Source organism: Prionailurus viverrinus, chromosome C2 (assembly GCF_022837055.1).
Source record: "Prionailurus viverrinus isolate Anna chromosome C2, UM_Priviv_1.0, whole genome shotgun sequence".
In the NCBI taxonomy this organism is placed as follows: domain Eukaryota; kingdom Metazoa; phylum Chordata; class Mammalia; order Carnivora; family Felidae; genus Prionailurus; species Prionailurus viverrinus.
Window position 1 is genome coordinate 70,158,708 of NC_062569.1, and position 144,179 is coordinate 70,302,886.

Here is a 144,179-nt window from a genome sequence, read left to right on the forward strand (position 1 = left end):
TTCCTTCACTTATCCTAATTAGTGCATCTGAGCTTCACACAGGCTGTCATGTGAATCAGTGCAGAATTGGATTTGGAACTCGGGCTCCCTGATGCCAGAGTCCATGCGCTAAAACCTCTGTGCTCTACACACTCCCTGTGTCAAGACAGCTGGGCAGACCTGTGGTATTGCCCCTTCTGTGGCCATAGCTATTATTGGGTTCCTAACAATCCTTGGTAAATTCTATTGGAACTTGCTCTGGGTTATTCATTTGTTACAAATGAAGGGTTTATGTAATATGTAAACCCCTGCCCCAGGACCATGAATGATCACCCCACCTCTTAGCTACTTCTGTGACTTCTTTGGGAGGAGGGGCAGAATGTACCTCCTCTAGAACTGTTAGTTCTTTTACTGCAGAAACCATGACTTTGGGTACCACCTTGGGGCTCTCCTGCCTGTATTTTTTTAAGCCCTTTTACATTATAGTGGACTCTGGGCTTTTATGTGAGCTACACTATGTCTGAAGCACATGGTGCAAAGCCAGGAAATCTCAGAGCCTCTTCTGCTCTGAGATTCCCCCTCTCTTACCTATTACATCTGGTACGGACACAACTATGGTCGTCCTGTTTCAGTCCAGAGAGGGGGCAGTGTGCCAGGCCACTCTTCAGGTCCTCACAGCATGCCAGACCTTCAGACATAGTTCTTATCCAAATGGTGGGAAAATTGCTTTTTGGGCATCCAGTTCTCACTTTGAGGTTTCCTGCTCTATGAGTGCTTTGTCCTCCAGGCTTTAGCTTTTGATAATCAAAGCCCAATCTTCAGAATCTCTAAAAGTCCCTCCCTCCCCACCTCAAGGGTCTGCCTCTGCTGGTTCACGAATCAGTTTTGGAAATACAAAGCCAAAAATGTACTCTCTTTCCCTTAGCCCCAGCATCACTTACTCCCTATAGGATTGTTGAGAATGGAAAAATGCATTGCCATTATTTTGGTTAGCAGAGGACATGGTAAGGTTAGCATTGGAGTTAGGGTGCAGGGGGGGCAGTGTGAGGGTTATTGTGGCTTGTGGAACTTGACAAATCTCCTTCTGTGTCATGACACAGCCTGATTCTCCCTGATGACCTCACTTTCTATCAGTGTGTACTAACGTCTTTCATTATGTGATAAGTTCTTAAATGCGCCATCTTGCATCAAGAAGGAAGTTGACCGAGGGTTACTTTAGGGTGCTCATTCTTTGCTTTTATCCTTAGTGAACATCAGGACCATATCTGTCTTGTTCAGAATTTTGTCTTCCAAACCTAGCATAGTGAGTCACGTGGTAGGTACTCCAGAAATATTTATGGTATGAATATTTGTGCATGGTAGGAATGACAATTAGGATTGGCTTTGGGAAAAAAAAATATATCCAGTACAATTGAAGTAGTGATGCTATTGTAAACTTGGAAGGAAGGGTACTGCTGGGTTAGGAAAAGAGAAGGGGAGAGGACAGAATTTTTACTTTGGCGCATTTTTTAAATCCAGGAGGGCCCAAAGAGTATTATTAACTTGTTTTTCCTTGAGGCTGGGGAGTCTCTAGAGTGTGATGGCTAGAATGGAGGTACTGCCTTCCCTTCTCAGCCCTTCGTCCACAGGATACAAAGTTCTGGTGAATCTATGGGTCATGAGCAGAAGCCTTCTGAGCTAGCATCAGCAGTGCTCATCTGTCAAATTGGAGGCCAGATGGAGCTTTGTAGAACAGAATTCCTCAGGCCAAGGGACCAGCTTCCCTGGGTAAGCCTCCTTCAAGGAGACCCCCACACCTGAGCAGGTGTCACCTGAAGTCAGGGAGAGAGGCACAGAAGAGGAAACAATTCCAAATAAGGACTTTGTTTCCCCCAAATGAGTTTGTTTCTCCTATTGATTTTCCCATTTATTTTCTATCCTTTTAAAAGCAGTAATAATCATGGAGCTGAAATGTCTAGTCAATTTCAAATTAGTTACATGGCATCTATTTACACTCCTTTCTACATGAGAGGAATAAGGACGAATTCATAGCAAATTATTTTAAATGCTATAGTACTCTGTCTTACATTGTCTCTATACTTCTTCACTTTTGGAATGACTTATTGGCTATAATATCTTAACAATCCCATGTCAGATTTTGTAGTTCTCTTACAAAAAGACATCTTTTGTAATGAATTTTCCCTCAGGAGATAATAGGGCATAAGTCACCGGTCAGTGCCAGATTGAGCAAAAAAATCTAAATTCAGCCTAGTTTTTAAATGTTTTACATACTTGAGATATTTAAATATATTTTAAAAAATTTTTGATGACAAGCAGAGATACTTCACAATCTGTCATTTTTATTTATTTACAGCAAGGTTGTTGAAATTAATCCTTTTTCTTTCTGTTTATGATTGTGTGGGAAAAATGTGTTACTCCTTAAGATTGTTGGAGCTTAAAATATTAGCTTGAAACTTTGCATATTGATGAGTTGCAATATTTTGGCAAAAACCTTTTTGGGTATTAAGCAACCCAAAATTCAAGAAAGTATGGTTAAAAATATTTCCTCATTACAATAAAATGTGGATGTGAAGTTAATGATATTCTAATTTGGTACTTAATTTGATAGAAAACACATATTCAAACCTTCTGAAAAATATTTATTGAACACTTTCCATGAACAAGGCTAAACTCTGTAGAGAATAAAACAATGAAACAGATCCATTTCCTGCCTTCGAGGTACAATTTAAAGGGAGATGAAACAAAAAGTTAACTCCAATCAAAAGCTGGGTGGGAAGTGACAGATGCTCTAAAGAATTTGGAAAAGGCATGTACTACTTCTCACAAAGGGTGAAAGAACAATTTGACAGGTGTTGGTGGCTTTTTGAGTTATTCCTGGAAGGATGATCTATAAAGGGAAATCCTTCTAGATAGAACAGTATGTAAATATATGTAATTTATAAACATAGGGGTGTATTTATCCCTTGCAATTAGTGTGTTTGTATTTTTGGGGTAAATACCTAGTAGTGCAGTTGCTGGATTGTAGGGTAGTTCTAGTTTTAACTTTTTGAGGAACCTCTCCATACTGTTTTCCAGAGTGGCTGCACCGTCTGCATTTCTGCTGACAGTGCACAAGGGTGCCTTTTTCTCTGTATCCTTGTCAACACTTGTTGCTTCTTATGTTTTTTATTTTAGTCATTTTCACAGGTGTGAGGTGATAGCTCATTGCAATTTTGTCTTGTGTTTCCCTGATGATGAGTGATGTTGAGCATCTTTTCATGTGCCTGTTGGCCATCTGGATGTCTTCTTTGGAGAAATGTCTGTTCATGTCTTCTGCCCATTTTAAATGGGATTATTTGTTTTTTGGCTGTTGAGTTTGTAAGTTCTTTATATATTTTGGATACCAACTCTTGGATAAAGAATATGCAGTATATATACACAACGAAATATTATTTAGCCTTAAAAGGAATGAAATCTTGCCACTTGCAATGACATGGATGGAGCTACAGAGTATAATGTGAAATAAGTCAGAGAAAACAAATACCATATGATTTCATTCTTATATGGAATTTAAGAAACAAACAAAAAAAATGAGCAAAGAAAAAAGATGAACCAAGAAAAACAGACTCTTAGCTATAGAGAACAAACTGATGGTTACCAAGGGGATGTGTTGGGGGGATGGGTGAAATACGTGAAGGGGATTAAGGAGTGAGATTGTCGTGATGAGCACTGGGTATTGTATGGAAGTGTTGAATTACTATATTGTACACCTGAAACTAATATAGCATTATATATTAATTATACTGGAATTAAAAAAAAACCCAAATGTAATTTGGAGACGATTTGTACTTCATTTATATATGGAATAAAAAACATTTTAATCTTGGCCTAGGGATTTAGCCAAAGTTAAATCCATTCTATTCACAAAATCCTCTGGGATATTATGTCCTATTCTGGCCTGAGGGTATTTATGCTTACTGTTTCTTCTGCCTAGAATGCTCTCTCCGAATATCTGCATGGTTTGCTCCCTTACAACCTTTAGATCTCAGTTAGAACTGTGACCACACTGTTGAAAATTTTAGATGCCACTCCTGTCCTTCTTCCCGCTTTATCTTTATACTATATATTATTATTTATTTTATTTGTCTGTTGCCCCTTCCTAAACATATGCTCAGGAAGAGTTTTTTTGTTTGTTTGTAATGTTTTATATCCCCAAATCCTGCATTGTAGGCATTCACAAGATATTTGTGGCATGGTGGAGTGAAGGACAAATATGGAGAAACAAAGTGGTTCCAAACAGTTTACTTTAAAATACAGCTGACCCTTGAACAACAAGGGAGTTAGGGATATCAATTCCTTCTGCAGTCAAAATTCTGTGTATAACTTTTGACTCCTTCAAAACTTAGCTAATAGCCTACTCTTGACCAGAATCATTACTGATAAACAGTTAACACAATTTATATGTAATATACTGTACTCTTACAATAAAGTAGTCTATAGAAAAGAAAATGCTATTAAAAAATCACAAGGAAGAGAGCATACATTTACAGTACTGTACCATATTTATCGTAAATAATCTTTATCTAAATGGACCCGAGTTCAAACCTGTATTGTTTAAGGGTCAACTATAATTATTTTAGATCCTAACACAGCTCTAAACTGAATGTGCATGTTCTTTCCTGGTGGCAGTCCTCTTTTGTGTGATGTAAATCAGCATATGATGGCTACTATGATCACTTGTGTAACCTTGGGCAAGTCACCTGACCACTTTGTGCCTCCATTTCCTCATCTATAAAATAGGACATATAAAATAGGACAGTAAAATGGGACAGTGAAGTCCCTACCTCATAGGATTATTGTCAATATTAAGTGAGTTAATAGATTTATATGCACCTGACATATAGCAATTGTTTCATAAGTGCTTACTACAGGGGCGCCTGGGTGGCACAGTCGGTTAAGCATCTGACTTCAGCCAGGTCACGATCTCGCGGTCCGTGAGTTCGAGCCCCGCGTCGGGCTCTGGGCTGATGGCTCAGAGCCTGGAGCCTGTTTCCGATTCTGTGTCTCCCTCTCTCTGCCCCTCCCCCATCCATGCTCTGTCTCTCTCTGTCCCAAAAATAAATAAAACGTTGAAAAAAAAAAAAAAGAATAAGTGCTTACTAGAATTATTTACTTTCCTTTTATAGGCTTGAGTTTGGCTTTGCCATTCAATGTGTCTTTAAAGACTTGGAGGACATTTCTCAGACCCTTTGCACTTTTCTCAGACTTGTATAATTTGAGTTTCACTATCTCCTTCTACACTGACTGTCGCTCTGCCTCCTATGTCAGACCCTTCCTCAGTGCTGGTCTTCAAACCTCCATATTTTCAGTACCTCATTCTGGTCACCATTTACAGATGACCTTTTGTTTCCTTAACTTTCATCTTCTATTGTGCCTCTAGTTTCAGCCATGGAGTATGTGCTCAGCCAGCATATCTGTTCATCATTATCTTAATTGGCTTTGGTATCTCCCCTGGCATTCCTATTCCAAGGCATAATTCATTCCTTCTGTTTTTCACTGCACCACATGGAAGTGCATGCTCTGAATTTCGTCATTCTGCAATATGCAGTCATAGCTGTATCATTTTCTATCCCTGACTGTGAAATCCATTCTACGTCTCTCATGCAAATAACAAACAAAAAGAAAGGCAAAAGTCTTTATTAAATGTTTTTAGTTGACATCTTATCCATTTACATTGATGATGGGAAAATGCCAGTCTCTCCTTATTGGATCAGTTGCCTTTACCTCCCTACTTCCATTTGCTCAGTTTAGACCTAAGAACCTAATGGAACCCTGACGGTTTCTTTTAGGTGTTGGAACACACTGTTATCATGAAGTTTAGTTTGTTGAGTATCCATGTGCCCAGTGGCTCTTAAGCAACAGTCCAAACTTTGTCTCTTTCTTACCCCAGATCTTTGAGGTCCAACAGAACAGGCATACAGAGGCTCACCTTCTGGGTCAGATCCTTCTGGTATAGGGAGCTGGATGCATCTCTATGGCTTTTCCATCCCTGGAGCCATTGAGGAGCTCCCAGTTGCCACACACAGTTTCTGTCCTCAGGTTGGTACCAAGAAGCTGCCTCCAGGGAAGAAGCAGTTCCTGGTTAGGTAGCAGAGACTCATTTTGGTCATTCAACAAAATGGAGAAAAATGTTAAACAAACCAGTATTATTTTTACATAAAAGACTTTCCTTTGTGCTGTAATGCATTCTTGGATTCAGCAACCAAAAGCAGAAAAGTGAAAAATGGACTGTCTTTTCCTTCATAGACTCTATGTTCACTCCATTGCTGACAGTAAGTTAAAAATACTTGGCTGGTGAGAAAGGTGAGAAATGGATGATTCAGTCCCTCCAAATAAAGAATCCGCTGCTGAAACGGAAGGCTGGTCAGATCCAGAGTTGCGACGAGTTGTTTTTAGGTCCTTTCCTACTGGGCACAATTCAAGGTGTGAGGAACAGGGGCTGCCTATATCTAGACATAAAAACCTTTATAAAAGTGACAAAAATGTCAACATGACAATTTTGTAGAAAAAAAATGTCAGCTCTTACTTCTAATTAGAAGCACCAGGGAGAACACATAACATAAGGGTTCTTGTTATAAACCCGGACTCTGTTTACCTAACACTTTCCTCCTCAGTCACCTTGTCTCCTTTTAGATGCCATTGTAGGACCTGTTTACGACCCTGGCCTGCTTGCTCTCCCACAGCTGCCTTATTTTTGGCTCCTCTTCCGTCAAGGTGCTAATTGTGTTTATGAATACCTCCCAGCTATTCTTAACACATTGTTCCAAACAGCTCTCCTCCGGCTTTTCGAGATGAATTTTGACTTTTTTTTTTCTCCAGTGCTGACAGTTCAGGCTCCAATGGATTGAGGGCTCCCACTTTTGACTATTCTATTTTCTTTTGATACCCACCTCCTTAATTTTTCTTTTTTGCTATATACAACTTCCTTTTAATTTTTTACAATAAAATTTTATTTTAAAGTAGTTTTAGAAAAACACAGAACACAATGAAAAAGATAATACAGTGAGTATCCTGTAAATTCATTGCCCGGTTTCCCCTGTTAATAGAATCTGACATTAGTATGCTGTATTTGAACTGGTGTGCATACACTACTTTTAACTAAAGTCCATACTTTATTCGAATTCCGTTAGCTTTTCTTAATGTCCTTTTTACCTTCCACAGTCCCATCTAGGATACCACATTATATTCAGTAGTCATGTTTCCTTAGCTGCTTCTTGGCTGTGACAGTTTCTAAGACCTTGATGGTGTTTGAAGAGCTTGACAGTTTTGGGGAGTATTGGGATGTTCTAGACTATCGGGATGTTCTAAACAGCTAATTATAAAGGTTTCTTCCAGAAACTCCCCTTTTTTTCTTTTCTGTAATCTCAAGACATTTACAAAAATAATTTGTGCTTTGAATCCTGCTGATAGAAATACTTCCAATTTGAGAAAACTGTCCAAGTTCACTGTATAAATGCACTACCCTCCACTCCACTTTGACAATTTAGTTAATTTTCATCATGTCCTCTAGGTACCATCTTGAATACTAGCACTTTATCAATATGAAATGGTGATCAATACAAGACACGGAGTATTCTCAGTTGAGAACGTATTGGCTAGAAACACAAAGGTATCAAGGTATAAGATGATCTTTTTTCCTTACAGTTGGTTAGTCCAGTTTGAACTTTCTAGATCTAGAAGATAGAATGTTATGTCAGAATACAATGAAAATCTATTTCCAGAAAGCTTTTTGAAGACAAATGGATGTTTTGAACTCATAAATATGTTGTTCATCATAGATTTTTCTTTATTATAATTTTCAAGTTCATCTTGAGCCAGAAATGCCAGTGTGACCCGGTGTGATTGAGGTTCTGAATTTTGACTTTGCCACACATTCAACCATTTGAATCCTTTTGCCTGAGGAAGGAATGGTTTGTTATTATTTGACTGAAATGTTCCATCTATTATAATGGCCTTCACGTATACTTCTCTATTGAGTTACCAGCCACACGTGCCATTCCAGTTATTAGAAATGGAGCTTAGAAAAATCTATAATTACTGCCTAGACAAAATAGCCTTTTAAGTGCTGTTCCACTGGTTGACTTGAATCCAGGGTTCCTTAGAAACAATTTCCACTTTGCTTAGTAGCAGTCACTGAATGCTTTCTACAAGAGAGGAATTAGGTGATGAGTAAGCACTCCTTCCAGATTATTCTTGTTTCATCCTGGCTGCCTTATGCTGAGTCTCTGTAGTATGTCTGATGTACGATGTTTGAAAAGCCAGGCCATTCTTCTGTGACACCATAGAGGCTTCCCACTTTATTTGCTGCTCTGGCCTGGTCCTTCCAATGTTCAAAGATGGTGCATGGCACATTTAACTGCTCTGTAGTCTTGCAGTTATCATTGATTTATTTCTCCATGGCTCATTTCACAAAGGATTTGAAAGTGACAGGCTTCTAGTTGGCACTTTCTTTGGAGCCCATCTATGTAAATGTAATGCTGATATCTGATTACCTATTTATGAATCTAGCAGTGTGTGGTGGCTTATAAGACTGTACAGCTGATTGGGTGGTATCAGAGGTAGCACTAGGAAAAAAGAATATTGCTTGCAAAGGGGCCTCAGGTATGGGGTAAGGACTTTCAGCACATGGGAGGCTGTCTAAGCCTAACACTTAAGGAAACAACCTTTATGTTAGAGGTACGCGTGCCTGCTCTCTTAGTCACAGAACCACTGGGGAGTCTTTGTGCTTGGAGACTGATGTCCTGAGCTCTAGTTCTGGCTTGGCCTCCAATTGATCTTGTAACTCAATACAAGTCAAGGAAACCCTCTCATTTGCAACTCATTGTCTCATTTGCAACTAAATAAGTTGTACTAAGACCCTCTTAATCTAAGGTTCTATGATCCTCTAGCAGATTTTGGAAAATGTTCACCAAAGTGCCTTATTTATCAAGTTAACATAGAATTAAATATTGTGGATATAAAAAATTAAGATAGGTTTTGATCATCTCTTTTTTACTAAAAACACAAGCAAGATGGAAGAATAAATGCATTGCTTCTGCATAGATTTATTGAGTGCATGGTACTGAGAAGACAATAGTGAATCAGACACAGTCCTTGACCTCAAATGTGCTTAAATTTAGATATGAGGCATGTCATTCTCTCTTCCCACATCCCCCTTCTCTTACTCTATCTTAAAGGAAGATCATCACACCTCTGGTTGACTTTTTTCAAAAGCTCCAATATCAGGGTTGCAGATGGATAGGACAAAGACCCCTTAAGGGGCCAAAGTGAATTCAAGAAACTTCCTAAAAGTGCCACTTCTAGTTTCAGCATTGTCAGGTTTGGGGACGATAAGTCATTATCCAACGAGTTTATTACTCATCTCCCTAGCTGTTAGCATATGTAGTGCCTTTTTACAGATATAAGGAAACATGTCCCCTCCTGAAAAATTGCATAAACGTGGCCCCTCTGTGCAGTAATTAAGGAAAAGCCCCCTACCCCCCACCTTCTTGATTCAGCCCCTCACCAGGGCACCCCATGTCCTGCCCATTAGTAGATGTCTGGCTGAACCATACCCTGCTGCCTGTCTGCAATCTTGCCAACGAATTCGTGAAGCTTCTTGAGAACAATCCTTCTCTTCAAAAGTTCATGAGGAAAGAAGAGGACTCTGGGAGTTGCTCTGCTAAGAGGACCAGGCTTTTAAGACAATCTATTTCTTCACGTTTAAAATACAGAACCATATGTGTGAGCTGCCTGAGAGTTTGGGTGACAAGGCATCCTATTTTTGTCAGATTGCTCTGGTTTTGGTACTATTTCCCCCTCACGGTGCCCTGAGAAGTCCTTCTGAGTGGCAATATGTCCCCTTTAAAAAAAAAACAAACCACCCACGTAAGATCACAGCGCTTGAAACGATGTTTAGGAGGCCAGTTGCGGATGGCTCTGTTGGAACTGAGCAAGTCTGATTCTCCACTGCATATGTTCTAATTTAATTGGCCTAATGAGTTTAGGCTGATATGATCAAATGATCAATCAGGTTTGAGTTATGAGGTATTGAAAAATAGGATTGGAGAAGAAAAAAGGCAATTGGCAAATTGACTACCGGACAGGGGAGCCTGGGAAGTCTTGATTTAACAATCGGATACTTTTTATTTTATTCCCCCATCCCTTGTATGCTAAGCCATAACAAAACCTAGTTAGATGTGTTTGCTTGCTCATGTTTCACTGGAATTCACTTTGCAGTCCCCCCTCTGTTTTGATTCAAAATGCTTTTCTTTCTCTCAAACACAATAAGCCAGAAATTCTGCCTTGTCTGAAACATTCAAGAACCAGTGAATACCTGCTATCTAGAAAGGCGAAATGCCCCTATGGAATTCTTGTTACCTTTAGACATTGTTAATATATTCTGTGAAAAAAAATACAAAAGAAAACATGAGTTTTAGCACTGACATGTAACATTAGTTCCGCTTAAATATTAGACGCCCTGTTCCTATTATGTAGTGAAGTGGGTGATTGGCCAAGGAGGGAATTTTGGTGTGTGGATTTTATTTTTTTAATCTATTTTTGAGTGGCTATTAATGGGAAGTCCTTGGGTCATCTCAGGCCAGTAACTGAAACTGCTTGAAACAGACCTTCTTCTAGCTCTGGGAAGGTTAGAAATTGGGTGAACGTATCAAGCTTGGCTAGTTTTCCACTTGACTTGCTGTGTCTGAGGTAAATATGGGTACCCTGTAGCACATGGGATTCTGTTCATTTACAAAGATGTAGGGGCTTAGTTTTTTCAACGGGTTGATTTTTGTTCTTGAGCTTTGGTCAAACTTCGAAAATGGGTATGAATTTGCTCCTCAACTTTGGGAGCAGAACATTTATTTGTGTTCATGTTTAGGTAAATCTGGCTCTGTTGCCTCCTCTCCCCTGCAAGGTTATTGGAAATTTGATCTCCTCTATTTTTGCCCTGCAATTTCCTTTGGCCGTTCAAGGAAACTGAAGGTCGTATATCTTCCAGAAAATCTGAGGAAAGGCCTCTGGTCTTGCTGCGGAAGTGGCTCATTGAAAAGCATGGTGCTGCAGTCTACATGTTCAGTTGGGCCATGGGATCTTTGATCCCTCCTGGGCCACAGGGCCCAGAGTATAGACTTCATGTGACCTCATTAGTAGTCCTGCATTACATGGGGCACAAAGGTCCACTTGGATAGAGTCATGCCTTTTAGACACTTTTGATCATTTTTGCTCATAAACAATCTCACTGCTTACCTGGGAGCCTAAAGTTCTGAAAACTTCCTTAGGTGACATCCAGGTCACAAATCTTTGTTCTTCCCTTGAGATGGAGACAAGGAAAGTATCTTCCATCCTTTCTTAGTAAACCTAGAGACATAGTTAAATTCTCAGTCCGTGTTCCCTGCCATGTTTGATTTCTCCTTATTTTATTTCTTACTTTTGAACTATTGCATAAGCCACCGGGATAAGTAAGTTAAGAGTTATGTCGCCAGGAAATAGTCTTTGGTATCTACGACATTTTGTTGTTTGTATGTACATTTTGTTGTTTGTTGTGCATGTGTGTGTGGGGAAATATGAAGTTGTCTTTCTTACTGCCATCCTCTTTTAGTCCAAGTGCAAAGTTTCTCAGAAGGGCAGGCCTTATGGTTTGTGTGGAATGTAAATAGCTCAAATGACCCCATCTCTAAGAAGAATTCTTTAACTGTAAGGCTGAATGAAGTGTATTCTCCTGTTCTCTACTGTATTCCCAGCAATACTTTGAGCATACTTTTAAAACATATTTATTGCATGGCTCCTGGGTGGCTCAGTTGGTTGAGCATCTGAGTCTTGATTTCAGCTCACGTCATGATCTCACGGTTGATGGTGAGATCATGAGATTGAGCTCTGTGTCGGGCTTCATGCCCTGCTTAAGATTTTCTCTCTCTCTCCCTCTGTCCCTCCCCAATTCGTGCATGTCTGTGCATATATTCTTTCTCTCTTTCTCTCTATCTCAAAAAACAAACTAACAAATGAAACAAAAAACAAAACCAAAAACATTTATCTATTGCACACACTCCCAATTCTAGGGAAAGCTTTGATTTCTCTTCTCATTCACTCCAAGCAGAAGAAAGGTCAAGGCCAAGGACTGTATTTGACCAAGGTTCATTTTTATGGGTGTGATGGTATAAATTTCAATATAATGAGAGAAGACAGAAGACTTTCTGCACTTTGCATGGCCTCTGGTCCGTGTTTGGTGTTTCCTCTTTAGAGTCATTGCTTTAGGTCCTTTCCTGATTCATTCATTTATCTATTAATTCAAGAAACTTTCCTTAAGGACTTACTGGATTAGACATTGTGTAGGCCCTGGTTGTAGCATGAAGATAATCAGACCATACTCTTCTCCTCAGCTTATATTTTAGTGGCCTGTCTCTCTCGGAACTTACGTGGGACAGTGAGATTGCGCTGGGCCTGCTGACCTCTTGGGCAGGGTTCCCTCATCCTGAGAAGACTACCTGGGGGGCAGGATTGTTTCTCAAGAAAAGTAGGAGTCATTCACATTTATACTTCCACAGCATAGTCAAAGAAGTTACAGCTCAAAGGTTGTCTCAGCTCCCTGTTCCCCTTTGTGCAGCAAATACAGAACACCTGCCATGAGCTGTCAGGTGGGAATCAGTATTGAACTTGATAGAATCCCTGAGTCATGAAGACCTATATGCATGTTTAGCTACATCTCTGTGATTGTATCTTTCTTGGGAAACTGAAGGTGCCTAGATCTGCAGGAGGAAGCTGATAGGTAACTCCTGATACAAAATCCCAACATCACTCTCTTTCTATATTATTTTAGAGGCAAAACTACCCATCATTACATTGTTTCAGCAACATGCACACTTTGTTGTCTCCCTACCTGGATGGTGATGGGCAGAGACCATGTGGTCTTTAGTCTGGTACCCTGGGGAAACCTCGCACAGTACCTCATACCTCCCCTTGTGGAAAGAGTGAATACAGAGGTACATTCAGGGAAAACCAAGTTGGTACTAAAACTGTTCTTGTCTGCATTTCAAATGGCTCTTAACTAAGTAACAATTTTGAACTTAAGAAAATATGTAGATATAATATAAATGAATAAATGTTGATGCATTTCGGGGCGCCTGGGTGGCGCAGTCGGTTAAGCGTCCAACTTCAGCCAGGTCACGATCTCGCGGTCTGTGAGTTCGAGCCCCGCGTCAGGCTCTGGGCTGATGGCTTGGAGCCTGGAGCCTTTTCCGATTCTGTGTCTCCCTCTCTCTCTGCCCCTCCCCCGTTCATGCTCTGTCTCTCTCTGTCCCCCCCAAAAAAATAAATAAAGGTTGAAAAAAAAATTTTAAATGTTGATGCATTTCTTTTATTCAAGGTGCTGGACTAGGATCTGTGGGTTACAAAGCAGCGAATTGATATGGACTTGGTGCTTAAAGTATGTGGGAGGGCAGGTAAGTCATATAAAACAATAAAATTCCATTATGCTTATTCATATACAGTAAAGCCTTGGTTTGTGAGCACAACTCATTCTTGAAACATACTTGTAATCCAAAGCACTCCTGTATCAAGGCGAATTTCAAGAGCCATTGGCTCAGTTGGGATCATGTGACATTTGGCCTCACTTACTACTCGTATTACAAGACATCACTCATTTATCAAGTTAAAATTTATTAGAAATGTTTACTCGTCTTGCAGAACACTCGCAGCACAAGTCACCTGCAACCCAAGGTTTTACTGTATTTATTTTTGAGGGTTTTTAAAAATAGCATCATAATAGCAGCAACTTACGGGTGCGAGTGATGGTCAGATTCAAGGATTTGGATCTGGAGGATTTGGAGTTGTTTACCAAGAGGCACTTGAGTCCTTCATAAAAAGTCAATCAGATGCAGGGAGTGTACAATGTTGGGTGAGAGTCAAAGGATGGAGACAAAGCCAGGGCCTCATTTTCCTGTCTGCTTGGCATCCTGGAAGGTCTGGTCTCACCTGATAGGCTCAGCTGAAGAGAGGCTACAACTCAGAAGATCCCAAAGCTCTTGGTTTGTTTCTTCTCTCTTTTCCCTCCCTTGACTTGTTCCGCACCTCAAAAGAATCTATTTTCATTTCCTTAGCTTTAAAGTACTTGTACTCTCTGTTGTTTTGTATACATTTTCATTCTGATCGGGTTGCTTAATTCTGGTGTGTTCTGTACAATGTCCTCCATTATTTTCAAACTTGCCTTGATGATAGAAATTCTCTGATTTGAACAATTTTTCATGTATTAAGATGCCACAAGTGAGATCACTGCCTTGGGTTTCATCCTCTAGAAACTGTCCCTGGCTAAAGCTAAGAGAGGTCAGAAAAATCGGTGACATGACATTTTATTAAAATATAAATAACTGGGTGGGGTTGTGTGCGTGTCATTATCTACTCGTGAGATTCTAGGGCCCAGAAATTCTGAGAGGGCTGCAGCTACCTCAGACAGGGGATAAGGGATATGTTGAAAACAGTGTCACCCTATGCCCGGTTGGCAATCAATGCCAAGATTGGGGATATTCACAGAACTTGGCTGTCTTCTTACCATTGCCTTTGAATTGGCTCAAGATATGGCCAGTACTTTCTCTACCCTTTTCTAGTGTTTTAACTAAAGAACTATAGGGAAAGAGAGAACTCGTGGCTGCCCCAGAAACCATGGTAAACATTCAAAAACAGCTGATCTGTCTCTGAGGCTCATTTGGAAGAGAAGGAACTGCAGGAAGGACCGTGACCCAAGTTCATTGAAAGCTATGACTCTGCACATTTTTCCTGAACGGTTTTGTGCATCAACATCTCATTCTTTTCAGGGTCAGCGTGCAAAGTGACATTTGGGAGATGTGCCTCACTTCTGCCCTGCTCTCAACAGATCTGGAATCTTTGCCTTTGATATGGGTTCAAATGCATGGGTTAATGACAATCACAGGCCCATAGCAAATGCTGGCAAAATTTTTGCAAACATGGGCCAAATTTTAGTTTCATTATAAAATGGAAAGCCAGAGCTGGCTCTGAGTTTTGCACTAACATTTCATACAAAACTAATTTGTAGTTCTTCCAGATGGGTTCAGTGTCTATGGCATACTGCCTGCTACTCTAAAATGTACTTGGTATAGAGGATGGTGGTGGGGAAGGGAATAAAGTTGGTTCCTACGTGGGGAAATATGAAGGTTTTGGGATTTATAGCAAGAAAGAGTTCTATTAAAAAAAAATTACCGCTGTAACAGCAGCTTTTATCTAAATAGTTTCAGTACTGGTAGGAGAAAATGGCAAAGAACCAACATTTTACTGAGTGATTCATGCTAGACATTGTGCTCTGTGCTTGACATATAGTATCTCATTCAAGCATTACAATACTCCATGAGTTGGGTATCCATTTTCCTTTTCATTGGGGAAATAATTCATTTACCTCTGGACTCTAGAAATCATCTCTTGGTCCCTGTTATGTATCAGATGTGTGATGTGAACTAACTATGGGATACTTCATTGGCAAGAAGTCAAAAATACCTTCCAGTTAGAGGCAGACCCAATTTGATTGTATTTCTAGTTCATGGACTACTGCAGACAGTTGTGCAGGTTGCTTACTGCATGAGATTTTCTGGTCAGGGAGTAAGTGGGAATGTTCACTCACCAAGGTGCATGCTTTGGTCAAGACTGTGTCTGCTGTGGGGAAGGGGCACCTTTTTCTAATTTACTCATGTATGTTTGCAGTGACTTCGCTGATGCAGATTCCTTATGACAAGTGAGCAACCTAGAAAAGGAACATTGAAACTCAATTTCTCTTCTATCTCAGCATCATAGGGTGTCTGTCTCTTCACCCCCCCCCCTCACCGCCCCGCTTCTTTATCATGCATGCATCTTGGGACAGTCCCTTGGAACTCCATTTGCCCTGACTGCTGCTTTCACTCTGGGAATAGACTGGGAGGGTGACTGGATGGGGAGGTAACCGCCTTCCTCGTTTGTCTCTCCACTTAGTGAGCGGCACTGACGGAAGTGTCCCTTGACCCTTTCTAGGCATTGTTCTTCATAAAGTGCTTAGATTTCACTCATGTTATTATTTCATATGTCCTTTCCTCCAAAACTGCATGGATGACCAGGAAAGTAGATATCTTTTAAAACCTCAGAGTTTCAAACTTTGGAGAATAGTTTTATTTTTTAATTTAGTTAATTAATTAAAAAATGTTTATTTATTTTTGAGAGTGAGAGAGAGCACAAGCAGGAGAAGGGCGGGGGGGGGGGAGGGGAGACACAGAACCTGGAGCAGACTCCAATGCTCTGAGCTGTCAGCACAGAACCTGACACAGGGTTCAAACTCACAAACTGTGAGATCACAACCTGAGCCGAAGTTGGTGCCACCCAGGCACCCCTGGAAAATAGTTTAAAGAGAAAATTGATTGAAGTGCTATCTGTCAGTTCTTTAGGAAATGTTTGGCTGCAAGGATGAATTTTAAAACATACAAAAAGGAAGGGATTGTTGTAAGTTATTTTTGGTGTTAAGTGTCTGCTTGATTCTTTGCAGTGTGTTACATTCAAGAGAAGCATACAAAAATTAAGATGTGAAAATGGGCTTATAACTTAGTTTAAAAAGATGTGGAGGGGCACCTGGGTGGCTCACTTGGTTAAGCATCTGGCTCTTGGTTTCAGCTCAGGTCATGATCTCACGGTTTGTGAGTTGGAGCCCCGCATCGGGTTTTATGCTGGCAGTGTGGAGCCTGCTTTTGGAATCCTCTCTGTCTCCCTCTCTCTCTGACCCTCCCTGCTCTCTCTCAAAATAAGTGAATTTAAAAAAAAAAAAGCTGTGCAAAGCATCAGAGTACTATGTCTCATATTCAATATAAGAGTTGGGAGACAGGGAACCCCAGGATGATATTGTAAACCATGTAAGTTTCTTTATATATTTAAGGTTTAATTGTCCTTACAGAGAAAGAGTAAAAGAGTGCTGGTAGTTTCTTTAATTTTTTTTCCCTTTTTAAATAACATATACATTATGCAGAAAATGTGATGAGACTAAGATATAAATTAAAAGAAAATCCCACAAAAATCAACTAAAGGCCCCAGAGATAATCATGGTTAACGTTTTGATGTATGATTTTTTTTTAGTCTTTTAGAAATTTATGTTAATTTATCATGGCTGAGCTACTGCTGTATATACATTTTTAAACCTATCCTATTATTCGACATTATATCAGTTTAAAGATGTACAGAAAGCACATGTGCAGCTGTTTTTCTGGACTATCAGCAAATCACAGCTTTAGATATTGTCCAGGGATTTTGGCCAGTAGCACTTTCTAACCTGATTTTCTTTGGATTTATATATAAAACTAACACCTCTCTATAAAGTCATTTATATATAAGCTCGAAGTATAGTAATTTTCCCCTATTATTTTTAAGGCTTTTAACCTAAACATATATGTTCAGGTTTCTAAATTGTATCCTTTACTGGGAGTTGAGAAACTCAATCTCAACTAAGCCATTCAAACAAACATACTCTAAGTGGAATGATAATATATGGAAACATGAAAAACCCTGGCTTCTTTGCAGTACTGTGGCTCCCATTAAAGTGGTAGATTTACTCCTGATGCGATGTAAATAAAACTTTAAATACAAGTGCTCAAGTATCCAGGCAGTGTAGGTATTGTAGAAAAAATGATTACATGAGAATTAAACTCTTTTGCAAATTGGGATTTTTTTTTTTTTAATATGAGTGCTTCTCTTAATTCAAGGCACACTGGGAGTTCCAAGTCATATATGCTTAAAAAAAAAGAAAACCCTCAATTTCCCAGGGACACTGGTAAATGCACACTGTTTCCTTTGGGCCATTTAATTTTGTATCATTTGCTTTATCTTGCTTGGTTAGTCACACCAGCATGTTCCTGGTTATATAAATTGTCTTAGGTGACATGATACTTTCTTTCTCAATCATGATTAAATGCAAAATGGCAAAACATTCCTTTTGGGCAAATCACTTTTCTCTTTGAAACCAGTTCTATCTTGAAATAAAACAAATGAAATGGAGGCACTTGCAGTGATGAGTATGATAAGGTTTTATCTTATCACACCTTCAAGGTTTTATGCCCCTTCTTCCATGGCCTGTCCTCCTCACTCACTCGGGTTTCTTTGTATGTCAGGTTTTAACAAGCAAAACAGCCTCTCAAGGATATTTAGAGGGTGAGAAACTGTTAGGATGAATCTGAATCTCTTTATTAATAGTGAGTTGCATAACAAATGCCATGGGGTTGGTAGATTTTACTGTGTCTGTTAAATATTAACAGTACTTGTACTTTCTGGGGTATTGTCGAAGTGCCTGGATACCGCTCAGCCAATCACAAAGAAACAGGTTTCCATGGAAGCAATATCACGGATTCATTTCATTCTCAATGAAATCCACACAGTAAGACAGATATGTAAAAATAACCCATATAAAATTGAAGCAAAATATTTCTGGGTGTTTGTTCTATGCCTTTTGGGGTGTGTGTGTGTGTGTGTGTGTGTGTGTGTGTGTGTCTTCAATTTAAAAATTAATCTAAAAATATTTGGGCACTCAGGAAAGCTTCCAAAAAAGCTGGGGCTCTTACGCCTGCCTGGCTGTTTTTGTTGTTCTTTTGGGCATGCATACCTGCGTGTTTGTAGGGCTCAACCCTTCCTTGTTTATATTCTAGAACACAACATTTTAGACCACATTTTAAAATGAGAAACAGACTATTCTGAATGTCTGTCGACATTCACTATTTTAAAGAACAACTTACATACCAATAATAAGGAATTATCATGACTGATTTTTGATTCTTCTTTACAAAGAGCTTTAAAAACTCTCTAAGCTTACTGTAATTATTTTATAGGTGAAAATGAGCTCAGAGAGGTCAAGTAACCTCTTCAAGACTGCACAGCTAATGAGTGGCACAATCTGGTTTCTAGTCCAGATTTACCTGATGGTAGATGGTATAATTCCAACTTACTGTGCTATGTTTTCATTTCCATGAAGGAGAGACTCACTATTTAACTGTCACGGGAGTCAAAACGTATCATGTATCTACGTACCTCCATTTATTCATACATATACACATATACATACATATACACACACACACACTAAACCCTACTCACACCTTTTGCCATTGTTCTTGTGAAAAGCCTTGTATTTATAGCTCTAACATAGCACTTGTTCTACTGCAGGGACTTTTTACCTGCTTCCTTACGGCTAGGCCCTGAGCCCTGGTGATTGATCTAGGTATTTCTTGAGGCTAGGACTCTGCCTGGCACAATTGCTACTTTGTCTAAATAGAGTTGATTTAGAATCCACAAGGGTTTTGAATGACAAGCAGAAGATTGTTTACATAGACCCTTAGCAAACGTGAGATTGTATTGAGGTAAGGGGATTGTGTTTGGATAAATGAAAACTTGTCACCACAGTCGCCTCTGAACCAAGAAGTGTGACTGATACACTTGAGTAAATGACTCAAATAAATACCTTGAAGCATTTTAGAAGCACCGTTCTTCAATTTTAAATGTTTATTTGAAAACACACTTATCTAATTATTATTTATTAAAAGAGTTCCTCTAAAATTAAAAAGATTCTACTTTAAAGTAACAAAAATGGGTTAAAAAATAAGAGAGTAGCCTTTGACCATTTCTCCCTCTATTATTCTCAATTCTTGAGACTGCTTGGTGGTCCCACTATCACGTCATACTGTTACCATTGAAGAATAACATGCTTTCACTGCTTAGGTTTTTAAAGATACATCTGATGTATCAAAGCCTTCGGAAGACCAGTTTTAATGGATAATTGTCTAGGATGCATTAGCATTTCCCTGTCTTAATAAACACAGTCTCTCAGATGTGACCTAACCTTTCTTTATGACTTGGCACCATTGCTCTATTATTTGTAAACTGTGGGAGGCAGTGATATCCTCAGGTGTCAGAGCTCATAAAGGACTGGGCCTGTCTGCTTGATTTCTCTTTCAATTTCCCCTCTGTCCTCTCCTATCATTTGTACTGGTTTCCCTGGGTCTGCTTCATAAATACAGCCCACTGTACATCTACTTCCATCTCCTGTTGGCTGAGGCACATCTATGGGTTTCATGGGGTACCAGATAAGTAAGCAAGTTTCATCAGGTGCAAGCTGATCACTTAAGGTGAACCCCTGAGTATGTCAATTAGCTCTGGCCCATAGGCTCCAGGGTGACCTCATTTATCTTCCTCGATAAAGCGCATGGGCTCGCTTTAAGCACTTTCCTTATCACTGTTGGTGTCTTCTGTTGTTGTTACTATTGTTGTCCAGTTCAAGAGGGAAAGTGTGTATGGTCGTGTTTCTATAGAGCCGTCTGCTGAATATGTGAGACTATTATAATAATTTGTAATAAAGACTATAAGCTACTTTGTTATTTTGAAGAGAAGATCTTAAAAAGCGCTTTCTTTGGGAATGTTTCTAGGAATAGTGACTTTACATATGTGTGAATATATTTATGTATATATAAGGATATAGGCATATATATATATATAGTTCTATGAATTCACTTATATCTCATATTGGTTTGGGAAACGTTTAAAGGGCAGCGGTAGCAATAGAAAGGAAAAAGGGGTAAAATCGTGAGCGTGCATAATAGTCGCTAACACTTCCCTTTTCTTAGGTTGGCAGCCTGGTAATTTGTAGTGCTTTTTAGACAGAACCACCTTCAGACTGTTCCTGGGGTTATGGCGTGATGTCCCTCCTTCAGCCATGAGTAAACTGTGGAGACTGGTGTGGTTTGGTCACAGTTACAAATCGTGGGGAAGTTCAATTTTATTCTTTAAGTGAATTTTATTTCCCCAAAAGAGTGTTTAAGGGGCACCACAGACCACTGTTGTGTGTTTTCGCCTATTAATTTATAAGAAGCATTTGAGATAACCAGAAACGCAGGAGTCAGGGGTCTAAAGGGAAATGACTCAGGAACCCTTTTGAAAAGACACCCACCACTGTAACCCATACCTCTCTGACTGGCCTGGGGCTGAGGTTTTACCAGGAGAGGTCTCTCAGTGTTGATTCAACCAGGACAGTTGCTGTTTTAAAAGGTTTTGATAGCCTGGTCTCTGGATCTGACAGAAAGAGCGGGTCCCTCTCCTGCTGTGATTTAAAGGGCAAGGGAAGTTCAGCCTGCCCTGTGATCTCCTCCCCAGTGGCCTTGCTTCACTCGAAAATTTTCATGATTACAGATACTCCATCAGGTGAAGGTTTTGTCTCCAGAAGACCCCAATAAACAAGACAATATTTTAGCTGAATTTACCATTAATGCCCTCTCTGAGCACATGAACAGACTAACAAAGTAGGCATCTCTCACCAGCCAAGAGCAGGTGTAAATGACTGTGACATAAGAAAGGTACATTCAGGATGGGGAGATCTGAATCAGGAGGTGTTGCCCTAGGAAGACCTAGGAAGTAAGGGGTGGATGGGGAAAATATAAAGCTGTTGGACACAAGGAGGTACATTTACTTGCTATGGGGGTGACAGGAGAGGAAATGAATGAGTGAGGTCTACTTTATGGTTTTGCTCAAGACCGGTTCTGCATTTTGGAGTAGCACAGATAAGCTATGACGGAAGAAATCAGATCTTTTACTACCATTGACCTTCTCCAATTAGGTTGTATAATAATTTAAAACTCAAAATTTTCTTGGCTCCCTGACTCAACATGCCACCTAATTAGCTAAATCTTTTTGACCTCTGCTTGGTGACTCATCTTTGCTCCTGACTCTGAGACCACATGGGTCTCCAACTAAAAGCACTTAAAGAAACTTGGCATTGAATGCCTCTTATTTGTCTTGCTCCAATCTTGTGCCCCAGTTCTAGATTTTTTCTTTGTTATTGAGGCCAAATATTCACTTCACATCTAAGATAGAATAACTAAATCCCAGCTCCATTCATTAACTCATTCACCAAATATTTATTGAATACTTGGCAGTTATTGGGCACTGTGCTAGGCATTGGAAGTCAACACATTAAACATGGTGCTATTCTTCACAAGTTTCCTTCAGTGCCAGAGAACCTGTCCTGATATTTGGGGAGTCAGAGTTGGGGGAAGCCTTCCCAGAGCCCTCCACAGCTGAGGTCCTGTCTTGTTTTGGAACCTCCTGTCTCTTCCACTCTCTTCTCTCCCCCAAGCATGGATGTTTGCTCCAGAACCCTACTTCTGAACCAGAACCCCACTTTCATACCATAGAGTTTGTATTTACAACACTTTTGGAAAAAAAATTAAAAATTTTGGAAACTCTCTGGAAAGGCTTTGAAATGTTTCTTGTTTGTTTCAAGGGTTGTACATTTTCCCCTCATTGTCCTCACAGAGAAAGAAGGTGGGATTCAATTCAATAGAAGAAACAGCCTTTTTTTAATGTTTATTTAGTTTTGAGAGATAAAGAGAACATAAGCAGGGGAGGGGCAGAGACAGAGGGAGACACGGAATCTGAAACAGGCTCCAGGCTCTGAGCTCTGAGGCCTGACGCAGGGCTCGAACCCACGAACTGAGAGATCATGACCTGAGCTGAAGTCAGACGCTTAACCGGCTGAGCCATGGAGGTGCCACCCCAAAACAGCCATTTTTAAGAAGACATCTGTATCCTTGGATTTCCAGCCATTAAGGAGAGTTCTTTGGAGACTGTTTCATGCTTTTATGTGAAGAGAGTTTTGACAATGTTGAGCTTTGACTTACCCAAGTTTAGATGCCAAGATTAATCATTTGGGAGAATTTAAAAAAAATGTGTGTTTGAGGTGTTGCCACTTCACTAAGGTACTCAGACACAATCTTTTCCTGTCCGTAACTCACAGAGAGTTTTTCCTTCACTTTGCTACTTCTTTCTCCCTTCCTTTCTTTCTCTTTCTTGCTTGTAGTAAGGTCAATTTGGTCAACATTACTTGAATGACTTTGTGGAAGAGATGGCTAATTTGTCACCAGCAATCACACCCTCCTTTCCAGGGTGTGTAGCCACTGCCAGGACCTGGCTGCCTATCTGGGGATCACATTTCCCAGCCTTCATGTCTGTGTGCCTCCTTCTTCCAGTGGAATGAGAGCAGAGATGTAGTCAGTTGTGGGCCCAGGTACTTAATAAGTAGAAGGCGTCTTCATACTTTCTGCTCCTGCCTATGGAGGATCCAGCACAAAAAAACATGGCCTTGGAAGATGGAGCTAGAAGGTAAGAGAAGCTGGTCCCAGAAACACCACCTAGTGGATAGCCACCTCTGCTTTAAGACTATGCACTTTTGGAAGTGAGAAATGATCTCATAAGTGGTTGGGCAACTGAGATTTGGGAGTTTCTCTGTTATGGCAGCTAGTATTACCTAATTCTGTCTGCTTAGGACAAATCACAGACATAGACACTGTAGGTAACACAAAGATGACCATGGGATATCCAGAAGTTTGAAGAAAGGAATGTGAACAATTACTATGTGAGGCAGATTTTAAGCACTCAGAAGTTTAATATGACTCCGTGAGTTACAAGTGACAGGCATCCAATTTGAATGAGCGTTAATGAGAAGGAGAGTTGATGAGCCAATTCTCATAGTATTATTATTAAAAAGATTATAAAAAACAATCAAGGATGTAACTGGTTCCTGGAAGGAACTGGGACCAGGGACTTCTGTGCTGCTGGAACTCAAACTCACTTCTTGGTGAGTTTCCATTGGTGATGGCCAGGGGAACAGGGAGGTGGAAGAAATGGCAGTTCCTGTGGATATCACAGGATTCACTAGGGGGCTGGGGGGAATGATACTCAGAAGTAAATGAAGGCTCTATTCTCAGAAGAAAGGAAACGATTTTTAGCAGACAAAATAATTGGTTTCCTCTACAGATGGAGTAATTATTTGCCAGTTCACCTTCCTTTTATTATTTTTTTGGTCCTGTTTAGTGTATTTTTGTATTGTTAACATTTCCTGTTTTCATGTCTAGCTCCTGAGCTCAAATTAGATCTTTCCTTTTTGTTCCTCTGCCTTCCCTCACCCCTAACGGTGCCTTGTACATAGCAGAAGGTTAAATATTTTTTTTTTTTTTTTTGGCTGAGAGAATACAATTAGTGCAATATGGTAGACTCAGGTCTCTTTAAATTATCTTAAGCCCAGATGCCTTGTTTTTATCACCATCTCTTGCTCCTCTACATGAAACTTCGACTTCAACCAGACACGGCTTCTGAACATGCTTTACAAGTAGCTATGGCTGATAGATGTTCTTCCCACTCTCCGTCCCTTGGGGGAACCTGGCCTCCTCCTCCTCCTCCTCCCAGCCAGTCCAAAGTCTACCATCCATGGTAGGGCTGGCCCAGGACAGACCCCACCCGTGCTGGGAAGCCTTTGTAGCCCACCGCACAACACAGTGGCTTTGTTTCCTCTCAACTCTTACCACCGTGTGCCATCTATGGAGTAGGAAACATGTTTGTTACACTGCCCTTGTCTAGTTTTACACTGTTGTGTTATTAGCAACTAAAACACATTATTTCAATTTTGGTTTCCTTCAACTAGATTGTGAACTCTTTGAAGAACAGGAATCATCTATCCCATCCCCCATAGTGGCTGGTGAAAGAGCTTGAATGATGGGCTCCTGAGAAGTCTTTGCTGATAGATTGAATGCTTGTTTTCAGTTTCAAGACAATCACCCCATATATGGGATAGCTAAGAATCTCTAAAGATTCACATTAGTACGTTCTTTCATAAATGAATAATTTCCTCCTTTCATTTTTGAATGAAAGATATGTGCCAAATGGTTGAATGGAATATATCAGAATTCTTTTTTTTTTTTTAAGTTACAACTTAGGGATAATGAAACCTCAGGCTGCTTATTGACTGTGCAGAGCAACAGCTTCTATAGAATTGTAAATGGTAATCATTAATTAGACTGCTTTTCCTACACTGTTCTGGTGGTGGACAGTGCACCTGGTAATTGGAATGTGATGTGTATGAAAAGCACAGGATGTGTGAAAGAAGGTGAGAGAAAGCTGGGCTGGGGAGGATGAAAAGCTGCCACGGTTTCTGATAGGATGCAATGTGTGAAGATGAGAAAATACCTAGACTAGACTGGGAATGGAGGGTGGGGAGTGGGGCTTTAAATATTTAAAAACAACCTCACCTCTCTGTTTCCTTACCTTCCATTGTACCACATGCAATCTGCTTCCAGGATTCTGCCCCATATCTTGTGCCTTTTGGAATCTCCCTGCTGCCCTCAGTGGTTTCCTGTTCATCATGATTGCCCCCTCTCTGCAAATGACACAGAGAGTTCAGACTTTCTTATTTTGTGGCTTGCAAGATTATGAAAAGGCTCCGCCTGCAGCTGGCATAAGCAACTTTTGATAGAGGCATATTTCCTTTCAACTTCCCCTTCTCAGAAACTGCCTTCATTAATTGCTAAAAATGTGACATGGAGTTTGATTTGAGGACTTAAGAGAATAATGAAAGACTACAGAAGAAATGCCTTTAGGGCATATCTTGTTCAAGCCCTTATTTATAAATTAAAAACACTGCAAAGTCCACACTGCAAAAGAAAACAACAACAACAACAAAAAAAACCCAAAACAGAAAATGGGGATCAACTGTAATGACCATAATTCTACAACTAAAGGGTACATTAAAAAAATTTTGGAATTCACTTTCAGATTTATCTTACAGATCTCCCAGGTGAAGCAGTGCCCTGGTTACGTGTATGGTACTGTTGTATGTTTTAGTGTAACTTGTTTTGTAATTAACAAGCCAACGATCAAAATCTCTGCATTGTAGGGACCAAGAGTTCAGCAGACTCTGTGTGGAATGTAGCTGATGGTATGTTAGTGGACCAATCGGGAGAGGCCTAGATCATTTTATTTGAAAATTTCCTGCTTCCATATGTTCTATTCCAAAATATTAAAGCGTTTTAATGGTAGGAAAACTGCTCTATATTTTTATTCTTCTCAAAGACCCTAGGAGAGAACTAGAAGACAGATGGTTACTAGAGTAGAGGTGGATATGCATTTATTTTTCCTTTTCCAGAAATAGCAGTTAATTTTCATTGAATTCTTAGCATGAACCTGGTGTGCTTTGCTTACATCACCACGGTTATTCTAGTGAATGAGGTATGGGGTATTATATCCATTTTCCTGATGTTAAAACTGAGGTTCAGAGAGGTCCCCCAGCTTTAAATGGTGGAGCTAAGGTTTGACAAAGTCTAGATAGTCTGACTCCATGGCCACTTACTGTGATTTGAAGTAATGCTCTGCTGGGGTCAGGGGAGTGTCCTCTTTTATGGTTCTCTCTTCTAACCCCAGAGCATCCTGAATAGATCCCCCAAATGCTCAAGCGGACACTCTACCCTTTGGAATGACCTGAGATGAAAAGGAGAATATAGGCAGATGCACAGATGGTTGGCCCTTTTGAGGGACAGAACATGCATAGAATCAGGAGGTTGTGACTTTCTTTGGCAATTCTACCCATGACCTCTAGTGCTCTGGGAGTCACCGTGCAGACTCAGGATCCAGTTCCCAGTTCCTCTTTGCTTCCCAGATAAGATAAGGGCAAGAGAATGAGTCTTACAAATGGAACTATGGGGGGCGCCTGGGTGGCTCAGTCGGTTGAGCGTCCGACTTCAGCTCAGGTCACGATCTCGCGGTCCGTGGGTTCGAGCCTCGCGTCGGGCTCTGGGCTGATGGCTCAGAGCCTGGAGCCTGCTTCCATTCTGTGTCTCCCCTTCTCTCTGCCCCTCCCCCGTTCATGCTCTGTCTCTCTCTGTCTCAAAAATAAATAAAAAAACGTTAAAAAAAATTAAAAACAAAACAAAACAAAAAAAAACAAATGGAACTATGGGTTTCCACTCTGAAAATATTTCCCTATTTGTTGCCTTTTACCTCCCCGCCAAATGAACGAATGTGGTAAGTGCCTAAATTTTTTTAGGTTAGTCAAATATTCTGTCCTATTTTCCTTCATAGTTCCCAAAGGCCTATGTTTTGGCATTCAAACTGTTACCTTTAAGATAGCCTCAGGGCAGTCCCAGAAAGCATACAAAAGTTCTCTGTGACATACTAGGTTTTGACTTTTGGTTCGGAAAATGTATGCTTAGGCTAGGGAAACAGCCTTCTTCACACGTCCTTCTCTAGGTGGAAGCCTTTAGTCTTAGCGGTAGGAACACATATTTCATTGCAATTTGAGATTCAGAAACCTCTGGTCCGTTCCCCTGCAATCGCGGTGCATGGCAAGCAGTTTGTAGATAATTGGTGTACTTCACTAGGGAGTGGGTGCTTTATGCATAGGCAATAGGAACTCAAAGTAAAATAAAGAACAAAGTCTCAGTGGTTCCGTTTTCTCCCTTATGTCATTAATAGTAAATAAGCCCTAGCATTCCATTCAGAACAGCTTTCCAGAACCTAAACTCCTATATCAGTAAATGGGACAGGTTCTTTCTCAGTGCAGTGACTTCTTTCATAGACTGTTAATTAGGTTATTTCAGGGTAATGAGGATGTTTGTGCCTTTTAGTTGAGTTAGCGAACACCTCTGCTTCCATTCAGCCCAGAGAGAGCCATGGGCAGGTGGGGTGGGGTTTGAGGACAGTGCCAGTCTGAGACCAGCAGGGCCCAAGAGTGGGGGCCTGAGTTACAGGTAGCCTGGTTCTCCTTTGTTCATCCTTGACTTTAAGAGCAGGTCAATGGGAAATCAGGTGAGATACATGTCTAACAATCATCCCTAACATTGAAATAGTGTTTGCTGTGTTCTAGTCACTTTTCCTTAACCATTGAAAATTCACCTCATTTAATCCTCATAAATACTCTATGAGGTAGGGATTGTTACTATTCCAATTGGTAGAAGAGGAAAGCGAAGCACAGAGAAGTTCCGTGACTTGCCCCAGTTCACAGAGCTGGCAAGTGGCAGAGCTGAGGTTTGAACCTGGTTGGTCTAAAGGAGCGGTGGTATAAAGACCCCACCTTTGTTCCCTGCGTCCTAGGGAGTTATGCTGTGCCCTGCCCACTGGGTTGTGGCCTCAACAAGCCATTTCAAATGGTAACATGACCTAGACTAGGAAGACAAAGGACTGAGGGTGTCCTCTTTCTATCACTCTATGTCATGAGTTCTAGTTCCCCTCCCTCAGACATTCCAATGGCCTAGGAGGTCCCACCATCCAGGCTGCTTGGGGGCCAGGCCACAGTTTCCAGCAGAGATCTGCAACCAGGCTGTCCCTGAAAATTGAGGATGTGGGTGGAGAGGCGGCTAGTTTCTTTCTGTGCCAGGCAGGCAAAGTGCCAACCCCTCCTGGAAGAACTCTGCCTGTCTTCATTTCCCCTTGACTCAGCAGGAGAGGGAAGCTGGGGCTCCAGGCTATTCTTCATTGCTTTTGAACACGGAGTCCCACTTAGAGAGATGAGAGCCTAAGCGTTTATGCTGGGGTGTGTGTTTCTAATGAACTCTGAAAGTTCAGCCTGCCCTTCTTAGAATGACAGTCTCCTTCCTTACCATATGCGTGATCCCACTGGTCGTGCCTGTGCCTGTGTGTAGCAGTGGAAAGAAGAAAAAGCCAGGCACCTCACTGAGAATTTTTAAATCTTATTTGAAATTGGGTTTGTCGGTTGTCTGGGGGGGGAAAGAACACTTGGCATGGAGCGTTCAAAAACAAAATGACTGTCCTGTCCTGAATTCGAGGTCTTTTTTTTTTTTTTTCCTTGGGTCAGTGGGTAGCCTCCTTTGCCCATCAGGCAGGACCAAAGAAGGCACGGTGTGCACACCTCTCTGGGTGGTTGCCCACAGGGGATCTCTCCTCCTGCGAGGTTTCTTCCTTTGGCTAGGAGAGCAGCAGGCCTCCCTGGGTGACACAATTGTACAAAAGGTGCATCTTACACTGGGGAGAAGATAGCAGGCTTGCCCCCTCAGCTCTATAAAGCTCTAGTGCATCGCTACCCTGCCTGACTCCATCAGAGCAGAGCCAAATACAACCCTCAGGCCTAGCTTCCTGCACAGCCATGCCTCATAGGGTCCCTCTGCTGTGGCAGTCATGACTGGGGGATCCTGCTGACAGATCTAGATTCATTTATTTGTGAATACAAACGGGTGTGTGTGCACACACACACCCTCTCTGTATGTGGAAGAACTAGGTTCTGTTTATGCAAAGAGTACCAAGATGGGTGACAGATATTTTCCTCTATAGATGGCTTGTGAGAAGAAAAACTACTTAATGAAAATAAAAGAAGAACTGAGAATGGTGTTTTCAATTTCTTTGGTGTAAAGTCGTTTTCCCCAGATTAGATTGTCTGTCACTACTTTCCTAGCTGGTGTCTTTCAGATTAGAATTCCTGGAGTCCTCTTGAATTCATTTCTGTGTTTTGGATGCTTTATTAACTACATGTGGCTGACACTTAATTTTATTGCTAGAATTTGCTGCAAAACCGATTACATGCTTCCCCCTCCTCCTTTCCCCTCTGCGGACCTCATCCCACTCAACTCCTCTTTGCTCTGCCCACCTTGGCCCCAGAGACAAGAACACTTACTGCTTTGTTTTATGGTTGTCCTGAAAACAGGCATTGGGTCCCGGATAGTGTAGTATACAGAATTTTAATGAGCACAAAGCAAGCAGCTCAGTCCTTCCCTCTGATATGAGCGGGGTGACGTCAACCTATCCAGGAAATACTGAATTGATTTTAAAATTGCTTTGAGGGTGAATAAATCGGCGGGACTGTGCATTACCATGAGACTGCTCTGCACGCTCCCCCCACCCTCCTGTTTATCTCAACACTAGAAGTATTTGAAACTGCCTGAATAGATGTCCTTCAAAATATAGGTTGAGGGATGGGGGGATGATTTTTTTTAAGGCTAAATTTTGTAAGTTGCCATTATCCTAGATTTAAAATGGTCTGACATTTTTAGCTTCCAATTTGAGTATTTTCTTTCTAATTCTGGGATTTGGTTCATTTACTAAAACTGGGAATTGCTCTTTTGCATCATCTCTTCTGCCACTCTCTCCATCTCCCTCCTACATGTTTCTTGAAGCACATTTTGGTGCTTCAGTATAAAGGGCACTTCATAATGTTTTCTTTGTCTGCCATTCTACTCTATGAAATGAAAAACCCTAGCATCCAGTGTGTAAAAAGCTGGCATTGGGAGCTGTTTTTAAGCACAGGCACTATTTAGCAAGACACTGTCTAATATCAAAGCCAGATAAACCCTCTTCATACCACAGACCAAACACACAGTGAAAACCCCAACCCCTGTGCATCACCAAATGAGCAACAACCCCTCCCTCAACTCTCTAGATTATGGTTAGGTTTCTAGATTGCTGGTGATACAACGATTTGCTTTTCTCTTTGCAACCTTCTTTCCGGAATGCTGGTTTAGCTAGTGATTAATGAGTTAATTAATTAGCAAAGATTTCTAAAGTTCTTTGAAGAATAAACATACTACTTACTGCAAGGCTGCATTATGTAAGATTATATCAGTTCTCCAGGCTTCTTAGGGAAAAAAAAAAAAAACCCTTTTAAACTCAACTGCAAGAGCTGAAGGAAATTTAATTTTTTTTTTAGTGACTATAGGTTTTGATTTTTTGCTTTTCAGTTGATTCCATGGACACTTTTCTGCTGGAGAAAATTTCTAATAAATATTCTCTAACAATGATCATTACTGTAAGCATTGTTAAAACTACCCTTATTCCATTCATAAAAATCTGACTATTTAATAATTTGTTAACATGGCTTTGGGGTGCCTGGGTGTCTCAGTCAGTTAAGCGTCTGAATGTTGATTTCGGTTCAGGTCATGATCTCATGGTTCATGTGTTCGAGGCCTGCGTCGGGCTCTGCGCTGACAGCGTGGAGCCTGTGTGGGATTCTCTCATCTCCTTCTCTGTCTCCGTCTCTGCCATCTCCCTGACCTATGTGTGCTCGCTCACTATCTCTCAAAAATAAATAAACATTAAAAAAATTGTTTAATTAATTAAATAATTTGTTAAGCTCTAGGCGGTATACAAGGAATTGTATGTCCTATTATTTGTCCTCAAAGAGCTTAAGCACACATATTTCAAAACAATAGTTTATAATATAAGGCAGAAATTGATATGCCAAATGCGTGGTGTAGAAAAATCAGTGTCCTGGGAGTTTGGAAAAGGAGCTTAATGTGAGTTCCCAAGGGCGCCCAATACAGCAGGTGGAACTGTAAGCTGGTATTTGAACGGTTTCTAGTCTGTGTAGAACTGGAGTGTATTCTAGGTGGAAGGAAAGCAGCCGAACCCAAAGGTGGGTGCTTGGGACACAAGCTTAGGGGTTAGCGCCTACACTGGCCTGACTTGAGTGCTGGTTCATTCACATTTAGGGTGAGTTAGGAAAGAACACCTCACAATACCAGGTTAAAGAATATTGTGTTTAACTTCTAAAGAACAGAAAATTCCACAATATCTAGAGTTGACAAGCAAAGAAATTAGGAAATTCTTTATTTCATCACCTTGAAAAGAGTGGAGGAGTAATCTCACTTGTAAAATGATTAACCAACCCGGAGAGCAGGAATTACTACAGCACAATGGAACAAAGGGAAATCAGGACTCAAACTGTGCCTAGTGTGGGAGCTGTGTTTCCTTGCTCCTTCTCTTCCAATAATTACAGGGTGGGGGTGGGGAGGCCCAAATCTGTCAAAATGCCTTCCACGTAGCTGTGTTCGATCTGTGCTGGATGGATATATGAATAAATAACCATTTGGTTGATGAACCCAATAAAATGAACAAGAGCCATCATGTAAAGCCTGGAAGGAAATTGCCTTTATATAACTCACTTTCTGCTTCATTAAAGATTAACTCATTTTTATCTACATATGACATGAGGCTGGACAAGGAAACTGATCCTTTTTAGTCTATATTTGAAAGACAGATGAAGAACACGGACAGCAAACAAATGAAAGCAAACAGAAAACAAAACAAAAGACAAAAGCCTGACACATCCCACATGTTAACAAACTAAAATATTGCATCGTTGATTGGTTGTCCCTCAGGGAAAAAGTAGCTGAACAACCCCGGAAGAAGGACATTTAAATGTTTTCCAGGTGGCTTTTACTCTGTCAGAACCCATTATGCTGAATGGGGATACATATTTACAGGCTGCTAATACCAAGCTGATAAGAAACCTTATCTGAATTATTTCTAAGTGTCCTGAGAGCCCAGAGGTAGCTAAAAGCATCTTTGCTTAGAGGTCACTCTGAGTCCATTGTAGCTGTTACCTGACTCCTCATTTACGCATAACCAGGGACTAGGACTTGAACCTGAATCAAGCTTCAATTCCCTTGCACTTGAAATTCAGTAAAACAGTCAAGAACTAAATAAAATATAGTCAATATTAGTAATGTGATCATTTGCTTTTTAATGACACAAAGTGATATAGTAATAAGCCCAATTAAGTAATTGGACCAATTACTCAAGAGCCAAAATTGATTTCTAATCTTGAGTAACCTTTTTTTTTTTTTTTGGAGGTGATCCATTACTGCAAATGTGGGCCTCCTTTCCATGAGGATTTCATATTTGGTATGATTACTAGGAGAAAGTTTATCTGTTGTTGCCATCTGTAAACTTTTTAATAAACTCAGGGTATATGAACCAAGTCCTACGTTAGTTTCTTAATGTTAAATATTACCCATTTTTATTACACAAGTTCCTTTTGAAGACCAAAACTCTTGGGTTGTTATTGAGAACTGAATGTAGTCAAGCCACATAATCTCTCTGATTTTCAGTTTCTCCATCTAGTCTATAAAATAAAAGGTTGAACTAAATGATCTCTAAGACCTGTTTTAGTATTAATTCTATTATTATTTATGGTTCTGTGATTTTAATTTGGTTTTCATCCAAACTGGTGAAGACCTCTAAAAGTTCAAGCCTGGAGGATAGTCATATATTTGCCTTGGTTCATCTGCCATAGAACTGAGTGGGCTTCAACACAACAAAGCCTATTTACAGGCACACTTCGTGTCTCCTCTTTTCCAGCCATTTGTTTCCTTGGTTAGAGTGATGGTTCTCAAAAGGTGATCTCTGGACCAGCACCGTCAGTATCAGCTGGGGACTTGCTAGAAATACAAATTCTCAGGCCCTGCTGCCCACGTACTGAATCAGAAACTCCAGAGGTAAAACCAAGCTTTCTGAGTTTTCACAAGCCCACTAAATATTGCTGATTCATGTTAAAGTTTGTGGACACCTTCATGAGGTTCAAGTTGCAGGTGCAAACCCTGAAGTGGCCATTGATCTAATTTTGTATGCTGACCCTAAGTTGCCATGTTAAAAATGTCCTTGGGCGCCTGGGTGGCTCAGTTGGTTAGGCGTCCGACTTTAGCTCAGGTCATGATCTCACAGTCGGTGAGTTGGAGCTCCGCGTCGCGCTCTGTGCTGACAGCTCGGAGCCTGGAGCCTGCTTCAGATTCTGTGTCTCCCTCTCTCTCTGCTCCTCCCCTGCTCATGCTCTGTCTTTCTCTGTCTCAAAAATAAATTAAAAACATTAAAAAAAAATTTTAAAAATGTCCTCCGTTGTTCATTGAAGAGATTGGGATACACTGCTTGACTGGACCAGCTCTACTGTAGGTTGTAGATCTTGAACTTGGGTTGAAAGTGTTTCTCAATTTGCCTTAAAGGACATCTCTTGCTCTGATCCTCAACACCATGCAAATGAAATCTTTCATAACTCCTCAGTGACTCCTTATCTTGTATTAGACCTGTTCCCTTACTCATTTCACTCACCCTTGTTCCTTCCCATATCCATATCTTGGCTCATACCATTTTCTTTATTACCTGTAATGAATTCTTTATTTTCTCCCTATAGTCCAGATCCATCAAAATTTGCAGATAATTACCATCTCCAAAAAGCTTTTCCTTAATCTCTTCCCATGGGCCATCCTCCCGTTTAAAAAGAGTGTCTCTTGAATGCCCTTAAACTCTATCTCCTGGAACAGCATTTCTCAAATGGAATTACACAATGCAATCACCTGAACAAAGTTTTTAAAATATAGATTCTTACAAGCCTCTACCATTAACCTACTGAATAAGAATCTGGCCATTAACTGGATACTTGACAGATCCATGTGCAGCTAGATGAGGTTTTTAGAAATCACTGGGGGGCAACTGAGTGCCTCAGTAGTTTAAGCATCTGACTCTTGATTTCGGCTCAGGTTGTGATCTCATGGTAGTGAGATCCAGCCCTGCATCCGGCTCGCCCTGGGTGTGGAGCCTGCTTAATACTCTTTCTCCTTCTCTCTCTGCTCCTCTCCTGCTTGCACTTGGCACTCTCTCTCTCTCTCAAAGCAAATTAGAAATCATTGAGTTAGAGCAGGGGCTGGAAAACTTACTCTGTAAAGGACATACATGGTAAATCATAACTACTGAATCAAGTGTCCATTTCATCTCTGTGGTTATGGTACAAAAGCAGCCATAGACAATGTCTGAACAAATGGCAATGGCTGTGTTCCAATAAAACTTTATTTACAAAAATAGGGACTAGAGGCTGTAGTTTTCTGATTCTTGAACTAGATTATTAATTTAATAAAAATGAATTATAATGTCTAAAATATTTAAATGGTTTACTCTGCACTCAGTAGGTGCTCTTGGAATGAATACATAAAGGAACCCAAAGTAATGCAGTTGGTGGAACATTTTAAATTTGAAATAGACAATTATCACAAAGTAATGTTACTAGATGATCTTCACTAAAATCATGCTGACATATGGAAACTCTTGGTGGTCTGGGGAGAGGGATAATGGGAAGCTTGGAGTATACATCTGAATTCTAATTAAGCCTGTTCATTTCTTGGTTTTCCATCTACAAATTATATTCTACCTAATTGACTTCCTGACAAAGGGTTGGTTGAGGAGTAATTTGTTTAATGTTTTTAAAAATGTTACATACATGCTAAGTGTTATTGCAGAAGAAGGTTTCTAAGGAAGAATGGAGAATAGGCAGCACTAAAACTGAGCTTTTTGATTCCTAAGCAAAAACTTTAGTTGAATGTCTCCTGGAAAGTGGCACTTTGCCCCCAACTCAAATGTCACTCTGCTCTCCCATGTTACTCAGGAAAACCTCAAATACATTGTGTGGGTGATATTGAAAGACGTCAGGATCAAAGTGTATTTAAAGTTGCTAAGAGGAAGCAGATGTTCTCCCTAGCTGGGCAAAAGATTCTCAGAGTTTCCAGTGAAACATAAACTTCTCGAAGGCCCCATGGGATCATGCCTTAAAATGTCATGCTTTTGTTTATGCCTCCCATATGCAAAACAGTGGTGAAATGTGTTGTTCTGGGAGAGACGGAGGAAAGTTAATGAGCTAGAAACAATAAGGGACGCTATACTTGGAAAAAAATTGGAACGGATGTTATCCTTAAAACAAAACAGAAAAAAAAAAAAAACTAGGACGAGATTAGAATAGTCACTTCCCTCAATTCTGTTTTTTTATATATATCTTTAAACATCTCTCTCTGAATTACCCTGGTTGGCTGGATGACCAATTTGTTTTCTTTAAGATTTTCTATTCTGGTGTTTTTCCAAGTAGAAGTAAGTTAAGAAGTTTTTTCTTATCCCCCATAGATTGTACCTTTTTCATTATAGCTAGTAACCACAAAATAGTTGCAAAGGAAAGAATGGTTGGTGGCTTTTAAACTTGAGCTGAAATCCAAGTGTGAAACTAATGCTTTGAAGAGTGATTTGAATGCAGACAATTATAGTTTTCAGCCAGAAAAAAAGTCCAGAGGCTTGTATTTCTCTCCGATCACAGTAACTTCAAGTAGTTGTCCCTGTAGGAAAACACGAAACAAATGTACTATTTTATCTATTTTATTTTCTTAAATAAAAACTTGAGAAGAAGGTAAGTTCAGAGAGATAAGGGATCCTACAAAGTTCAAGGCCAGCCTACTGTTGAAAAGGGAGGCAAGGGAGCAACTAGGATAATCTCAGTTTCTGAAGGTTAAGAGTGGTGGACTTATTTTTTTTTTTCTGTTTACTCTTTCTGGCTAAATCGATGAGGGATTAATTGGTCAAACTTGACCAATTAGAACTGTAATGACTATAGCTATGTAAGCACACAATCAATGAATCTGGCTTTCTATTCATTTTGTTGAGGTGTATTAAAGTTAGGACTAGATCCCAGTGCCACCATTGAGACCTAAGACAGATATGGATAGGTCTAGAGAAAGAGAGGATAAAACTCTGGAAAGCAATAGGGCATTTATCTGATGGATTGTAAGGAAGGCTGACTTGCCTTCATTTTGTAAGGTGGAGGGAGGAAAGTTTAGTAGGCTATACAGAGCCTCCATTATACCTAAGTAATACAAAGGCATCTTAGACTATATATAGGTAGCTCATCCTAGAATCCATGTCTTAATCACATTCTCATATCCAGCCCCGGGTGGGACGGAAAGTATATAGTGAAGATTCTTTGCACGGACAAATGCCGGCCTGCCACATATTAGGGCACAGAGTAGAATTAAAGGCTCATCTTTGAAATAAGTAGTGGTGGTTACTGGCTTGTCTTTCCATCTCATTCCAAGGAATTGAACGAATTATTCCACCTTGTCAAGAAAATCATCAGGGAATGTTAGAGCTGGAAGGCACCCTTCTGTTCTATATCTGCAGATATGAGAGAATTTAAATTCGAAAATGAGGATTTCTTTCCTTAACATCTTTTTTGTTGTTTTTAACAGACATTCCTATGGAGATTTTCAGTTTGCGAAGTCACTCTGCTTTCATTATTTTCGTATCATTCCTACAACAATCCTGCATTAGAAATACTGTTGTGATAATAAATCCATTTTATAGATGAGAAAATTAGAGTCCAGGGAGATGACATGAAACGTTATCATTGCCTTCTCTGTCTCTGTCTCCATCTCTTAGATCCACTCAATCACTTGGTCCAGTGGTGACTCTTAACTATTGCCCAAATCGTTTCATGTTTGGATCTTCCCACCACTCCAGACCAAACTGCCTTATATTTTTCTTTTGATCACAGCAACAGCTCGTTATTGACCCCATTGCTGCAAGGTTCAACCCACACCCTAATCCTATCTCCAGATATTCTAAAAATAAATATATGATTGCATTATGCTCAGTTTAAAATCTTCAGTAAATCCCAGAGTACATGTCATCAGTGTATACTTTTGAAAGCTCCTTTAGAGCCTCTACCTGTGGCTTTCAGCTCAGCACTTACACATTCTGTTCTCACTCTCTTCTCTTCTCACTGTCTCCTGGTTTCTAGTTTATAGCTCTCAATGGGTCACTTGATAATGGGGGAGCAACATGTAGCAGGAATGGGGGCATCTCTTCCAATTTGTAGTTGAATTTATTGAATTCATTTGAATCTCTCAGCTAGCAGAGTACCAAATATTTGGTAGACACTCAACAAAAATTTGCTGAATGAGTGGCTGATTGAAAGATGGGTTCCTTTAGTTCCATTCAAAGCCAAAGTTGCAGTATCTCTACTGAGGGTGAGGGACATGATTTACTTTCCCCAGAATTCTTGACATATAATGTGATCAAAATGAAAGTTTCAGCTAGGGATATTTTTTTTTTTCCTCCAAGCCTCTTCTACTGTTCTTCAATCAGTTTAAACTTTGTGGGTATTGGTTGGTTATCTCTTATAGATATTATGAATATTCTTTCAACAAGCTAACTTTTTAAGATACCTATTAAATATACTATTTATTAAATCCAGTGTAAATTATGAAGCATGCAAGAATAAATAGTAGTAGAAAACCTTTTTCTGAGTTTGACAGGTGTCACTTTTTAAGTATGAAACAATGTATGTCTGTTACATTGCAGATGAAGATTCCATTTCATCCATTATTTGAGGTGTGAAAAGAAGAACAACTTTTTCATTAGCTTTCCATCTGGTCATGTTAACATGGACATTTACCTTTAGCAATGACTACTGAGTTCTGTTTGCTGGTGAACATATTAATGGCATGTTAACGTTTTTCTCTAATCTTTTCAGGAGATAGATTTATCAATTTTTTTTTATTTTATTATTATTTTTTTAATTTTTTTTCAACGTTTATTTATTTTTGCGACAGAGAGAGACAGAGCATGAACGGGGGAGGGGCAGAGAGAGAGGGAGACACAGAATCGGAAACAGGCTCCAGGCTCTGAGCCATCAGCCCAGAGCCCGACCTGGGGCTCCAACTCCCGGACCGCGAGATTGTGACCTGGCTGAAGTCGGACGCTTAACCGACTGCGCCACCCAGGCGCCCCAATTTATCAATTTTTTTAATCTCCAGTGTGCTTGAAAATTAGGAGTAATAGACATATGCAAATTAAGGCCTGTTTACACTGAGCAGAAAAATATTTTGGGTTCACACACTGCCCGTATCATTTGTTCCATTTTCTTTTCTTGTCTTTTCTTTTCTTTTTTCTTTTCTTTTATAATTTTTTAACATTTTTTTTTGAGAGACAGAGAGATAGAGGACAGGAGGGTGGGTCAGAGAGAGAGGGACACACAGAATCTGAAGCAAGGTCCAGGCTCTGAGATGTCAGCACAGAGCCTGATATGAGGCTGGAACTCACAAACGGTGAGATCATGACCTGAGCTGAAGTCGGACGCTTAACCGACTGAGCCACCCAGGCGCCCCCACTTTATTGTTGTATTAACTTTTCTTTTGGTTAAAAGCTTGAAAAATTTGCATCTGCTCTCTATAAGAAGTATTTTTTTCCCTTGGTGATCTTATACCTTTGATTTTATTTTATTTACCATTGGGTTGGCATTGATATACTTTTTAAAAAATTATTTGTTTATTTTTGAGAGAGTACAAGTAGGGGAGGGGCAACGAGAGGGGGACAGAGGATCCCAAGCAGGCTCTGTGCGGACAGGCTGTCAGCAGCAAGCACAATGTGGGGCTCAAACTCACAAACTGTAAGCTGACAACTCATGACCTCAGCTGAAGTCGGATGCTCAGCCAACTGAGCCACATAGGTGCCCCTGATAGACTTTTAATAAGCACTTTTATTTTCACCTGCAGAATGTTGGCTAGCTATGCTAGACCTGAGTATTTATCTTTTGATGGTCCTCTCAAAACTAAGGGAGGTGAGTGACAGGTAAGGAGGAGAAGGATGGTACCTTGGAGGGCATGAGCTGAATGTACCCAGACAGTCCTGCACATCAGTCCGGGCCCTGTGGATTCCTTGAGAGGATTCCCTTTGGGATGGTAATGTGAAGGATAGATAGCAAATCTGGGTATGGAGCCTACAATTAGGGCAGATGGTGTGTTTCAGGACGTAGGCTGTACAATAGCAGAGTCCAGGTATCAAGAAGTGTGGCTCGGGGCGCCTGGGTGGCGCAGTTGGTTAAGCGGCCGACTTCAGCCAGGTCACGATCTCGCAGTCTGGGAGTTCGAGCCCCGCGTCAGGCTCTGGGCTGATGGCTCAGAGCCTGGAGCCTGTTTCCGATTCTGTGTCTCCCTCTCTCTCTGCCCTTCCCCCGTTCATGCTCTGTCTCTCTCTGTCCCAAAAATAAATAAACATTGAAAAAAAAAATTTAAAAAAAAAAAAGTGTGGCTCAGTTGTCTTGAGTAATAGTATCAAGCCAAATGGCACAAGGTGACTGCTAGTCCTACTTGTGCTATGCCAGCTCCTGTGCTAATTCTGATAGAGTGAAGTATTTTGTTATAGTCCCCTTTCCTATCCCTCCCCGTAACCCAGACTGTGGGTTAAAAATTGAGTGATTTCCATAACTGAGGTCCACTGACCTGGATGTGACTGAGCTATGACACCAATAGTTTTTGGTGCCTTCTGCACAACTGTAATCTTCTCACCGCCTGCATTAAGCTCCGGAGACTGTGCAGGACACGAGTCTCAGCATTTCAGATTACACCCTCTTCTGCGTTGTGTCCATTTGGCTGGCTGTTGTTGTCTACCTGTCCCAATTTGAGTTTCTGAATCCTAATTTACTGCCTTACTTCAAACCACGCCAGAACCATATTGTATTCTAAAATGCCATTAGCTTCTGATATTTATTGGGATCCTAATGTATTTACATCCCCTAGGATGATTGCTGCTACCTGGGTCTTGCACTATTGTGCCCTTCAAACAACTTTGATACTTAAATACTGGATCTTGTCCCTTTGGATCTTATCTATCCCCCAATCCCTCCCCCCATCCCCAAACTGCTAAGTTTGTTGCTGCAATTGGGTCATTTGCCCTAGTCCCTGCTCTAAGTAATTAGATATCTCTGCCTACTTTTCCTCTACCTCCTCTTGTATTCCTAAATACCCATCACGACTCCTGCCCAAGTTAGCCTAAATTCTGCAGGTTCTAAAACCCTATTTAATGTGCTTGGTTTGTCCATTGATTTGTAGGTGACAGACACATGTCAAATAGATTTGTCCTCAGAGGGCAAAAAATAATTTGTTCTAGAAGCAAGGGAACCTTTGGGAGCTTTCGGCAGCAATGGAGGTTTCCGTAGTCCATGAACTTTCTAGTCTTGCTTTTAATGTGTATGTTTTTCTTACCTGTCACCAGCTTGCTGCCATCAAAAGCCTTGTTATTATATTCCAGAACTTTCAGAATTCAAGGTTAGCAGCAGAAGTAGCGTCATAGTCCAGATAGGGAAATTAAGCCTGGGCCCCTTGGATGTGAGAGAAACTGGGAGGGCATAAAGTGTCACAGGCTGTTTGAAAAGCCCCTCTCTGAATGGGTAGACACATAGTCTGAGAAGCAATTCCTTGTGCCTGTGCAAGATGGGCCCTGAGAATGACACAAAGGCAGGAGGGTGACCAGGCCAGTGGCTTGTGGCATTGTTCTGAGTGGAACAATCCCTGAATGTTCAGGTGGGTTCAGGAAGCCTGGAGATTTAGATTCTTGGCAAAGACACAAGCACATTGTTGTAGGTGATCAGTGATCTGGAGGTTTCAGAAGAAAACTAAAGACCTTTGAATAGGCTTTTGATTATTGGAAGGTGCTTTCAATTGAATTTTTTTATTTTGCTCTTAGCTTGGCTATCACTGTTCTTGTATCATAACAACAGATGGAATTAAGAAACTTTAGTCATTTTTTTCTAGTTTATATTTTCTGAAAGTGAGTTCTAAGAATAACCTGGGTCAGTGTTGCCTGGGTTGCTTGTAAAAATGCAGACTTCTGTGACCCACGTAAGACGCACTGAATGAGAATATCGGGGGTGGCATCTGTGAATATGTCCTGGGTATGGACTGAGGACTGAGAATGGATTTTGAGGACCATTTAGTTTTGTACCACCAGGGCAAGCTTCATACATATAAATATATTTATGGCATGTAGAGTGGCTCTGGTCAGAATAAAACATCAATGAAAAAGTTTTTGGACATATTTGGATATGGGGAAACACTTTTACTCTATAAACACACTTTTGGCCTTTAAGGATTAGATGGTAGCCCATAAGTCTGCTCAGGGGAGGGCGTGACCAGATAGGTAAGACAGAATGGATGATATAAGAAGGTCTATTGTTAACATCCTGGGGGTCCAAGGGGACTCAGCAGGTCTTTAGGAATTGGAGAGACACCCAAACTGGTATTCTTCATTCTTCAAATTTCTATTATCAGGGCTTGCAAGTGATGAACCTTGAAACAACTTGCCTAGGACTCAATTTATAACTGGCCTCCTCAGGACTGTTTGAGGATTGAACGGAGCTACTTCCACCAGGAAATATTGTCTATGAATTTCCTCACTGAGAAATTCAAATTCACTAGAATTTGAGACTTCGCAAAGAGAGTAGAGCCACAGAGCTGGGATCCAGGGCCCTGAAAACAGGGTTATGGATCTATTAAATGACAGAAAAGGAATCTCATGTGGTTGAGGAGTGATTATCTAGATATGCATGATGCAACTATGGTAGTCACTAGCTATCAGGGGCAATTTCAACTTATTAAAATTAAATAATATTAAAGATGCCATTCATTAAGTCCCGCTAGTACATTTCTGTGTTAAGCTGTCATGCATAGCGGTCACACTGGATAGCACAGATATTGCAGAACATTCTGTTGGTCAGCACTAATCCAGAAGAACTAGATTTGGTGAGAATGGGAAGCAGAAATGTTTTTATCTACTGAAAGATACTGGCTGGTACAGGGTGGGGAATGTGGACCAGGAAGACAAAGATAGCCTTAGTGTTGAAAAGGATAATTCTGGGTGTACCAGGTTTGGCTATTTTCAGCGTGTAAAACTGAAACAAGTCTGTGGTGTCATTCCAATTTATGTCTGGGCCGGGTCCCAGGGTGAATTCCCGATGCTGCTCTGATTCTGAGTTTCCTTGCTTAGAGGGTCATCATAGGGGGGTAAATTGGCATAGTGGCCCTCCAGGGAAATGTGCCTGTTAATGTAACAGGTGGCTTGCCTTGGTAAGTTGGTAATCAGGAAGCAGATTTTCATATTTTGGTTAGAAGAGCTAAGTCCTTCTGGAGGTGCACATAAATACTAATCTATCCAAAGAATGTAGCTTTGGGAAGGACCAGGTGCTTTACTTCGTTCAAAGAACCCAAGCAGAGAATGCAGGTGCTGAGACTCTGAGTTGGGCTTAGCCCAACCCACCAACCTAAAGGACAAATCTCAGGGCAGTTGGACCAGCCAGGATTTTCCTCAGTGACCATGAGTATATGGAAAGAAGAGTGGAAGAAATACAAGAGGGTGAGCCAGATGTTTTCAGCAAAAATAACTCTCTTTGTTTTTGTTCAGAGTCTCCTTTCTCCCCCGGACTCTGACATGAATCCTTCTGAAAGGGGCTGGGTAGGGGGAGGGACTTGGCACCAGAGAGTCAAAGCCAGCCTTTCGCCAGATAACTAAGGCTTTTTCTTCTCGCGCCAAGCTTGTCTGACAGTCTCATTCTGTATGACTTCTTTCCCACGAGGCTCTTCAGTTCCTGAAGCAAACAGTCTCCTGGCAGACCCACCCTACCAGGCAGCCAGACACAGCTAAATATCAGTAGCAAACAACGCAGCTGGGACTCCAGCTCTGATGAGATTCATTGGCAGCCTATCACGTGCCAGGAACTTTCAGGGATATTATTTAGTTGATTCCTCATAATAAACCAAGGAGAGAGGAATTGGAATCTCCATTCCACAAAGAACTGAACTGAGGTTCTGAGACATCAAATAACTTCCTTGAGGTTCCTGAACCATAGTGGTGGGTAGAAGTTTTGAACCCAGTTATATTTGATATCAAAGCCCACTTGTGTTTCTGCTACTAAATGACTTTGTTAGTTGGGCCTAATCTTCCTTGAAATTTGAGGCCTATCCTTTTCTATGATAGGATCTTGTGCTTGTAGGAATGAGGGATTGTACGTAACAAGGTACGATGGTTAATTTTATATGTCAATTTGATCGGGCCATGGGGTGGCCAGGTATTTTGTCGAACACTATTCTTGGTGTTTCTGCCAGGGTGTTTTGGGTGAGGTTAACATTTCAATCAGTAGAGTAAAGCAGATTATTCTCCATAATGTGGTGGGCCTCGTACAATCAGTTGAAGGCCTAAATAGAACAAAAAGACTGGCCTCCCTGAGTAAGAGAGAATTCTCCAGCAGACTGTCTTCAGCCTTCATCTGCAACATTGGCTGTCTTGGATCTTCAGCCTACTGGCCCACACTGCAGATTTGGCCTCGCCATCCTCCATAATCACATGAGCCAGTTCTTTATAATAAACCCCTCTATATAAATGTGTACACCCTGTTGTTTCTGCTTTTCTGGAGAATCCTGACCAATAAACATGGGATGGAAGGAGAGTGAAGCTCCTTCACATTGAACGAGATCCAGGAGGCTGAGTCTTGATAGGCATCTCTACCTATTAGTTATTATAAATACTTACAAAGCACTTAAAGTTAAAATTTTAGACACTTACACTAAAAGAAATGAGAAGAAATGATTTCAAATGGGAACCAGGCATGAATCTCTTTTTGCCTAGGTAACTCTTTTTCCATGTAGGATATTCAGAATTTCACGAAGCTGACCTAGATTTATACAGATGAAATTTTGCAAAGATCCTACAAGTCAAAGAACAATCTTACTTAGTGCATATAAAAGTTCAATAAAAAGTTGAGTAAACAAGGGATAAAAGTTTATTAAAAATTCAGCAGATGAGAGAGCAACTGGGGCAGATTTGGAGAAAATCCTACAATTTGCAGATGGGTCAACACAATATCAACTGCGAGCCAGGCCTCTGGTGGGAGCTGTAAGCAAAGCTCTCACAGTGACCCCTTTCTTAGCAGTTTGCCTCTGTCTGTGGTGTTGTCTGGGATCACTGTAGTGGGTCATTGACATTTTTCTGTGCCTTTGTGGGTTGTCTGCAAGGTACACCACGGTAATCTGCTGTTGGCCATTCTCCATGCTCCAATGCTCAGGTGAGTCATTTGGAAGATATTAGGAGAAAACCTAGAGTTTCTACTCCCATACTGTCCAGACACCTGGCATAAACTGGTGAAAACTAGCACAGGAGGAAGTCTGAACCAAAAACTCAGTAGAAATCAGTAGGTTCACAGGAGCTCTGTCATGTGGCTTGTAAGTTTTGGAAACCCAAATTCTAAGCATTCCTCAGTAATGGAAGCCAATTAACTTGATAATTCAAAGCATTCTGAGCAATTTTTTTAATGTCAGGTTTTTTTTTCCCTCCCTGGATCTTTACGTTTTCAAGTTAGTGCAGTAGTTCAGCCTAAAGTCTTACAGTATGGGTTTGGACATGTTGAAAACTGTCCTCTTTGCTCTTTAGTTTCCTCTATTTTATGGAAGTGGACATTCCTGGTCACTCCTATTATTCTGTTCTCTAGCCATTTAGATTCATAGCCTAGACTGAGGCAGGTTACTCCAAGCAGCAGCCTACTTAAATGATTTCCTTGATCATTTCTAACTTAACCAGTGAGGATTTAAGTCAGCTTTGGAAAACAACAACACAGATGGAAGCTATTAAAGATTTTGAAGAGGAATGAAAAAGAAAAAAAGAAATGAAGTCTCACTTTAAATATATTATGAAGGGAAGAGAAAATTGCAGATTTCCATGTTTGGCTCAATACATGTTTTTTCCATAGAAATTTAGTTATAAATGGTATTGAGGATCTGTATTTGAGAAACTTAAATGAATTCTTGTTAAACCAGAGTGCATTTTCACATGCAATGTGCATGCTGTTACAATGCAATTCTTATACTAAATTGGAAGAGTTTATGTAAAGATCTGGATTGTATATATATCTGAGAGGTATCTTTTTTAAATGTTTATTTATTTATTTTTGAGATAGAGTACATACGCAGGGAAGGGGCAGAGAAAGAGGAAGAGAGAGAATCCCAAGCAGGCTCCGTGCCTTCAGTGTAGAGCCTGATACAGGGCTTGAACTCACGAACTGTGAGATCATGACCTGAGCTGAAACCAAGAGTCAGACACTTAGCCTACTGAGCCACCCAGCTCCCCTGAGAGAGATCTTTGATGCAAACTTCTTCATCAGGCCCTGCACCGAATCCATGAACAAGCCCTGTTGCCGTCTGTCCTCAAGTCCACTGATCTATCTCTATTTCCATTACAACCACTCAGCCCAGTTATCATCATCTTTCCATTATGCAAGAGTCTAACATGTGGCTCATCTTCCACTACCCATCTTCAGTCAGTTCTCGGCAGGGTTCAGAAACACTGGTTGGATTAAACTCCAGTCTCTTTCCCACAGCCCCAGCCTATGCTCCCTCTTCTCTGCCCCAGACCCTCCTTCATCACCATCCTTCAGCCTTTTTCACTTCTCAGGCCTTTAGACATGGTTTCCTATACCCCACTGCACTCTACAAATTGTACGTATTCTTGTTTTCCTTCTGACTAACGGGCAAGTGACAGCTTACCTTTTAGAAGTTAGTTTAGATGTCACTTCATTGAAGTCTTGATTAGTCGGTTTGTTACTTCCTTCATAGCACTCAGCACACTTTGTACTTATTAACTGAAATTGTGTTATTCACTTGTTTTCTGTGGATGTATAAGTTCCTTGACTATAGGACTATGCTGCCTTGTTTAGTGCTATAGATGTGATTCCTGGAACATAGTGGGTACCCAATAATTATTTGTTGAAAGGAAAATTTGTAACATCAACAAATGAGGAAGTAGTTAATTGTTTTTAATAAAGGGCTCACCAGATGATCATATTTTGGGTTACCAAATGACCATACTCTAAATGATGACCATACTTTGGGTCATTTAACATACTTCATTCAGATAAATATAATTAATAGAAAAAATTCTAGGTGTCTATCTATGATGTAAGGTGAAATGCACCTGAAATTTTGTGCTGTTTAACTTTGTCTTTTCTTCATATGTATACTTATATACATTTCCTGGTTTGAAAAGGGAAAAAATATGTATGTATACATCTCCTATCTATCAAACTATATCTCCCAGGTCCCCTATAACTTATTTACACACACAACTACCTTCATTTATGTTATACAGTTATTTGTGAAAGTTTCTTGAGCATTGAAATTTTCTAAATCAAATTCTATTTCATATAATTTATATTTTTGATTGATTATTGATTTTCTGTTAGATGTGGCTTCTAATTACTCTCTTGTATCCCAATTTAATCTATAAATAGTATACATTTATACTTAAATGCATTAGAGGAAATGCGACTTAAAACAACTCAGAATTATTTTCCAAATACATTTCTTAGGCATTGAGAACAACTTTCACCTCCTGCATCTGTTGATGGTGTATTTAGATCTTCTTGTATGTCTTGAGTTTCCCAGGGGCAGATCATACTTAGCTCCTCTTTCTTTGTAGGATTTTATAGCACAGATGAAAAATGTAGGGTGAGCTGAAATAATGAGAAAATGATTTGGAGAGTTGTGTTCTCTGTTACTTAGACTTAAAAAAATCCCCACAACCTCTCTCCCCCACCTCAAAAAAAAAAAAAAAAAAAAAAAGCACCCAGCTCTTGTGTATGTTTAAATCCTCAATTTAGAGATTTGTTTGAAGTCTAATTCCCAATCCAGTCTTAGAAGGCTCCGGCTTCTGTTGTGGGTGTTGAACTGGCACAGTTTTCTGTATGCATTACTTATGCCTTCCTTGGGGTCTGAACTGAAAGCCTCATGGATTTAGAGATGGATTAATGCTGGCGTTTGGGGTATTACAGATGGAACACTGTGGAACTGTATTTCAAATAAGTACAATGCATGTATTCCATTTGTCTTTGGTTCGTGAAGGTGAAAAGGAAAAATATATTTCTACTTCTGTTGAAAGTAAATTAGAGAAATTATGTGACCATGATTTTAAGGGCTTGGGTTCACACATTTATATTAATAGATTTCTCATAATCAACTAAATTAATTCTTTTGGCTAAAATGTTTTAATATGCTTTTTGCCCAAATCTATTAATTACTGAAAGGCAGACAGGGTATCCGCTAATTGTGTTTCTTCACAGGTTTGGCTGAGCTATTCAAATGAGCCATAGGCCTGCTTATGTTATTAGCCTAAGTATTCAAATCTGATTAATATTTGGACAGTGTTTAGTTAGCAGTGAGAAAAAGAGTTTTGAAAATTAGCCCTGTCATATTTTAGGAAGCAGTTTAAAAATGTGAAGTATGATAGCCTCCAAACTGTCCTCACAGAGCAACTAGAGAATTAGCTGAATTTAAAAATCTACCACCAGCTAGTTAGGAAAATTGGTTGAAATACATGCACACGTGATGTGGGTTTGTGGGAAATATATAGTCATGGAAATCAAGGGGTGTGGATTCAGATCTTGGCTCCACTGTATTTCCTAGCTGTCCAAACTTGGGTGAGTTACATAACTTCTCTGACTTTCAGTTTCCTCGCTTGTAAAATGAGGGTGATCATACCAACCTCAAAGACTCCTTACAATGACATGAGTTGTGTATGTGAAATAAGGGGAGAGAGAACACTTTATTCTGGGGGCAGAGTTATTATGGTGGGCAGTCTAGATCCTTCTCTCTTCTCCCCTACTTCAAGCTTCCCTAAAACTCTTTTTCATCTCCAATCTGCTCCAGCTCTTTTTCCTTCCTGGTCCTGTTTCCTTTCAGTGGCTCATGTTTTTCTCCTGTCAGTGGCTGTCTGTGTTTTCTAATATAAAGCCAGTGGGGGAAAGAGGGAGGGGGCGGGTGTCTGGGTGGCTCAGTCAGTTAAGAGCCCAACTCTTGATTTTGGCTTAGGTCATGATCTCGTGGTTCGTGAGATCAAGCCCCATGTTGGGCTCTGCGTTGGGCTCTGCACTGATAGCACGGAGCCTGCTTGGGTTTCTCTCTCTCTCTCTGCCCCTCCCCTGCTTGTTCTCTCTCTCTCTCAAAAATAAAATAAACAAACAAACAAACAAACAAACTTAAAGCCAGTGGGTGTTGCCACTTCTCTAGTTCTCAGCCTTGCTCTTTCTCAAAGCTATGTAGCACTGTAGTACCTGCCCTGAGCGGTGTGTTTTCCCTGGCGAGGGGACCTGGGGAATCCATGGGACAGACAAAGGCAGGCTTCCTCATTTTCCTCTCCAACTTTTTTCTTTTTAAATTCAAACCAAAACAGTGTGGTCTACTTAACTCTTCATGGGCTGATGGCTTTTTAGTAAGTGGGTGACTGACAGTGTTTAGGGCTGAGTTGCCCAACAGAAAGAAAATGGAGCCACAAATGTGAACCACATGTGTAATTTTAAATTTTCTGCTAACCATATGAAAACAAAAATTAAAAAGGCGGAATTAATTTTAACAATATATTTGCTTAATATATTTATCATTTCATTATGTAATCAGTATTATAAATTATTAATGACATAGTTGCATCTGTTTTGGGCACGTTTTGATTTGAACTAGCCACATTTCTTTTTTTTTTTTTTAATTTTTTTTTAAAGTTTATTTATTTTTGAGACAGAGAGAGACAGAGCATGAATGGGGGAGGGTCAGAGAGAGGGGGACACAGAATCTGAAACAGGCTCCAGGCTCCAAGCTGTCAGCCCAGAGCCCGACGCGGGGCTCGAACTCACGGACCGCGAGATTGTGACCTGAGCCAAAGTCGGCCGCTTAACCGACTGAGCCACCCAGGCGCCCCTGAACTAGCCACATTTCAAGTGCTCAGTAGACACGTGTGTCCAGTGGCTACTATACAGGGAAGGTTTAGACAAATTCTCTCTCTCTCTCTTAAAGCTGTACAACAATTTTAGGAATAGGCTAACTCATCTATCCCAAATTCTACATATCAGGCAAGTGGTACACAGGAAGACAAAGTCAATCATCTAACATTATTGTTCAACTGGTCGGTGCCACACTGAGAACTTGAACTCCGTTCCCTTGACTCAGTTCATTGCTGTTTTTGTTTTCTTGTTTCTAATTAGACATCTAACTTACAGATTCCACTTTAGAGATAAAGATACAGAAGCTCAGACAAATGAAGTCACAGTACGCCTCACTGGGAGGAATTGAAAAATTCCTCCAAGAGTAAAATGACAAACTCCTGATAGGATTATGTGACAGGGTGGGTAACTCCCCAGCGACATTAATACCATAAGGAATAATTCTTCCAAATTTTGTTGAAAAAGAAAACTGGTGCGTCAGGGGAAAATGAGCCTTTACAAAAATCTCTTTGTATTTCAACTTTAAATTGGTATTAATGACTCCTGGAGTGCATAGCTCTAGGCCTGGCCCATAGAATCTCTCACAAATGTTTGCTCAATGTAAGCACTTGGTAAAAAGAATAGAAAATTAGGGGTGCCTGGGTGGCTTGGTTGGTTGAACGTCTGACTTCAGCTCAGGTTGTGATCTCATGGTTCGTGGGTTCGAGCCCCGCGTCCAGCTCTGTGCTGCCAGCTTGGAGCCTGGAGCCTGCTTCGGATTCTGTGTCTCCCTCTCTCTCTCTGCTTCTCCGCTGCTCTCACTCTGTCTCTCTCTCTCTCTCAAAAATAAATAAAGATTAAAAAAATTTAAAATAAAGAATAGAAAATTAAAACTAGCATAAATATTGGAAACCATTTAGTTAGACTATGATGATAAAGTGCCCAGTAACTCAACAAACTCAACAAACTCAACAAAATCCTCACCTCTTAATGTTTCAGATGAGAGAAGTGACTTGCCCAAGATCACACAGCTGATAATTTGTAGAACCCAGGTCTCTGTAGATTGCTTAGTGATTTTTTTTTTCAAGCCATGATTTCAGCTTCTCTAATCAGACAGAAATGAACTGATAGCTAAGTAATATCTTGTGAATGGAGGAAATTTGGAACCTCAAGATATGACATCTAAACTGGAAATTTGGGAAAGCATTTGTGGAGATAGAGACCTATCTGTTTCTTGAGAGTGCTATTAAAAAGCTAGGGGAATGCAGTTACACAGTTAGTCTGGACTTGTTCCAGTGCCCTGGTATTTTTTGAATTTCCCCATGAATACCTCCTTTGAGGAACATACCGCACTTGGTACCTCAGGATGCCTTCTGCAGATGCAGTTGACAAAGTGGCAGGACATCTGCGGGGGTGTGTATCTGAGACAGCCCAGGGGCTCATTCAAGACACTCTTGCTTTTTGACTCTTGGGTTCGACTCATTCTTGCTCTTTTTCTTGAGCCTGAAAAGTGCCTAGCACTGTACCTGGACAACTTTCGGGATGGAGTTATTTCTGCCCAGACACACTTCTAGGCCCCAGGCTGCCGGTTGTTGAGCACTGACCCCGTGTTCCAGATATCTGAGGGTATGTTTGTGGAAGCCAGGGCTGTGGCAGCAAGGGCTCTGGAGTGGCATACGTGCTGAGAAATTTGATGAAATCAGGGCACCATATAAGTTGGTGTAGCACAGTGATGTTGCTCTGAGAAGTGAGGTGGAAGAAAATATCCCCAGGATAAAAAAGAACAGGATGAAAAATCCTGGCTAAAAAACAAGATATGGATTTTTCCTTCCCAGACAGATTGTTAAATAGGCTTTACTTGTTCAGTGGGGTCTGGTAATGAAAGTTGACAGGATATTAAGGTTATTTCAGGTTCTACTGTCTCCCAGGGTCACAAAAGCCTTCTGTTATGCATGTTAATCCATCTCAGCGTTCCTGCCAGGAGCTGCCTAAGTAGGGCAATCGGTTTATTATGTACCCTTCCCCTTTCCAGTTTGGTTGAGAGGCAAAACCTACCAATTAGCAGAATATGTATTGAAAATCAAGTGATGTTTTTCTATTCTAAAGACATAGTGCCAAAATTTGTGATTAATCAACGATTAATTCAACTGCTATTTCCTCAGAAATGCAAAGCAAGGAGAAAGCAATCCCTTCCTTCTCTCCCCCTTTCTTTTTTGGTGCGTGCGTGTGCATGCATGCACATGTGTACATTTGTGTGCGTATATAAAACTGCATGGTGAATTTAGACTCACAGACTGGAAATACTGGTTGGCTCTTGCCAAGCCCAGCTCATATGCTATCTTCCCCCATCTTCAGGCATATCATTTTCTTATTTGCAAACTCCCACCAACTATCCCATTAGCTATAGAAGGGGAAACATCACAAAGAAAACACTGGAGATGTAATTAAATCTTGTTGAGGAGATTACAGAAGTGTCTCTAAAACTAATCCATTACTAATTGTGGTGTGTCCCCACCAACAGACATTACTCCGGATGATGCTTTCAAATAGATTATAGGGGCACCTGGGTGGCTCATTTGTTTAAGCATCCAACTTAGGCTCAGGTCATGATCTCACCACTCCTGAGTTCAAGCCCCACGTCGGGCTCTGTGCTGACAGCTCAGAGCCTGGAGCCTGCTTCAGATTCTGTGTCTCCCTCAGTCTCTGCCCCTCCCCCACTCGCAATTTGTCTCTCTCTCTCTCTCTCAAAAATAAATAAACATTAAAAAATAAGGGGCTTATAAACTTCTTGTGGTTATAAAATAACCAGAACAACCTATTTTGCAAAGCGGTGTTGTTTCAACCCTAAGCTGATGCATTCTGCACAACCAATGACAATAGTGGAAAAAGCAAGAACTTTAGAATTCATTTGACTGGGTTAGAATCCCAGCTTTGCCAGATACTTAGTGTGGACCACAAGCAATTTACTAATCTCTCTAAGCCCCAATTTCCTCATGTTTAAATTGTGAATGATTGTACCTATTTCTTAGGATTCTTAAAGATAAATGATACATGTACAATGTTTGGCTCTAGAATTGGTGATCTATTAATGGTTACTATGGTAAAATGAAGACAAAATTCAACATTAGTTCTAGTAAGTTGTTACCACCTTATGTCTGCTTGTTGAGCCTTGGTGGCAGTATACCAGAGAAAGGATGCTATATGCCCAAACCTAAGTGGTCAACACAGAAGACAAAAATACCTCTTTCTACCCACATTTATCTTTGAGCAAAGCTATAAAAGCGAGTTCTATTCTCTTTTCTCTTGATAAAAGCAAAATGTATTCACTCTAAGTGGCTATTAGAGGACCAATCTCTGTACAGCCCATTCTATGTAATAGGTACTCAAAACTCATTCACTCTATAATGGCTTAATATTTTCTGTACAGTGACTAGTGGTGGTGTAGGCTCCTAATAAAACATTGCATCAACTCCTGAACCTCTGAATCTTTGAAGCAGATGTTTTCCTAACATTCTGTAAATACTCCAATCATCTCAAACTGCTGGGATTTCACCTTTGTACCATTTTTAGAAATGTGCCCATTGAGTAATGGGCCTGTCTAATCTGTTTGACGTTTATTGGTACTGCAAGTGTAGCAAGGTTGGGAGATGTAGCAGAGCACATTCTAAATAAATCAACAGAAGAAAGCAAACTAAATCACAGGGGGAAATTACAGTGTCCAAATCATTTATACACTAGTGATTACCATTTCACCTGGGTCCAACTGATGTCACACGAGAGTCTCCAAAGCCCTAGGAATCATTCATCAATCCGACTAAACCTGCTCATCCATGGTTCCACAGTGAAATCGACCAGTGCGGTGAAGACTTACAATAGTGTAGGGCAGGAAGATTAATTAGTGATGAGAAGGAACATGTGGAGAAGAAAATGGACTGGATTTGAGGGCTTCTGGCACCATTTCAGCTATCAGTTAGCTGTATGACTTTAGGGGAGTCACTTTACATCTCTGGACCTCAGTTTCCTAACAAGGTAATGTATGTGTATCTCTGTGTGTATGTATTTTTGGAAGTGTGTATATGGGGGAAACTGACTGTGATTTTTCATAGTTGTAAAAGGATCAGAACCTCTATTTAAAATGATATGTAACTCAAAACTTGACACAAAAAACGGATGAAAGCAGTATTAAATGCTTGGAGAAGGGGACCCAGAACAGACTGGACTTCTCCTATCATATGGCAGCTCTAAACAGACTTTCATAGATACCGAGAGCTCTTTGGACTGGGTGTGATTAAATGATCTGTAAGTTCTTACCAACTCTTCAATTTCATTTTATTTTATTAATTTTAATTTCAATTTTATTTAGGTCTGTGGCAAACTCACCCCCACAGGTTAAATGTTCAACATATGCAAATATCTTATTAATTTCAAATTTGTTAATTGGCAAATTATGCAAACAATTTGTCAAATAATTTATTAAAGTAGTTCGGCTTTACGTCTCAAGAGTCAGTGGTTTAAGGTCCTGTAGGTTTTACTAATTTAAAGTCTGAATTAATATAATGCTTCTTGTGTTTTACTTCTATCTTTGTTATCATTGTAACAAATGGCCAAACTGCATTGCTCATGGTAAACTGTAAGCTCCCTAGGGAGTCTGCTTCCAGTTAGAATGGAGAGAGTCCCAAGAAACTGTTGCTCTCATCCTAACAATGAGAATAAGTCAGATTATCTACAAAATCATAGATTTGCTTTTAACCCATTAGGGACTTGAGGGATTCAAAGAAGCCTAAATGAACTAAATCCCAGAAAATTCAGGTTCTTCCTAGAAGAGTAGAGAGAGACCCAGAGATGCTGTCATTCTGGTGGAAGTCAGGTGAAGTGACTCCAACACATATTGGAGTAAGGAAAAACTAGGCAAACTTTTGATGAAATTTTAACAGTTGAATTTGAGGTGGAATAATGAATTGGCATCCTGAGGACTTCAGGCATGGAGCAAGTCTGTATCTCCCCATCGACTCTCTCCCAAGAGGTTTCACCTCTTGGTAGTTTATAGGGTAGGCTATGAAGACTTGAGGCAGAGCAGGAGAGATAAAAAGGATAACTCTAAGCACAGGAGTCCCTCACTAAATGTTAAGTAGAAGACCACTGGGGGTTGGGGATAAGGCAGGGAGGCAGAGGGAGATCTCATAGGCACAGAAAGCTGGGGGTGGAGCTAGCGATTTAAAACTAGAGAATGGGCTGTGAAACATAAAGAGATCTACAGAGTCTCAAGTGTTCACAGATTTCAAGCCCAGCTGAAAGGAAAGTCCCCATTCTGCCCACAAAACATATAAAACCAATAGTGAACTGAATAGGATTGTGGAAAAGACAAGACCTCACTCAGCTAAGGGTTAGATTGAACTAAGCACATGATACTAGTAGCCTGACAGAAGAAAAGAGATATCCTTTCTGGGTGAGGGAGTAGTACAAATATTATATATTTAACAATATTTTTTAATCAAAGTATGGTTGACACATTACATTAGTTTCAGGTGTACTACACAGTTGATTTGACAAGTCTATAGGTTATGCTGGGTTCACCGCAAATGTAACTACCATCTGTCGCCATACAGCACTACATATAATATCATTGACTGTGTTTTCCATGCTCTACCTTTTATTTCTGTGACTTATTCCATAACTGAAAGCGTGTACCTCCCAATCTTCACCCATTTCGCCCATCCCTCTCATCCCTCTTCCCTCTGGCAACCATCAGGTTGTTATTTGTACTTATGAGTCTGTTTCTGCTTTTTGTATATTTGCTTTGTTTTTTAGATTCCACATATAAGTGAAATCATATGATAATTGTCTTTCTTTGGCTTATTTCACTTAGCATAATACTCATTAGGTTCCTCTATGTTGTCACAAATGGCAAGATCTCATTCTTTTTTATGGATAAGTAATATTGTATGTATGTATATATACTACATCTTTTTTATCCATTCATCTATCAGTGGACACTTGGGTTGCTTCTGTATCTTGGCTATTGTAAATAATGCTGCAATAAACATAGGAGTGCATATTATCTTTTTAAATTAGTGTTTTTGTTTTCTGGGGGAAACACCCACTAGTAGAATTACTGGATCAAAAGGTATTTCTGTTTTTAACTTTTTTTTTTTTAATTTTTTTTTCAACGTTTATTTATTTCTGGGACAGAGAGAGACAGAGCATGAACGGGGGAGGGGCAGAGAGAGAGGGAGACACAGAATCGGAAACAGGCTCCAGGCTCCGAGCCATCAGCCCAGAGCCTGACGCGGGGCTCGAACTCACGACCGCGAGATCGCGACCTGGCTGAAGTCGGATGCTTAACCGACTGCGCCACCCAGGCGCCCCTGTTTTTAACTTTTTGAGAAAACTCCATACTATCTTCTGCAGTGGCTGCCTCAGTTTGCATTCCTACCAACAGCGTAAGAGGGTCCCCTTTCTCCACATCCTCACCAACACCTGTTTTTCGTGTGTGTGTGTGTGTGTGTGTGTGTGTGTGTGTGTGTGTTTAGCCATTCTGACAGAAGTAAGGTGATATCTCACGTGGTTTTTACTTGCATTTCCCTGAGGATTAGTGATGCTGAGTGTCTTTTTAGGTGTTGGTTTGCCATCTGTATGTCTTCTTTGGAAAAATGTCTATTCAGGTCCTCCATTTTTAATTGGATTATTTGTGGAGTTTTTTTGGTGTTGAGTTGTATAAGTTATTTATATACTTTGTATTTAACCCCTTATTGGATATATTATTTGCAAAAAATCTATCATTCAGTAGGTTGCCTTCTCATTCTGTTGGTGGTTTCCTTCACCGTGCAGAAGTTTTTTATTTTGGTGGAGTCCCAATACTTTAATTTTGCTTTTGTTTCCTTTGCCTAAGGAGACATATCTAGAAAAATATTGTGAAGGCCACTGTCGAAGAAATTACTGCCTATGATTTCTGCTAGCAATTTTATGGCTTTATGTCTCACATTCGGATCCTTAATACATTTTCAGTTTATTTTTGTGTACGGTGTAAGAAAGTGGCCCAGTTTTGTTCTTTTATATGTCGCTGTTCAGTTTTTTTCAGCACCATTTATTGAAGAGACTGTCGCTTCCCCATTGTATATTCTTGCTTTTTTTGTTGTAGCTTAATGGACCATATAAGCATATAAAGGGGTTTATTTCGGGGCTCTCTATTCTTTTCCATGTGCCTGTTTTTGTGCCAGTACAATACTGATTTGATTAGTACAGCTTTGTGGCATATCTTGAAATTGGGGATTGTGATACCCCTAGCTTTGCTCTTCTTTCTCAAGACTGCTTTTGCTCTTTGGGCTCTTTTCTTGTTCCACGTAAATTTTAGTATTATTTGTTCTAGTTTTGTGAAAAATGTTGTCGGTATTGTGATAGGGAGATTGTACTGGATCTGTAGATTGATCTGGGTAGTGTGGACATTTTAACAATATTCTTCCAATCCATGAGCATGGAATATCTTTCCATTTGTTCATGTCATCTTTAGTTTTTTTCATGAGTGGCTTACAGTTTCCAGAGTACAGGTTTTTCACATCCTTGGTTAAGTTTATTCCTAGATGTTTTATTCTTTTTGGGGCAATTGCAAATGGACTCATTTTCTTAATTTCTCTTTCTGTCACTTTTTTATCAGTGTATATAAATGCAACATATTTCTATTCATTAACTTTATATCATACAACTGTACTGATTACATTTATTCTAATGGTTTTGGTGGAGTCTTTAGGGTTTTCTACATATAGCATCATGTCATCTGCAAATATTACTGACTTCATTATACACCATTCTTTTACATATAATGTTCAGCATTCAATTAAAAAACACAAAACATGTAAAGAAACTGGAAAATGTTAACTGTAACTATCAGAAAAAAGATAGTAGGAGCAAATTGGTACATGTCCCAGATGTTAAAATTTTCAAGAAAAGGACTTTAACATAACCATATAGAAGCAAAAATAGTTTTTTCAACAAATGATGCAGAAATAGCTGAACATCCAGGTAGGAAAAAAAGAATCTAGTCATAGACCTTACACCCTTCACAAAAATTAACTCAAAATAAATAGACCTAAACATAAAATGCAAAACTATAATATTCCTCAAAGGTAAGAAAGAAGAAAAACCAAGAATACCTTGGGCATGGTGATGCCTTTTTAGATACAACACCAAAGCCATGATCTGTGAAAGAAAAAATTGATAAGTTAGATTTTATTAAGATTAAAAACTTCTACTCTGCAAAAGACGAGGTCAAGAGAGTAAGACAGGTCATAGACTGGGAGAAAATATTTGTAAAAGACACATCTGCTAAAAGACTGATAGATAAAATACACAAATAAATCTTAAAAGTTAACAAAAAAGAAAAAAAACATTAAAAATGGATCAAAGACCTTATTAGATACCTCACTACAGAAAATACACAGATGGCAAATAAACACGTGAAAAATGTTCCATGTCATATGTCACAGAAAGGCAAATTAGAACAATGAGATACCACTTCATACCAATTAGAGTGGCCTGAATACTGGACAATGACAATACCAAACGCTGGTGAGGATACGGAGCCACAGAAGCTTTCATTCATTGCTGGCGAGAATGCAAAATGGTTCAGCCACTTTGCAAGGCACTGTGACGGTCTCTTATAAAGCTAACATACACTTACCATACAATCTAGCAATCACACTTCTTTATATTTACCCAGAGGAATCGACAACTTATGTCTACACTGAAGCTTTCATGTGAATATTTATAGCAGCTTTATTGATAATTGCCAAAACCTGGAAGCAACCAAGATGTCCTTCAGCAGGTGAATGGATAAATAAACTGTGGTACATCTGGGCAATGGAATATTATTTAGTGCTAAAAGGAAATGAGTTATTAAGCTATAAAAAGACACAGATGAATCTTAAATGCATATTACTAAGTGAAAGAAGCCAATCTGAAAGTCTATTGTACGATTTCAAATATATGCCATTCTGCAAAAGGTAAAACTATAGAAATAGTAAAAAGATCAGTGATTACCAGGGGTTGGCTGTGAGAGGGATGGGTAGGCAGAGCCCAGAGAGCCTTTAGAGCAGTGAAAATATACTGCACAATGCTTAATGATGGAAATGTTCTATTACACATTAGTCCAAGCCCATAAAATGTGCACCGAGAGTGAACTGTAATGTAAACTATGGACTTTGGGGGATTATGATGTGTCTGTTAGTTTCATGAATTGTAACAAATGTACCACTCTGGTGGGGGTGTTGATAATGGGGAAGGGTATGTATGGGGGGGTATATTGAAAATCTCAGTATCTTTCGGTTTTGCTGTGAACCTAAAACTGCTCTTAAAAATAGTCTTTAAATGAATAACCATGGAAGTATATTAAAATCTTAATGGAACAGGTTGACAAGAAACATGAATACATATGGGGAATGTTAGCACAGAAATGGAAACAAAAAGAAGCAAAGGAAATGTTTAGAAACGAAGACAACTTGGAACAAAGAATTTATTTGATGGGCTTAACACCATAATGCTTTGTGTTACTTTTTTAAAAGTAGTTTCTCTAGAGATTACAATATGTTTATGTGTTACCACAATCTATCTTCAGATGATATTAAATTACTTCACTAACTATTTGGAAACCTTATAACAATATAATTCCATTTATACCTTTCTTACTCTTCATGCTTATGTTCTCATATATTGTAGTGGTCAACTTTTAGATTTGGGTATTTCATATATATATATATATATATATATATATAATTCATTCAGCATGTTCAATCTTTCCTCAATCACTAACACATGGCATACAACCATAATAACTTAATGTCTTTGTCTATTAATTTTATCATGTGTCATCTCTGGGTCAGTTTTAATTGATTGATATTTTCCCCCTACTTAATGGATTCTGTTTTCCTTCTTCTTTGCTTGCTAAGTAACTTTTGTCAGGCATTGCGAATTTTGCCCTGTTGTGTTTCTGAAGATATTCTTGAGCTTTCTTCTGGAACATAGTTATGTAACTAATTAAGAAACAATTTCATCCCTTTAGATCTTGCTTTTAAAAGGAAGCTTTATTAGGTAGGACCAGAGCAGCATTTAGTCCAGGGTTAATTTTTTCCCACTGCTGAGACAAGGCTGTTCTTAGTACTTTAACATAGGCGTCTGTCAGCAAACTTTTTCTGTAAAGGGCCAGGCAGTAAGTATTTTGGGCTTTGAGGGCTCTCTAGTTTCAGTCCCGATTAGTCAACTCTGTCATTGCTGCACGAAAACAACCATAGCAGATACATAAAGAAGTGAGTGTGGCTGTGTCTCAATAAAACATTATTTACAAAAATCAGTGATGGGCTGGACTTGGCTTGGCACCATAGTTTCCCTACCCCTGCTCTAGTCAATCCACCATGATTTTTGAGGTTTGCTCTTCTGGCTGTGGGAAACAGGCACTGTTCTGGGCACTGTTTGCTTAAATCCTTTTTGGGCAGTTTCCTCACTTTCATTTGCTCCTCAGTACTTAGTAGAGTATTTGAGGAGGGGTCTCGTGCAAATCTTGGAATTTTTCTGGTGGTGCAGCTCTCTCTCCCCCCAGTACTCTGCTCTGTGAACTGTTGGTGCTCAGGCGTCCCTGTTCACCCTCCTGCGTTTCCTCTGCTTCTGCTCTTCCCAGGCTCCCCTCCCTGCACGAGGATCTGTAATATTTCTCTAGGGAGTGAGCTGGGGCGCTTGCTCTTCTCACCTCCTTTGCTTCCTCAGGGATCACTAGCCTTCTTTGCTTGATGTCTAGTATTTGGGGAGTGGGTCCTTCCAGTATTTTAGGGGTAAGGATAAATCTGGCATTTATCTTTGCCAGAACATACAGTAATGATATATCATGTCCATGATACGTGAAGCCACATCTCCACGTTATTTTCCCCTAGAACTTGCAAATAGAGCTTGTAAGCAAAAAATAGTCAATATCAGGCACATAACAGATGACGTTAGCCATCTGTAAAACTAACCCCATCTTAGAGGATGGTCGGGAGCAAAGTTATTGAAGAAGGCTTGAGAAATACCCAGGTCCAGTCAAGATCACTGTAGTGTATTCTCCGAAATTAATGATAGCTGAGGAAGCTAAAATAGGATCAACTTGTCTATCTGAAGAATTTATTCATCATATTTATTTAATATTACCTGCGATGCCTGCATTGGCCCTAATTTATAATCCCCTTGGTAGCAAAGGCATATAACTCTTTTATCCTCTCTGTTTGAATCTAGCGTCTAGCATAGGGCATAAGAATGTTTTGAAAGTTGCTCAGGTAATTCTAATATGTAGTCAGGTGCTTTTAATATGCCTGCATGTTGGATAATCCTAATTGAAGCAGCATCTCATATGAGACACCCTCTCTTCAAACTGTAGTAATCCAAAAAATTTTTTTTCCAGTAAGTATTTACTGAAGGTTCTGTGTACTGAGAACTTAACAGGTGCCCAATATATACATAGTAAATATAAGGTATAGACCATGCCTTCAAAATGCTTACCATCTAATTGGGGAAACAAAACAAATACATGGGAAACAAAAACACAAGCTGTGGTGATTAGCTTCTGAATGCAGTGGACTGACTATACATGCTTTAGAAGTTCAGGAAAGGAGAAAATCAGTGCGGGCTAGAACAGTCAAGGCAGTCTGTCTCAGAAGAATTCGTATTTCATTTCAAATAAAATGTTCTGAACCTACAAAGAACATTCTTACTTGCAAGAGCCAGTTCTTTTATTCCTCATTTTAACATGGATCAATCAAAGACTTGAGAACTACTCTACACAGCATACTCAAAGTTAATGATTTCCTAAAAAGTGTTTTAATAGCCAATTTATTAGTCTCTTCAATGTCTGGAAATTCTATTCTTGGCAATTAAAAATTTTTTCCCACTAAAAAAGCGTATGTGATACCATCATTATTACTACTTTATTGGAGATGAAAAGGGAGAAATGTCTACATCTAAAACTAATCGTTAGTGTTATAGTTTTTGGAAACCCAAGAAAGTTTTGCCATAAACCCATCTCCTCCTTTGCAACATGTGCCTTTATGAAGGGGAACGGTTTAGTCCACATTTTCCTGATTTATTTTACCTAAACAGTGCTTTGTGAAAATGGTTCATTCTTTGAGACAAAATTGCATGAAAGCTTTTCAGTAAGGTTTTAGGACTGTCTGTCTATCAGAAAACCAAGAGATCATTTTGCTAAGGATAGGAGAAATTAGAGACCCCAATGGGGCTCCAGATCAGAAAGATGCAAAAAGCTTTCTCCCTCCCCCCTTTTCCCACTTCCCTCCCTAAATGCCCATTGTAAGGCTTGCACACTTGTTGGGGGACCCTTGCCTTCTTCGGCATGGGTAGATGGAGGCCTTGTCTGAAATAGCAGTAGCGTAGCACATCCTGTTCAAGGAACAGCAGCGTCTGTACTTAGTGCCTAATGCCCCGAGCAGCTGTCTGGGTTGCTTGCCCCCAAATTGCCTTTGGAGAGAGATAAACAAATGTGGACATCCAATGGAGTATATTTGAAACTGACCTCTGAGGCCATCTATTTTAAGCGGATTGTAATTTTGCAAAAGACATGGCCTCATTCCAAATGTTTATTTAGTGTTGAATGGGCTCCAACTGGCTGGTTGGTCCATTTTTTTTTTTTGATGGTGTTGAAAACATTAAGAAAGATACCAGTAATAGATGCTGGATGTGCAGTCATCTTGGTGTCCAGTGATTCATCCTGCTGGGTTCCAGAACCAAAATTCCCATAAGGGAGAGACAGGCAAAGAAGCCTGGCTATATGGCAGCTGGTTTTGTGGCAACTACTATTATTTCTATGCCTCATACCCCAACATTAATCTTGTTTAGTGAAGAGCCTTCTAAGTCCTTACCAACACAATCCTTTCTCCTAGAATAGACACGACATGCAAAGCACTGAGCTAAGCTGTCTGAACATGATCTCCTTTTGTCCTCACAATGACCATAAGAAGGTATTATTACCCTTATTTTAGAGAGGTGAAAATTGCAGTTCTAATTGTAAGTTTGAAGTGAAGTTTTGACCCGAGGTCATTCTGATTCTAGAAGTTACTCTCATTTCATTTAATTTCATGAAAAATTCATATTAACCAGATTTCCCCTCTCCCCCATCTGTAGCAATTCCTTTTCCTCCTACCTATCCCTGAGATAGATTTTGGCTCCAGGATGTAACAAAATGAATGCCTGGGGACGAATCTTCTATTCTTCCATAAGTGGTAGCAATTTATCGTCCAAGTGCAAAAGAAAGAGCCCTTCAGGGGATCATACATGTGACCATATTTTCCTCCACATATTTAGAAAGAAAACAAACAAAAAAAATCACTTGCCTATCCTTCAGCCTCAGCTCACTTGCCTTTGTGCCCCAAATGTCAGTTGGCTCTTAGAAGACATGTCTCTGAATAGGACAGGACCTTGGGTTAAAAGGGCCATGGGTTAAATTAATGACGCAGTTGACTCTGAAATTGGCTCTGGTGTGGAGAAGGGGGATTTACTCAGCCTAGTTCTCTCGTGCAGTTTTGGGGCTCTTTCACTGAAAGGGATGAGTAGTCTGTTCCGAGACAGCTCTGTGGACATCTATCCCTAGCACCTAGAGTCACCCCCCATGGCAAACCATTAGAAGTGAAAACACGAATTCTTCCTGTGCTTCTAAGCCCCATCCTCCTCTCCTCTCTCTTAACCATCTTGGAAATTACCTGCATCGGGGCAGATCTGTTTCTCTATGCAGCACTTTCAGGAACTTGAAGAGTTGCTGAAGGAAGGGATAAATTTTAGGAGCTCTAGATTCTAATTAACTTTCCCTCTAATTAGCTCTGTCACCATTCCTTTGTGAATGCAACCGTGACTCTTAAAAGCAAAGGGAGGTGCTGAGAGTGGCAGCAGCCCAAGTCCAGGAAGCTCATAGAATTCTTTCCCTTCCCAAGATTTGAAAGGAAAAATCATCCAAGAATGTGGTGGCATGAGAGGGAAGGGGGGGAAGTGGCGATGCTTAACGCAAACTGGATGTTGCAATTCTCTACAGAAACAAGTAACATTTTTTTCTTTTTTAAATGTTTATTTACTAAATTCCAGTATGGTTAACATACAGTGTTATTTGTTAGTTTCAGGTGTACAATAGAGTGAGTGATTCGACAGTTCTATGTATTCTCTGTGCTCATCATGATAAGTGTGCTCCTTCATGCCCTTCACTGTTTTCCCCCATCCCCCACCCCTCTCCCCTCTGTAACCATCGGTTTGTTCTCTGTAGTTAAGAGTCTGGATTGTTTGTTGTTGTTGTTGTTGTTGTTTTGGTCTTTTTTACTTTGTTCATTTGGTTTGTTTCTTACATTCATGTATAAGTGAAATCATATGGCCCCTGTCTTTTTCTGACTTATTTAGCATTATACCATCTAGATCCTTCCATGTTATTGCAAATGGCAAGATTGCATTCTTTTTTAAATATATATTTAGTTTTTTATATTTAATTTTTTTAATGTTTATTTCTGAGAGAGAGAGCATGAGCAGGGGAGGGGCAGAGAAAGAGAACGAGAGGGAGAGGGAGAGGAAGAGGGAGAGGGAGAGGGAGAGGGAGAGGGAGGGAGGGAGAGGGAGAGGGAGAGAGAGAGAGAGAGAGAGAGAGAGAGAGAGAGAATCTGAAGCAGGCTCCAGGCTCTGAACTGTCAGCACAGAGCCCGATGTGGGGCTTGAACTCACAAACCATGAGATCTTGACCTGATCCAAAGTTGGATGCTTAACTGGCTAAGCCACCCAGGTGCCCCGATTTTATTCTTTTTTATGGCTGAGTAATATTTCATTGTGTATATATACAACATCTTTTTTGTCCACTCATCTATTGCTGGGCATTTGGGCTGCTTCCATATCTTGGCTATTGGAAATCATGCTACAATAAACATGGGGATGCATATAACTTTTTTAAGTCAAGTAACTTTTTCATATATCAGTGAATATATTTTCTCAATATCTCCATGCCATGTGTGCCTTCCTTTCCATGACATTGAATGGCTGGCCACCAGCTACATGATGATCCAGTTTTCCAGTGGTGCAAATCACCTCTTCTTGTTTCTCTCCTCTCCTCCATTCTCTTTTGTCCAATACACTTGTCTTCTATCTTTGGGATGTACTTGCCTGATTCTGGGCTACTTGCTGTTCATAATGTCTGCATCACCTATAAATGCTTGGTTCTTTTCTCTTTACCTACTGAAATTCTTCCTATTTCTTGAGGTATATTTCAAATATCACCTGTCTAATAAGGTACATCACAGAAATTCTCCTCCAATAAATAGTCATGGATGCATTTTCTTGGTTATTCTTGCTGTAGTTCATGGTTTTTACTTTTCCAAAATATATGGACTTTCCATTTTAAAATCTTTTTAATTTTTTAAATGTGTATTTATTTATTTTTTTTTGAGAGAGAACACAAGGGGGAAAGCACAGAGAGAGAGAGAGAGGGAGAATCTGAAGCAGACTCAAGGCTCTGAGCTATCAGCACAGAGCCTGACACGGGGCTTGAACTCATGAACTTTGAAATCATGACCTGAGCAGAAGTCAGATACTTGACTGACTGAGCCACCCAGGCGTACCAACAACCCCCCCCCCCCATTTAATTTCAGTTTCTTATAACTCATTCCAGTTCCTTCTCCCAGTTTATGGGTTATAACACATTAATGTGATCTTGCCAGTCAAAGGATCTTTCTCTGTGCTCTCTCTAGTCTTTCTCTTTGACTACTTGATTCTGTTCTCTCCACAGAGTCCCGGGAGACTCTGCATTTTGAGATGTCATTGCCATTGCCTTCGAAGTCTTCTTTATAAGCACATTCTCTCATTTCTCTCTTTCTATTTCCATGGTTTCAATCGTAGCACCTAGCATAGTTGCTGTTACTTATGGACTTATCTGTTCAGCATTTCTCCTCCCCCATGCCCTCTGCAAAATTCCCTCTCAAGTATTGTTTCTCTTCCGCAACGTCACTTTTCTTCCCAACCATTAGTCATATGTCCAGGTTACCTCAGTGGAGCGTGCTTCTGAAATATTGCTTTTCTCCTTCTCCCACCTGTAGCCTCTCCCTTCAAACAGCTAGGCAGCTAATGTTCCTACCCCCAGCTCTGCCTTCTAACAGCTTCTGCTGCCTCTTGCTTATACACAGGCCAAATGCTCCCAGTGGGCTGTCCCTCCTGGAGAGCTCATGCTAATGGAGCTGGATTGATGTCCACCCTCAGAGGAACCACACAAAAGCTCAGAGCCTGGGGCAAAACGTGAATCCAGCTGTGTCTCAGGTCCATTGCCATGCAGCTGCTCCCCTTTATCTGCTGTGAGGCCCTGGGTACAACCTGCCAAGACCACTGGCCCCCAGGTTCTTAATCATTTATTGAGATCACTTTTGATTCTGAATTGTCCTTTTGTTTCCTGATGCCTCTGTGAGCTGTTCATTGGTGTCTTCTTTGCCCTTCTTTCTGCCTGACCACCAAGGACTTGAGCTCTTGCTGAATCACCTCTCATCTCGAGGACTGTCTCATTCTCAGACTGCTCATGTGAGCTAGATCCCTCAGCCTGGCTGGTCTTCCCCTTTCTAAGAATATGATCTGCCCTTGCCAGCGCTACTCAGTCTTTCAGGATCTGCCTGTCTTCCTGGGCCTCCTCCTGATCCTCATCCCAGATCAATTTAATGATTACATGTTGAGTACTTGGTGTATCCAAAGCCTTGTGTAACTTGTGTGAGAGGTAAATAATGAGTACTCAAGGAGTTTATAATTTAATGGAGAGATAATGAGGCCAATTTATTTGTAAAAGTCAGATTGTGATGAATTCCATAAGTGATATTCAGGAAAGTGAAAGATGAAGTCCTGTGTGTGTGTGTGTGTGTGTGTGTGTGTGTGTGTGAGCGTGCGTGCATGCATGTTGAGGCAGGATGGTGGTGGTCAGGACAGTTTGTATGAAAGAGATGGCACGTGGGATTGATTTGAACTTGGATAAGGTCATAACCAGGGGAAATATGTTTGGAGGAAGAGTGAAGTTTGGCTAAACTTGTAGTAATGTTAATGTCCTACTCATTAAATGACACTGACCTCCAGTCACTGAGGCAAACAAACACAACTCTGACACAATTTCCAAATGCCCTGGGGGTGGCACCGCCCTCCTCATGCAAACCATCAAAACATGGACATCACATCAGAAAATCTAAAGAGACCTGCTGAACTGAGGAGTCTATGCCTCAGTAGGATTCAGTGGGAAGCCACTGGATGTCCTTGAGCATGGGATGACAGACTCTAAGATACTCTCTGGAAAGAATTAGGATATTACCCTGGTAGTGAAATAGAGCACAGCACACAGGAGAGGCTGGGGGTCAAGGGAGAATGGAGTCCACAGTGATCCCCAGGTTTTCGCCTGATGACTAGGAGCACAGAGGTGCCATATACAGAAATAGAGAGGTCAGAAAGAGGACGTGGCTTCCGGAAAGACGAGGGAGTTCAATTTGGAGCATGTTGTTTGCGTAGCCCAGGGGGACATGAATGACTGGAGCGGTGCCATCAAAGTCCAGCAGCTACTTAATGGATATGAATGATGCTAGTTGAAAGGCTATTTTTTTAAGGTCTTTAAAACAAATTGTTTCTTAACTAAGCCCATCACACATGGCCACCCCCTAGTCACCTTGCCTCAGCCACCCTCCTCATCTGTTTCTTTCTTCTCTTTTTTTTTTTTCCTTCTCCCTCACTTCCTTTCTTTTTTAACACTGAGCATAAATAAACCCCATCCCAGGTCAGGTCAGAATGTTCCCGAAATTGAAATTGGTATTTCGAATTAGTGAAAGACTGAGTTTTTAAATAAAACATTAGGTAATGGATGTACCAGGAACGAACTAAAAAGATGCAAGCTTTTCTCACTGATTTTAGCTTTATTCCCCGGTGTCTCTCACTGAAGGAAGGTCCTGATCAACAAGGCACGGGCCCATAGGATCCAGAATTGCTAAAGTAAGTTTTCTCCTCCCGGGGGGAGTCCCTGAGGAAGCTTAATCCGGCTGAGCCGTTTCAGGGTTTCATATTCTTCCCCTAAGTAAATTAAATCACCAGCACATCTCATCACAGAGGCCGGCACAAAAGCCCGCTATACCTTTTTGGCAAGCAGGGCTTGAAATGGAGCTTTTCGAAATGCTAAGAGCCTGCCCTCCCTCCCCCCTCCCCCAACCATCTGTTTGGGCCAGTGGAGCTGTGGAGCTGTATCCTGGCTGGGCCTGGGGGTGGGAGGAGGTGGAGAGGGGGACAGGGCCAGGGTGGCAGATTTCATCCACATGTGAGCCAAATCAAACCCAAATGGGCTCCTTTTCATGTTTCTCTCTTCCGCTCTGTAACTTCACGTAATTCTCCCCCGAAGCAGGCAGTTATCCTATTGGATATTTGCTCAGAGAGAGTGGCTATCTACCCCCCACCCCCAACTTTGAAAGGGTTTTAAACGTGAGGGTAAACGAATACAAGTAGGAACGCATTGGGAAGATACAGTAGGGAAGCCTTCTGTGGCTCTGCGAGCAGATACAAATGCCGGCTTAATTAGAAAATCAATCTTGCTGTCCGGCTGATTGATTGCAAACCTCCGCTGGAGGTGGGAAAGAGTCGAGTCATGACGAGATAATTTTTTCCTATTACTAAAAGGAGGGCTAATGTACATCTCTAAGCAATTCAGCGTGAAGAACTTGTTAAAAACACGCTACCTTTTCCCTCTTGTTAATTGAATCTTTGGGGGAGGGGAGGAGGAATAAGAGAGTCTGCGTTTGTGAAAACTTACTATTTTTTTCCTCCCTAAGGGTACCAGGGTTCTGAGAGGTGACTTAATCACTTTCTTCAAGGAAATGGAAGTGTTTTTATGGGGAGGAGGATAGATGCCCTCCCACCACATCTACAGAACACTGACCTAGGAGGGTTTATATTGCTGGAGGAAAGAATTCACACTGCTGACAATCAGTTCACACTTTTTGGTGTGAAGTGTGTTCACCAACGTGCACAGTGAGGGTAAAGGTCAGGTATTTGCTCAGATGAGGAACCTGGCTGGGAGAGTGTAACCTGACCAAGGCCATGTGGAGAGGAAATGGGGGAGCCTGGGAGAATGGCAACCTGTCCTCAAGACCCTTTGTCGTCCCCCCCCCCCCCCCCCCCCCCCCCCCCCCCCCCCCCGGCACTTGGCTTCTTAAGATAGACTCTCATGGTAGCTGACCTGTTTCTGTTGTCTCTCTCTTGCATCACATTGGTTCTGTGGTCTGATCTGCTTTTCATTCCCACCTTGTACACATCCTTAATCCAGAATAGCAGGTCTTGCTTGATTGAGTAGAGTTCTCACACTTCTCATCTGCACTGGTCACCCTTCACGCTTGAAAATACAAAGCATTTTTGCCTCAGTCATGGAGTGCTGTTGACAGTGTCTCTGTTGTTTTAACTCTTGTCTCTTCACAAATCTGTGTAAGGATGCAACTATAGCTCTCCTCCACTAAGGTTGGTGTCTACTAATCTTTTTATCAGCCAAAAAAAGTCTCTTGGAAAATGCCTGCTGCAACTAAGTTTGGAAGGATTTTAAGAATTTCCTAGTTTAGGACACCAAGAAAAAATAATCTAGGTCTAATGGATCCTGGAAGAATTTTCCCTATTGCTTAGAAACTCTCTGGCTTCTTTTCTGTCTCCCAGTATCTCAATTGTTCCCCATGCTTCCAGCCCATACCCTTCTCCAGCCCACATTGGCCCTTAAACTTAAGCTAAAATATCTTTTCTCTCTCGTTTCAGTCAAGTTTTGCCATTCAGCCACCTCACACACTCTTAAACATGTCTTATGTCTGTCATATTTAATCACTTCCAAAAAGCCTACAGCCAACCTCAAGCTTATTAGTGAAATGGAATCTGCTGCATTCTTTGGGCAGTGTTCATCACAAACTTCATTTTATGAAAAATATAGTGAGGCTTGCTTGCTAAAATCAAGAGAAATTATTTGTGGCAATGGTCAGACATGGTAAGAGTAATTATGCAGATAGTTTTAAGATCTCATTTTCTCATTTTGGATATTCACTTCAGCATAATTTATTATGTAATGTTACACTTTTCAGAATGAATCCTTGATGGTAGACCCAGAGAAGGCATCAGCCTTCATCCCATGAAACCCACCAAACCGAAAGAAAAAGAGGGGATGTGACTTCTTGAAGATCGTGCATATGGAAACCTCTGACTTATAAAGGAAACATATATTTTATAAGGAGCATTGATCTGAGGTACCCGTGTTTTTTCTATTCTGTGATCCTCTAGGTGTGGTGCTAAAAGGCAGCGAATTAACTTAAGTATTGGGAGTAGAAGGAAGAAGAATGATTAACTCCAGAGGCTTTGAGAATTTGCGTGTCTGTGTTTTAAGGGGGAAAAAAAAGGATAACAATAAAATGTCTGCATAAATATTCTGTGCATTGTGAACTTTTACCACTGCTATCTTGGAACACAGTTCACGTATTTTGAGGTAGAGTATAATTATTATGATTTTTCTCCTATTTCAAAGGTCACGCTATTCAGCCCAATTTAGAAATCTGGAGATTGAGGCTGAGAAATGGTAGAGCATGTCCCCAAGGTCACACAAATCCTTGATGGCAAATCCAGAAAATCCTTCTTATCTAACTCTAAAGTTTGTGCTCTCAACCTACTAAGTACGGTATTCCCTGTGTGCTTATGAATATAGAAATAATTTTTTGTGTGTGGGAGGAAAGAAGAAACCTGATACCTGAATTTGACGTTGTCTTAGAAAATATGTTGCCTCTGGTTTTATGCAAAAAAGTCCATTGTTAAGCTATGATGAGGAATAAGCTGAAAACTGATGATGGTTTGGGTTTCATTTGCTCTGAGGTATGGTAAAACTCATAAAATACACTTAATTCTTAGACAAATTTCTCCTTTACATATTAAGTTATAAAAATGTTACAAATGTCTTAAAACCTTGAGATAAATTAGCCATGGATTTATGGCACAATAATATTTTTAAATGCTGCAAAATTTTATGGAGGGCTTCACATTTCAGTGGTATTTCTTTAAATATAAAGAATTCTATAGAAAGTCTTGAGATAAGGAATCTTCCCTTAAGCTTTTCCATCCCTCTTTCTGCTCTGGCTTTGAGAGACATTTGGAGTCCACTCACTTGGTGTTATCAGTAACTTTGTGAACCGACTTAAGGTAAAAATGAAGACAGAATTGACCTAGAGTATTTGAGTTTTAGGAGGTGGGGTTTGGCAAAAAGATTGCCTATTGGAGAGCAAAAATGGATTGCTTTAGGAATCCCTAGTAATCCCTTGCATGGTCTGCTGGCTGAAAGAGAGAGTCTGAAGCTCATCTTGCTTAGGAAATATTTGTTAACGGTTTTGGAACTGACAAAGACCTTTTTTTTTTTTTTGCTAGACTGGCATTTTCTCCATCTGTGGTTTTCTGTTTATTTCTAAGTAATTCCAGATAATGATAGTAAATAAAACAAACAGGCAGCAGACCCTTTGCGCATCCTGGTGTTCTGCAAACATAGATGTATCGTGTGAAAAGAATGTCGATTACTCCTGAAAAATGAAATGAAGGCTAAACATTCCCATGATATTTTAAATCTTACACACACCTCCATTTCCATTGCTCTCCCCAATCCCACTTTGTTGTGTGACTTGGAAAACCACAAGGCAGGCCTGTGCAAGTGTCGTGCACCAAGCTGCTACGGCTGGCCAGACACGTGGGTTTGTTTTCTTGGTGGCTCTTTCCCACCACCAGTGAGTGAGGCCAGAGAGACATCACTACTCCCATTTCACAGAGATGTTAATGACATAGCCAATATTACATAGCAAGTATCCTCAGGATTTGAGCCTAGGATTGATTCCAAAATCCAGCCTCTTTTCACTTCTTACCGTAACACTGTATTTCATGAACATTTTTAGGGACAATTCTATACTTGTCTCCTTTCAGAAGAACAAGTATAAGTCTTAGTAAGATTTTGGATAAGAGAGTAACACTGAGTAGGCAAGGTAAGACTGAGCCATTCATAGGCTCAACTAGAGATTTCATAAATAGCCACAATTGACAGATTTCACTGTGGACAGATGGCAGTTTTGGCTAGCATCAGCTCAATTCCTCGAAGGTAACTCTTTGCCACCAGTGCTGGTCTCTCTTACACTCACTTGGGCGGGCTCAGTGTGGAGTGCAATGGTGAGGATTCCTCTGGCTTGATGTGAATCTTAATATTTCATACCGTCAGAACTGAAATGAAAGAGGAAGGGATATACTTTGTATGTTCTTCCCTCTTTCTAAAAATATTGCCACAAAGGGCCCTGGAATGTAGGTTGAAGAAACCTATATCTGGAATTCCTATCTTCTCTCAGAAGATCACATTACTGTGATCATAAGAGACTCGACTTATTTTGAGATCAGATATACAGTTGGTAAATGAATTATCTTTTAGGTTGGAGTTAAACTCCTTTTTCCTTCCAAATTGTCCCAGATATAACTGACCAGGCACCTTTCCACTTTATATTCTTGTTTATTTAGAGGAAATATAGTCCTTATGTTTTACATTCATTTATAATTAACACATCAAAATATTATGTGGCAATGAGCATTTGATGTCCCTTGGAAGACTCTTGGGGTGCTTTTGATAAGATTTACTTCTTATAATTAGGAAATTGTATTATGTCTGGAGACAAAGTTTCCAAAGGGCCCAGGTTAATTCAAAGCTTCATTCAGGGTTATGGAAAGCTGAGTTTGGAAGAGTGATTTTGAATAATTAACTACTCTCCAAAACTACCTGTGAAGACTGCTGGATAAGAGATTACTAGACTCCTCAAACAGCTTGCTTTATTGTCTCTTGTCCAACCACAATGAACAAATTGATAGATAAATTATTCTATTTACCAAAATGTGTAATGACATGTTTTAAACATTATGAGCTCCGAATACATAGTGGAACATTTGACTACATAAAAATTAAAAGCAAATGATTAACTGGTAAATAATATTGGCAACAAATATGCTAAGAGCTATTTATTTAACAAATGAAAAAATATATTTGAAAATAAAAATGTAAATATCCCATTAGGGAAATGGATACAAGACAGAAGGAAATACGAATGTATATACCCACGTAAATGAAAAATCAACATATGCAAAATATTTGGTTCTATTAATAGTCAAATGCATCCACATTAAAACAATGAGATCATTTTTAGACTAGCAAACTGGCAAAATAATGTTAAAATATGAAGTGCTACAAAGAGGTTTTTTGTTTTTTTTTTTGATAGTCTGGTTGAAGTACAAGCCAGTACAATTTTCCTAGAAATGCATTTAACAATATGAATCAACATTCTTAAAAAAGTTCATGTCCTTTCATGCAATAATTTTACTTCTAGGAATCTATCCAAAGTTGTGGCCAAAGATTTATTGCAAAGGTATTTATTGCATTGCTATTTTTAATAGTGAAAATAAAAAAGCCAACATTTCTAATAATAGAGTTAAACAAATAATGGTTAAATAAATTGGGGTACATCGCAAAGACTGTTATTCATCTACTAACGTCACATTATAGAGTTGAATGTCATGGGAAAATGCTAGTATAAATGGACAAAGAGCAGAACATGAAAGTCTGCTATAAGATCCTAATTGTGCAAAAACAAGCCAAGTATGCAAATGCAGGAAAAGACATTTAAGAGAAACCAGTTGTTAATCATTTGATGATGAGGGTGTATGTGATTTTAATTTCTTCTGTATAACTTTGTGAATTTTAAAAATAATGTTAGTTTTATAATTGTTAAGCACCACATTTTGCTCATAGTGATAGAATTCTTAGAATTTTCAATAAGTTAAAGTGGTAGAAGTAATATATTCATCAAAAAGTAAAATGGTAATTTTTGGGCTTCGCAATGACTATTAAATAACTGACTCTTTTTCCTGCCCTATATTCTCATCGCTGTAGCATAGCCATCTGTGAAAAGGTCTATGAATGGAATTTATTGTCCTGTCTTCATATAAAAATGATAACCCAGAAGAAAAAGCATTCATTCTACTTTGTCAGTTAAAAAAATACATAATTAATATCAGAAGGGTTTTCTGAGTTTTTAATATAATCTAGTGTGGGATTTCTTTAGAAACCTTGCTCTTTATCGTGAAGGGAAAATAATTTTTTGAATAAGCCAGTTACCTTAATGAAAACATCTTTTCAGAAGGCATTCTCCCCACGAGTTTAGACTTGATTGGCTTGATTTATCTATCTCATTAGGTAGAAGGGAGTTTGGCTGCACAGCATAAGATGTGGTTAAGGAATTGTAAACCTATTACAAACATAATCTGGTTTTGAGAGGCAGCATGATGTGTGGGGTGAATGAAGACGTGGGATTGAATTTTAGCTCTGCCACGTCGAAGAGGCGTGAGCTTGTGCAATCATGTTATAACTCTTGCTTATCTCGAAGGGTTCTTGTGAGGAATGCATGTGATAATACATATGACTTATTGTTATACAATCTGTGGATGATGGTACTAGAAACTCAGCTCTTGTCTTACCTTAATATCGATAAGTTGGACTTGAAGTTTCTTGGTAGCATTTATTCAGTAGTCACTGAAATTTCCAATCCAGCCCTTCACAAAAGTCTCTAGTTTTATTTCATTTTAGTATGCTTTATGTCCAGCATGGGGCTTGAACTCATGACTCTGAGATCAAGAGTTGCCTGCCCTACTGACTAAGCCAGGGAGGCACCCCTGTCCCTAGAGGTTTTAATTTAAGCCTAAGAAATATGGATGCCATAACTTTGTTTACTGGTTGTCATACTCTTTAATCTCTCTGGCAGCCCCGAAGAACAACTATTTTTTAAAATATATTTGTTTTTTATATATTTATGATAAACTATAAAAGTAATAAAACCTTAAGCCACAGTTCTGTTTATTTATAACCACATCACATCTGTGTGTACCTTAATTTAAAAATAAATCAACCAACTGAAATGTAATATTTGTGAGAAAGCTGTATATGCCCTTTTATAATATATTTATGGTTTTGAAAAGTTAGAAAGGAAAAGTATCCTGGATCAAGATGTGTAGTAGAGAAGCCATGTTCCCAGTAGAAGAACTCTTGGTGGATGGGCTTGAAGTGAGCAAGCCTCAGGAGAAAGTAGAGTCTTGGCAAAAGCAGGTAGCAATGTGTGTCATGGAAATAGGGTTTTAAACTTCACGCAATCGAGAGCCTAGACAGAGAAAAACTAAGGTGATCAGTTTAAATTCATGAAGTGACAAAGACATTTTTGGGAAAAAAAATTAAACATTGTTTCCTTAGTAGTGAACTGGAAAAAAATGAAGGTCAGGAACTCTCATGGAAATGGGGGGAGGCTGGGTGTGGATGGAAAATGATGAAGTTTTGGTTGATACTTTGAGCTTTCTAAAAGTTGAATTTAGACTTCTTAATAAGAACTTAATTTTTAATCTTTCTTTTTGCCAAGGAATTATTTTATAATAAAGTATAAACGGTATTTTCTTAATAAAGACTAACATTCATGTAGAAAAACCTCAAGTGGACAATGATTTATTTTATTTGATTAAAAATATGTGAGGGGCACCTATGTGTCTCAGTTGGTTAAACATCAGACCTTGGCTCAGGTCATGATCTCATGGGTTGTGAGTTTGAGCCCCATATCAGGCTCTCTGCTGTCAGTGAAGAGCCTGCTTCAGATCCTCTGTCCCTCTCCCTTTCTGTCCCTCCCCTGCCTGTGTCCTCTCTCTCTCTCTCTCTCTCAATCTCTCTCAAAAATAAACATTTAAAAAATGTGAATTGAGTTTTCCCTCAGCAAAGAGCACTGTGCCAGTTCAGAAATTCATTATAAAATTAGTGAGCTTTTTGAATAATTCAGTCTAGAAGCCATTAGATTGAGATAAGCAAGACTGGCTACTGTATAGGAAGGTAAGATGCAGCGTTCGGGTGGGGACAGGCTGGCATGGGAAATAAGAGCCTCAGTAGGGTGAGAAGGGTATCCAGAAAGAGGGTTGGGGGGGGATATGTGGCAGCATTAGGAGATTGGGTATATATAGGGAGGTTGGCCCAATAAATAAATACTTTGGAGATCATGGTTTCATACTATTTAAGAAGAGAGTTATAAATTTGGGAAAAAAGAGAAAAATGGGATGAACTATGTGATCTTAGATTGGAATTGAAAGTATTGATGTAAACTTATTGTTTTACATACACACACACACACACACACACACACACACACACACACTCTCGTTTGCTAGCTTTCTAGCTCTGGCCACTGAGAGAGCTACAGAACAGTGACACCGCAATCATAACAAGCACACCTACAGACCAGATCTTGATTTCTAAATACCATTTTCTATTAAAAGGAGCCATGATTGCTTAGAGAAATGACTGATTCCTGGACCAGGACAGGGAAAGTACAAGAGAAGCCTGGTATGCCCCAGGTCATAAGGAATAATGGAAACATGCTAAAGAACACGGCAGCCTCCTTGAAGGGACTCCCACACTCACACCACACATTCACACTCACCTTGGATAATTTGAGCTTCAAAATAGGTAATGTTAACAAAGAATTCTAACTTACTGAATAAATAGGATCCATGAGTCCCTACTAGTATAAATAAATAGGTGGATAAATAAATTGAGAGAAGTGAATAATGACTAATAAATCTAGAAGGAATACTTGGAGGAGAACATCACCACTTTTTACCATTTTGGTAGCAATTAAGCCAAGAAACATTTATGTATATGAAAGCTAACTGGGTAAAAGTTGAATGGGGAGCCAATAATAACATTATCTCAAAGAGGCGCCTCTCACAAAATATTTATGTATTTAAGAGGACAAAAGAGCATCTTGAAGAAATCTGTCAGGTATCATCTTAATCCAATTTTCAAAGTTAACCCTATGACAGAAAGTTTGAAAAGAAATTGACCACTTGATAGGAAGACAGAGGAACTGAGTATCAGTTCTGAGATATTACTGCCAAAGACCTGTATCCTGAATCTAATCATGAGAGAATATTGGACAGACTCAAATTGAGGCACATTTTACAATAACTGAACTGCAATTTCCAAAAATGTCAAAGACATAGATACTGAGTAAAGATTAAGGAATTATTCCAGACTGAAGGGGACTAAAGACATAGAGAACTAAATGTTTAAGTCTCTGCTGGATCCTTTTGCTACAAAGAACATAAGTAGGACAATTGGTAAAAATTGGATGGCATCTGAGATTAGATGGTAATGATGTATCAATGTTAATTTCCTCATTTTGATGGTTTTATTGTAGTAATATAGAGGAATATCTTCAGAGGAAATTTATGCTAAATCATTAATAGTTTATAGAGCAACATTGTTGGTAAGGGACTCTGAAATGATCCAGGAAAAGAAATCGTACTGTTTTTGCAACTTTTTGTAATTTTGAAATTATTTTGAAATAAAAAAGTTATCTTTAGTATGAAAAAAATGAATCAGTAGTGGCCTTGCCTTCAGGAAGATTACTGTAAGGCAGAAAGGCCAAGACAATAAAGCTGAAGTCAACAGAGAGGGAGGCAGTATGGTGACATGGTAACTAGCTTAGGCTCTGTAGGCAAATGACCTGTGTTCCAGTACTAACTTTGGCATTACCAGCTAGGAGACCTTAGGGGGGTAAGTTCTGGGGTCTTTTAGAGTTTTCACTTCTGTGAGAAGGAGATGATAGTACCTCATAGGATAATGCAAGGTTTATAGAGCATGTGGTAAGTGCACAACAAATAGTAGCTATTGTTATCATTTATTAAGCTTATGATTATTTGTAGCCTGAGAACTGCGTCTAACCTTCTGGCTCTGCCACTTTCTATATGATCTTGAGCAAATTACTCATTTTCCCCCTAAGGCTCTGGTTCCTCATTAAAAATAGAAACAATGATCATATTAATAATAATAGAGGGTGGGTGTGAGTATTATATGAGATAGTGCAAAATGAACACTTATGAACATTATGTGTTCATTATGAACAAAATGAACACTTATGTTCACATTATGAACACTTTATATGTGTTATTGTCATATAAAAACAAGATGAAATATTAGATTCTATCAGAGAAATAAAAAGCATGTAGCAGTTCTAAAGAGAAGGAAAAACCATCTGGGTGGAAGGAGGTGGGGAAGTACTAGGTTGTGAATTCTCTTGAATAAGTGGAATTTTCTTGACTGTAGTTAAGAGATGCTAAGGATAGAAGCAGGGCAGTGGCAGTAGGAAAGGGGAGAAGGGGATGTGGTGGCCGAGGGTGAAACAGGAGTCAACAGTGATCTCTCAGCATTGATAGACAAGAGGAGGCAAGAAGAGGGGAGAGAAAGACAGTGGATTAAAGTGTTGGGGAGTTGTTGGCGAGCAACTAAACTGGCTCTAGAGAGAGAGCTCCTTTCTAGAGAGGAGGAGACTGGACACACTGCAGTCATAATGGAAGTCTGCGAGTGAGATTTCCAAGGAAGAGTGCTCTGAAGAGAGAAGGGAGGAGGAGTCAGGGGCAGAACTTGGGAAGGCACCATCATTCAGGGAGAACAGAGGGGAGATGGGAGGGTGGGCAAGACAGATAGGAGGTGAATGAGTCAGGAAGGTGTTCAATGAGAGGCAAGGGAGTAACTTGGTTTAGAGAAAGAAGGCAGAGGACTGAGAAGAATAAAGACTGGGGGAGAGATAATGCAGTGAGTGGTTAGCTGTTCCTTGATGAGTTATAAGAAGGGAGGGTAGAAGCCAAACTCCAAGGGGTTAAGTGGCAAGGAGGGCATATCTTGGGGATTCTTAGGATAGTTTAACAGCCAAGGCAGATGTACCAGGAAGCAAATGAGGCTTCAGTTTCAGACTCCTCGCTTGCTCAGACTTTTCCCAGGACCTAGGATGGACCCTCGTGATGCCTTCCCATGGTTATGTGATCCGTGAAACTTATAAATATAAGATATTTGAGTTAGTTTGTTCAGGCTACTTTAACCAAATTCCATAGACTGGGTGGCTTAAACAACAGAAATTTCTCACAGTTTTGAAGGCTGGAAAGTCTGACATCAGGGTGCTAACATACTCAAGGTCTGGTGAAAGCCTTCTTCCTGGTTTGCAGACAGCAAGCATCTTCTCTATGTCCTTACAAGGTGGGGTGATGGGTAGTGAAAGGAGGCAATGGAGAGGGAGAGACACACAAGGATCCTCTTTCAAAAGGGCATTAATTCCATTATGAGGGCCCCATCCTCTTGACCTAACCTAGCCCTAAATAGTTCCCAAAGGACCCATTTCCAAACACCATCACGTTGGGGATTAGGGATTCAACGCATGAATTTTGGAGGGACACAAACACTCAGTGTATAGGAGTATTTAACACTTAAGTGTGACCAGTTAAGACTGCTGTCTCTTTCTATTCAGGCTCTCCTTCAAGCATGGTTTCCCTGCTGTTGAGTGGCATTCAAGCTTCAGCAAAGGGAACTGCTAGAGTTTAGGGGTATACTGTGTGGTTTGCATGTCTTTAGCATGTAGTTAAGTGACTGCTCATAGTTCCAGGGATCTCTCCCCACCCACTGGGACAGCTCACCCAGCATGGACTCACAGTCAATGACACCAAGTGTGAATGCGTCCTTGGAAACCTGGCATTGGGAAAAATGTGGGTAATGGATGAGAAAAGGTGTGAAATGTACAGGGCCAGAAGTTGGCATGTGGCATGTCCTTCTGGTTATGAGATATATAAACTTGCAGGAAGAGGATCAGGTTCTTGTCAAGGCCCAGTCAAAATGCAAATTTTTTCCTATCAGATAAGATAACCAAAAATTCATAATCTACCACTCTGATGAGATACCAGTGACAAACTGGTTAATGGGTGTTGTTGGTTCAAAGAAGATTTAAGATCAGTCACAGCACAAACAAACTTGAAATGTTTGGAACACTTTCAGTTCACATATAAGATACACTTGATTAGAGATTTTTACGAATTTGAGAAAACTACCAACTTACATATTATCAACAATGAAATAGCTAAAAAAATTCTAAACCATAAATAATAAACACGTTTGTTTGATTAACTGAACTGGAAGACAGGTTGAATCCTTGTCAAATAAAGAAACAGTTTAAGAGAATGCTAGTTAAAAAAAAAAGTAAGAGGGAAATGTTAAAGAGGTCGGGCAATTAATTTAAAAAATTCCTTTTTTTTCCTGGATATCTGTAATACTCGTCCATTCTTTAAAAAATGTAATTTATTACAATTTTTCCTTGTTTTAAATATTCACTTCTGTACCTAATTTTTTATTTTTAATTTTGAATTCTTTATCTTCACGAGCCCTCCTACCCCCAAATTGTATATTTGATAGTCCTCACAAAACCTGGATCTACTCTCACATAACAGCAGTGCTTTTTCCCAGAGGTTTACTCATTCTTGCACAGAAAAGGCTAGGATGTCAGCTTTGGGCTAAGATAGGATTTAAATATTTCATTATTAGTAATTTTTAGGCTAGGGGTGAGCTGAGCATTTTGTGTGCAGAAGGGAAGGTGATAGCTATTTGAAAAAGCTGGAAATACTCCTTGTTGGAGGAGGCCCACAGAGTGGAAAGGAATGCATTCAGATAGAGTAAACAGGTTTTTAAAAAATTATTCTGGGAGAGAGAAAGAACACGAATGGGGGTAGGGGCAGAGAGAGAGAGAGAGAGGGAGAGAGAATCCCAATCTGCACATGGAGCTCAATCCCACAAACCTTGAGATCATGACCTGAGCTGAGATCAGGAGTCAGATGCTCAACCAACTGAACCACCCAGGTGCCCTGAGGAAACATGTTTTTAAAAGCCGGTGCTGACATACAGCCGTGAAAGAGAACAGAGGGGGAGTATACTATGAGTGTGGAGGGGCAGGAGGGTGTTCTATTGCTGTGGTCTCTATTAATTCACATAGAAGGCTAGGTTATCTCATGTCAGGGGTGGGTGGTTTGGGGGGTTTCTAAGTCCTTAGCACATCACTAATAACTGTTTTGCCAAACAAAACTGTGAAACATCACTGATGGATGTAAACTCTCCCTGTTGTCCTAGGACACTGATCCCAGAGACCCTTGATGGACTTGGCAATAGCTGTCTGAGGTGAAGATTGAGTTTGGGAATGGCTCTATACTGTTCCTTATTCTAGTGTCAGGATGATCAGAGGATACATCTCAGGTCATAATGCAAAGTAGTGGGAAGACTTGTCAGGTGGGGAGCTTGAGTTGTTACCTAGAGGAAAGGCACAAGGATTTATTTATATGGAGCTTTACTCCACACAGGATTTAAGGCAGCTTACAAGAATGTATGCAATAAAATAGCAAGATGTGGTCTATAAATAAAAAATCAAGGCTGAAGAAAGCATAAAATATAGAAGAAAAGTCCTCGGATGTGGCTTGTCAGTGGTCTTCAGTAACTGAAGGGTTGTCATGTGGACGAACACTTAGGGTTATTTGGTAAGTGGGCTCAAGAACATGGGGGAGGGGTTACAGTGAGGCAGATACCAGCACGACAAAAGGCAGAGCTTTCTAACAAGCATAGCTGTTCCACAGTGGAAAAGAGGTCATGAGCCCCTCCTCCATCACAGGAGGCATTCAAACAGAGCTAGGTAGCCTCCTTTCTGGCCTCTATGAGATCCAGCTGATGTAATGGGTAAAGACTGGACCCTGACAAGGCCCTTAGGGTCAGAATTTAATGGTTGTATGACAGGAACTGTTCTAAACAATGCCCTAAAAATAATGAACTATTCTAAAATACTCCACGCAATAATAAAAGCTTGTCTATAGTCATACTGAGTATTTTTATGACCTACAGTGTTGTTGCCTTTGAAGTGTCACTGTAAATTGTAAACACAAAATTTCTGAAGCAGAAATGAGTAAGCTCCAAGTGGGAGGAGGGGTGGAGTGACAGGTGCATGGGTCACAGCTCATCATCGCCCTGCTCCCTGAGTCATCCTTGGCGATTTGAAAGGCTGGTGGTGTCCATCCATTCAACATTCAACAACAAAGGTCTATTGTTCCCTATCATATGTCAGGCCCAATACTAGGCCCTAAGGAGAAGATAGTAGGTAAAAAATATGCAGTCCCTGCTTTCATGGTGATTGTTGCTTAGTGGGAAAATGGTATTAATAAAAATCACACATCTGTATACTTACACATTCTGATATGTGTTGTGAAGGAGGGGAAGAGTGTTACAGGAGAGTGGGTAAGACCTTCTAGGACCTTCTGTAGCATGAAGGAAGACTATGTTTACTGATCTCAGGTATAGGAAAGTGGGTGGCAGGGGAAGGGTTCAGATGGAGAGCATGTCAGACTGAGGGGACAATGTGTGAAAAGGATCAGGACTATGAGGGAGTGTGGAACATTTGAGGACCTGCATGGCCAGAATGGCTGAGGAGACCCAGAGGCTGGCGACCAGAGAAGTGTGAAGAGCTGGGAGAGAGGGTCCAGGCTGTGCTCATAGGCTGTACTGAGGATTCTTACCTTTATCCTAATGGCACAGAGAAGACCTTATAGATTGCCAGGGGAGAAACATGATTACATTGGTGTTTTGCTGCAGTGTGTGTGTGTGTGTGTGGGGGGAGTTTGTGTGGGTTGTGTGTCATTGCTTTAAGTCTGGAGTTAGAACTTGGGAGTGGGACAAGAACAGATAAAGGGACACTATTCAGTAGGTTGCACGAATAATCAAGGTGGGAGATGGCAGTGATTTGGGCGAAGGCTGTGGTGGTAAAGGTGGAAAGTGAATATGTTCCTAAGATGAGCATGAGATAAAAATAAGCAGGATTCGGTGATGGGAGGTGAAGATTATGGAGGGGAAGCAGTATCAAAGATGACTTCCAGCAACTCAACAGAAGAGTGTTCCGTTCACTGATAGGGGTGCACCAAGATGGGGCTGGTCTGAGACACTGGCTAAAAGGAAACAGAGACCTTCTCACCTTACCTGATTCAAGGTTAGAAAAGGCAACCAGGTCAACTGATTCAAATTCAGTTCAGGTCAATGCAATTCCATCCTATCCTGTCCAATTGGTTCCAGCTCAAGGAATAGCTACCAAATAAGGCTCTGTGAGTGATCCAGACAAGTATGAGAGGCACCTGAGGTAGTTACACGGTCATCTCTTCTACTTGATGTTTGTCCAGATAACCAAAGTTCTCCCCAGAAAGTGTGCAGGACCTACAAACACAGAGATGAAATGCCACCAAACTATAGCAGTTAGGTGCTCCCATAGAGGGCTTGACTGTCTTGCTAAAGGATTGGACTGGCTTTATCTAGAAATGGAAATTAGATTCCATAAGGTAACCTTGAGGTTATTGGGCAAGGGTTGGTGTGAATGTGAGAGAACTTCAAGATTACCATTTGCTGGTCTACACTGACCAAGCCCTGGGGACTGACTGGAGTACTTATTCTTGTTCTTAGCCCTGGATTCTGTGCTTGGGTCCTCATCCCCATGGATAATAACTACTCTCGAATGACCCTGACTGTATCTTATGATAGCTAAATAGAAAGTGTGTGATAGCTGGGAGTTTTCTGACAAAGTAGTGTACAAATCCAGTCTTGGTATCTGGGGGTTATGGTTCTAGCCACATGGTTGCCCAAGGTGACAAGTGGAAAGTAGGGGCCCCAGCCTCCTCTCCACCCCCAGCCATGTCAGGCATCCTTATGCACCTTCCTCATGACCCCCGTGTGCTCCATCCCCCAGAGTTCCACAACCACCCCTTTCCCAACATCACTCAGAATCTCTGTGTAGATACCATTGTCTAAATGTACACACTTCTGGGAGAAGTCATGTGCTTTATCTAGTTCTGCATCTTAATAATAGCATCTAACTGTTACATGCCCCTTCCCACGTTCAAAATGTGCTTCTCGACATTTTCATGCAATGCCCGTACAGTCTTGTGGGGTAGCTATTGTTATAATCCTCCCCAGGGAGGCTCATCTACTTACCCAAGGTCAGCAGCCGGTCTGGGACTCTGTATTTCATGCTCTCTCTGCTCTACCAGTTGTTCCCTCCTGCTTAAAGTGAACAGATCTGTGTTGGGAGGGGGAACTCGAAGATGTGAGCAGAGAGGATTTTCCCATTATCCCTTGAAGTCACACAACAGAAGCAGCTGTCGATTTCTTTTCCTGCAATGGTAGTCCAGCTGTCAGCACAATGGCTAAGAGTACAGGATGAAAAGGGAGATAGGCCTCTGTTTGAATACTGACCTCCAACATTGTTGTATGTGACTTGAAGTGAGTTATTACAAAACTGGGACAGTGTTAGCACCTATGTCATAAGGCCTATACATGTAAAATGTATAGTTAAGTTGGAGACTTAATTTGTCGTGTTCTGGGAAATATTTGCTTGTAAATGTTTAGATGACAGTATGTTTTGTTAGTCAGAATACATGAACATTTACTATATTATTAATCTTTTGTTCTCTCTTTATGTTAGTTTTTTACTCTTTTGACTTAAAACTTTGACTTCCTATTTTCTAAAAGTCTTTGTTTCCTGTATTTTAAGAAATTTATTTCTGGCTATTAGCAAATCTCTGCATCTGAAAAATTGTTTGGGGTAAGTGGAATTTCTGTGGCTAAATTATGTAACTAAATTCCAAAGCCTACCATAACTGGCAGAAGCAGTAATCAATTTGTTATGAATGAAAGACAGAATAAATTAACAACGAAATTCTAACTGAATAAAAGTTTTAAAAAAGGAACAAATGAGTTTATTATTATTACACAGGTAGATATGCCATAGTTTCTGAAACATAGTAAATACTTAACATTATTATTTTGGTGGCAGTGTTGTTGTAGTTCTATTCTAAGACCCAACTTTCTTTTTAAAAAATTTTTAATGTCTATTTATTTTTGAGAGAGAGAGAGAGCACAAGCAAGCGAGAGACAGAGAGAGGGAGACACAGAATATGAAGCAGGCTCCAGGCATTGAGCTGTCAGCACAGAGCCCAATGCAGGGCTTGAACTCACGAACTACAAGATCATGACCTAAGCTAAAGTCAGACACTTAACCCACTGAGCCACCCTGGTGCTCCTCTAGGGCCTAACTTTCTCGTTGACCTCACTTTGAACAGGGGAGGAAAATAACAGTTGAACTGCTGCTTGCTCTAGATTGATTGGAAATGGCTCACTGGAATATCATGTTGAGAAGGAGTCTGAGGTTTACTCTGAGATCAGCTGAAATCAATTAGTATTCCTATCTGTGTGCTGTGTAATCGTGCCCTTTTCCTGAGAACCGTCTGTAGGACCTGTCACCCTCTGTGCCTCATTATCTGCCCCAGGCATTTGTTCAGATGCTCAGATTAAGTGCAGCGTCCAGCTCACAGGGGCACTGCCTGCTTGGGTGAGAACAACGGATTTAATGAACAGGAGCTATGCATGGATGGGTTCTTACGAGAGGGGTTAGCAGGCTGGGGATTCAAAAATAACCGCGCGGCAGCAACTCTGGGTGAGCCAACACATGCTGTACATTTTCATCCAAATAAAAGACATTCATTCTGAAGACCCTGGCACAGCTGTAACTTGAGATTCCCACAAATGCTTGGAAAACTGTCAGTTCTTTCTGAGTGGCAGTAGATATGGAAGCAAGAATGCCAGTAAGAATGTGAAACTGATTCTGATCAACAGGGCCTGGGATTAGGCTTCCAAGAAGCCAGCATTCTTTAGTATGGGTCTAGCCTTCAAGTGTTTGGGGGGACAGTATTTTTATGAAGCTTACTGACGAAACATTTGCTGATTTCCATCCTGGAAGAATTACAGAAATACTTGTTATGAAATAGAGAAATAGTTGTTATGAATAGCCTCTTAGAGTAGGGCTTTATCAAAGATTCTACTCTGTGATCCACAGAGAATTCTAACAGTATGCTCTGTTTTTCTTTTGCATCTACCAAATTTATCAATGTCTCAGGTCATTATTTGCCTGATCACAACAACATGCATTCATGAATATGTATCAGCTGAAATCCTGCAATTTTATGTGTTAATTTGCTCATGTCTTTAGGTGTTTATAGCAATTAAATAAGACCTTGATAAATTTAGAGGAAATAAAAAAGCTTTGATATTATGAGTGCTTATGTGGTTGAATTGCAGGCTCTGAGATAAATTATGTTTTGTGCAACTATTAATTCATTTATTGGTTTATTAGACATTTTCCCATTTAGTTATATTTCTTCTTAGGAAGTAAATAGTTCCTTCTTGACTGCATTGTTTGGCCCTTTTCTGATGCTTATTTTAGCTTGTGAATACAACTAACCCTTATCTTGGCTGATGTGACTCTAGCTCTGCTTTCCAGTTGGGGATGCATCAGGCATTCTGGAAATTTATTTGTAGGGAGTCAAAGAAGCCTCAGGGAAGGGCACAGGGTCAGGGTTCTGTCACGGTCCCTTCAGGTAAGGGGACCCAGGAAGAGAAGGGATCCTGAGACAGAGAAGAGACCAGCTATCAAGAGCTCTGGGCGTCTGAGAAAGAAAAGCTAGGGGTGGGACAGCCCAGCAGAACACAGTGGTGGATAATCCCAGCAGGTGGTGTTCCTGGAGGCAGGACTTGGGAGAGCAGGGATTTTGAGTGGACTCCAGAGAAGAAGCACCAACCAGAGAACTGGAATGTGCCAGTGTAGAAATGGAAATGAGACCCGAGGCCCAAACGAGTGCGAGTGGAAGTAACTTGGGCACAGGACAAAACTCTAGGAAGAGATGGAATGGAGTTGCCATATTTAACAAATAAAAATGCAAGATGTCCTGTTACATTAGAATTTCAGGTAAACAAAGAATAATTTTAGCATAAGTATGTCCCATGCAATATCTGGACATACTTACACTAAATATTTACTTGTATATCTGAAATTCAGATTTAACTGGGAATCTTGTGTTTTATTTGGCCCCGCTAGGTGTGTGTAGGAGGGCAAGGGGACACTGGTCAGCACTTCAAGCCTTACTGATCTGGGAATGATGGGGGAGCTGGCTGGGGGAGGCATGAGGGGGAGTAGAAGGAGATGAAGTAGGATTAATGTGTGTGTATGTGAGAGAGATGGGGAGTGGGGAGAGAAGGACTAGGAGACTAGTTCTGAATAATTTCATGTTGGCTTTAAGACCCACTTATTTTCATAATGTCTCATTACTTTTTTTTTTCGTTTTGCTTTGCAAGCACCAGTTGTACTTGGCCCATGTCAGAGACAGGATATTTGTTGGTTTGTAACACAAAACCGACAAAGCTGTGTGTACCCAAAGCAACGCCATCTCATTGAGAATGAAAATTTCAGTACTCCAAAAACGGTTGTCTAGATGACAGTGGACACATGAATATTTGGAAACATCTGGATGATTGCTATCTTCTGCATAAGAAGCCTCATGAATGACTACATTTTTTCATTTTTATCCAGATATTTTGGAATAATGTAGATAGTCAAAGAGCCTCCTCTCCAAGAGAGAACACATAATCATCATGAAGTAGGAGATTTTCAAAACTACTTCTTGATTTTTGTTTTAGTCTATTTGGTTTGCCTTCACTCCTAATAATTTTACTGATCTTTGATTCCCACCCTACCCCTTCCCAGTGCTTAGCACTGTGTCTGGTACACAATAGGTATTGAATAAGCTTGTGAATAGATAGGTTAATAAAGAAATCATTCTTAAATATCTTAACCTCCAGTACAGGGATTATGCTAAACAATGAAAAACTATTTATTTAGAAGGGAAGAGAACAAATATTTATTGAGTGTGCACTATGAGACAGGAACAGGGCCAGACAACACATAAGTATATACACATATATATGTGTATGGTCCCCTTGTGAGTAATCACTAGTAGCTCCATGATACAATTGAGTAAACTCGTAGAGGTTGAATAAATTGTGAAGACCCTCTTCTAGGAAGTCAGGCTGGGATTTGACCCCCTGAGCTGTCTGAGCTGTTATGATATTTCTGTTGATTTCATACCTTCCAGACTAATCTGCAAGAACAGTTCATGTTTTGGGAGGTCTCCTACACTCTGAGAATTTGATGAAAGCCAGAGACATGAACGTAGAAAGAAATATTCCCAGTTCTACAAGCAACGTGGTTCATCATCCCTGGTTAAGAGTGTCATGATTAGAGATTCAGATTTCTTCCTATGGAGTCAGGGCTAAAGATCAGAAACAGCCTGAAACTGGTATGGCCACCACAGCCCACTTCTCTGAGGGCCCTGTTCAGGAGGCTTCCCTTATGGGAGAGAAAGGGGCAGATGTCTTCTTTTCACCCAAGATCTGCTGAACCCTCAGAGAGCCACTTACTTCTTTGATTCATAGTAGGTCTGCATGTTTCTACCAGCAAATATATACTGGCTTAATATTTGAAAACGCAGATTTTCTAATTTTTCCTCGTTCAGTTATTGGAAAACTAATAAACAGTAGTCACCCAAATAAAGTTGTGTCAGGCGCCAGGAACAAAGCCGTGATATAATCCTTGCCCAGAACAAAGTCACCATGAAGCTAAAGCCGCTTAGGCTTCAGGCCCCCTCACGAGAATGGCCCTTTTCAGGCCCTAGGAGAGGCTTTGGAAAAGGGTTCACGTGATCAAGCATATGTTTTTTTGTAAAATCTGCAAAGTAAGCTATTTCAATATTGTTCTAATAAAGAGCCAGTCCCCTCCCCCACTGTAGGAGCTCAAAGGCCACAACACCTGCATCTGCCCCTGTCACTGTCCCCATGGAGTAAAATTTAGTGAGACAAGATTAATATTGAATGAGTGATTGCAAGAGAGCTGGATATTGAGGCTGGCGAGTGCCTGGGTAGCTACTGGAAGGGGACTTAGTCTTTCCTGGGGGCATCAATAAAGGTTTCTCCGATGATCTGACACTTAAGCTGGGCTCTGAAGGATGAGTGTTTTATTTTTGTTCTGTCTTGTTACATCAAGGAAGGTGCTACGTGAACAGGTACAAGGGCTGTGGGTGACAGGGCCCTGAGTCAGAAGAGGGCAGGGCTGGACTGGGGACCCCCCGACTGGTGAGCTCTGAGAGTGAGAAGGGTTGAGGGGAGAGGAGGCTCAAGAGGAGAGCCAGCAGTTTGCTTGGGGTCTGTTGAGAGCACTTTGAACTTGATTGTAAGGGCAGTAAAAAGCTGCTGAAGGGGAGTTACATGATCATATTTGCATGTTAAAAAAAACACTCTTTGTGATGAGCAAGGGGTGCTGTATGGAGGTGTGGAACCACTACGTTATACACCTCGAACTAATATTACACTCTATGTTAATTAACTGGAATTTAAATAAAAACTTAAAAAGAAAACCAAAGAGCAATATTCTTTTTTTAAAAAATGTTTGTTTATTTTTGAGGGAGAGAAAGAGAGAGAAAGCATGCAAGCGGGAGAGGGGCAGAGAGAAGGGGACAGATGATCCAAAGCAGGCTCTGTGCTGACAGCAGAGAGCCTGATGTGAGATGATGACCTGAGCCAAAGTCAGATGCTCAGTTTACTGAGCCACCTAGGTGTCCCCAAGTGCAATATTCTTTGGTGCAGTGAGGGGGAAGTCTGTGAAGACCAGGTGCCTTTGGATATGAGAGGACAGAAGTGTCCAGCCAGCCAGCCTCTGGCACACTGAGTTAGAAGGGCAGGCCAACTCAGGGCAACAGTGAAAAAGCTGAGGTGTGTGTGGCGGGCTGGGGGAGGGGTGGTGTGAGAGCTTTTCTAGCACCCTTCACTCTTTCTCCAAAACCGTTGACATTAGGTTGGAAGTAGTGAGAATTGGGGGAGACCCAGGAGGACCCAATACTGCAAATCAGTAGCTTGGGATGAGGACAAAGATAATATCAATGTCATTGTCCAAAATCATACCGCCCTTTTTAAGAAGCCCCCAGAGCAAAAGTGACCTTGTATGTGAAAAGGCCAGTAAAAACTGATCAATCAAGCAGATTGCAAACAATGACTTTCCAAACTTCAAGCATGTTCTTCTTACCTCTTCCCAAGAGCTTCCTCCATTCCTCATCTAGTTAAGCTGCTTTGCTCCAATTTTGTTGTTCTACGATTCCCCAGGAGTGGATCATGGTTTCTTATCAGCAGGGCACCCTGGTATTGACCTGGCCAAGCAGTGACCCTGTGAGATTCTGTTGCATGGGATGTGACAGAAAGATGCCTCACAGATTAGACCCGCGCAAAGGTCTAAGGACATTATGTGGGCGCTTATGGTCTAGCCTTCCTCTATTATGCAAAATTAGTTCAGCAAAACTCAGCCACTGAGGTCCACCTCAATGACCCTGACTAACCAAGAAGTATGGTAATAATTCTTACTAGGAAATATTTATTAAGTGAATTATAGAATTATAATGAATTATGGAATACATTTTATATGAAAAAGAAGTGTTCATGCTTATAGGGTAGAGATCAATTATCCATAAAATCAACGGACAGACATTTCATTTGTGCTGATGCTGGATAAATAAGTAGTTAAAACATCTTCAGAATTACAATAACATTTCATACCTGCCTACGTAAATGAAGCTCAAGAAACCAATGCAGACTTCATATTGCCTATGGTCTAATGCAAAATCTCAGCATCTAGAGTTAAAAGAAATTTAAGTTCGGGAAAGTCAGGAGAAAGACTTTTAATGTTCTCACTATCCATCAGCCTGGAAAGGTTTCTTAGTTTTTCTAGGTGGGGAGGCATTTTAGATCTGTGTTCCTGTGAACTTGAGCGAGGGACTGAGGAAGTCAAAGGAAGAGAGAGGAGACAGTGTTGCTGTCCAAGGGGACCAGAGTGAAGGTTGGGGAACCAGAAGGGCACTGGGGGAGGGGGTGTGGGAAAGGCAGAGCTAACCAGCTGCTGCTGTCAGCCCTGACCTATTTCTTTGAGCCCTGGGAGCTAGCTGTCTCTGTCCCTGCTTTCAGCAACAGTGACACTGCCTTGGGGCGGCTCTGTAGCCAACCCACACTGAATGATAGCTGTCCCTGCCATTTTCTTAAATGTCACCAGAGAAAGACATTTCCTCTTCCCTGGAGTACACACACTCTACTTGTGGATAAGTGGACACTGGCTTCCATTTCCACACCTTCCAAAAATTGGTCACAGATGAGTCACAATTTTGTCAACTTCTCCAGGATGAGAAGCCATAGATGGGGGTGTATATAAATGATTTTTTAAATGTGATGTCCTTTCTATGTGGCAGTAAAATGACTTTCCTGTCATCACGAGAAACATGTGCTTTGAATTATTTTTATGGACACAAAGGGAGATCTGTAAAAGGCATCTGCACCTGATAACTCTACTTTCACAGATTCTATTCAGAGTCCTATTCATTCTTTAAAATGTTGGGGAATGGGAAAAGGGGAGGAAGAGAACAAATACTTGTTGATTGCCTGTGAGTGTTTGACATGATTAGTTGGTGTAAATTATAACTCATAAGCTCCATTGTCCAAACAATATAACCTTCTACACATTCTAAAATACCTTCCTTACTATTTTGAGCCCTTGCCTGATGCCGGGGACTAATTCTCAGTTAATTCAGCGTTTCTGCCCACATTGTCCTTGCAGTGATATCTAAATTCTTCAGGGATGATTGCTGTTATATTGCCAGCATAGGTCTATTACAAGATGGGGAAGGATGTGTGCTATGGGCCTCAGTGCCACATAAGTCCTACCAGAATTAAAAAAAAAAAAAGGTGAAATGGGAAATGTTGACCCTCCCACCCAACTAGACGTTCTATTGTCCCTTACTGCTAGGCCCAAGGTCTCTTGTTTCTCCTGTTCATTTTGTTCCTCCTCAGCTACTCCAGGCATGTGGGGACCGCTTTGAGGCTTTTGGAGCCCAGCACTACTTACCTTATTTCATCTTGCCCTTAACCCTGGGTATTTGCAGTATTATTCTCCATTTGCAAAGGAGGAAAAATGAGATGAGAAACTAAGACCTTGCCCAAAGCCTCATACCTAATTAGCAGTAGAGCGCAGTCTGCTTTCCAAACCCACATGGCTCCCTTTGCCATAATGACTACCCACCAAGCTTTATCCCCCCATTTCTAAGAAGCCTCTTCTGATCACACAAGAATGTCTGCCTTGCTAAAAATTTCACAACTACACTGTCCAAACCTTTGGGGTGATATGTAACCACCACAAACTGTGTTATATGCTAGTTATCTCTACACACATCTAGATAGCCCGAACTAGGCCCTGGCTGCTAGGGGGCAAAGACCATCTCCTGTGGTTTTTCTCCATCTACATCACTAGTAGTACACTATGTACACGCCAAATTCTACATGATTGATGATAATGAAAATGATGTGTTAATAAATAAATCAGTAAATGGAGGACTGTTTACTCCCTGTAACTATTTGTTCTATCTGTGTGGGTAAACATCAATTACAGTCTAGTTGGCCACAGAAAGCTTGTGGATATTTGCTCTTGCCCTGGACTTTCAACTCCATATCCTTATTCCATGTAGTACCTTGGAAATCATATAGATCCAGCAGTGATGTGACTTTCTCACAGGCCTCTCCTTTGCTCTACCTATAGAATCTGCTGGTTCTTCCCACCTCCCCAATTTGGTTTCACAGATTCCTGACTCCGTGCCCAGGCTCTAGATATAGGCCTTTGCCTCCTTTTGTGTTAAATCATTTGGACCCTTACCTTGCTCATTGACCATGGGAGGCCCTGCTGCCCTGTTGCAAGATTGATTCTCAGCTCTGCATGGCCCCTGGATTGCCTTGGGGAGACTCTGGGAACAAATAGTGCCTGGGCCTACATTAACGATGGCATTCTCACTGGATGAAAGAGCCCTCACCATTCTGCCAGTACCTCATTTTCCCACCAGCACAGGATTATCATATGAGGGACACCTGAAAATTATCCCAATAACTAGAATAATGGCTCAAGCACAGAAATATCTGACTTAATTTTAATTATTTTAATTTTTATGAATAGATTAAAATTTTATAAGAAAAAGAGGGAGTATGATATGTTTTCTAATATATTCTATGTCAAAGTTTAGTCCCCAAGTATAAACCCAACAAAGTTGTCGGTCAGGTCTATTGGTTGTAAGGGATGGAAATTCCATTCAAATCAATTTCAGTAAAAGAGAAGAACAAATTATCTTTTTTAAAAAATTTACATCCAAATTAGTTAGCATATGGTGCAACAATGATTTCAGGAGTAGATTCCTTAGTGCCCCTTACCAATTTAGCCCATCCCCCCTCCCACAACCCCTCCAGTAACCCTCTGTTTGTTCTCCATATTTATGAGTCTCTTCTGTTTTGTCCCTGTCCCTGTTTTCATATTATTTTTGCTTCCCTTCCCTTATGTTCATCTGTTTTGTCTCTTAAAGTCCTCCTATGAGTGAAGTCATATGATATTTGTCAGTCTCTGACTAATTTCACTTAGCATAATACCCTCTAGTTCCGTCCACATAGTTGCAAATGGTAAGATTTCATTCTTTTTGGTTGCCGAGTAACACTCCATTGTATATATATATATACCACATTTTCTTCATCCATTCATCCATCGATGGACATTTGGGCTCTTTCCATACTTTGGCTATTGTTGAGGGTGCTGCTATAAACATGAGGGTGCATGTGTCCCTTTGAAACAGCACACCTATATCCTGTGGATAAATCCCTAGTAGTGCAATTTCTGGGCCGTAGGGTAGTTCTATTTTTAGTTTTTTAAGAAACCTCCATACTGTTTTCCAGAGTGGCTGCACCAGTCTGCATTCCCACCAACAATGCAAAAGAGATCCTCTTTCTCTGCATCCTTGCCAACATCTGTTGTTGCCTGAGTTATTAATGTTAGCCATTCTGACAGGTGTAAGGTAGTATCTCATTGTGGTTTTGATTTGTATGTCCCTGATGATGAGTGATGTGGAGAATTTTTTCATGTGTCGGTTGGCCATCTGGATGTCTTCTTTGGAGAAGTGTCTATTAATGTCTTTTGCCCATTTCTTCACTGGATTATCTGTTTTTTGGGTGTTGAGTTTGGTAAGTTCTTTATAGATTTTGGATACTAACCCTTTATCTGATATGTGGTTTGCAAATATCTTTTCCCATTCCATCGGTTGCCTTTTAGTTTTGCTGATTGTTTCCTTCGCTGTGCAGAAGCTTTTAATTTTGATGAGGTCCCAGTAGTTCATTTTTGCTTTTGTTTCCCTTGCCTCTGGAGACGTGTTGAGTAAGAAGTTGCTGCGGCCAAGATCAAAGAGGTTTTTGCCTGCTTTCTCCTCGAGGATTTTGATGGCTTCCTGTCTTACATTGAGGTCTTTCATCCATTTTGAATTTATTTTTGTGTATGGTGTAAGAAAGTGGTCCAGGTTCATTCTTCTGCATGTCACTATCCAGTTTTCCTAGCACCACTTGCTGAAGAGACTGTCTTTATTCCATTGGATATTCTTTCCTGCTTTGTCAAAGATTAGTTGGCCATACGTTTGTGGCCATTTCTGGGTTCTCTATTCTGTTCCATTGATCTGAGTGTCTGTTCTTGTGCTAGTACCATACTGTCTTGATGATTACAGCTTTGTAGTATAGCTTGAAGTCTGGGATTGTGATGCCTCCTGCTTTGGTTTTCTTTTTCAAGATCGCTTTGGCTATTTGGGTTATTTTCTGGTTCCACACAAATTTTTGGATTATTTGTTCTAGCTCTGTGAAGAATGCTGGTGTTACTTTGATAGGGATTACATGGAATATGTAGATTGCTTTGGGTAGTATTGACAAGTATTTTAACAATATTTGTTCTTCCTATCCAGGAGCATGGAATTTTTTTCCATTTTTTTGTGTCTTCTTCAGTTTCTTTCATAAGCTTTCTATAGTTTTCAGTGTATAGATTTTCCACCTCTTTGGTTAGATTTATTCCTAGGTATTTTATGGTTTTTTGTGCAACTGTAAATGGGATTGATTCCTTGATTTCTCTTTGTTACTTCATTGTTGGTGTATAGGAATGCAACCGATTTCTGTGCATTGATTTTGTATCCTGCAACTTTGCTGAATTCATGAATCAATTCTAGCAGTTTTTGGGTGGAATCTTTTGGGTTTTCCATATAGAGTATCATGTCATCTGCGAAGAGTGAAAGTTTGACCTCCTCCTGGCTGATTTGTATGCCTTTTATTTCTTTGTGTTGTCTGATTGCAGAGGCTAAGACTTCCAATACTATGTTGAATAACAGTGGTGAGAGTGGATATCCCTGTCTTGTTCCTGACCTTAGGGGGAAAGCTCTCAGTTTTTCCCCACTGAAGATGATATTAAGGTTGGGTCATTCATATATGGCTTTCATGGTCTTGAGGTATGCTCCTTCTATCCCTACTTTCTTGAGGGTTTTTATCAAGAAAGGATGCTATGTTTTGTCAAATGCTTTCTCTGCATCTATTGAGAGGATCATATGGTTCTTATCCTTTCTTTTATCGATGTGATGAATCACATTAACTGTTTTGCGGATATTGAACCAGCCCTGCATCCCAGGTATAAATGCCACTTGGTTGTAGTGAATAATTTTTTTAATGTATTGTTAGATCTGGTTGGCTAATATCTTGTTGAGGATTTTTGCACCCATGTTCATCAGGGAAATTGGTCTATAGTTCTCCTTTTTTAGTGGGGTCTCTGTCTGGTTTTGGAATCAAGGTAATGCTGGCTTCATAGAAAGAGTTTGGAAGTTTTCCTTCCATTTCTATTTTTTGGAACAGCTTCAAGAGAATAGGTGTTAACTCTTCCTTAAATGCTTGGTAGAATTCCCCTGGAAAGCCATCTGGCCCTGGACTCTTGTTTTTCTGGCAGATTTTTGATTACTAATTCGATTTCCTTACTGGTTATGCGTCTGTTCAAACTTTCTATTTCTTCCTGTTTCAGTTTTGGTAGTGTATATGTTTCTAGGAATTTGTCCATTTTTTTCCAGATTGCCCATTTTATTGGCATATAACTGCTCATAATATTCTCTTATTATTGCTTTTATTTCTGCTGTGTTGGTTGTGATCTCTCTTTCATTCTTGATTTTATTTATTTGGGTCCTTTCCTTTTTCATTTTGATCAAACTGGCTAGTGGTTTATCAATTTTGTTAATTCTTTCAAAGAATCAGCTTCTGGTTTCATTGATCTATTCTACTGTTTGTTTGTTTTTTAGTTTCACTAGCATTAATTTCTGCTCTAATCTTTATTATTTCCTGTCTTCTGCTCGTTTTGGGGTTTTATTTGCTGTTCTTTTTCCAGCTCTTTAAAGCATAAGGTTATGTTGTGTATCTGAGATCTTTCTTCCTTCTTTAGGAAGGCCTGGATTGCTATATACTTTCCTCTTATGACCACCTTTGCTGCGTCCCAGAGGTTTTGGGTTGTGGTGTTATCATTTTCGTTGACTTCCATATACTTTTTAATTTCCTCTTTAACTTCTTGGTTAGGCCATTCATTCTTTAGTAGGATGTTATTTAGTCTCCAAGTATATGTTACCTTTCCAAATTTTTTCTTGTGGTTGATTTCGAGTTTTGTAGCATTGTGGTCTGAAAATATGCACGGTATGATCTTGATCTTTTTGTAGTTGCTGAGGGCTGACTTGTGTACCAGTATGTGGTCTATTCTGCAGAACGTTCCATGTGCACTGGAGAAGAATGTATATTCTGCTGCTTTAGGATGAAATGTTCTGAATATATCTGTTAAGTCCATCTGGTCCAGTGTGTCATTCAAAGCCATTGTTTCCTTGTTGACTTTCTGTTTAGATGATCTGTCCATTGATGTGAGTGAGGTGTTGAAGTCTCCTGCTATTATGGTATTACTATAAATGAGTTTCTTTATGTTTGTGATTAATTGATTTATATATTTGGTTGCTTCCACATTTGGCACATAAATGTTTACAATTGTTAGGTCTTTTTGGTGGATAGACCCCTTGATTTTGATATAATGCCCTACTGTATCTCTTGATACAGTCTTTATTTTAAAGTCTAGATTGCCTGATATAAGTATGGCTACTCCAGCTTTCTTTTGTTGGCCATTAGTATGATAGATGGTTCTCCATCCCCTTACTTTCAATCTGAAGGTGTCTTTAGGTCTAAAGTGAGTCTCTTGTAAATGGCATATAGATGGATCTTGTTTTCTTATCCATTCTGTTACTCCATGTCTTTTGATAGGAGCATTGAGTCCATTGACATTTAGAGTGAGTGCTGAAACATATGAATTTATTGCCATTATGATGCTTGTAGAGTTGGAGTTTCTGGTGGTGTTCTCTGGTCCTTTCTAATCTTTGTTGCTTTTGGTCTTTGTTTGTTTGTTTATTTATATTTATTTATATTTTCATCTTTTCTCCCCTCAGAGAGTCCCCCTTAAAATTTCTTGCAGGGCTGGTTTAGTGGTCACAAACTCCTTTAATTTTTGTTTGGGAAACTTTTTATCTCTCCTTCTATTTTGAATGACAGCCTTGCTGGATAAAGAATTCTTGGCTGCATATTTTTCTGATTCAGCACATTGAATATATCCTGCCACTCCTTTCTGGCCTGCCAAGTTTCTGTGGATAGGTCTGCTGCAAATCTGATCTGTCTTCCCTTTTAGGTTAGGGACTATTTTTCCCTTGCTGCTTTCATGATTCTCTCCTTGCCTGAGTATTTTGTGAATTTGACTATGATATGCTCCCTGGATTTAGATGTCTGTGTCTTTCCTCAGGCTAGGAAAGTTTTCCGCTATGATTTCCTCACATAACCATTCTACCCCTATTTCTCTCTCTTCCTCTTTTGGGACCCCTATGATTCTGATGTTGTTCCTTTTTAATGAGTCACTGAGTTCTCTAATTCTCAAATGATGCTCTTTTACCTTAATCTCCCTTTTTTTCTGCTTCATTATTCTCCATAAGTTTGTTCTCTATATCGCTGATTCTGTTCTGTCTCATCCATCCTTGCTGCCGTGGCATCCATCCATGATTGAGCTCAGTTATAGAATTTTTTATTTCATTCTGACTAGTTTTTACTTCTTTTTTCTCCACAGAAAGTGATTCTAGTTTTTTTTCAACTCCAGCTAGTATTCTTATTATCATGATTCTAAATTCTGGTTCAGACATTTTGCTTGTATCTGTGTTGGTTAAATCCCTGGCTGTCATTTCTTTGTGCTCTTTCTTTTGGGGTGAATTCCTGCTGAATTCTGTGGTTCAGGTTGTGCATATTGTTGTAGCAATCGTCAAATCAGTTTTCTAGGTGTGCAGGATGGTTTAGTGTTGGTCTGGCTGTGTTTCACGGATGCGAGATACACAAAACACTTTCATGCTATCCTGCCATCTTGGCCACGAATTGTCTTATGTAAATGAAAAGGCTAAGGCTTCAGGCATGGTAGGATCTAGGTGATATATGTCTCTTTTTAAAATCTATTAAGTCTGATTTTCCCTTTGTTTTGTTTCCCAACAACTTCTGGTTTAGATGGGCATTTTAGCATGTAATCTCAGATAAGAGGTCCTTTTTCTCTCAGCATACAATTCCTAAAAAAAATAGTCTGGTTCTATTTGTTATGTGCCTGTTGTTAGACTCTGATCAACTTGCATCATGTGTCTTCCCCTATGGTTGGTGATGCGGAAACCCAAGATAGTGAGCCTCTCTAAATTTGCATAAAATAGGGAAAGGCAGATTCCAAACATGAAAGAATGGTGGGAAAATAAAACAACAACAACAAATATCCACCATATTTGGTAAGTGGGAGTTTGTGAGTTAGGTCCTCCATGATGCTTTCTTTGCCCTGACGAAGTGAATCCATGTCCTAGGAAGGGCTGAAGGGAACTTACATCTGTTGATCTCATATTAGGTTCAGGTACTGTGCTGGGTAACTCTTAAAATTGTCTGCCCCAGTTCATCCCTTTTAAGAGTTGGACATTGCCCAACAGTGAGAGCTGGGTCTCGTGTAAAAGGAGAACCCTGTTTGCCCTCACATTCACAGCTCTCATTTCACCCACTAGTAGCTGGAACGATTCTTAACCTCTTTCTTCTGACCTGCCCTTAGTTTCTAGTTCATCATTGATCAATACAGTTTGTTCTACCAATTGGTTGTTTCCCAAAAGTTTCCAACCTGCTCTTCCCTTCTGCCTGACAGTTCTAAACACAGACTCCCCCACTCCTATTGATTTACTCTGTGGACAATTCACACTGAACTTTCAAGTTGGCCCTACCATGGTATATTGTTTACCTCTACACTACTGGTATTCTCTGAGGTACGTAGAATTATCCCAGGTTTTCTTCTGAAGATACAAATGTTCTAAGGAGTAAAGGAACTTTTGCAAAGATATACCTCTAGACATAATTAACTCAATATAGAGTTAAACTCAAAGCCTGATTATAATATATATATAAATATATAAATATACCAGGCACTAACTGTCTTAATATGCATGAAGTCTCTGCAAGTAATTGCAAATTTGGCAAGTCAAGATAGAATATTTGGTCTAGTTAATAAAGATATTGTAGCTCAGTGATGTTCCCAGATAATGTTCTTGCCTGAATCTTGAATTATGAAAAGAAAAACAAGATTTGAGAATACAGAAAAACAGAATTGCTTTGAAGATTATATTGTTTTTGAGGCAGGTGCTTACCAGAATTGTGCAGTATACAACTTGAACAACATTGCCTAGTGACCTTGCAAAGAAAGGAATAATTATTAAAATAAATTATTAAAAAAAAATTTTTTTTTCTAAAATAAATTATTATGTATTTATTACTTACTTATGTATTTATTACTTACTTATTACTTACTTACTTATGTATTTATTACTTATTATTATGTATTTATTATTACTTACAAGACTTACTTGTATTACTTACATATGTACGCATATGGAAATTCAAATTAACGGCAATATACCTATGATTTACTTTAGCCCCGCAATTTCTCATATCTGATGCATATGCCTATAGAGTATCAGATTGTTGACTGTCTGCAAAAGCACAGCTTTTCAATTCTAAGGGTAAAAATTATATAAGCATTGGAATCCAAAAGCTTCTTTTATTTCAAACAGCTCTTAACATTTTGACAAGTTAAGCACACATGAATCATAAATGTACAGATTAAATTTCTCTCAGAATACAAATGGGTTTAAATTGGAGGAGGAAAAAGTGGTTGGTCAGATGCATCCCTATTTTGCTGAGTCACGAACTTTCAAAAAATAGCCTAGTGTTTGAAAAATCTAAATATGTTAATAAAACCACAAATGTGAATATTTCCATGTTCTAGTGTTATGTTTCCATTTTAGAGTCAAATGGTTTAACAAGCATGTTTAGAAAGAAATTCTCTCCTTTCTCCTAATTAATGGTTTTTCTTATCTGGCATCCTCTCCAGTTTTCCCTGAATTTCTCTACTTCATCATTTCTAGTTAAATAGAAACATAAGCTGACTATGCCTGATTAAGACCATGTCTGCTTCTGTGTGAGCTCTAAGGTTTACCTGAGGAAGAATCTTCTCTGTTTGTTTCATCCATTGCATAACAGGAACACTTATTATTTGGGTCACTGAGTGAGAATCATCCACAAGACACACTTTGAAAAGGTGAGAAAAATAAATTGCTGCTTACCAGCTACACGTCTCAGATTCTTTAATAACATGATCTGACTTTGACTGGGTATATTGAGAAAGCGATAGAAAGGATGAAAGAAAAGTAGGGTAAATAATCCTAACAACAGTAAGTTGCCCACCTAAGTAAAAGCAGGTAACCCCTTCAGAGACAGCACAGAATTCCAGAAGTAGAAACCACCCCGTGTTTAATGCAGCCTCTCACTGGGTGGAAAAGGGCAGACGTTCATCTTTCTGGGACACAATGAGAACTGAAGCCGACATGTGGGCAAAGGAAGGAGGGGCCCAAGAAAATGGGAAAATAATAGATGAGGGTTTGGGATGAACACATAGTTGGGTGTTTAGCCTACGAAGAGCCAAGTGCTTGAGAAGGGCAGAGAAGGGAGGTGCCCGTGAATAAAAAGATAATTAAACAAGAAGACTTTTTCTTGGTGGCTACACTCCCTTTGCACTGATAGAGCACAATCACTTGTAAGTATTGCAGAGCCCTTGCTATTAAGAACTATGGTACCAAGAGCCATGAGGCATGACTCTATCTCAGTAGAGCGGTAAGCTTAAAGAAATATTGAGATTAAAGTGCCTATCTGCCTTGGGACAAAATCCATACTCAGTGACATCAACCTTATTGCTAACCTTTGATTTTCAATATTACCTTGGAGACCAGCTTTGTATTTCCAGCATCTGGGTTGAATTGTCTTTATATTTTTCAAGCCACCTTCTGCACCTAACCTTGTCATATTGGTTGTGTCAATTTGAGGGAGAAATGGGTCAAAAACAAATGAGATGGAATGTAATTCAAACAAAGTTGTGAATAATCATCAGTTTTGCAGAGTACTACAAGGGAATGCAAAGGTATTTATGATTTGTTTCTGGATTCTGGGTCCAGAAAGGGGGAATTCCATTAATTTTGCCTTAAAAAAAATAAAAACAGTTTGAGGTGTGGTGTGGGGAGGGGAGAATGTCACACTTTCTTTTTGTCTTCCATGTAAATTGGAACTGAGGAATGGCCAGGCTGTGTGGATGGTGCTGATTTCAGAGTTATCTTGAATCTCAAGGAAAAACCTATTTCTGTGTTTTGGGTGGCTTGAAAGTCCTCCAGGCAGCAACCTGCCTACTTGATTCGAAGGCCCATTTACCAGAAATCTCTTTGTAAACTCAATATGCCCTCACTTGACCTTGTTCCTTGTATTTTTCGAATGTGCGAGTAGAGTCTTCAACAGCAAGCATCATTAGCTTCTAAAGGGGTAAGCATTGCTATCCGATATAAAGGAATCATTGTACAAAGCACATTCTATTATTATGATCCCACAGCCAAACAGAAGAAAATATAAATCCCTTTCCCTGGGATTTTTGAACAAATTGCTTTGAAGGTTCACCTGAGGGAAAGTGTCTACCATGCCCATGTAGCCATGTGGCTGCATGAAGTGCTTTTCTATTTAGATATTGAATAAAACTCAAGGGAAATAGTTTGGTGTATTAAACAGAACATTGCCAGATATGGGGCCCGATAGACCTGGGTTTAAATCTCAGCTTTGTTATTCACTAACTGAGACATTGAGCAAGTTACTTTTAAACTCTCTGGGTCTTAGCTTCTTTATCTGTAAATTGGAAACAACAGTTATCTTTGAAGGCCAGTGTCACAAAAGCCTATGTAAGTAAGTCACCTGGCATCTAGTGTGCATTCAATGAGGTTGGTTTCTTTCCCTTCTTCCTTTCCTCCAAGCGTCCTCCCTGCAGAAAGTAACGTCTTGACCAGTGCTTGTCAAAAGACTCAGAAACTTCATGAACATAAAAGGACTCCACCAAACAACCCTTTAATAAGCTGCCCCATAAAAGCATCTGGAACAGATGTTTCATTTCTTTTAAAGAGCATAGGGTCCAGCAACAGAAAAGTTACATGTACAATGTGTTTTGAGCAGCGGTTTTAAAGTGGCTGGAAGGTCAGGTCACAAATGATCCAAGGTCCCTTCCAGTTCTAAAATGCTGTGGTACCATGAAATCGCAGCAGCTGCAAAGCAAGCCTGACCTTTATGACTCAGAAAGGATGGCATGCACAGGGTTGGCTATTGGGCGGGCTGAAGATTTGATTAAACACCCACTTCCCTCAAATGTTAGCTTTGGGATTAACAGATCAAATTATTGCATGTTACCTCTTTGTCAGATGTAGCAAAGTTATTTCTGTCCACCAGTGTATTTTAATGGAGAGCGTACCCAGTAGCTAAATAAACCAGAAAACAAATAGTTCATGAAGATGAGACTGAGGGTGGGGGGAGGGACATTACCAGCCTGGTCTACTAATCTATTTATCACTGATCATCATTATGTGAGGGAAACTAGCTATATATAAATTTATAGATCCTTAGGAAGAATCTATAAAGGTGTCTTGTTCTAAAACTAAGAACTGTCATGAAAATCCAAACAAGGATGCTGAAGTAAAAATGATTTTAATTTGTTTTTAAAACCAAATTAATTTCCATTTAGATGAATTTTCAAAAACGAGTTCTAGAAAACTTAGTTTTGCAATGCTAAGCATTATTTGAAACAATTTACTTTCAGTGGCTATTTCAACATGAGGAATAAAATGTAAACACACAGGATATGACAATACTTTCTATGGTGTGTGTGTGTGTGTACGTGTGTGTGTGTGTGTGTGTGTTGGGAGGATATCTTTTTTTTTTGAGAAGATAAACTTTATTCCTTCTGCTTTGAGAGTTTATTAGAAAGCACTGCAAGTTTTATATATCTTTTCATTCACTGGAAACACAGGTTCAAAAATCAACTTTCTTTTTCACACTGAAAGTCAAGGGAGAGTCTGAGTAATTAAGTAACAAGAACAGATCTTAAAGGCACTTCAAAATCACGATATTCTTGCCTAGGGGAGCAACAGTCTGTAGCAAAGAGAGTTGCAAAGACAAACATGATTGAAGCACCTACTATATGCCAGGTTCTGCTTTGACACTTGTGAAATCCTGGAGCTGTGTAAATGCCCTCAGATGGTTTTCTAATTTACAGAAAAATAAAATACTTTTAGGGTGAAATGGAGTCTTCTAGTCAAAGCTGAGCACATAAGAGATCTAATGTATATTAACCAATATTACATAGTATTAAAAATTAGTAAGGAAGGAATTTGCTTGACTGTCTCTGGGTTTTTATATTTTGAAATGTATTTTGAAGTATTTTGAAATTTACATTGGTAAATTTTTACTGTCTACGTGAAAAGAACCAGGAGGGTATAAAATGACTAAAAATGTTTCTGCCTTTGGGGCGCCTGGGTGGCGCAGTCAGTTAAGCGTCCGACTTCAGCCAGGTCACGATCTCGCGGTCCGTGAGTTCGAGCCCCGCGTCAGGCTCCGGGCTGACGGCTCGGAGCCTGGAGCCTGTTTCCGATTCTGTGTCTCCCTCTCTCTCTGCCCCTCCCCCGTTCATGCTCTGTCTCTCTCTGTCCCCAAAAAAATAAATAAACTTTGAAAAAAAATTAAAAAAAAATGTTTCTGCCTTTAATTACAGTCTAGAAGGTCAAAATATATATTCTTGGTTTAGCTGAATGCTACATATAATTACTAATGGTATAATTTTTACAGGTGAATTTTCATAGATAGGTATGAAACAAAACTATTTGATTTCAACCTTACAAAAATAGAGAAAATCACCAAAGCTTCAAGAAGTCAATCAATCAATAAAAGTGGCAATAGAAAGTGAAACAAAACTGGTGTGAGTGTGTGTGTGGGCGGTGGGCACACCAAAATGTTCAGTGATATTTTTGTGGTGGTAGAAACAAATAATCTTGGTTTTCATTTTTATTTTTTTTTAATAGCCTAAATTTCTTGTATAATTTAAATATTTAAAATATAAAAATTCTTTAGAAGGAAGAGATGGAGAAGGAAGAAATTGAATTAGGGCGACTAGGAAAGAGGAAGGTGGGAAGGAAGTCATGTTTGAAAAGAATATTTCTCCTCTCACACATCTAGGAATCCTGGCTGTCCAGGCCATAATCCCATAGCTGCTCATTCTGGCTTATGAATTTTGTCAAGATTTTCCCATATGTGGCAGCCATGACTGAAGACCAATCTAAGTCTGGAGGGAATGGATAGAAACCTCATCTGAGATACATAGGAAAAATTAGCATGATGGAATGGGTAAAGCAAATGGGAGAAAAAGTTTACAACTGTTGGCCCAAATTACATTAGGAGCAAGTGAGGGGCGCCTTGGTGGCCCAGTTGGTTAAGCGTCTGACTTGGCTCAGGTCATGATCTCACCATTCCGAAGTTCGAGCCCTGCATTGGGCTCTTTGCTGACAGCTCAGACCCTGGAGCCTGCTTCAGATTCTGTATCTCCTTCTCTCTCTGCTCCTCCCCTGCTTGTGCTCTCTCTCTCTCTCTCTCTCTCTCTCTCTCAAAAATAAACATTAAAAAACATTAAATAAAAAATTAGGAGCAAGTGAAAGGCCAAACGAAAGGGGGTTGGAGCCATGGAGTGACAAGTAGATGGGGATGGGTGCTTCTACCGAGTGCAGGGTAGGGTCCTTGTTCAGGGAGAGGCTGGCTGGGATGCCATGGGATTGAAGGGAGGAAGTAGGGGAGCAGTCACCCAACTAAAGTAAGGTTTGGGGTTTGAGCCATTTGCTGGAATGACACCTAGTGTTTCTTGTGGCACCATCAAAGTATTCTTGCCAAGTTAGAACTTCTAGGGAAGCCTCAAGAGATTTCTATGAAGTGAACCACCTATGAGCAGTCTGCCCATTGGTAAAAGCATAGATCCAGCGAAATGGGTTCTGTTTCTCCTGGGTGAATTTATCTATGGCTGTTTTGTGTCATTTCTGCTGGCACTACATGGCCCTTCAGATACACAGAACTAGATGCAGGTTACATTTCCAGTAGTGCTGCATGGGGTGTAGATCAGTTTTTTTTTTCTCCCCCAAATCTAGGGTCCTGTAGAACACGTTTGGACTGAAGTTCTTTTAGTTTCCATGTTGTATGTAGGTGACATAGAATGGTATAGAGACTGATGGACTGGAGATATACTTTAAAAATCAGAGTATTCCACAGAAAAATCCAGCTTTCTGATACCTTTGGCAAAGATCTGTTAAAATTAGACCCCAATTCCTGCAAAGGAGCAATGGGATAGAGCTCAACAATGATGTTCATTCTTTTACTTCTTGTGTGACTGGGATATTCTCCAAAGGGATTATTTTGTTTACTGGTAAAAAGAGACCCTTAGGAGCAAACATTTCTCGTTCCTCCTCCGGTCATCAGGTTTGCATATGACTCCTAAAACTCTGACTTCATCTAGGTCCATGAAGGCAGTGAATTGAGCACAAGATACTAAACTGAGGATGATGGAGTAGAAAGGTGAAAAGAAAAGGGGTCTCTGATGACATCATTGAGCCACTGAATTAACCTTCCCTTCAGCCATCACAGCTTCAGATTTCTTGTTAAGGAAGATAATCCATTTTGTTGATTCTAGGTTTCACTTGATTTTCATAGTTCAACATCTCTGAAATCAGAACATGTTTTGTCATGATAATATCTTACAATCACTGCTGGCCAGGGGTGGTCCTGACATAGTTGTCATTGCCTGTGCATGTGTCAGTTTGATTGTGATTCCCAGTGACATGACTGACAGCTGCAGCCTCTTGTGGACAGTTCAGCCAACAAACTATTAAAGGATGTTAGAGTTAGGGATCTTGTTTTCTGTCCGAACACTTTCCACTGACAACTTCTGGAAACATAAAGGAAGCATCATCATCAACATTTACATGATGACTGTCAGTGCTTGGAAGAAAATTCAAGAGGCAATCGTAGAGTAATCTCTTAAGGAATGCTGCATCACCAACACTCTTGATGTCACAGAGGACAATATTGGTTGGAAAAAAATGGATATTGATGGTTCTGAACTTAAAGAGTATTAGAGAATATAAATCGATATATTTGATTTATGGTTATGTATGTACATGTACTTCTGATATGTAATATTTAGTGTATATGTGATATATGATATATGTCTAAGTTTCACAAATCTTCTCAGTAGAAGATAAAATAAACATTTTGAAGCATTAGAGAATGTTGTGTCAATGAACATTGACAGTGTTTTATTTTTTTCTTTCTTAGTGGTTCATAAAATAATGGTATGTGTTATAATTGGTGTCTTACATTTGACAAAACCATTAATAAATTCTTTGTTATTTAAGTTGGGACTTTCTGTTTCTTGCCATCAGAAGTTTCATGCCATGCTACAATGAAATAGCATGTAGTTTATGAAAATTCTATAGTCAGTAACTTTCTTTTTAGCTCGCTAGAGAAAAAAAAAGTAGAATAAGTTAATATCCATGGGAATCTGAGTTCTTGATCTGGTCTCTTCATAGGTAGCAACTGATGCAAGTAGTGACAAGGTTCCTTTCTTAGTATGGTGGGTAGGGCGAGCAAGGGGAGACTTGTCTGTGAGCTAAGAAGACATCCCTACGTCCTTCCTTCTGCCAAGACATGTCACCATTCAACAACCATTAGTTATGCTCATGTGCTAACGAGCAGGATCTTCTGGAAATGAAAATGTGCCAGCCACATCACTAACAGATTTCTTAATTAACCTGCTGATACTCTCAGCAACAGAGTTAGCTGTTGTCTTAGAAATGGATTATTTGGGTTCTTTTGTCCTACAGTACTCCCTTTATTCTCTCTATTATAGGATCAGGGTGCTCTTTGATTAGCCCGTCATAATTTCCTAAAGTAAGCAAGAATTTGAGAAACCGCCCATGGCACATTATTGCATTGCTTAAACTTGCTGCTGACTCTTTTATCCTTTGATAACTAAGACCTTCCTGAACAATAGTGTTAATTATACCAGTCATGTAGTCTACACCGATGCCTCTTCCCTTAACATGTTTCATCCTCATAGGCAAGATTAGTGGCCTCCCTCACAGAAGATTCACCCTAGGCATTCCCTGTCGGGAGAAGAAATCTTTCCTGCCCTTCCACCTGTGCACGTCCCAGGCATTCATGCCTGAGAAATACTTGCCACAATGTGGGTCTCACGTCTTCAAGAGGAACTAAGCTGCGGACTGGGAGTGCCAGGCCTGTGTTAAAGTGCACATTTCTCATTAAATGCAAATTCGTCATTTGAAAAGGTTGAATAGAATTCTATTTTAAAAAAAAGAATTCCAGTCGGTTAAATTTAGTGTCATAAAAAAATCCAAACCAAGAATAGTTTCTGGTGTTGAGCCCACCGTGTTTCTTTTGTTGTGAAATCGGGCAGTATTTTTGTTCACTGTGAGTATTCTCTGCAATGTTTCTCCTTTTGAGAACACCTATCCATGGCTTTGTTGGCTTTCATAGGACTTGTCTTTCCTTCTGAAGTGACTTTCTAAATTTTATTATTGCCAAACAGGTGGGACCTTGATTTTTATTTTAATTTTTAACTTTCCCTCAACTATTTTGCCTCTCCTGTCATCACCTGGGTCTGCTGTATTCCTTCCTACCACCCCCATCTCTTCATTGATGCCACATTTGATCCTCCCCCAAGGATCTCAAAAGAGACAGCCTTGAAAGACAAATCTCCATATTTTTTGCAACAGTTATTTCGGTGTTGAAGACTGGATAGTCCACAAATGTCCTGTCAGTCGTCCTGACCTGCCTATAGTCTTCTCTTCTCTTATTCAATTCTTCCTTGGTTCCTTGGTGATCATAAGAAAGCAACTCCTGTTGACTAAATGCGCATTTGGTGCTCCCAGGGCCTGCCCTGAGTGCTGAATAGACATAATCCTGTTCAATTCTTCTAACTGCCTTAAAAGTAATTATTATTATCCTTGTAAAGACAGGGAAACCAAAGGTCAAAGTAATGAGGCAACTAGCCTGGTTTACCTAGATAGGTGACAAAGCTAAATCTCACGAACTCATTTTCCTGACCATGAAAAAGTTCCTCTTGTTATAGAAATAGCATTCAGAGTCTCCTAAAGAATGTGTTAATTTCTATTTTTGGTTGGGGGGGTGGTGGTGTGGCTTTTTAGTCTACTTCACTTTCATTATGTTCATGACATAGCAACATAAGAATGATCGTATCCATGAGCTCAATTTTCCAAATACTTGATCTTTTGATATTTTGGTATGTTTTCTTTCAAACTGTACTGCATCTAAGACATTATCACCAGTTTTTTTGTATTAATTTCTAAATTAAATTTTCTCTACGTTTGTGGTCAATGTGTTTCTTGTCAGAATTCTGCCAAAGTTTCAGGATTTCATGATAGATTCTGTTTCATGATCCTGATTGAAACTTTTGGTTCTGTATCAGATTTTCCTGGCACAAGACGAAACAAGACAATAATCATCTAAGAGTGGTGTGGGGGGTAATATGCAGTCTTGGGGACTACTGGGAACTGAAATCATACACCAAAAATAAACCTAATTTTATAGTATGTGATATGGGAATGCTAACATCAATGTTTGTACAGGAATCAATAGGTCTGATCGGTTGATGGATTTGCTGAGAAATGTCTTGAAAATAACAGGAGTAATGTAAAAAGCCCATATCTGTTAAATCCAGCAGCAGTCCTTCATCCCACAGGAAGGGCAGCTGCTGATTCCTCCTGTGATTCCTCAGACTCAGCTAGACATTCCGAGGTCCTTGGGATTCGATTCCAAGATAACAAAAATGATGGGATAATTTAATTCTGGATCAGTCAGCTTCAGGATAGGAAGATCTGCTCGTGAATATTCTAAACTCCCTCCATAACGTAGAAGCTATATTGAAGAAGAACTCTGTAATTCAGCCACCCTGGGGAACAAATCAACTAACAGATTTGGAAGAGAAAAGAAGACCATTTTATGTGGCTTTTAACAAATTTGCTCATTATCTGTTTAATATTTTCTGGGCTGTGAACAGTGATTAGTATTTCAAATTAATTCTTGGATGGTTTGCTTGGCTGACTAAGTTAGGATCTCTAGGAACAGTAATCAGAAGATCATGTAATCCAATTGGATCAGCTTCTCCTCTCCCATCCCCCATATGGTCTCTGTTAGCTTCCCCCAGCTCTAGTAATTAAGCAATTTTGTTTCTGGGCACTGCGTGGACCAGAGTGTACCTTACTCTGAGGTCTGCCTATGGGCCTTTAGGGAAGTCTGAAATTGTATGGAAAATGTCATGTTCGTGAACAACCAAGCCTCTTTCTGGAGAGAGATCATAGCTTCCATCAGATTCTACACTAACAGTAACAAACATTGGTTAAAAAAATAATCATTTAATAATTTTTTTTCTTTTTTCCTTTCTGTGTGGAAGTCTATCCCCTGATAATATTAATGAACTCAGACTCTATTCTAGGTGCTTTGGATACATGAATGAGCAAAACTAGGTTGCCATCCTTCTGGGCTCTCCAACCAGAGACTTTAAGTTCAAACAGGGGAGTAAGATCTTAAGAAGCCATCAACCTAGGTGGTCCAAGAACTTACTAATAATGGTGAAGAGTAAACATGGTCACTCAGATTGGTGCTTATTGTCAGCTTTGTTGGATTTTGTTTTTGTGTTTTATTTGTATTTATTTTTGTTAGAAGCCTTCATAAGCCATTCTCCACCTCGACGATAGTTGGGGAATCCCATGCTGAGTGTGCACAGATGCCTAAGCAGTCTCTGGTTCACATACCCGTCTGTCAAGCGCCTGGCTGCTGCACAGGACACGAGAGCTCACAGGATCCATCCACACTGACAGAAGAGAAAACCAGAGGCATGGACCTTGACAAGTTCTGCCTCATCCCCAAATAAAATTGATTCAGGCCACTAAAAAACTCCAAGCTCTTTCATTAATAGGCCTCAGAAAACCACAATAAATCAGCCTATTAGAGTGCAGCAGGGGTGCAAATTGGTGTCTCAGTTAATGTAGATAAAGATTTCAGTACGCACTGCATATATCAAAAATTTAACACATGCTGCTTGCAGAGTTTTAATGAATACAAAAAGCTCAATTGCTTAAAACCAACACAACCCAGGCATTACTTCATTTAGCTGTCAATAAAATTGTCTCTTATTTTATTTTCTAATGGTTTATCAATACTGGTAATTTGCCACAGGTTATAAAAAGGAGGATGGGGTGGGGGGAGGGAAAGGAATTTAAATAAGTCCTGCTAACTAGAAAAGAGCTTGGTGGGCCATTTTGTTCTGCTACGTAAGTTAATGACCAGATGATGCGAGGTAGTGAAATCCAATTGCTTCCTTAGACTACAAACATCAGCCTCACTTGGAAGGACACATTAGGTTAGGGGTGCACTTGGCTCGGCAAATCTCTTCTTGTCTTTTGATAAAGGATGTTAAGGTATTATAATCCAGTCTCTCTTTAAAAAGTTCTAAGGGAAAAATGTTTTTTTTTTCTTTTCCCAGGTAATATAGTAGCAGCGTGACGTTTGTCCATAGAAACCCAATGCAAGATCTCACCCGCCTTAACTACTTTCTATAAAATGCAGAATCAACAGTCCTTCTTTGAAGCAGGTGAGGAAACTCTGTCTTTGAGGCTGAAATGAACAAGCCATGCCCATCTACCCAGTGAGGCAAGGGAAGGGCTTCTCATCCTGGTTCTTACCTGCCTAGCTTCAGAGGTGTGAGGGGAGTGACTTTATTTTTCTCCGAATGAGATTTATTTAGTTTAAAAAATCCAGATTCATGAAGATGAATGAACCATGAGAAGTTATTCATTGATTGATGTGTTCCATAAACATTCATGCCAGGCTAATGTATTAATAAGTTAATGTAGAAATTAACCTGTGCCTTATTTTATTATTATTATTTTCTTGCTTGAGCAGACTTAGAAAATGAATGAAGAAGTACTTGTGTCCTTCACCCACAGAGGAAGGGTGACAAGACTTCAGTGTTCTTCACTTTCTAGGCTTCTTTGCCCAGGACAAAAAAGAGAGGGGAGAGCCTCCCTTCCTTCCTCCCTCCCTCCCTCCCTTCCTCCCTTCCTCCCTTCCTCCCTCCCTCCCACTCCCTCTCCCTCCCTTCCTCCATTCCTTCCTTTCTTCCTTCTTTCTTCCTTTTTTCTTTCCTTCTTTCCTCCCACCCTCCTTCCCTTTCTCTCTCTCCCTCACTCACTTCCTTCTTTTTTCTTTCTTCCTTTTTTTCCTTCCTTCCTTCCTTCCTTCCTTCCTTCCTTCCTTTTCTTTCCTCCTTTCCATTTTCCTCTAAGGCTGGTGGAGATGTAACCAGTTTGGTGACTTCTTTACTCAGCCCTTTTGGGGTTCTTTCCAGGCCTTGAAGAAAATGAGTCTGAAATATTCTGCAGTTGGCATAGACCTGTCCCCTGCTCACATTTGCACTTTCCTGAGGTAACGACACTTCAGAAGGAGGATGGTCTCTTAGGTGATTTAGGTGGCTTCCCCCAGATGCCGCCACCTTTGAAGAAGGGGGAAAAGGGTCCTTGAGGGCCAGCCAAAGGTGAGTTCGGAGGATCACAACTCCATCACCTCCTAGAGTAGCAGAAGGAGAAACAATGTCCAGGTAACCAATGCTGACTAATGCCTGAGGGCAAGCCCCTCATTTTCATGAATCTGGATTTTTTAAACTAAATAAATCTCATTCGGAGAAAAATAAACAGTCACTCCCCTCACACCTCTGAAGCTAGGCAGGTAAGAACCAGGATGAGAAGCCCTTCCCTTTCATGGACTGCCTAAACCCAAGGAAGGAGGAAGACACCCCAATAAATGGTTCTGCTGTTTTTATTACCAAGTGACAGTTGAGAAATTAGAGGGATGTAAGATTTGTTTTAGAAAGGTAAAGAATTGTGGCACTCCTTGCAGTCTATGTTGTGGGATGATTTCTATTTATGACACATTTATTGGGCATCATTTCTGAGCTAGACCCTTATGCTAGGCAAATGGAAAGACCCATTGCCTTCTCTCAGGGTAATCTGAGTCTAGTGGGGAAGGCAGACAAATGGACAGAAAACTATAATACAGGAAGGATTCTTTTTCTAGTAGTGTGAGCAAAGAGTAGAACAATGAAGAGTAGAGGGGTGGTGGTGGTGGCTGAATCTGCTTGCACCTTAAAGAAGAGGGATGGGGTATAGTTGAGCAATTAAAAGTGAGGGATCAGCATTTGCAAAGCCACAGAGTTGTAGAAGGTTGCCCTGTGTTGGGGACCTGTGAGAAGTTCTCTGTTTATGAAGGTGGGGCTACAGAGTACCTGGTATTAAGTGATAAGTGCTGAGGTCACTCAAGGCCTTGGGTAATGAGTGACATCAACTGAAAGAATATTTCAGCTTAGTCTCTGCCCAAGGAAACGTGAATGATTGAAATTGTACAGTTCACATATAAATGACCCTTGATACAGGATTTTCCCAACTTTGACAAAAATATTAAAAATGTACGTGACAGTGCCAATAATGAGTTGTGAAGCTAAAAGAAATTTTTGAAATTATCACCAATAATAAATTCTGGTCAACTATGGTCAAGCTGAATTATCTTTCTATCACCAATAATAAATTCTGGTCAACTATGGTCAAGCTGAATTATCTTTCTAGTCTCTCTATAGAGAAGGTTCTTACAGATTCTGGTTGTAGGAAGAGAAAATCAAAGATTATGCAGCCAAAAAATGGAGAATAAAAGCATTTACTGGGGTTTGTCAAGCAGATAATTAACAAATCTTATGTCATTTTTTCCCTGGGTTTTAAATTTTTGATAATTGGTTGGCTTATAAAAGTTAAAATTTTTATGCTTTCTTTTTGCATTTTAAGGAAATATTCACTGTTGACCTACTTCGATATTTATACTTTTGTATTATTATTCTTAAAGAAGTCCCGTACCCCCCAGATTGTATAAGCTTCAGGTTCCTCAAACCTCGGTTAGTCTTTAGGTAGGCACAGACACTGGGGAGGTGGGCTGGGACCAGTCTGGAATCTGAGCCTCAAGAAATGGTGAAGGACCTTCATGTTCACCTGAGGCTTCACGTTCTTATCTTATGAGGAAACTGGGCCAAGAGAAGTCAAATGACTTGAAGTTCTCAGAGCTTTTTGGTAGTAGAGCCGGGAGTAGGACCCCATCTCTTACTTCTCTGGCATTATCATCTCCTTCAGATTAAAGCCTACAAAGAACAAGCGTCAAGTAAGGGCAGGGGGTCACCAACAAGCTAATTCATTTGTTTTGGCCACTCTCATGTTAAAACAACCGAATGTCAAGGACTTTAGGTAGGACATGCTGTCTGCTGTTCACTTAGTACCTTCCACTCCCATCCTCTCAGACTTGGGTGACAGATGCACCTGTCCTGGGTAGCTTGCAAAGGCATTTGGCTTAGGGCAATGGTGCTTGGAAAACAGAGAGGTTTTGAGACTGCGGGCTTGAGGCACTCCCTTCCAGGGAAGTATTGCTAGATGTGTGCTCCCATATGAATCTGCCATAGCAATATCCATCAACCGCGCTGCTCTTTGAGTTGGTTACTGGGTAGGAAAAGAACAGAAGTTACATTTTACCTGCCAGTTTTCTTCAGGTAGAAGTGAGAGCCAGCCACGCTGGTTGTTTGTGGACATGCAGTCATGGGCTTGGGAAGCTGGAAAAAGGCACACTTTTTGAAGGTGAACACTGCCTGTGAGGAGGGCAGCCCAGTCAGAGCATACCTCAACAAGGGACTGTTTGTATTTCATTTCAGCCCATGGCCACACCATTATCTGCCCACTTAAGTTCCAAAGAAAATGCAATATTGCAGGTGTTCTCAGGATAACAATGGCCCAAGAGCAGGGATGTTTTCAGTTTTGAAAGCAGCTAAAAGTTCAATAACAAGGGACCTGATTCCAAACTATTATGTTTCTGTAAAATTCTGGCTGATTAGCACAGGAGAGTCTTCTTAGCTATTAGTTAATTCACACTGGGAGATAACTTATGGTTATGGATTTGGTGCAGCTCAGTTCTCTCATGATATCAAGCTCTAGGCCCTTCTGTGCAGCACCTTGGACTATTTTTCTTAGGGATATATGTAAAGATGTAGCATACATAAGGTATTATGAACCCCTGTATTATTCTTAAGAAACTCTGCATTTATCTAAAATCTACATGCTATGGTTTTACGTTTACTACCTCAAATTCATGTAACAATCTTGCAGTATTTTCATTTTATAAATAAAGAAGTCAAGGCTCAGAGAGGTCATTATAATCCAAGACCACACAGTTATTAATATAACAGACTGAAAACTAGAACTCAGTTCCGTTTGGTTGCAAAGCTATCATATACTGCTGCCTCAATACAATTACCATAAAGGAAAGCTGAAGCTGATGAGTACTGGTAAGCAGGACTCTTCTGAAGTCCTGTGTTGTGCCTGAGTACAGCCTATGCTACTCAGGTCATTACTCTTGAGGCTGGTTCATTGCATTTAGTTCTAGGCTCTGTTGTGAGGTTGCGTTGATGGGCTGGGGGGTTGCCATAATGTTCAATGACTACCTGTTTTTGAATATAGTTACTTTTTTTCCTCCTGAATAGACCTGGAAAGTCAGAGAACAGAGTCACTGAGCTACCTTGTATCCATCTCTGGGGACTCTTCCCCACCCACCCACTTCAACATCTAAAGACTTAAGGTACTCCATGCTCTTTTGCCACCACATTCTTTCATCCCCACCCAGAAGAGTCTTTGCCTACATTCCTTCACTTTTCTTTGTCAGCCTCTCAGATCTGGAGTCCATGGTGGACAGACTGGCTGCTACGGACATGATGTATTTTTTGTGAATGACTTCAAAGTATTTAAACCAGTGGGAGTCAAAGATTCTGAATTCCAGGAGAAACTCAAGCCTTCATCCGTCACAAGCCTGCAGTCTTTCAAGGAGAAAGAGCTCAAATATGGACCAAAGACAAATGTGCACTTTTTTTTTAAATTTTTTTTCAACGTTTATTTATTTTTGGGACAGAGAGAGACAGAGCATGAACGGGGGAGGGGCAGAGAGAGAGGGAGACACAGAATCGGAAACAGGCTCCAGGCTCTGAGCCATCAGCCCAGAGCCTGACGCGGGGCTCGAACTCATGGACCGCGAGATCGTGACCTGGCTGAAGTCGGACGCTTAACCGACTGCGCCACCCAGGCGTCCCAAATGTGCACTTTTAAGGACACATAATGTTGCCCCCAGAATAGGGGTGAAATTTTAAGCAGCAGGTGTAAAGCTGTCATAATAGTTTCTATCTTGCTTTTTTCCCCAAACATGTGGAAGCAAAGAACAAATACTATGCAGTGATTAAGAGAGTGTGCTCCAAATTGGAGGCATTAGTGTGAACTTATTTTCAAAATATTTACAAATGTGTATGCATGCACATGTGCTCATGTATGTACATGTTTGTATATATAGGTAAGTGTATGCATGTATTTGTATATATGCATGCATATATTTCCCAGCTGTACTGAAAGGAACTAGAAGCAAAAACAAACAAACAAACAAAAAACCTCAGTAAATACTGAGCACATGCAGTGCTCAGATTTTGGTCCGTAATACCATTCTTTACTAAAAGAGCAAAAATCTCTCAGAGAAATGGATGAATCTCGACCTGGGGCATAGAAAGTTCCAGAGGGGACTGGAACATCTCGTTATGCAAGAAAATAAGGAAATGTTAAAAACAATGATGAGCGTATGTCATAAGGATAAGAGAAGCTAAAACAATTTGAATATCAAAATAAATCGGGAGAGTATGAATATAAATCAATAAAGAAAATAGAAACCCACAAACCTATACTGACAATAAATAGATAAGTAAATAAATGGAGGAAAAGGGAGAGCCCTTACTTACTCTAGAAAGCCAAGAACTGACAGGTAAATGTGGAGGCATCATTTCATAAACATCTTAGTTAAGAATGGCTCAAGCAAAAATCATCATTGAATGCTAAATCTGAGGAGGGGGTATTTTGATGAGGAACAGTATATTTTCATGTTCTTTAACTGACTCCCCACAGGCTGCTTATTAGTTTTAAGGGGAATAATTATAAACTATATGGTGTAAAAATCAAACAACACCTTGATTAGATAAACAAACTGAAATCACCAATGAGGAGCAAATAAACATTGGGTACTTCCAGAATGTGATACCATGAGAAGCACATAATATCACTTATGAATATTCTGGCAAGAAATGTGTAACTTAAATGTGAGGACACATCAGACAAACCTCAAATCAGGCATTTACTGCTAGAAAAAGGGGAGGAAGGAACTATACTCTTCAAAATGTCAGTGTCCTAGAAGACAAAAAATATGGAAATGTTTCAGATTAAAAGAGATTAAAGAAACATGACAAGTACATGCAAACCTGATCCTAGACTGAATCTTGTAGAAGAGGAAAAAATATGCAACAAAAGACATTTTTAGGTCAATTGGAAAAATTGGATTATATAGATTAGATTATAATTTTGTTGTTAATGTTAGCTTTACTGAATGAGATAACTGTGCTATGGTTATGTAAGATAATATCCCTCTTCTTAGGAAATACGCATTGTATCATTTAAGGGCAAAGGGACGTAATGTACTCAACTTCCTTCTAAATGGTTCAGGAGAAAAACATCATATATAATGTCTGTTGTACATAACGTATAAAACATTATTTATATGTAAGGAGATGAGAGAGCAAGCAAACAGCAGTTCAAACGAAGCAAGTAAGAACTATTAACAATAGGGGAATCTGGGCAAAGAATACATCAGTGTTTTTGTACTATTCCCATTCTTGGTAGCTTTTTTGTGAGTTTGAAGTTATTTACAAACAAGAAATTGAAAGAGAGGCTTGACTGTTGTAGTTCCAAATCTGGTTATTAACTAGCTATGTGATTTTAAACAAGTTTTGCAATCGCTCTGTGCCTCAGTTTTCTAACTAGAAAGCTAAAATAATAGTACCTTCCCCATAGGGTTTTTGTGGAAAGTAATGGAGATAATGAAATTGTTTATGACTGTTGACTTGGATGTCTTTTGATTAAGGAGGTGCCCTAGCTTTGGGAGGTAAATTAGGAACTTGGATGAGGCTTGGGGTTTGAGGCACGAAGCAAGATACCAAGGTAGGTCCCCAGCCTAGGATTTCTGCTGAAGAGGCATGAGATACCTCTGGGAAAAGAATCCTCTGTATCCCAAATTCAAAGATTTGGGGCTACAGTTGGAGGTACATTAAAGAGTGAGCATACTTAAATATCTGCTTTAAAAGCAGAAAAAGTGGCAGTGACTCTGATCGCTAGTCAGATTCTGAGATTGAGGAGCCTAGTGATCTTTCTAGAAACGAAAGACCAGAGGACCAGAGTCTTTTGGGGGAGGAAAGGTGAATATTTCCTAATAACAAAAGCAGCAGTGAACATAACAGATTCAATGCTGGGAAATAGGACAATTATAAATAAACCTGGTACAAGTTCTCCCCAAACAGAGGTTGCCTTATGAAAAATTCTGTCAGTTAACAGGATGCTTAAATGGCAGTATCAGGCAAGAGGAGAAAAATGTTGGCAGTGCGCAGGAGAGGTTGAAGGCCGAATCTGTTGTGCCCACGTTGGTTTCCTAATTTGGGTAGTTTCTCTCACAAGCTCCTTATTTGAACGCAGCTTTGGCAGTGTTATGATTAGAAACATAATGCATTCCACATGTGCCTGGAAGCCTGAGAGGCCACATTTCAGGGTTTTTAGTGATGACTGCCAAGGTGGCCCCCTGGAAAGGCACCTTGCTGTGACCCTGTCTCAAGTCACAGTTTCCCTGGCTGGTCATGAATAATGATTGTTAGAAGGAAACAGGGCAGGGGCTCGACCACCTTGTCTACTCCCTTTTTCCCGCAGCACTCGGGTGAGACGAGGAACCCAGAGGAGGGCAGTGGTCTATGACCGAGGGTGTGGGGAATCAGCGAGTAGGGAGAGGCTTCGTGGATCCTTTCTTTTCCTTTTTGCCACCTCGCTTCAGCCCTGAAACTCTCAGCTCGTGTGTTCTGTTGCTCAGTAGAATAACCCTCCTTTGCCTGGCCAGAGGGTGTGGTGAGGAGGAGGCCCAACCTCAAAGTCAAATTCCCCAGCTCAATTGCTTTCTGGCTTGGGACTTGGGAAGAATTAGCCTCTCTGAACCTCAGTTTTCTCAGCTGCAAAACGAGGTAATTCCTCCAGGCCTGTGAAAAAGGGAGGAGGTGACTAGCATTTAGTGTCTAGGACAAGCCAGGGTCCAGATGGCACCCGGTGGATGGTTGTCAGCACCATTCTGTGAGCACCTGAGCAGAGGCCTGCCCTTTCTACCTCAGTGTCTTGTCTCTAGCTCCCAAGTCTGAGCACAGATCTGTCTGCATACGTCCATCCTGAAATGTCCATTAGCTGGACAGCTTGTACTTACTCCTTTTCCTTACGGCTTTAATGGTCCTAATGTTAAAACGCACCTCCTCTTTAACCTTCTGAAACAGAAAACCATGCCGAGACTGCTCATTCCTAACATAGTTAATATTTAGCATTTTGATGCTATGTCTCTGCATAAATTGTTAGCTACCTCAATCATGCTCCCATCTGATTTACATTTCTTTCTTGTCTTCTAAATGGCCTCCCTTCTTTTTTAGGGGTCAGACTGACCACTCTTGAGAAGAGAAGAGACTTGGGAATGTTTTCAAGGTCAATAAAATCTGATGTTATTGTGTGTGTGTGTGTGTGTGTGTGTGTGTGTGTGTGTGTGTGTGTATTTATTTATTTTTTTAGTAAAACCAGACCTTGTTGTGGTAGTTGTTTGCATGTTTCCAGTTGAGCCAGAAGCCTTTAATGGTCTGAGTGAATTAAGTTCCATCTTCTTATCCTATACAACAGTATGAAGCACTGTGAGCTCCTGTCTGATTTGAAATGTGGATAAAATTCCCTCTTATCAACTGCTAGTCAGAAGTATAACAACAAAAGAATTGATTTAGAGTTGGAAGATCTTGACTTGAGTCTTGGCTTCACACCTGCCAGTTTCTCAATCTCCGACAAGTAAATTCACCTCTCTGAGCCTCAATTTCATCTAGAAAATGAAGATGAAAATATCCTTTCTCAGGCAAGTGTTGAGGATTAGGAATGGTAGTACACAGGGAGTATTGGTAAAGTGTAAAGTGCATGCCAATATTAGTTTAATTTATTGTATTTATTGATTTTACACTGTGCAAGTGAGGATTTTCAGAAGAGGGAGAAAATATAACTTCTGTCTTCAGTGTATGGTGATTATTAAGTTAGACCCTATGCATTTTCTTATTTAATCCTACCTTTTCTGCTGATGGCTGTGGCTTAAACCTTTATGCTTCTCTACTAACTTAATAACATAACAGTATCTGCCTCTTTTGAAAGGACAAATGAGCCGATAGATAGAACATTCTGCACTCCAGGGAGGAAATGTGTTTGGGACATCTAAGGTAGCACTCTTATTGTTAGCATTATTCACCTGGATCATTTTTGTGCTGATACAGTAACATTATCACCACCCAAAGTGGAAAAAAATAAATTATTGATGGCTTTGCATACTCATGCTGGGTTCCAGAAAAGGTTTGTGAATAGTGAGGACTTGAGATGAAGTCTCCAAAGGAACAATGAAGGGGGTTGGAGAGCAGTGGAAAGGAGACCTGTGGGGATCAGTTTCCAACTGCATTGTGGCAAAATGAATAATTCAAGAATATTGTTTTGGGTTAGGTATCCTTTTCAGCATCTTTAAAAACCTCTCTTTCTGCCATGGCAGGATCACATAACTATTCAATATCATGTCAAGGAGTCTTTCTTGACTGTAGTGCTGTAGGGTAGCAGAGTGAAGTATGTGATATTCTGAAGAGATTACAATATATTCTTTCCATGAAAATACTTAAAAAAAATTTGATCTCTAAATACTTGAGAGGTATGTTTTGGATTCAGAATTATCTGGTGTTTTATTCAACTGATTTCTCATCTTGTATGTAAGCATTAGGAGAAGGATAGGAAAATGAGATCTACATGTGACACAGCCACACCCCAGATCATGTGCAAATGTTTTGCTTAGCTACACCCTTTTTGTAATTTCAAGCATTTTATTTTTTGTAGCCAATAATGTCCTTTATAACATTGTTTGGGTAGCTTTAGTAAACTTAATTATAATTTGTCTTTTTCAAAAAGGACTTTGGGTGGCTTAAAAAGAAAGACATACACAATAGTTTACTACTATATATATGTATAAGAAGATGGTGAAAATGTTATCATCTACCAGGTTTTCTCTTGGGGGAGAACTGTGCTTGGAGTACTTTGATGACCTGTCCACAATGGAAAGAGAAATCCCAAAGGCTTACTTAAATAGCCAAAGATGATTCCTGAACTGCTATGCATAGGCCAAGAAGAGAAATATGCGTTGTTCCTAAAGAGATTGGACGAAGGTGCGGTGGGACTGGGGAATGTATTGATGACACAGGTGAGTGAAATTCCTAATTGACGTCTGTCATCTGGCCTGGGTTTTCCCCCTGGCTCCCTCATTCTACAGATATCTGCAGTAAGCAATTTCCCCAAATGCTTAATATAGTGTTTCCGGTGGCAACCAGTGAGGGAAATGAGTCTCGGTGACAGAGGGTGAAAAGGAGAATGCTGAGCCAGAGAAACCTGGAGGCATCAGCTGATGTCTGGGTTGGAGAGATACAGAAACAAAATGAAGTCCAAGAAAACAAGCAGGGAGTAAATTCCTCAATAATTTACAATTGTTAATAGAGGTCTGTGGTTCCTGCTCTTGCTTAGAGTTTCCTGGCAGCCATTGGAAAAAGGGAAGCATGGTCAGCTCCATGTTTCTTGTCGTCAAGAACTTTGTTTTTTCAACTTTAATTTTGGAAAGTGTTTCTTAGGCAAGGTTTTCCACAAAAGGCCTCAAGTGATATAAGAAAAAAATGCCTTCAAAAGCAGTTTTTTAGTTAGTGTAGAAGCAGATTTTATGTGGCTGAGCCTTGAACTGCCCTTGATTACAGTCCAGGGCATGGAAGCTAGAGCACAAATCAGTGGAAAGAATTCTTTGAAGGGCTAAACCAGTTTAGTCTGAGTATGCAGCTGTCTCTAGTGGGTAGTTGTGGCTGATGTGCCACATCATCCCATCGTAGTTGATTAGTCTAAGCCAATCAAAGTAATTCTTTTCCCCCTTGCCATTGACTCACTCAGGAATTAGACTATGACCTAATCCTGGCCACTGAGAGAGGAAGGGAGAAAAATAAAGAACTACTGGGAAAGGTTTTCTCCATCTCAAGTAAGAAATACATGGAACATTGTTGTACGTGAATTGACACAATGGGAATGAAGCCAGTACTCAGGATGGCAAAGTGGATAAGTAGAAAAGACTCTTCTTGAGCTACTGAGTTAGTCAACCTTGGAAATATTCTAGTCTTATGCAAACTGATATGTTTCCTTACTGGTTAAGTCAGTATGAGTTGGATATTGTATTACTTGCACCTGACTGATACTTCTCTCAGTAATCTATTATTATCTAATGATAAAAACAGTGGAAGTCATAGGAGACAAAGGAAAGCAAGAGGGTGAGGTCACGACCCATCCTTTGGCTTTCCTGTCCGACCAGCCTCATCCTTTATGAGTGTCCACCTCTGGTTATACCTCTGTGCTCCAGGAACACTAAACATGTTTGCTCTCACCATTGCTTTTTTGCACAGGCTATCCTGGAAAAAGAATAGCCTTTTTGATGCTATCCTTACCCCCTTGTGTGAGTGTGCATATATATGCACACACTCAACCACACATGCACACTTCCAGCCTGGCCACTTCTGCTCAGCCTTCAATTTTTCAAGTTCATTCAGATGCTACTTTCTCAGGATCGGGGAGCAAAGGGGCTCCTTTTCCATATACCCCAATCCTTGCCCATTTAAGGTATCTGTGATAGGGAGTCCTTAAGTTGGCCCTGTTCATGCCCTTGTGCAGTCTTTTTCCTTTGATACGAGCTGGAACTGTGACTCACTTGTAATGAATGGAATGTAGCGGAAGGAATGTGCATTTTCTCCTTAAGATGTCATTTCTAAGATTAGGTTACAAAAAGACTGACTTTTGTCTCCAGCATCCTTTCTCAGTCTCTGATTCTCTTGGACCATCAATTACCAGAGGATCTTTCAAACACCTGTGGAAAGGCCCATATGGTAAGAAACTGAAGCCTGCCAGCAACCATGTCAGTGAGCTTGGAAACAAACCTTTTGAAACCTATTAAAAAGTCACATAAGCAGTTTTGGAAACAGATGAAACCTCATCCCCAATTAAGCCTTCAAATTAGACTTCAGCCTAGCTGACAGTGTGGCTGTGACCTGATGAGAGAATTTGAGTCAGACGTACCTAGTTAAGCCATGCCTGGGTTGCTGACCCAAATAATTTATGAGATAATAAATATTTGTTTTTTTGAGCCACTAAGTTTTAGAATAACTTGCATTACAACATAGGTAATTAATGCACTATCCCTTTCCTGAGTTCCCACAGAAATCTATAGTTCCCCCATTATAGCACTTATATGCTTGTTATAATTATGTGGTTATTTGCACGGCCACTCCACTAGATTGTAAATTCTGTAAAGATAGGGACATTGTCTGTCTTGTGTGGTACTGTATCTTCAGCAAATAACATCATTCTTAGTAGATAGAATATATTAACACTCACTTAATAATTACAGTAGGCTGGGACTCTATAAAATATGTGGCACAGATATTGCTGTGGAATAGGAAGTTAGGTCAAGGAGATAAGTACCATAAAGAAAGGCAATGAAATTAGTGCCAAATTATAAAATGGTTATTAATTTAACAAATGTGTAAACAGATTGAGTACCAACTAAGATGGTATAGAAGATAAAATAAGACTTTAAATGTCATACCTTGGCAAGACATACTGTGATGTCTATTGTGGTAAAGCCATCAGTGAGAGTGAGGTCATAAACAGATATAAAAACACTGACCAGGTAGCTGTTAACCTTGCCTTCCCACTGACTAGCATTGGACCTGGGCTCTGCCTGACCTCGCTGGGCTACTCAGTTACTTCTTGGTGGGGTAAAGGAGGCTTTATATCTTCTTAATGATTCCTCTCAGCTCTAATATTCTAGTTTATGCATGAATCCATTCTGCAAATACTTATCTGTGGTCCTCAGTCTCTTGATTTTTCCATCCCATCACATCTAAGGCAATAAACACACATCCCTCTGAAACAGTGTTTTTCAGCCTGTAGGGAGGAAATGGATGCATCACGCTGTGGGCCTTTTAGAATTTCTGGGTAATGTGTGTAGTGTGAAAAAGTTTCTCAGATCACTCTGACCTGCTTGGTGCCCACTTTTGAAAATCTCTGAGGTAATACATAATGACTGACCAACAAATTATGGCCAACAGTCTAGACATTCTGCTGTTTGATAAAATGAATGCAGCAGCACTTAATATATGTTCAGTAGAAGCTTAAAAGAGAAGTAATCTAAGCAGAAACATTTAACAAGTAACCCATTCTAGTGGAGTTATATCAAAATATGGGTCTTAGAAACACCATCACAAAGTTTCTTATTTTCCCAGAGGTTGAGGTACTTTACCCAATGAGCTTCTGAAACTGGCAATCTATCATATTTTGACAATAATTTAGAAGGCAGTACTTCAAGGCATTTACCACATGACTGGGAGGCTTCTATATCTACAGGAGATTATTGTCAATATCCTTGACTGGAAAATCCCATATTGCTCTAATTAGTTTACAGCAGATTCTTTTGAGATATAGTAATAACGATGATACCCAGCTTTTGTTTAATTCTTTCATTTTTCAAAAAGCTTTCCATCTGTCATTGTGTTATCCTCACAGTATACCTGTTAAGTAAGCAGTGCAGGTGTCCTAAATGTAACATTTTCCCTGCAAGTTTACTCATTTCCTCACTGTATGCATCAATCCAGAATCCACTGTGTGTCGGTGGCTCATTGGGAATACGATGCTGAATAAAACGTGGCTGATGCCCTTGGGGGTTCAGGATCTAGGAGAAGCAAACATATAAGCAGGTAATTCTAGTGCTCTCAGGTACTTGCTGTCTTTCACCGTAGTGTCCTGTGCATCTATGCCACACTTGGCCCGTGTTTAGAACTACACAGAGATGGTGGGCTCGAGGGGATTGTTCCAACAGTGGAGTCATTCAGTCCTTAATGTGTCAGCAAATGTTCCTCCATTCACACACCATTCCATGAGGGAATATCATTGCCTTTCTGTACTTTTGGCTTTGGTTCTTCCCTGAAGAAGCTGTTAAGTTCCCCCAAATTGAAGAGGCATGTGGCTCACTGTTTAACAATTTCTTATGGCTACTGACGTTCCTTCCACCAGTCAGAGAGTCCATCTTTTAGAAGGAGCTCTTAAGTTTAGAAGCTCAGTAAGTGAGATGTGTGAAATTTTAATCTTCAGATGAAGCCTATGGTATGCTGGAGCCCATATACATTGGCTCCTGAAAGTCAAATATACACATCTCTTCCCAACTCAGTATTCAGTGATATCAGATTGGTAGCTTGAAATCGTCCATGATGTAAACAGAAATCCGCAAACCCTATCTAAGATAACTGTTTTTCTCAGGAAGAGCAAGTTGTTCAACATTTACCAGCACACCACTGACTGGAGCTCACTGTCCTTCACCTGGGGCTTGATTAAGTTGATAGATTTACTAAACTACTCTGCATATGATATGCAAAACAGTCTCTTAATTTGGGTTTGAATGTAATTATACAAACTGTATTAATTTCTTTTCCCTTCCTCCCACATACGTGGGTTAAAACTCCCTTAATTTGGCATGTAAATTTATGCAAAGCAGCAAACAATTTGGGTTTTATGGTGAGAACCCTGGAACACTAATAACACTGCAATCTCAATTATGCAGACACAAAACCAGTGCTCATTCAAATCCACTCTCCTACGTTGCCACCTACAGAAAATCTACCCAGCTGAAATGAACTTTTTTCTTCTATAAATGACAAATACCTATCTTCCTTCTTTTTGGAAGAAATACACCAAAAATCAAATCAAAACAGAAAAACGCAGATGTGTTCATCTCAAGGATTTTATAAATCATCAATCTGAGTATCCAATTCTCTTCTCTGACACCTATCCCCAACAAAGTCACTTCTCTGGAAGGATTTCCTTATTCCTGCCAATGGTTTTTGTTTTCCCACTAACCATGCTGGAAGCTTCAATGTTATCCAAGTGCTCACCATAGTGTTAGGCCTACAGAAGGGGTTCAATACATATATGTTGAATTGATCAATTTTTTTATTCCTCTTCTTTATAATTCTTTGTAACAAATCAGTAAGTTAGCCAATACTAACATAGGCTGTTTCATCCATAACTTTTCCAACTACCTGTCTTATGTTTGTCTCTCCCTACTTTCAAGAATTTATACAAAAGACTTTAGCTAAACATGTGTTTTGTGGCAAGTACTGGGCTTGGGATGAAAATGAACCAGACATTCTACTTTCAAGGTGGAAGAGACACAAATGGATAACAAACTCTCTGTAACATGACAAGGGCTATAACCACAGAAGACATAGAGTGCTATAAAAGCAGAGGAGAGAGGGATTGGGCCTATTTCAAGTGGGAGAGAGTCTTGAGTGGGTTTGACAGTATGCCTAGAATTTTACAATGGGAACAAGGTGGGAAAAATAATGGAGGAGGAGAGGAAATAATATGGTCTATTTGGTTTTGAGTAAAAGCTGAGTCAGGAGCACAATGAAATTCCCTGAGTTAAATTCTGCTTTGCCATTCTGAATGACCTTGGACAATTTAGCTAAACTCATTGAGCTTTTACTTGCCTCATGTGAAAGAGGAGACCATCTATCTTATAAAACTGTGAGGATTAATGGATACTGAATATAATTTCTTAGGATGGAGCCCACCATACCTTGAATGTTCAGTAGATGCTAGCTGTTTTTCCCACCATTCCAGGCAAAAGGACTAGCCTTTGAAAAATTATGGAGATGAGAAACTGGTATGGTCTGTTTCAGGAAGGGCAAGCTTACATTATAGTTGGGTATAACACTGGGTATTGGTTGAGGGCTGGTGAAAGATGAGTCTGGAATGGAAGACAGGAGTCAGGACCTGAACGACCTTGTGTGCCATGCCTAATTCTTTTAGCTTTAACCTTGAAGTGACAAGGATCCACTGAAGGATTTTTTTTTAATGTTTCTTTATTATTGTGAGACAGAGAGAGACAGAGCATGAGAATGGGAGAGACAGAGAGAGAGGGAGACACAGAATCTGAAGCAGGCTCCAGAGCCAGAGTTGTCAGCACAGAGCCTGAAGCAGGGCACGAACTCACAAACCATGAGACCATGACCTGAGATGAAGTTGGACGCTTAACTGACTGATCTACCCAGGTGCCACTGAAGGATTTTAAGGGGGGAAGTGACCATTCTACTTCTTGTTCCTAAGCTAAACATTGCTTTTATTGTCATTCTACTGCCCAATATTGTCAAACAGAAATAGGGCTAAATGCTAAAGATGGCAAGACAGATTTTCTTCAGTCTAGTGCAGTAGGGGATGGAGACTCCAGTATTAACTGAACTCATCTCCATTGAAACAAAAGGTGGGAAGCTTTTTAAATGCTGGCAGGTACCTAAGGAATAGTATTGAAGGATGTTGGGGGGTAGTGATGGTCAGTATGATTCGGCCATCTGTGTTTGCTAACTAACTCATACTTATCAAAGTTAGGCTCCTACCCTCCCACAGAAACTAGGCAACAGGGGCCCTACCTTTCTTGATGATTACATTTCAAAGGAATGGCTCACTTGAGAATGATATTCCTGGGTTTTAGAAGATATATCTCAAAGGGACAGAGAAAAGATTTATAACTATAAGCTTTCTGAAGAAAATGCTCTAAGAAAAGGGAGATTAGGGGTCTATGGTCAGGTTTTGGCTGGAACAAACAGTAAATTCTTGTGGCAGCCGGAGCTTTCTCAGCCAGACTTAAGGGACTGTGGTCATCCTAGGGATAAGGCTTTGGGCCCATAAAAGCCATGCTAGAGTTTAAGTCTCTTAGCGGGTGGGGGTGGGGAGGTGGGGATACAATTGTTTGTTCTGAGAGTTTGTAGTTCCCATAGGCTGAGGTTGAGGCCTACTTAAGAAGGCAACTCAGAGGAACCTGATGAAAATTTGGTCAAGGAAAGAATACAGTAGCTCTCTTTTCTCTTATGTGACATGTAATGGCTTCATTAGCCTGGGAAACCTAATGAATCGGTCCCCCACACAATGTATATGGTTTACTCAAGTCCAGTTTGTAATCGCCCCTCCCATGTCCCTTTCTCATTTTGATCTCTTGGCTTTTGCTTCTTTTGTTCCTTTTCTCCTCTGCCACTTACATCTTTTTTACCCTTCACAGCCTCACTTTGTGAAGACCCTGTGTCTACAAAGACTTATTTGATAACTCTGGCCCTTCTCTCTGAACTACAAGACTTAATCTCCTTGCCTCACAAATTAGCTCTTAATTATCTCACATATTGTGTATGGAACATATGGGGGTTTGGAAAGTGTACTGGGCTTGGAGTTCAGAGGGGTCTGGGTCTCAGTTCTTCTACCGAGTAGCTGCTTAAACATAAGTAAGTATCGTTTCTGAGCTTCCATTCCTTTATCTGTAAAATGGTGATAAAACTCATCCCAAAACATTGTTATGGTTAAATAGATGACATAATGTTTACAAAAGCGCCTAACACGGTGGATAGCCCAAGATTCCTGTGAGAAAGGTATTTATTGAATCTTTTATCATTTTATATATATCAATTGTCTCTCTGATTTGATGTTAGGCTAATTTTAGAGCCAAGAACATGGCTTATCTTTCTCTTTTTCACAACCTTTATCAAAGCATTGAGCATGTAATAGGTACTCAGTAAATACTGAGCTGAAGGAACAGATTAATTGCAAGCTTAGAGGTAAGGGGCTGAGTGTGTTGCACATCCTGTGAGGAGTTTAACATATGCTCGGTAAGGAAATGAGTCCTCCTGACACCTACCAAACAGACAATTAATTTATACAGTTCTAGGAAGTACTAGTTTAGATTAAGGGGCTTTTTGACCTTCAAAGAGTCCCAAACAGCCTTTAAAACACTAGGACATACTAAGTAAAACTCTCCAAGAACACTAGGAAATGGATATAACTATGGGCAACCCTAAGGAAAAAAAAATCTGGCTAAATGTTAGTCCCAGCATAAAAAACAGGCAATCAGAAGTGGAATGCCCCATCCCCTTCTTCCGTTCTTGCTGGGGAGGCTATCTCAGAGTAATTAGCTTCTAAACATCCCTATGTAGTAAATGAATAGAACAGCAGACGTGGAAAGTGATTTATTATTCATCACGAATAGCAAGTGAATGAAATAATTTAACAATCACTAATCTCTAAAAGGGACCTACTCATTTTTAATCATCTCGTATGACATGTGATCACTCATTCACATACATCCCCCTGAGCTCATCCTACTGCCAGGAAACCTTAACGGGCAGCAGAGCGCTATTTATGTACTTCTGTGACATGAGTGTATCATTTGGTGGATATTGCAGCCTGTGGGATTAGGACCATGTTTTTGTGGAGTGTGACAACTTGACACAATCCATACACATGTCACCTTTTGCATCCCATTAGTATCCAGGGAACCCACAAATGCTAATATGGCGTAGCGGTAATTATACAGCTCACAGTTCTGAGGGTAGGATTAGAAATGGAAACCGTGGTGATGGATGTAGATTGAGGTGGGTTTGTCACATGAGAGAACACTAAGGGAATGGTTCTTTGTCATGAGAAGAAGTCTAATTGAAGCATTTCCTATTCTAATTATAATAGTGCAGGTAAATATTGTACTGTTTATTTTTGAGTCACAGGAGAATGTAGAATCAGTATGTTAGGGTCTGGCATATTTGGAGAATTTCCTTTAACTGGATTCATCATTTACATATCTAGAAATTTAAGGAATATAAAACCAAGTTTTGCTGTGATTGTAGATCCACACATCTCTACAAATAAACAAACAACAGGGGAGAAAATAAAATTTTCTCCAGTTAAATTGGCCAGTTAATCTACTTGAGCTCTGGTACAAAAATTAGTAATTATGGTTACTAATAGTGCTACTATGTTTTGACTGCCTGCTATAGGCTGGGTATTGTTCACACATTATTTAATTTTCACCCCAATTCTGTGGGGTGGGCAATATTATCCCTATTTACACATGAAGATATGCATTCACTCAACCTTTGGTTATATCAATGTCAGCAAAAGGGTGAGAAAAAAAAATCTGAATTCAATCACATAACTTATTTTGAAAAAAAAAGTTTAAAACCATCTCCATTTTCCTAAAAGTCAGTCTTTATATCTAGATGTAACTTCAGTAGGATTATTGTAGTGAAATTATATTTTTATTCCATCATGATTTCTATTATTTTTTTAGTGTAATTATTATTTCTAGTCTCATCTCTAAGAAAAGGAATCCTTCTCTTCTGTGCCAAAATTCAATAGATCAATGTACATGGATGTGCATATGAATCACTGGGGAGGAGATGACTTCCCCAATGCACAGATTCTGATTCATCAGGTCAGTGGTGGGGTCAGTATGATGGTCTGTCCTCACCAACTCCACACTGATGCTGAGACTGTTCATCTAGGCACTCCACATGGGTGGGTAGGTTAAGTGAGAGAAACTGAAACCAGTCCCTTCTAAGAAGCAGTCATCATTCTGGTTTTGAAGTTAAAGAAGCCACAGTTATTTATTCTTTTTTGGGGGTAGGTTCATGCTGTCTTGTCCCTGCCCCCCCCCCCCATGAATCCTCTATATTATAGTAGAATCCATATTTCTTATTGCTCTTCAGAAATATTCACCTTTCATGCAGATTCTCTTTGGTCTTTCACATTAGACTATTCTTGATAAGTTATACTGGTTTTTCATTTGATTTTGAGTTACAGTGAAAGAGTGACCTACACTCTTTCAAGTTTCTAAGAAGTGTGATTGAATTAGTTTGGAAAGGAAAAGAACAAGCAATATAGGCAGGAAAAGAAAGACCATTCTGGTGGTGTTCACCAAGCCATTTGGTTGGCAGTTTGGTAGGGGAGAACAAAGGATTGTAAATCATATATTACTTAGAACGTTTGAAGTTATATTTTGTGTGAAAAACACTAAACTACATAAGGCCATGTTGTTCACAGGACCAGGTCTGTCTGACTTGAAAGTATACATTTGTCAATAAATTTCATAAAAAAAAAAAAAAAAAAAGAAAAAAAAATTAAAAAAAAAAAGAAAGTATACCCTCATACAACAAAGGCTTTATATGTGTCCGCATGAGAAACAAATGTACTTGTAGGTGGGAATTTCTATCAGTACAGTAAACTGTTGAGAACCAAGGACCCCTCGTGTGTGTGCCTCATGAAAGGTGTATATTTTATAAGAACTTTATAAGATTGTTGGTATCTTATTAGACTTTTAGTAGTTTGATATTTTATAAGAATTCTTGTGGTTACACTGAGAGTAGAGTAGGGCTGATCTTACCAAATCTTGGATGAAGTCAAATGCCATGGGAAGCCAGTCAGGCCCATGTAGGCAGCAGATGATCTGCAAAAGAGAGGAAGCTCTGGTGTCAGACCAAACTAGATATGAATTGTGGCTCTGCCTCTATTGGCCATGAAACCTTAGGGAATCAGCATTTTTAGCTTCTATATCCTCCTATTCAAAACAGGGACAAAACCACTGCCTCATAAGTTTCATGTAAGGGTAAATCCTGTCACCTGTGTGAAGGACCTTGTCCCAAGTAGGGGATCTATAAATTGTAGTTCCATTTCCCCCTTTGCATGCACCACACATGTGGCCATTTCAGATATAACTGCATGCCCCACTTTCCCCCATCAACCAAGGCTGATTTATGAGAGGAAGATATTGATTCACTTCATTAAAAGCGTTTAAACTATGTACTCATACCCGATGGTTATATTAGTGTTAATGCAAACTGGTTTAGGAAAGGAAAATTGAAATTCAATCATACAGTCTGTTTTGGAAATAAAAAGGTTTGGATCCTTCCACCTGTTTCCTTCCCCACTCCTTCCCTCCCCCCTTCCTCTTTACCTTCTTCTCCCCACCCCCCAATTGATCCAAGATCATTCTTCCCATTTAAAGAACAACTATGAAATCTTCATTTTCCAAACATTGGTGATTTCATAAGGCAAAAGTCCTCAATCTGATTTTCTTTTAGACTTCTTTCCCATGCCTTTGTCATCATTTTTCCCTTTAGTAGACTTTAGTGGTTCTGAAAACAATTTTAAATCTGTGTTTTCCCTTTGCTTAAGGTCTTTCAACTTAAGGATTGAAAACATTTATTCAAAAGGTGGACCATTTATGGAAATACGAGGAGATTAGTGTGTGGAAAAGAGGTCAAATGCTTAAGATTTGGTTTCCAGAGGTTACTTTGAAAAGTAGAGTCAGAGCAAGAATCTGACCTCTGTCTTTATTTCTTTGACTTGACACCCAACCATGTTGCCTCGAACTGAACACTACAGTGTGCTGGACCATTAACTAGGATAAAGGAATGAAATTTCAGAGGTGAAGACTAAGATAAGAATGATAAAATTAGTCTGCCGGGGAGTTCAAAGAGTACATCAAATCCCTTATATATTTGGGAACCTTTTTTCTCCCCTAACATATAATATTATTTTACACTTCTAATGGTCTAGGACACTTGCAATTTCTCATCTTCAAGGTCACAAGCCAAATCTAAGACCTTCATTTGCATGACCAGGAAAATGACTTTCCGTTCCCTGTGGCTTGCCCTTCGAGTACCACTTCTTAGTTTGAATGTACTTATTTGCATGTATGAAGCCTCCATTTTAGGTAAAAACTTTCCTATGTTTTTATAGAATTTTCCCTTCTTTATGAGCTTCTACATTTTCTTCTCCCTAGCTCCCCACTCAGATGCACCTTTTCTGCCTCTTTTGTAGACTCCCTTGATGGCTTTTGATCCCTGGCTGTGTCTTTGAGATTTGGGGATATGCTGAAGGGAGCCTTCAGCCCCATTGGCCTCTGTGAATAAAGGTTCTCCTGGAGAGGTTTCCTTTTCTACTTCTGCTTTATCTCAGACCAGTGTTTACCTCCTCCAAGTCTTCCACATCCAGTCAGATCAGTGTAAGGGGAGAAATCCCTATTCCCCAGCATTATTATGTAGCATTCCTAGATCCTTTGTAGTCTCTCTTCAGACAGGGTTTTTGGTTAGTATTTTGTTTTCAAATCAAGAGCAGATATGGAGACAATTTTTGGGAATTAAAAATAAATGAATAAAAATGCACTTATCTCCCATAACCATAAGGAGACCCCAAAGCTTAGGTTTTGATTGTTAATAATCAGATGTTAAAACAACCTTGGAGTTTTACCCATGTAGAAGTTAAAGCCCTAAAGATGGTTCTAACATTGAAATCTCCCTGCGTTGCTGTCACAGTTATGACTTTGCAGCATTTAAGTTTCCTACTTAATACTTTACTTTTCCAGTCTTATTTGGCAAATCTGGTTAATTAATAGCCTTATCTTCATGGGGAAGTATAGTCTGTCCTCAGGCTTTATTAAGAGACCAATTGAGAAAAGAACAAAGAAAAAGTCTGCCTTGGGCACAGAAAATATAAAGAATGATGACATTACTTTGAAGATGTTAAGTGGTCTTTTTTTCGGGTTCCTATTTTTCCTGAGCAGTACATCAGCTTTTAATGGGTCAGTAAGAAAATACTAAGTAGTATTGGAGACACTTTTATTTGGGCCAGATATTTTTTTTCTATAGTAGCTGTGGTGCTTTCAAAGAATTCAAATTGCATGTGTTTCTCTTCACAACATTTTCCCTTTTCAAATCATCTGGCCATTATAAGAGAAATATTTGGATAACCAGCTGCTCTTTTTCTCCTCTTCCTCCTCCTCCCCCTCCTCCTCCACCACCATTCTTCTTCTTCTTCTTCTTCTTCTTCTTCTTCTTCTTCTTCTTCTTCAGGACATATTTCCTCTATAAGCAGAGCATCTCTGATATTCCTATGAGGAAGTATAAAATGTTTATGCCAACTGTAAACTTTCCAACTTAAAATTCCTTAGGATATTACACAAAGCAAAAAGAAAGAGATGTAGAAAACTCAGTAGTGTCTTGGACGAGGATAAATAGAATTGTTCTTATTCTGGGCTTAGCCCATGGATTCCCAGGGTGAAAAGTTTGTGTGTTTTTCTTTTAAATGAATTGCTGGCTTGATGCATTTCTAAGAATTTTCCTAGACTAATTTATTACTACCTAAATTAACCAGTTTTACTTAGTGATACTTGAGGCTATGCCTTGCATTACGTTCTGGAAAAATATAGATTGCACTGTTTCTTGAAAAACTATCCTTTTGTCAACATGAACTCTGCATTTTTGGTTTCTTTGTGGACCTTTATTTTTCCTGAAGAGCTCTGACTGAGCCTTTGCCATTGACTGTATGACTATTTTGCTTACAATTTAGAGAACTGACAGGCTGGGTGGAATACATCAAAAATATGCCTTCTGGTGATCAGCCCTGTGATTTACTCTGAAGCAACAAAGCCATAAGCTTTGTTGTGCAGCTTCCCAATTAGCAAGGAAAGACAAGTTCCCTTGTTAATTGGTTTGTGGAGATATTTTCATGTATTACAGCTGCATCCTCAGTTTGTATAAATATAAAATGGTCTTCTGCTCACGGTAGTTTTGTGAGTTAGGATGTTCCCTCGTCTCAAGGAATAAATGTAAAATTATGCATATATTTTACTTCCAAATGAAGTCAAATTTATTATTGTCTTTTTTAGGGGTATCAATGTTGTCCTCATCCTCAACATCATATCAGTTGCAAAATACATATCTTAATAATTCTGTCTTTTTAACTCATATGTACAGAGAATCCATTAGAAAAGGCCTACCTCTTAAAATATCTAAAACCCCATTGTTCCCAGGCCTGGTGACAAAGATAAGGCTCACTCCATTCTTTCACTAACTTTCACTTTCATTAATATGTATTAAGAAACATCAACTAACTTGAAAGTAAAGCAAAGAGACAGTGACATATACCCGTTGGATGTCATATCAGAGCATTGTTTAACAAGCCCACCTGACAATTATTTGACCATTCAAGGGAGTATACCTTGTTTGACTGTATCTAATAATTGACTAAAAGTCCATTTTCTGTGAAGTTGCCTGTTTGTTGGTAGGCTTTTATCTAGTAGAGATACAAATGATTTCTGCCTGGTAGAAAAGGTAATTCCAAAGGCTATGGTTTTATTGCTCTGTGGGATTTATTAAGCATCATATTTGTGTAACCATCTTAGTTATGTATCTAACCCCATCTTGGTCAAACTTTTTTTTCTCCCACGCCTATACAACTTCGGTTTTTTACTTTTCCTTTGAACCGTCTTTACTGGCCAGCTCGTTCTCTCATTAATGAGTTGAATAACTCTTTAACACATGCATATTTTATATTTGTATGGGTTATGTTTGGTAACTTCTTGAAAATTATGTTTTGACATGTGTCATTCAAGATGTATGTGTGTGTGTGTATATGTACATATATATGAATATATATATATATGTATGTATATATATATGTGTGTGTGTATACATATATATGTAAAGTGATAGTTTTTGTTTGAAAGTAATCAGTCAGGGGAGCAATCACTAATTAGTTTAGACACATGAAAACTTCATATAAGTCTATTTTAGGACCCAGCACTACTTCAAGGACAGACCAAATCTCATTACTTAAAATATTGATTTTCTAACAATATGTTAAGGAATTGTCTTGGGTTCAATGTGACAGATGGAGAATCCTTAAGGCATGCGGCCCTGGTAGTGTAATTAGTAGAAGCAGAGTGAGGCACCACCTTCATCCAGTTAGCTTTCCAAAAAAAAAATTGTGATTACCATGACTTGTATGAGAAAATAAAAATTCCCTTAATTTCTTCAGGAACAACTTGGTCCATAGTTGGAGTTGAGTTCATTTGTTAAAACCAACCAATACACAGCACTACCTTTCTGCTTAAACTAACGAACCATGGCATCCTGTCAGCCTTCTTATCATTGTTGCTATTGCTTTCACTCTCTGTGTGATTAGTTTTAAAGAAATATTTTTAAATATTGTAATAGTTGTTGAATGAATGCTTAAGAAGTCAAAACGATATAAACATGTATACAGTAAAATATTTTGCATTTATCTTTGTCCCCATCATCCTATTACACTATCTCCCCCAGAGCTAACCAGTAATTAGCTTTTTAAGTAACCTTTCAGATGTCACTTATGAATACAATAGCAAATAGGAATATATTATGATTTCTCTTTCATTCTACATGAAAGGTAGCAAGATACACACACTGCTTGGCACCTTGCCTTTTTCTCTTAAAATGAACATATGGGCAATCTTTTCATATCATTACATAAAATACTCTCTCTCCCTCATTTTGTAATGCAGTGTGGCCTTATCAAGGTAACAAACAATAACTTGGGATAACTAAATCCCAAGGAAACGCATCAGGGTGTGCCATTCACTGTATTACACATCTAATAGACTAGTCAGTATTCTAGGTGCTGGAGGTGAAAAATATCAGACACAAACCCAGTCCATAAGAAGCTCACATCCTACTAAATAGAGGTCAAAATGGAGCCAAAATACAGTGTGGTTAGTGCTACAATGTAAGCATTTCTGAAATGCTGTGCAAGAGAATTGAGGGAGTGATTAATTCTGCCTTGGAGGTGTGGGAGAAGAATCAAAGAAAGCCAGGAAAATGCGGTGACATTTGAGCAGGGTCTTGAAATAGGAATATGAACTCTAAAAGAATCATTGCCTAGTGTAACTGACCAACAGAGTTCTCGATATTTGAAAGAATTTGGCTGCAATGATCCTTTTTTTAATTCTCTCCTATCACTCTGCCCTGGGGGGTTGGGATACATCTTTTTATACTTTACTTGTTGTTTACATCTTTCAAGCGTCTGTAGATCCCTTCCTTCTCAACTGTCAATTTGCCTGATGTAACAGAGAATCTTTCATCTGCCCCCCTGCCCCAGCCATTCTCTTTTTTTTTTTAATATATGAAATTTATTGTCAAATTGGTTTCCATACAACACCCAGTGCTCATCCCAAAAGGTGCCCTCCTCAATACCCATCACCCACCCTCCCCTTCCTCCCACCCCCCATCAACCCTCAGTTTGTTCTCAATTTTTTAAGAGTCTCTTATGCTTTGGCTGTCTTCCAATCTAAACTCTTTTTTTTTCCTTCCCCTCCCCCATGGGTTTCTGTTAAGTTTCTCAGGACCCACATAAGAGTGATAGCATATAGTATCTGTCTTTCTCTGTATGGCTTATTTCACTTAGCATAACACTCTCCAGTTCCATCCACATTGCTACAAAGGGCCATATTTCATTCCTTCTCATTGCCACGTAGTACTCCATTGTGTATATAAACCACAATTTCTTTATCCACTCATCATTTGATGGACATTTAGGCTCTTTCCATAGCAGCACTCTCAACAGCCACTCTTCTTGAACACAGTCAGGACTGTGGTCTCTTCCTGGCTTTCCAGCCACAATGACACCACTTTGTATTCTGAAAAACAGATGTTCGGGAGTAGTCTTTTTCTAAATTTGAATACCAACACCTCCATGGTATGAGGGTCCCTACCTTTCCAGAGGCTCCTGCCAGTATAGTTCATTTGCACTGTTCATTCCCAATCTATTTATCCCACTGTAATAGCTTAGCCATGGAGCTCTCATGCTAAATAATAGCTCTTCACGTGCCAATGCTGAGAACTCCTCCTAATGTGAACGCCAAGCCATTTATTTTCATTTGTTTACAGGCCTTTCCATCTTTCAGCTGGCTTTCCAACCATGAGATAGTGTCCATATAGATGTCAATTTTTATTAAGCTCCCAAGTAATTTTAAAGCCCCCCACAAAATGTTTTTCTGAAGTCCCAATACATCTGCTACTCTGTTCTCTCACGTTCCTTAATCATGTAATTCTCTAGAAATGACCTATCAAGTATGATGAAGTTCTTTGTGCACCATCTGCATTTTATTTCACTTCTTTCTTCTCTTCCAGACCGAAGCCTGCACTCTGTGACCACAACGGAACTCAGTGGTCAGGCGAGAATTTTGGCCAGCCTAGTGAGGCACTGTTATTTTTCACCAACTGTGGGGACTCCGTGGGGCATAATATTCTTGAAATCTCTTTTCCCAAGATTCTCACCAGCCTGGAAATTGGCTGCAGCTCTGCTATTATTGTCGACTCAGAGCAATCAGTGGAGAGCCTCAAGTACAGAGACAGGCTACATTGCCCTCTTGAACTGCCAGCTTTGATTGAAGAACTAGAAAATCTTATATGGCCGAACAGTGCTCAAGGTTGAATTGTTTTACAAAAATCTGGCAATTTTGCCCTAAATGTATCAATTTCTTTGATAGCTTCAAAGGGTATTAAAATAGCACACTGTTAAATTACAACCCCCAGTACTCCTAACCTCTTTTCTCTGCTTTATTTTTATATTTGGCATTAACTCCAATGAATATGCTACATATTTCACCTAAATTTTGCTTTCACCCCACTTGAATGGAAGCTGTATGAAGGAAGAGAGTTTCTGGCCATTGTGCTGTATGTTCAGTGCCCAACAAAGCATCTTGCACACAGAAATTGCACTTATATATGGCAGGTGAATGAATAAATTAAAAAGTGCAAAAGGACTGCATTTCAGTTCATTGAATGCAGCTGTTCTTCATGGGGCTCAGTTTATCTTTTTCTGGTGATACACTGCCTTTTCCCTCCGCATTTTCTACATCCTTTTGAATATTTCCTAGATACCTCTTCCCTCCAGGAAGCTTTTCTTGAATTGCCACGTGGAGTTCACCTCCCCTCAGTTCTCAGTGTAATTTTTATGCTACTTAGTCTTTGAGACCAGCAATGCTTTCATATAAGGCTAGTCCATGTTCCAAAGGTCCCGATACATTTTAAAGTCTGGTGACAAACACTGCCTGCATTGTTACATCTCCTATAGCAGCATACCCGAGATGGGAAGTAAACCATTGTTCAGTTTCTGTAGTTGCGGAGCAAAATGTGCATTATGCAGTATGGTGCCTTGGTTTTAGAGTCAGTCCAGCCAGCCCCAGATTTGAATCCCAACTGTCTTTACCATCTCTGTGAAACAATTGGTAAATACTCTGAGCTTGAACTAACAGCTATATCTTTAAGATGAAGATAGTGATAGTTCCCTTGCAGGGCGATTGGGAGGACCAGACATAATACGTACCAAACAACACACTTGACAGATTGATATTACCACTAATCGGCTATTAGTATGATTATTACCATTACTACTACTACTATTATCATTATATCATACCCTCCTTCTTTTGATTAACTACCTATCCTGCACGGGAATCTCCACTCCAATCTAGTATACAAATTCAGATATTTGAATGTAGAACGAAGTTTTTCATATGTTCACTCATTTAACAAGAATTTATTGAGAGTCTAGCATGTACCCAGTACAGTGTTGATTGCAAGGAACACAAGGATGAATGCACATTAGTCTTTGTACCTTCAGAGCCAACAGTCTAGGGCATTCATCAAGTAGTTCAACAAATTATTTGTTGAGCATCAACTGTGTCCTAGGCTCAGATATACGGACCAGGAGTACATCAGTGAAAAAAGCAGATGAGGATTACATTCTAGTAGAGGGAGACAGAAAATAAATAAGGTACTGAGTTAAGTGAACTGCATACTATGCTAGAATGTGGTGAGGACTATGAGGCACAGTGGAGCACAATGAGGCTGGTCAGGACTGCTCAGTATTTTCAGAGGGGCTGGGTGTTTGCAATTTTAAGTAGGGAATTCAGGGTAAAAGTTCCTGGAGATGTGACATTTGAGAAGAGACTCAAGGAGTGAAGGGATGAGCCACATGGATATTTAGGGGAAGAGCATTTCAGCACAGGGAACAGGAAAAGCTGGTGCAGAGCAGAAAGTGCTAGGTATTACAACAGAGAGCTGTTCGCCATCGAGTCAGCAGTAGAGGCCAGAGTCAATTTCTCTGTGTGTTGCTGGTATAGCTAGAGTGGGATCTGAGGGTGGATCATGTGAAATGGTCCTAATGGAGTTCGCTGGACAATCATCACAGGGTGAGCTTGCCCTCATGGTTTTTAGGACCATGGTTTTTTCCCATCACACTCATGCTGATGCTCTAGCTGCTGGATACTTTGGATCATATATCCTACTTTGGGGTTCTGGAGCAGTATGTTTCTCTGCAGGGTCTTCTGTCGATCCCTTACTCTGACTGCTATTCATTTTTTTTCTACTTTGTTCTCCCTAATCTAGCGGCTTAATACTGAATCCCCTATTTCTCTCTCCTCTGAAAAATCAGGTACATGTCCACATGTCATGTGGACTTCTACCTTCACTGTCCTTTTCTTCTTGGTTTTACCCCAGATTCCTCTGGGCAGAGAGACTGAGGATCCTCTGATTCTTCCCAGTATCTCTATTGATTTATTTGTGCCATAATAGCAGGGGGAGCAGACCGTTGCTTCGTGGTGTGACTATGATAGAAAAACACAGTGGAAAGGAATGCGGGGCACAGAAAAGATACAGAAGTGGGCTCTTGGCTGCATTTTCCATTGCTCCAGTCTGAGAGATTTTCCTGTCATTCCTTTGGCTGAACCCAAGGTGGTGGTAGTATGAGTGCTTTCCCCCCAGTAGCTAGAAAGAATAGATTTGGGAACAAGGAATGGAAAGGGGATTATGTGTTTGCAGATATCACCTAATAACCCATTTCCGATTTTTTTTCAGCCCTGTAGCCCCAGGGTTCTTTATCTTAATTGTGTTTCTACCCAATGAAAGAATGTTCCCACAAGGAGTCAGACATAAGACTCCACTCACATGAAAGAAGAGATTCTCTCCTGGCCTCCTGGTTCTCAGGCCACCAGTCAAAAAAGGAAAAAAAAAATAAAGGAAGGAAGGAGGAAGGAAGAAAGAGGGAAAGAGGGAAAGAATTTTAATTGCTGCTTGGGACAATACACCTGAATTTTTGGGAAATAGTAAGGTTGTTTTGGGCAGCACAGATAAAATGTAGAAATTACCCTGCTACATGGACTATGGTATCCAGTGGTAAAGTTTATTTAATGGGGAGATAAAACCTTGTCACTAGCCCTTCAGTCTTGTTTCTTTAAGGTCACTAACAGTCCAACCAAACCATTACTTCCTGCTCGGAAATAAGTATAGCTTCTTCCCTCAACCACCCTTCTTTCAGACCAAGTAGCTAGATGATCTTGAAGTTTTGGTGCTGGTCATCTTTCTCTTCTTCTGAGTCCTCTAGGACCACATCTGAGTGCCAGCACAGGCCCCTTCAGATTATTGTGCAAGGCTCAGATATTTTTCTTCTTAGGTATCTTGGGTCACTTTTCTTAACATACTTGAAATTAGCTACTTTTTCTGATTGAAAACAAGACCAGTTAATTTTTAAATTCAGTCAAGGTTTGAATTGAACAGGTAACTTAATATATTTTTTTACTATTTTAATTTTATTTTTTTAATTTACATCCAAATTAGTTAGCATATAGTGCAACAATGATTTCAGGAGTAGATTTCTTAATGCCCCTTACCCATTTAGTCTATCCCCTCTCCCACAATCCCTCCAGTAACCCTCTGTTTGTTCTCCATATTTAGGAGTCTCTTATGTTTTGTCCCCCTCCCTGTTTTTGTATTATTTTTGCTTCCCTTCCTTTATGTTCATCTGTTCTGTGTCTTAAAGTCCTCGCATGAGTGAAGTCATATGTTTGTCTTTCTCTGACTAACTTCGCTTATTAGCATAATACCCTCTGGTTCCATCCACGTAGTTGCAAATGGCAAGATTTCATTCTTTTTGATTGCCGAGTAATACTCCGTTTTGTGTGTGTGTGTGTGTGTGTGTGTGTGTGTGTGTGTGTGTGTATGTGTGTGTGTATGTATATATGTATATGTATGTATATATGTATATGTATGTGTATATATATGTATGTATATATATATGTATGTATATGTATACACACACACACACACACACACACACACACATACACATCACATCTTCTTTATCCATTCATCCATCGATGGACATTTGGGTTCTTTTCATACTTTGGCTATTGTTGATAGTGCTGCTATAAACATTGGGGTGCACGTGTCCCTTCGAAACAGCATACCTGTATCCCTTGGATACTTAGTAGTGCAATTGCTGGGTCGTAGGGTAGTTCTATTTTTAATTTTTTGAGGAACCTCCATACTGTTTTCCAGAGTGGCTGCACCAGCTTGCATTCCCACCAAAAATGCAAAAGAGATCCTCTTTCTCTGCATCCTCGACAACATCTGTTGTTGCTTGAGTTGTTAATGTTAGCCATTCTGACAGGTGTAAGGTCGTACCTTACTGTGGTTTTGATTTGTATTTCCCTGACGATGAGTGATGTGCAGCATTTTTTCATGTGTTGGTTGACCATCTGGATGTCTTCTTTGGAAAAGTGTCTATTCATGTCTTTTGCCCATTTCTTCACTGGATTATTTGTTTTTTGGGTGTTGAGTTTGATAAATTCTTTATATATTTTGGATACTAACCCTTTATCTGATATGTCATTTGCAAATATCTTCTCCCATTCTGTTGGTTGCCTTTTAGTTTTGCTGATTGTTTCCTTCACTGTGCAGAAGCTTTTAATTTTGATGAGGTCCCAGTAGTTCATTTTTGCTTTTGTTTCCCTTGCCTCCAGAATAGGTAACCTAATATTTACCTCAGTGTTTACATTGGCTCTTTTTCCAGTTTCAACCATCTGCTTTCAAGCCATAGTTGAGCCTTTTTAGTTGGGTCATTGGATTGGCCTGACATGAAGAGATTTTATGTTTGTTGATTAAAATTTTAGTCACACTTTGTTCTTATGTTCTAAGGTATTCTTAAATATAAAATTGTACTCTAAAAATATTTAGGAGTTTTTCAGTCACCAGACACCTTAACAAGAGGTTAATAGAGAATATTATTTTAGATTTAATAGTACTTTATTAAAGTATCATTTGCTATAGCAAAATTCTCACATCTTAAGTTACAAGTTTATGGTTTCTGACATAACTATGTCCTCTTACATAACCACTTCAGATAAAGATACAAATCATTCCCATCACCCCAACAAGACCCATCCTTCACCATTCCAGACAAGGTACCATCTTAGAGGAAACTGCTATTCTTTCTTCTAATTATATCTCTTCTTCAACTAAATAAAATTATTCAGTGTATAATTTTTTTCTGACTTACACTCGACTTGGCAGTTTTGAGGTTTATATTGGTGCATTAGTAGTTTGTTCTTCTCAATTTGTTGAACAATTTAGCTGATGGCATTCCATAGTGTGGATATATATGATATTTATCCATTCTCTAGTTCATGAACCTGATATAGATTTTTCCAGTTTTAGGCTATGAATAAAGCTGCTATAAACATTATAAGAAAAGGTGTGGTTTTTTTTAGTGAATATAAACATTAATTTCTCTGATTATATATATAAAAGTGGAATTGCTGGGCCATAGGGTGCGTTTAAATTTTTAGGAAACTGTCAAATCATTTTCCAAGTGGCTGCCTATTTTGTACTTCCACCACAATATGAGAATGTTCTAGATGATTTCCATTCTTGAGAACACTTGGTATTGTCAGTGGTTTTAATTGTAGCTATTCTTGTGCGAAGAATGTTTGTTTTGATGTGCTTGAGACTATGTACCTGTTACTGTCATCAAAAAAAAGTAGGAACTAAGCATCAAAGAAGGACTCCAGGGTAAAAATATTCTGTTTGGACAGAAAAAAATTTTCACGTCCGAAGAGTTTTAATTAACATCTGAAGAGTCATGCATGGCATGAATTTTTCTCTTATTCTTCTCTTTAGCCATGAATTGAGACAAGGTAGGAAAATGGAAGGACAATGTAGGACTTTTGACAAAAAGTTAGTGTCTGGTGTGAGGAACATTGACTAGCAAAAAGGAAAATTCAATTTGTAATTATGTGAACTGAATATATATATATATATATATATATATATAAATATATATTCACATATATACACATATATACATACACACATATATAAAATCAAAGAAACTGTGTGTGTGTGTGTGTGTGTGTGTGTGTGTGTGTGTACACACTTTTCACTCTTGTCTCTCTGCGGGACTGCTATTCCAGGCTCTCTCTCCAAACTGCTAGACATAGCTCATGTGTCATTTCTTATGGTACAGTTTCTTGATTCCAGCTTGTGAGCTGGGCCCTAAACAAGTCCATCTTATACTATAAAAATGAAGTGTGTGTTTATAAATTTATGTTCTGTAAAAGGTGTGTTATTTTTGCATAAAATAGAGGCAGTAAATGGTCTGATTTTAGGATATGAGTTGTCACTACAATTTTAATATAAGTTTGTGATAATTTGTCTATGTGAAAATGGTTTCTAACTTAAATCATCTTTTTGAGACTGTGAAAAAAAGAGAGGTTTTTCAAAAATAATTGTGGAAAAGAAAAGCTAGCCTACTATATTTAGAGTCAATGATTGTACTAACAACAATGCCTTTCATTTGGGTCCCCATTGTGTTTTATACATTTATAACGTATGTTTAACTTATTTCTTTACATGTCTGTATTCTAGAAAATGACAGTCTAGATGATAATCATTATATCCCCGTCTCCATTCCCAGGGCCTAGTGTGGTATGTATCACATATTAATTGGTAATAGATATTTGTGGACAGACTGGCTTAAATGAAGAAAATGAAAGTCACATAAGCTACTTTCAAGTCTCAAGCCTTGAGAACACTTTATATACCTTTGGGGAGCTTAGTTAAGAGGGAAAAATTCAGGTGTGGAGGGTTATCTTCAGCTTAGTTCTGGACAAGGACATAATATTTGATTAAGCGTTGAGAGAGAACATTAATGATACTTGTGAGACTACACATTCATGCCTACAGGTCAAAATATTTTATATTACTAATAATGGATTGACCAAATTCACAACTTTAATCATCTATGCCTGGGAAATAACACATAATTAACAGAAAAAAAAATGTTTGCTATTTTTCTTTTTATCCGGTCTAAGGTATGTCCAGCCATTTGGCCTATGAAATAAAAAATCATCACTCCCATTTACTTGGTGAAAACCACTGAGTCAGTTTCTATGAAGGTAGAGAGAAACAGTCTTTTAAACTGAATTTATGAAGTCATGGCAAGTCTCAAAAAATCTTTTGTTTACATATAAAAGAAATGAAGCAAGATTCCAGATTCCCTTTAAATAACTTTTCTCTTTGAAAAAGTTGTTTATATGAGCACTGAAAGTAAAAGCCACTATATGCAGTTATAGAGAAAATTATTTTTCCAGATTTTTTGGCAGTGTTTTAGGTAGGAAAAAAAATAAGTTTTATAATGTGATTCTCCTTCCAGAATTATTCATATCTGTATATTTGGCAGGTACTGAACACACTCCATTGTATCTCAGAAGGGATCCACAGATAATGATGAATCAGCACAAACAGTTCCAAATTGAAACATTCAGAAAGTCACTGTATTTTCCCTTGTTCTCAGATGTTTTGAAATAAACACTGGCAGGGTTTATTTATAAAGGTTCAGGACTTTTTGAATGTGTCAGCAGCACGCCTTGGCTCTAAACAGATTATGTTGCAATTTTTTTTCCTGATGATTCAAAACTATAAACTTAAAATTACCTGATTAAAAAGATAACAAACTATAATAAACTTGGACCTAAACTTCAGTTATGTACCTTGTCTGAAATTGGATCATTTTAATAACTCCTCTTCATGCCAAAGGCAGCGTTTCCTCTTTAGTCTGTAAACATTCTCAAGCATTAACTGAGGTTTCTTGATTGTCATTTTGAAAATATACTTTTCATCGTTTACCTGCTTTGGTAAATTAGGGATTTGGGTTTAAGTTTATT

At 39.7% G+C, this 144,179-nt stretch overlaps 2 long non-coding RNA genes across 3 annotated transcripts in view; both read left to right on the forward strand.

The window, feature by feature from the left end:
• Window positions 1-13,421, forward strand: part of LOC125175156 (uncharacterized) — a 273,534-nt gene extending 260,113 nt beyond the window's left edge. Inside the window, exon 4 of one of the 2 annotated variants that reach the window (XR_007155676.1) lies at window positions 13,361-13,421. This is a non-coding gene — a long non-coding RNA (uncharacterized LOC125175156). The remainder of the gene's footprint in view (window positions 1-13,360) is intronic. The other variant, XR_007155675.1, reaches the window with a different exon arrangement.
• A 55,598-nt stretch (window positions 13,422-69,019) lies between these two features.
• Window positions 69,020-114,157, forward strand: LOC125175155 (uncharacterized). The gene is made up of 3 exons (XR_007155673.1): window positions 69,020-69,177; window positions 109,708-109,815; window positions 113,788-114,157. It is a non-coding gene; the product is annotated as an uncharacterized LOC125175155 (long non-coding RNA).
• The last annotated feature ends 30,022 nt before the right edge of the window (window positions 114,158-144,179 follow it).